This window comes from Sciurus vulgaris (assembly GCF_902686455.1).
Source record: "Sciurus vulgaris genome assembly, chromosome: 5".
Lineage (NCBI taxonomy): Eukaryota > Metazoa > Chordata > Mammalia > Rodentia > Sciuridae > Sciurus > Sciurus vulgaris.
The window spans coordinates 14,192,020-14,294,260 of NC_136465.1; the positions used below are offsets into that span (position 1 = coordinate 14,192,020).

At 51.1% G+C, this 102,241-nt stretch overlaps 5 protein-coding genes across 23 annotated transcripts; 2 read left to right on the top strand and 3 right to left on the bottom strand.

Moving 5' to 3' along the window:
• The first annotated feature begins 692 nt into the window (after positions 1-692).
• EGR3 (early growth response 3) lies at positions 693-6,423 on the top strand. 2 transcript variants are annotated; one of them, XM_079142321.1, is made up of 3 exons: positions 1,244-1,383; positions 1,817-1,869; positions 2,686-6,423. In XM_079142321.1, exons 2-3 carry the CDS (start codon positions 1,830-1,832, stop codon positions 3,693-3,695), a joined length of 1,050 nt encoding a protein of 349 aa, XP_078998447.1. In that variant the 5' UTR covers positions 1,244-1,383; positions 1,817-1,829; the 3' UTR covers positions 3,696-6,423. The 2 variants fall into 2 exon arrangements, with proteins under 2 accessions (XP_078998446.1, XP_078998447.1); XM_079142320.1 differs by lacking the exon at positions 1,817-1,869 and having other exon boundaries at positions 693-1,383.
• Positions 6,424-23,993: 17,570 nt separating this feature from the next.
• BIN3 (bridging integrator 3) lies at positions 23,994-64,765 on the top strand. 4 transcript variants are annotated; one of them, XM_079142322.1, is made up of 9 exons: positions 23,994-24,104; positions 44,630-44,678; positions 49,448-49,488; positions 49,869-49,930; positions 54,857-54,993; positions 55,482-55,522; positions 61,001-61,142; positions 61,323-61,457; positions 63,929-64,765. In XM_079142322.1, the coding sequence occupies exons 1-9, from the start codon at positions 24,097-24,099 to the stop codon at positions 64,073-64,075; spliced, it is 762 nt and encodes a 253-aa protein (XP_078998448.1). In that variant the 5' UTR covers positions 23,994-24,096; the 3' UTR covers positions 64,076-64,765. The 4 variants fall into 4 exon arrangements, with proteins under 4 accessions (XP_078998448.1, XP_078998450.1, XP_078998451.1 ...); XM_079142324.1 differs by having other exon boundaries at positions 24,031-24,104; positions 49,448-49,640; XM_079142325.1 differs by having other exon boundaries at positions 24,031-24,104; positions 49,448-49,547.
• A 280-nt stretch (positions 64,766-65,045) lies between these two features.
• On the bottom strand, positions 65,046-79,184 carry CCAR2 (cell cycle and apoptosis regulator 2). Of its 2 annotated transcripts, none has more exons than XM_079142287.1 (21): positions 79,048-79,184; positions 78,100-78,195; positions 77,757-77,848; positions 77,263-77,354; positions 76,975-77,089; positions 76,630-76,759; positions 76,388-76,484; positions 71,569-71,688; positions 70,380-70,602; positions 70,182-70,295; positions 69,692-69,855; positions 69,096-69,267; positions 68,782-69,012; positions 68,440-68,676; positions 67,686-67,830; positions 67,496-67,575; positions 67,010-67,156; positions 66,751-66,862; positions 66,467-66,655; positions 66,106-66,311; positions 65,046-65,855 (listed from the first exon to the last, which is right to left on the bottom strand). In XM_079142287.1, exons 2-21 carry the CDS (start codon positions 78,155-78,157, stop codon positions 65,811-65,813), a joined length of 2,769 nt encoding a protein of 922 aa, XP_078998413.1. In that variant the 5' UTR covers positions 78,158-78,195; positions 79,048-79,184; the 3' UTR covers positions 65,046-65,810. The 2 variants fall into 2 exon arrangements, with proteins under 2 accessions (XP_078998413.1, XP_078998412.1); XM_079142286.1 differs by having other exon boundaries at positions 67,496-67,578; positions 79,048-79,183.
• A 190-nt stretch (positions 79,185-79,374) lies between these two features.
• On the bottom strand, positions 79,375-88,240 carry LOC306662523 (uncharacterized protein C8orf58). Of its 5 annotated transcripts, none has more exons than XM_079142313.1 (8): positions 85,521-88,240; positions 84,804-84,964; positions 82,594-83,081; positions 82,095-82,235; positions 81,846-81,954; positions 81,591-81,703; positions 81,285-81,391; positions 79,375-80,767 (listed from the first exon to the last, which is right to left on the bottom strand). In XM_079142313.1, exons 1-8 carry the CDS (start codon positions 85,547-85,549, stop codon positions 80,656-80,658), a joined length of 1,260 nt encoding a protein of 419 aa, XP_078998439.1. In that variant the 5' UTR covers positions 85,550-88,240; the 3' UTR covers positions 79,375-80,655. The 5 variants fall into 5 exon arrangements, with proteins under 5 accessions (XP_078998439.1, XP_078998440.1, XP_078998441.1 ...); XM_079142314.1 differs by having other exon boundaries at positions 81,285-81,388; positions 81,588-81,703; XM_079142315.1 differs by having other exon boundaries at positions 81,285-81,388; positions 85,521-88,235.
• A 699-nt stretch (positions 88,241-88,939) lies between these two features.
• PDLIM2 (PDZ and LIM domain 2) lies at positions 88,940-101,841 on the bottom strand. 10 transcript variants are annotated; one of them, XM_079142306.1, is made up of 11 exons: positions 101,683-101,841; positions 100,420-100,615; positions 99,207-99,344; positions 98,342-98,493; positions 96,324-96,393; positions 96,077-96,228; positions 95,828-95,906; positions 92,133-92,215; positions 91,771-91,916; positions 90,089-90,206; positions 88,940-89,488 (listed from the first exon to the last, which is right to left on the bottom strand). In XM_079142306.1, exons 3-11 carry the CDS (start codon positions 99,297-99,299, stop codon positions 89,311-89,313), a joined length of 1,071 nt encoding a protein of 356 aa, XP_078998432.1. In that variant the 5' UTR covers positions 99,300-99,344; positions 100,420-100,615; positions 101,683-101,841; the 3' UTR covers positions 88,940-89,310. The 10 variants fall into 10 exon arrangements, with proteins under 10 accessions (XP_078998432.1, XP_078998435.1, XP_078998433.1 ...); XM_079142309.1 differs by having other exon boundaries at positions 99,207-99,347; XM_079142307.1 differs by lacking the exon at positions 101,683-101,841 and adding an exon at positions 100,730-100,868.
• Between the last annotated feature and the right edge of the window lie 400 nt (positions 101,842-102,241).

The following is a 102,241-nucleotide window of genomic DNA, read 5'->3' on the forward strand; positions in this document are numbered from 1 at the left end:
GGCAACGACTCAGTGAAGTCTGCACAAAAGTTCTCAGGATACTCGACCAAAGAGCCCTAACACCTTGGAACCCCGAGGCAAAGGGAAGAGACTCCTGTTCGAGTCTCAGTAGGGTCCTGAAATCTACGAGCCCCGCAGGAGCATGGTATTAGCGTATACCTTCTGGGTTCCCCGGCAGTTTCCAGACTGCAGCGAAGGGGACATCGTCGAGTGTGTTAAATTTTCTTTTTTCCTGCTGGGGTTGCTGCAGGCCAGTTGCAACCCCAATCCACCGCCCCACCACCACCCCACACGTGCTAATTCAGTCCTCAAAAAAGCGCGCGCGAGCACACACACACACACACACACACACACACACACACACACACACAAGCTTGGTTGCTGGTTTTTCCACTAGGCACTAAGTGCTGTGTGCTGCGCGCTTCGCTTTCAGCTGCATCCCTCTTTCCTCTCACATTTTCCTTCTTTTTTCTCTTCTACTTGTTTCTTTTTCTCTCTTTATTTAAGAGCGGCGAGCGATGCGGGCGCTGCACGTTGGCTGCGGCCCGCTTCCTGCTTTCTAATGTTCCATTGTGAGGAGCTTCCATTGTGACGTCGCGCCCCTTCGGCTGGGCTTTGTCTGTCCATATATGGGCAGCTACGTCACGGAGCTTTCCCGGGGCTCAGATAAATAGGCTGGTGGAGTTCCCTGGCTGGGAGCTTTTGGGCAGCAGTGAGCTTGCTAGGAAGCGGCGGGGCTGGTGGTGGTGGTAGCAGCGGAGGCAGCGGCGGCAGAGGCAGCGGCGGCAGAAGCGGCGGCGGTGGCGGCGGTGGTGGCAGATCGGGGGGCGGGGGGGTGGCGGGCGCGTGTCTGTTTGTAAGATCAGTACTGAGGCCGCGTCCGACCCCCTAGAGCCGAGACCCCCCCCGAGCCCAGCCCCCATCCCACCCCCCGCACACGCCCCACCCCCCACGACCCAGCCTCACACAGCACCAGCTGAGGCACCCAAGAGGATTACCCCTTTTGCCCCTCTCCCACCCACCCCCCAAAAAAGAGAAGATCCCCTCCCCTGGCCCACCCCTTCCCCTCTTCCCTCCCCCCTCCCCCCGAACTTTCCCTCTCGCATGCTTTTCCCCTGCACCACGGATCGCCTCTCGGATGCCGCTTGCCTGGAAGCTGCGTTAGGAGCGAGCGGCGGCGGCGGCGGCGGCGGCGGTGGCGGTGGCGGCGGCGGCAGCTCGGGAGTGCTATGACCGGCAAACTCGCCGAGAAGCTGCCGGTGACCATGAGCAGTTTGCTAAACCAACTGCCTGACAATTTGTACCCCGAGGAGATCCCCAGCGCGCTCAACCTCTTCTCCGGCAGCAGCGACTCGGTAGCCCATTACAATCAGATGGCTACAGGTAAGGGTGGCAGCGAGGCAGCGAGGCAGCAAGGAAGGAAAGGGAGAGGAAGAGAAGGAAGGAACGAGCTGGCGATGGATGGATAGATGGATGGATAGATGGATGGATGGATGGATGGATGGATGGATGGATGGATGGAGAGGTGGGGGCGTGTTGGGAATTTTCCGGGGGGCGAGTTGCTTTTCCCACCCACTCCTCCCGCCCTCCCCGATCGGGAAGGCTCGGTTGGCGACGCCACGGTAGAGGCTTCGGTTCTCCCGGGTGGGGGCAGCCGCCGATCGGAGGGAGGTAGGTGCGAGCTGCTCTGGGGTTCTCCCTCCTCACGCAGGGGGCCCGATCTCTGGGCTGCACGCAAGGCGTGGTGCTGTCGCCCCCTTTCTCGGGAGGAGCCCAGCGTCTTTTTCACCCGCGCTCTCCCCCCTTACTCCCTCAGCCTCCCACCCGGGATGGAGCCATGTGCGGCGTGGAGTCCCCGCGGTGGGAGAGGTACTGCGACGCTGCCTTTCCGGGGCGTTCAGCAAAGCCGTGGGGGTGTGGGGACGGCTGGGAGGAGGGGGCCCACCCGTGGGGCGGGGGGTACTGTCACAGGGGGCGATCCTGGGACCCGGGAGCTTGGGAAGGGCGGCCGCTCCAGCGCTGGAGACACGGGTCGGTTTTCCGCCGCCCTCCACCTTCGCTAGCTGGGGCTAGGCTTTTCCCCTCCAGCAAGAGCTGAAAGCCCCTCAGACCGGGAGAAGGCTGGGGCCCGGGGAGGCGACCGGAGAGCTCCCTTTGCGGGCGGCACCCTTCTACGATCCGAGGACAAAGCGTTGAAGCGCTCTGGGTCCGCGACCCAGGCGCAGCGCGCGTAGGGGCATCGCCCTGGCGGTAAAGGCGCGGCGTCCTGGAGTAGACAGGGCCGGGGGAAGAGGCCGAGTTGTGTGAGCTGGAGTGCGAGAGCCCGGCGCGCTCCGGGTCTGAAACTACCTGTAGCTGCAGATACCTGCCCGCCCCACCTCGGGAAGAACAACAATGCTTCTCTCTCGCGCGCGCGTGTGTGTGTGGTACGTGAGTGTGTGCGCGGCGTGTGCGGTGTGTGTGCCGCAGCCACTCCACACCCCGATCCGTAGTATTTTGCTGTATCCAGGTTGCGCCCGGGAGCGCGGCACCGCCCGCTTTGCGCCGGGCCCAGCGTTCCTCTTACCCCATGCGCTGCGCACTCCAGCCGGCCGCACCCTCCTCACCTGGGCAAGGACCTGGGCGCCGCGGCCCGGAGCCGACTCGGCTTCACTCACCCCTCCCTCTCTCCCCCGCTCTCCACAGAGAATGTGATGGACATCGGTCTGACCAACGAGAAGCCCAACCCGGAACTCTCTTACTCTGGCTCCTTCCAGCCAGCCCCCGGCAACAAGACCGTGACCTACTTGGGAAAGTTCGCTTTCGACTCCCCTTCCAATTGGTGCCAGGACAACATTATTAGCCTCATGAGCGCCGGTATCTTGGGGGTGCCCCCGGCCTCAGGGGCGCTCAGCACGCAGACATCCACTGCCAGCATGGTGCAGCCGCCGCAGGGAGAGGTGGAGGCCATGTATCCGGCGTTACCCCCCTATTCCAACTGCGGAGATCTCTACTCGGAGCCCGTATCTTTCCACGATCCCCAGGGCAACCCGGGGCTTGCCTATTCCCCCCAGGATTACCAATCGGCCAAGCCGGCCTTGGACAGCAATCTCTTCCCCATGATTCCTGACTACAACCTGTACCACCACCCCAACGACATGGGCTCCATTCCGGAGCACAAGCCCTTCCAGGGCATGGACCCCATCCGGGTCAACCCGCCCCCTATTACCCCTCTGGAGACCATCAAGGCGTTCAAAGACAAGCAGATCCACCCGGGCTTCGGTAGCCTGCCCCAGCCGCCGCTCACGCTCAAGCCCATTCGGCCCCGCAAGTACCCCAACCGGCCTAGCAAGACCCCGCTCCATGAGCGGCCTCATGCGTGCCCGGCGGAGGGCTGCGACCGCCGCTTCAGCCGCTCGGACGAGCTGACCCGGCATCTGCGCATCCACACGGGCCACAAGCCCTTCCAGTGCCGGATCTGCATGCGGAGCTTCAGCCGCAGCGACCACCTCACCACTCACATCCGCACGCATACGGGCGAGAAGCCCTTTGCCTGCGAGTTCTGCGGGCGCAAGTTTGCGCGCAGTGACGAGCGCAAGCGCCACGCCAAGATCCACCTCAAGCAAAAGGAGAAGAAGGCGGAGAAAGGGGGTGCGCCCTCCGCGTCCTCGGCGCCCACCGTGTCGCTGGCCCCCGTGGTCACCACCTGCGCTTGAGGCTCGGGCCCCCAGATCCCCTCTTTTTCCCTCCAGTGCCTCCCGGCTGCTCGCCTGAAGGCAGCGGGAAAGCCAGCCACGGAGGCTCAGGGGCCGCGCCCTGGCCTCTCCATGGACGTGCGGCCCTTTGCACCCCTTCGATGCCCCTCATTCCCATCCTTTCACACCGGCCAGCGGTCGGGGGCCAGGCTGGAAGCGCCTTCGCCTCGCTGTCCCCCACTTAGCCAAGGCGTGGGGGCGGAAAGGTGGCGTCTAGCCCGCTTTGTTTAATTGGGATCGCCTTGATCCAGGGGCCGCTGGGCTGCGCCAAGGACCTGCGGGGGACTGAAGGCGGGGCCCACCCAACCCTCGCCCGACCCAAGCACCTCACTGATTCCCCCGTGTCTCTCTTCCCCCTCGAAGACCCGAGAGGGGGTGGGGGTATGGAGCGCACCAAAGCGCAGAGCTTGCTGCCCGCCGCACGCACGCGCGCCTGCGTGCGGGGATGCGCGCGAGTGTGTGCGTGCTCGCGTGTGTGTGTATGTGTGTATGTATGTGTGTGCGCGCGCGCGCGCGTGTGTGTGAGACTCTTGAGCTGAATTGGGCTGTGTCTACCCCAAACTCTTCCCCACATTGGGTCTCCAAAGCCGCTCGGGGATGTCCCAGGCTGGGGGCCTGCACGTGGCCGGAGGAGATGGTCTCCCATCTGCTCCGAAATAATGTTTCTTACAGAAATGCCTCGGATGCCGCCGCCGCGGTGCTGCTGCAGCCGCTTAGGGTTTGGCCCTCAGAACCCCTCCTTTTCCGAGCGCTTCCTTCTTAGGCCTCAGGGCAGTTTGATCTGCGGGGAGAAAGAGCAGCCATCACTGAGCCTGCCTTTTTAAAAATATATTTTCTCGGCCCCCCTTTCCAAACTCTATGCTCCTGAGTTTGCCCTCTTCCCTTTCCGCCTTCTTCTCCCCTCTCCCTGACTTCTTCCCCACGTCTCTCAAAACCTTTTATCAGAAAGGCAGGCCTCAACCAGCCACCCAACTTTTTGTTTTTCTACTCACATACCAATTTCTTCTTCCCACCATTCATGGGAAAGCTGGCCGTGGTTTTTGTTGTTTCCTTCTGTCCTCACCAACACAACAGATAGAATTTAAATATATGTGTATGGTGTGTGCATATATGTGTATGTATATGTATGTGCATACTTATACGTACACATACATACAATATGTATTCTTAGCAAAATCAAATCTCTAAGGTACTTGGTTATCCGGCGCAGTGCACTGGAAAAAAGAGAATTTGTAGGCATATACAGCTTTAAATGATTTATTTTTTATGAAAATATTAACTGATGAAATTATATCTACATATGTTTGTATGTATGTGTGAATATATATATATATATACACGTACATACATATATATGTGTGTATATATGCATACACATGTCTGTCCAAATTTTCCTCCAAGTTACATGGGGAATCTTGCATTAATCCATGTTGAAGAATGAGACACATCTTTTCCACACCCCAGTTTCACCTTCTCCCTGTCCTACCTCACCTCTTCTCAGGCGCCCCCTCTTCCCCAGCTGTCCTGCCCAGCCCTGCCTCACACAGGGTGGCCCTTTTGAAGTGGAGAAGTAGGGAAGGGTGCTCTCTGACACAGCTCCCAGCAGTCTTGACTGAATGTACTGTTCCCTATTAGCGTTATTTCTCCTGTGGCCAGTAAGCTGCCCAGAGAGAAGGAACAAAGGTCTGGAGTTTACAGAATGTCTGTTTTTAAAGTCACTTTATGCGTTTCCCACTTTTTTTTTTTTTTTTTTTTTTTTTTTTTAATAAAAAAGCACCGTTTTTGGTGGTGGATAATAATACTAACAGGACTTTAGAGAAAGGGGAGAAAAACTCAAAGAACAGGGGATTGTGAATTTCCAGGTACTTGGGCTTTTTGTAGAAGGAGAAAGAAGATGAAGTTTGCCAGGAGGGCCCATATTTTTTCAGCTGAAGGGTAAAATCTTTCTTTGCAGAGACAGTATTTTGCTGAATACTTTTTATAATGTGATGATTATTAAAAAAATTTTGGTCACTTCAAAGCTGGAAGGAGGAATCAGATATCCTTTAATATTTTTTCCTTGCTCCTCCTGGGATATGCATGTCACTGCATGATAACTCTTGAGTTTTCCTTTGTTTTAATAAAACTGTTCTCAGACATTTAAGCTAAACTAAGAGAAAAATAACTTTGTTGCCAAAAGGTTGTGCTATCCAGATTTTTTATATGTCTGCATGTTTTAAAACCAACAAAAGAAAATGCACTCTAACTTATGTGAACTGAGAGAAAAAAAAAATCAGGTTTTAAACAGGAAAACCTATGGGGAATGATATTTTTTGAAAGACTTTTGTACAAAGTTGAGTACTTAGAAAAAGACAAACCAGATGTAATATATTTTGTGGATGTTTTTATTTCTTGGATTTATAGTACCTTATACTAAGGTTAAAAAAAAATGCTTGATATTGTGAAAAGGTGAGATTCTTCACCAACATTTCATTTGCTCCTTTGTCACATTGTTATGCCAATATAATATAGTTCATGAAAACAGCATTTTTAAAAACCGAAATATTGAAATGGTGTAATGTTGTACCATTTGCACTGTGAGCAAATGCCAATACAGTAAATATATTGTGTTTGCTGACAATCAGCCGGCCTTTAAATCTCCTTATTTTATTTCTTGTTTTCATAGCATAAAGTTTTGGTTTGGCCTGTTTTTTGTCTTGTTTTGTTTTTGGCTGGTGGTTTGTTTGATAGGTTGCTATGCCTCATTTTGCTGTTCTTGTTCTAAAAACTCTGGAAATGTGGAACCTGGTGTTACTGGAAGTGGGTCAGAATTTTGTGTGGGTTCCAGAGCTTCAAATCCATTTTTGAGTGCAAACCATGGTTCTACGAGAATAGGATCCCACTCCACCTTTCTGGGAGTCTGAAACTGTCACAGATTAAATGAACAGGTTGGATAAACTCATGGGAGTCAGGTCTGGTGACAAATCTTCTAGAAACTTCCTTCTGGTTTCCAATGAGTAAATCTCCTAGTTTGTGAACTATTTCTCTAATGGTCGTAGGGAACTCCTGAACAAGACCCTGAAGGGCCTCTACGCCATAGTGAGTAGTTCTTTTGCTTAAGCTTTTGAAGCCTGAAAAACAGAAACTTGACGGGTTCTTCAGGGTTGGTAAGATAACTGAAAAGATTAGCAGTTCTTTTGTGGTCAGATAATTGGGGGAAAATCAGATTTTAAAGTTCTAAACTTTAATCCCATTTGGACAGAATTCCCCTAGGCCTCACTTGTCAGTGACTGGGAAAGGTGGTCAAGGTGGTTCTGATTCAAAAATAGCTCCTATGACTGATTTAATGCTTTTTAGGACATCTGGGATTCAGAGAAGATGCAGGGAAAGTTTGTGTAGCATCAAACCATCTTATGGTTTCCATCTCCCATGAAAATAATGCTTCCCTTACCCTGCCAGCTATCTTACCCAGAACCCTCTCATCATCCTTAACCAAGTTTACCTGCCAGCCTAGAGCTTTCTCCATTGCTTCTGAGGAAATATGTGCACTTCACTTTTTGGATCTGCATCTTCACCCTCTCCTCTCACCCTACTCCCTGTAGTCTTTAGAATCCTTTATCCCTGCAAGGTTGGTTCTAGAGCAGTCTTTGGACAATTCAGTCCTCCTCCCTCCTTTTCTTTCTATGCACACTATAGAAAATTCACCTGGTCTTCTCTGCTGTGAATTTTGCATATGATCTGCCTCACCAAAATCTGGGGGTTGGTGTTGAGGGTGGGTTGTGCAAATGTGGCACTGGATTGTGAAAGAGGGCTTAGTGTTTCTGCTCCTGAAGTGCAAACCAGGCCAGGCCCAAAGTCACAAAAATGTGTCCCTGCTCAGAGGGTGCTCTTGACACTCCAATGCGGTTCCATCACAGAAATGTGGATGATATTTCTGGTTGGCTATAGTTAACCAAAAAGCTGAGGTCAGAGCTGGGTGGAGGAGGTGGGCTGTGACCTTAGAAAAGAATGTTTTTGATGTGAGGTGAATAGAGAGAATGCAGTATGGAATCTTAAATTCTCACACCCACATAATTCTAGGTCACTGGCTGCCATCTTGAATTCCTTTCTCTCACCTCATGAAACTAAGAATTGCAAACTGCAGCTTTGTAGACTGCCACACAGAGAGTTCCTTCTCAAACAAAGGAAACCCAAGGTAGTTGAGAAGTCCTAATAATTGAGCTTATAGTCCTTCTTTTTGCTAAACCAGATGTTTCCTTCCAGATTTCAGTAGTTTTCAAGTGAATATTATCAAAGGTGGTGATACTATCACTGAGTGTCTTCAGAGTTAGCATCCTGCCCCACCTGTACCTTCTCCAATCAAACCAGGCCTTCTGAGTTACACTTTCGTCAACAGTGTACAATACTGCATGATTAATAAACTCATTTTCCATTGGTGGATATTACTCAGCCCAACCTGGTTCAACCACTGGGTTACTTGGCAATATGGCAGTCCGCCTGGCTGGCACCAGCCCTGTGTGGTGTAATCACTGATTCACACTTTGTAGCTAGATAAGGCTGCCTCAGATAGCATCATACCAGCTACCCAACCTGCCTGAGTTTTGCAAATATGGGGAGAGGAGACTCAACCCTGAAACTTAAGGATGAAGCAGAGAACTGGTGGAGGAAAGGTCTGGATGAGAACGTATTCCATGGGAAGGAATTGATGCAGACTTTGCAGAAAATAGGCCTGAAGCAAAATCAGGAATTAAAGTATGGGAGAATTAGAGGCATAGCTATTTCCAAGCAACCCCTGAGGTGTTTAGGGTTCAGTTAAAAGACACCACACATGCACACACACGTACCATCTTGAAAGTGGCAATCTGAAAGTGATGACTTTTTGCAAAGTTGTACTTGGCAAATGGGGGTTGGATATAAATTAGATACTTTTGAGAGAATGTGGAGCAAGGAGCAGCATATGTTTTTGTATGGTGGTGGTGGAGGTGGTGTGTCCGTATGCATGAGTGTATAGAAAGAAATAACAAGGTGGATTTGGGTAAACAAAGGCCATAGCTTGTGACCAGTTGTTACTCTTCCCTGCATTTGCCAGTTCAGAATTCCATTGCCATTTATGAGGAGGTTGTGAGCTTCCTTGTCCTGGCCTTGGTGGGCTTCCCTTGTGTTATAAGCCTGAGAAAAATAGGGGGCCTCTGTGTGTCCCAAAGCTAGAAATCATACTGGCAAAATCTTAGTGACTAAGATATATGACTTTCTAAAAGGTGCCGTAGAGTTTTAACAGTAAGTCATAATCCTAATCTATCCCAAAGCATTCTGTTCAAAAAACCCAGTCTTTGAAAAGCGGAGAGAGATCTTCAGAGGAAGGGGGAAGATCTGAGTGAATCTTGGAGGCCTGTTGCCAGACTAGTCCCTGGGACATCCATGAGGACATTCAGTCCTAACAATGGATCACCCACAGAGGCCAGGAGGACATCATACCCCCGTGACTTCTCCCAGAGACCCAGCTCTTAAAGCTCACCATTCCTTTTGCTTTAAGGTCCCCATTACCTCATCTCCATTATCTTCAAGATTGGTCACTTTCACAACCCTCTGTAAGGATAGGAGTGAGGCTTTCTCAGTTGGCAATAAAGTCTCTGATTCCTCCTTACCCTGAAGAGTCCCCATTCCTATCATGGTTGGTTCATCTCTGGTCTAGAACTAGACTCCCACATTCCTGGCTGCCAGAGACCCCCTGATGGCAGAGTGGAAACAGTGTTTCTTTCCCTCTAGTAAACATGAGTATGACTAGAAGGTTTCCTGAACAATTTTACTAAGAAGCTAACAGCAAGCGGAACACATCCACAAACTTACAAACAAGAATGTCAACTAGAAAGTTCTAACTGCTAGGCTGGTGGGAGTCAGACCACCTGATGATTTCAACATTGCCTAGCCTGCTTCCTGGCCTTGCTTCTGGGGAGGGCCCCAGTACATTCTCTCAGGGTCAGGACATGTGGCTTCCTAGGTTTGCTGAGATCCTGCTCTGGTCCCAATTTCCCTAGATTACAAAGGCCTTTTCTCTGGACCTCAGGCCTCCCTTGCTGCTCTTGTGGTCTTCTCCTGTTCCTGGAGCCTCTGGGACTCCACCATTCTCTCATCATCCTGCTGCCCCAGTGGTGTTCTCTGGGTCCTGTTCATCTCACATGAAGCATGATCACTAGCAAGTCTGTCAGGTTGGCTTTCCGCACTAGGACTGCCCAGGACCAGCAGCCATCTGGCCCTTGGGCCTTTCATTGTGGCCTCATTACCTACCCAGAAACAGATTATTAAACTACAGATTTGAGGTCCCTTTGGGTCACACACCGAGTTGCTGGGACAGTCTCAAGCATTCCTGACCTCTCAGCATCCTGGAGGAAGAGATGTCTGCTACTTCTAAGGCTGGGGCTGCTCCAAGCCCTCCTCAGGGAATACTACCTTCATACATGAGCCTATATTCTTTGGAATGGCTCACTTCAGGAGGTGGCCACCAGCCCAGTATTCATCAGTGCCCTGAGAGAGGTCGGTGACCAGAACAGAACTGAGCACCCAACTCCTTTGGCATCTTCTCAATGACAGGGACAAGGGCTCTGGTACTTCCTACTCTTGGTGTTTGGTCTCTCCATGTTGCTCAATTGCCTAGTGCTCTGCCACTGCTCCTTGCTTCCTTTCCTCATCCTAAGAGGGCCAACAACTTCCAATACCAGCGGGAACCCAGGGTACTAACGAAAACCTTTGGGCATTTGTTGCTCACCCAGATCTCAGTCCTGAGAATGAAGAAGCAGTTGGATGAGCCAGCAGCTGCTCCAAGTTTTCCTCAGGAAAATTAACCTCCTTTGGAATCCCAACCTCCATCCTGGATCTGAATTTCAACTCGGCCACCTCCCCCCATTGCCACTGTCCATAGTTTCTTAGTCTTTCCGAAGTTTAGTTTCTGCCTTTATTTTCACTGCTGTTGTGGAGTTCAAATGAGGTCATGTATATACTTGGCTCATTGTAGGTGCTCCATCAATATCATCTTCCTTGTCCCTCCCTCCTCTCCTCTGCCCCCATCCCCATCCTCTGATGTGAGAAAAAGAGCTCTGTCCCCACCAAGGATCAGTTTGTCAATTCAAACATAGTCGAAGGATCACCTAGCCCTCACTACCACCTTCAAGTCCTGCCATTCACTGAAGATCAGTGTTCTGAACATGGATTCTCTCCACCCACCCCCATCTATCCAAAGAGAGCACAGATCTTTTTCCTTCTTGGCCACAGCTGAGGTTCATTGTTGTCATTTCCTGGCTTGGTTCCTGACCCCTTTCCAGGTCCTTTTGTCCTCTCTCCCTTACCAAGATGGGTGGATGTAACACCTTCCTGATCCAGTATCATCTGCAAAGTTAATTAATGTGTCATTGGGCTGTTGCCTGCTTCCTGATCCTTATCAAAGATTTGAATAAAACGTGGCTGCCCCAGTTCTGTTCCATCCATCCCTCTCCCTTGGTTCTTAGTCATCCATCCTTAACCTCAGTCTTCTTGCCAGTTCTCAGCTTCCAATCACAGGGCTGGTGGCACTACCCATGCCCAACCCCACTTTGGGATCAGAATGGCATCCGGAATTTTAATGACATAATGTTTTTTAAGAAAACCACGGACCTCAGGGCCCTTCCTTTATCCCACCTCTGTGGGCAGATCCCCCTAGATTTTTAGTCATTTAACCCAACATACTTCTTTTCAGATAAGGAAACAGAGGTCTACAGAGGGTTGGACTTGTCTCACACATCTAATAATGGCAGTGTCAAGCTTTCAGATCCTCATTCCATCAGTGGAGGGCTCCAAGGAAAGGTGTCAATAATTTTGATTATTTAGTAAGTATTTGCTGAGGCTGCTCCAGATGCAACACCTTCTTCTAGGCACTGGGGAAAGAATGAGGAATGAGATCCACAATAGGAGAGGGGCAATGTGGAAACAATCATAGGTCCCCATCTTTAAAGGAAATTAATGCATCTAGAAGGTGTCGACAAACACAGAAGGCTAGCAGTCAGGGAAAGGTTCCACAGCTCCTGGGAAGAGCCCCAGCATATACCTGGACTACCAGGCCACAGATAGTTACCCTGTCCTTCTCCCCCAGACCACCTCCCCTTCCTGCCCCCAACACTTCCATTCTGCTTGGTCTTATAATTTCTGACTGCAACACTTCCTGCCCCCAACACTTCCATTCTGCTTGGTCTTATAATTTCTGACTGCAGTCTTCTTAACCTCTCTTTCACATCTGAGAGGTCAGGGGCTACTGGTGAGTCTTAAACTCCAGCTTGGCCAAAGACAGCCAGAACACCTCCTTCAACAACCACGGCCTGAAAGCCTTCCCTCTTCCCATTGACATTTGCTTGGGTGCCAAGCCCTAGCAAGATGGATGTCTCTTCTTGCTGCCCAACCTAGAAGTGAGACTGTCTCTTGACCTCATCTCTCAGAAACTACTCCTACAAATTCAGCTTCTTCCTTTCTCTGTGGCTGGAGACGTCACATTTCCTGCCTTGGCACAAATCTGGTGGATGGCCAGGTTCTGTCAATATGGCCATATTCCTATCCATAACCTGAGCCCAGAACATGCACATCAGGACATCCCTAAAGTCACTTGACCCACAATGTACTCTTTGCCACAAGTTCTCCATTTCCCCAGATTCTTGTTAATCTCAGTCTAGTACCCCATTTCCACAGCCTTTTCTAAGCAGCTTCATTCATGAGAAAAAAAAAAAAAAATGTCTTCCTTCTCTCCAAAGTTTTGGTCATCCATTTCCTGTCTCTCCAAAATCTCCCCTCAGTCTCCATCTTTCCCTGGCAACGTGACACCATCCCAGCTGCTTCATATCTATTCATCTATTAAGGAAGCAAAACTGCTTTAAGCCATGAGAACCCATGAGAAAGGTGGCCACCTTACACAAAGATGGACATAACGTAGTCCCTGCCCTGGAGGATCTTCTGTCAAGGGAGGTGGACATAGGTAATTCAATACACGGGGAATAATGTCATGATAATGGTGGTCCCTGATAGGAAGATACCTAAATCAGAGTCTGATGGAAAGTAGGGACACCAGGTGTGAAGCTGGAGATAGGAGGGGAACTTCCTAGAGGATCTCAGAAACTCCTCTTGCAAGTCTCCCATAAGAATAAAACCACAAACATAATAAGTACTTCCTACATGCCAAATACTGTGCCAAGGACATCGCATGAATTATGGAGCCACCTTTACCTGGTGGCCTGGAGACTGCTTATTTCTTTGTCCTTTCCTGAAGGAGGAAGAGAAAATCCCAGTGGCCACAGGCCCTAGGAAACAGTGCAGCAGCTTGGCATCTCTGGAGTATGCCCAGCTGGCTTGGTGGAGGTTGTCCAACCCAGATGACACGTCCTTGTGCTACATTCTGGTTATTTCTCCTTGCTACAGGGCAGACTTTTCCAAAGCTGGGGGAGGGCTGAGGAAGGGGACTCCATCTTTAGATTCCCTTGGTTAAGGCAAAGCATCCCCCTGAGATGTGGGAGCCAGCTCCTCCACACAGGACCTGAGATAGGGAGCTGGGAGGAAAAGCCACCCACATCCTCTTCCTCTGAGGCACTTAGAGTCTGCCACCACCATTCCAGGAATGGACAACTCTTACCCTTCCTGTTCCTCAGCCCATCTATCTGCTTCTCCTTTGCCACTGCTGGTCAAGAGGTCCACCCTCTCCATCAAAAAGAAAAGCTGTCCCTTCTGTCTCAGCATTACCTTTCTCCTTGAGTTGGACCAGGAGTCAATATCTTCACTTGGCTGATCCTCAAACCACCCCCCGCAACACCTGTACCATGGATTGATACCCAAATTCAGCAGGTAATGGGGAGGATCTGCTGGAATGTAACTATATGAAAAAGAGTTGCCCTGACCCAGAAGTCTGGAAAAGATTGTTGAGAGAGGTTGGTGAGGACACTTCTCCTTCAACAGGTGAATAATCTAGGAAGACATTCTAGGTGGAGCTAGGAGCCTGGTCTGAACTCAGTCACTATTCTCACCAGGTCAGGTGAGCAAAACACACAGGATCCAGATGACTCAGAGGTGACAGGCTCAGGAATAATCCCTGCTTCTCCATAGAAACTCTATCTCCTGAGTCTTAGGTCACTAAAATCTCTACCCAAGGAGAACATACATGGCAGGCACCTGTGGGCACCACTGCCTCAGGAGTTAGGAGACTGGCTTCTCTTCTTGGCTCCAACACGAGGACAAAGCTGTATGACATTTGCAAAGTCACAGTCCCTCTCTAGATCTTGAAATCCCATCAGAAAAGCAAGTTGTCCTCGTAGGGGACCCAAATAGTATTGTCAGTCCTAACATGTGGAAGTCCCAGGACCATCACCTTGTGCATAAAAGCCACCCCTCCACCTGGCATCTGGGGCTGAGCCAGGGTTCAGCAATACCAGACAAGGCCCAAACTCACAGATCCTGCTTCCTGCTGCTCTGAAGCACCAGTCCTCTCCCTGTCCCCACTGTTCTCCCTGGATTCCATGGGCTTCGCTCACTTCTTGGGGCTCTGAGTCCTCAGATCCCTTATTCCCAAACCCTGGTTCTTTTTAACCTGAGCCCATGGAGGAATGTTCTGTGCTGCATTTATTTCTTGCAGTGTGTTTTTAAACGATTTCCTCTCATGTTTGCCGGAAAAGTGTATAGAAACTGACATACGGTGAAGTCTCTAGTTGGGGTCCGATTCAACCCCATGCCAGAAATGCTCAGCAATGGCCTGCAGTGCATGAATCAGCCTCACATCCATGGACTGGAAGGTTCCAGGAGGTGGCAAGCGCCTACATAGAGCCACTGTCGGAGTGAGTTAGCATCGGAGACCTGGAAGGCTTTGAACCTCTACCTGGGGTCCATCCTGATAATTCCCACTTCAGGGAGTCCTCCAATTTTGAATATCAGTCCCAAAGCCACCATCCAGGTTTCTGCCTCTCAGGAGCTCAGAGAACCTCACTCCTCCTCATCCCCAAAGCCCAAGTATGCGTCCGCTCATACTTCTCCTAAATGGGCTGCCTGGAACTGCGGCCCTCCCTGCTGGCACACCCTTTCCCCTTATCTCCTCCATCAGCCACTTATTCCATCCCTCACCCTGCTGTAGCGTCTGCCGGGTTACCCAACCACCTCCAGGTCAAGCCTGTGTCGGATGGGCTGAGTCACTGCCTCCATCTCCTTCCAACCCTCCCAGGTCCCAGGGCTGGGTCTGGTTCAGCAGGCTCCATCCTTCCACGTGGGGAACCTCCAAGTCCATGGACCTCCTGGGACCACAACTTTCCAGATAGTCAGCCTAACTTGGTTTTCCCTGGAACAGCCCCTGTGACCAACTAGACCTCCCAACAGCTCACCTGACTTTGTCCACTGTTCAGCTCGCTTCCCACCTTCTTTGCTGGCCAGTCATGGCAACTTAGATACAGTAGTGAATCTTTCTCTGGGAATCAGATGACACATCTGTAAACTGGGGTAATAATACCTCTCCTGCCTCAAGGCAGGACACTGGGGCAGTTAATTTTCCAAGGCACTCTTCCAGTTCTTGTAAGTGTGCTAATGCTCAGCTCTCCCTGACCCTTGGACTTAGAACACATCATCCGCAAACTCTTAGGAGTCTTAGTTCATTGCATCCTTATTATCAGCGCCACTAGCTTTTTCTCTCTCCCCAACTTCCTCCTCTCTCCCATTCACATCCTCCTATTCTCAGGGTCTCTGCAGACTTCCCTATGGAAGTCTCAGCACATGTGACTGACACCTACCAAACAGGCCTGCAGACAAAGCTCCCAGAAGTTCAGGGCCCTGCTTCCTGACCCACGTCAGCGACCCTGTCCAGGAAAACCCGGAATTTAGAGAGTGAAGCCCAAATTCCCTCTGAGGTCAGCATTGGGCACTGTCCTCTGGAACTCGCAGGGCCCTGAGCGATCCCTTCTGTGCACTGCCTGGGTTGGGTGGCCCCCATCTGTGCACACGCCCCCCAATCACATGCAGGCAGCAGCCCTACTCCATTCTCCCACAAGCACCCGCGCTCCTGCTCTCCCTCCCCCTTTCTTCTCTCCCTGCACTGTGCCTGAAGGACACACCCTCCCAGCCCACCAATCCCACCCCTGCCACTGTGCTCTACAGGCCTCAGATCCAGAACCTCCAGTGCTCCTACAGCCGCCTCCACCCCCAAAGGGTGGGCCCCCATCGGCCCACAAGACAAAGATGCCTCCTTCTCCAGCAGTCTTTGTGGGAAGGGTCTTTGCTGGCTTCTCCCACACCTGCCTCCTGCAGTCCCTCACCTCCATTCCCCTGCCTGGAAGAGCAGCCTGAGGCCCCCACAGCCCAGGCCACCCCTCCCCAGCATCTGGTGAGAAGACAAGAAAAAGGAAGAACTGTGGGTTCTTTTCCCTGAGACTCCTAGATTTTGTACCAAAATGCAGGGTGTGCTCCTGTTTGCATTTTTTTTTTTTTTTTTTTGTTTCCTTTCTGAAAATAACCATGAAACTATCATTTCCTCCCACTGCCTTTTCCCTATCTTATTTGGATTCGCAGAGCTGCTGGGAGAGGTGGTTGGGAGCCACTCACAGCCTCCTGCTCTGGCCTGGGTCCCCAGAACTCACAGGTGGCTTTTGAGCAGGTGCAGCCAAATGAGTGCTGAGTCCCTCAGGTGGAGGGAAGGAGTACAGGCGGGGCACTATGGGCCACTGTCATGCCGTCTTTCAGAGACCCCTGGAAACCCAGGTGCTTGCCCTGTCTGGTCTCCAAATTGGTGAATATTGGGACAACCTCTGCCCTGGTTTCCTCTCTGTTGTAGCTTAGGGAAGGAGAGTCGGAGGGGAAGAAGAAAGGAGGGCGGGAGAGAGGCAGGGGACTCCAGCAGCTTAGCCACTCCCTGACAGGTGGGATGCTGCCATGGCCGCAGACCTCCATGGGAGGGTGGTCGGTACAGAGGAATGTGTACTTACACAAGAAGATTAGAGTGCATGGTGGGAGAGGGGCTCTGTTTGTCCTGTTTGTCTCATGCAATGAGGTAGCCATTCTGAATATCCATTCTGCTCACCAAGAAGCAGTCTGCCAAAGAAGCCAGTTTATGATGGGGTAGGCAGTCACAGAGGCCCCCAAAGGAACCTGCCTCTACCTCAACCTGAGGGCCTTCAGGGCCAATCCACCAATCCCTGCCACTTGCTTGAGAAATCGACTTTCCCTGCCTTCCTGGCCCTGTGGAGGTGCTAGCCTGCCAAGTCCCTGGCCTTCTCTGACGTCCCAGGGAAACCAATACCCAAGTACATTTTGTCAGAGGGGACAGCAGTAGGAATGGGAGGGGTGACAAGTCAGTCTTTCAACAAGATACTTCATCCCATGGACTCTGGCCCCAGTTACAGGCTCCCACCCCCCAAAGCCTGCAATTGCATGACTTTCGATCTGGTTGAAAAGGACCCCAACGGAGAATCCTGGTGCCTAGACGGTTGCAGTCTCAAGCAAGGCCAAGAGTGGTTGAGGCTGGAAGAGGGGCTAAGGCCTGGTCCTCCCAGGTAGGGGAGCTGGTGTCCTCAGCACCCTCCCCATGCTGTCTAGCCTCTGTTCCTCCCTACTCTGTTCCCTCTTGGGGTCCCTCCTGGTCAGTCCAGAGGCTCAACAGGCCAGGGCTAAAGGCAGCACTGACCCGGCTCGATGGCACTACTGGCTCCTCCTACCAGCATTGAGACCCTCTCCACATGCCCCTCATTCTAGGTCCCACCTTTTCACTGTGACCAGACTGAATGGCATGTGCCCCACCTAATCACTGTAGGTCAATCTACTATGATAGGACCTCATCCCTTTCATTGAGGGTCATGGACTGCCCCAAAGGAGAGGACTTAGCAGGAAACCCTCCCCTGCCCCAGAGGACCGAATCCATGTCCCACGCCCCTTGTCCTGCCCCTTCCTCTGCAGCAGGACCTTTCTACTCCCCCACTCTCTGAACCAGGCTGGGCTGCTGGGCTATTTGGGGCACCACTGGCCCTGTGGTGTAATCAGTACCCAGGGATAATTGCCACCTGCCCTGCCGGTGTCTGGGGGCTGTCTCGGCCACAGCGGCAGGGAGCGGACACTGGGCAGCCAGGCCTGGAGTGAGGTCAGGTTAGGGCAGTCCTGCCCACACCCTGGTCTGCTTACCATGCGGGAGACCTGCAAGGATTCCCTTGGAAAGTCACACACTCCTGGGATCTGTACTCACCTGGGACACCCTATGGCTTCAGCTGGGAGTGGACAACTATTCTAGGCAGGGGACAAAAGTCCCAAAGCTACTCTAGTCCTCCACAATCGACCCAAACTGTGTCCACCACCTACTGACTTCCTATATAGGGATGCCTGCAGGCTGCAAGCTGACCTCTGGGTGGTAGAGCCACCAAGCAGGAGGGACTTTGGTTTGACCTTCAGCCCAGCCAGCCTCATCATACTTCTCCAGGGAGATGGAAGGGCAGAGGACATGACTTATGGGAGCAAAACTTCTATAAATGCCAGCTCCCACTACCCTCACCATTTTTTGCTACTTTCTAAGGCAATTTAGACGGCCTGGGTTTAAATGTTTGTCCTTCTCATGGTCAAATCTATGGCCTTGGGCAGCTAGTTCAGTCTCAGTTTCCTCATCTGTAAAAAGGACATAATCTGAGGAGCTGCCCCACCAAGTTGCTGAGAAGAACATATTATCTGATATGTGTAAAATGTTTCATCCACATGGTAGTTATGATTATTGGGAACTACAAAAGGCAGAGAGTGGAGGTGGGGAGCAGTCATACACCAGCCATAAGATACTCAGGAAAGCAAAGCCTAAGAGACTCTGGGGCTGAGGGACAACCCCAGGGCCTGGACACTTTATAGCAATTATGGCCCCAGGGGCTGTGGGCCATCTCATAGGAGAACTACTTCTACCCCATTTGCTGTCAGGCAGTGCCATGGAAGCTTTTTGAGGACAGAGAACACCAAACACCTGTGGATGTTTTCAAACATTATTTTCAAAAGCAAATCAGCAAGTTCAAGCCACGCTTCCATTCTGCTCCAGAAGGAAACAGAAGTAAAATAGGGTCTCTATCTTTTGTTTTTATGGTTAGTTAAAACATAATTTGTCCTAATGCCTGAAATCCTTCACATAAATATCCATGGTCCTACCACTTGAAGGGTCACTCAGATGAACATCTCCTTTCTGGAGTGGAGCACTACTCGGGGCTGGGCCAAAGGCCAGGACTCACAGAGTCAACCTGCCCCTGAAGCAGTTAAACTCCACCTCTGCCTGCTTCAGAGTCCCCCAGAAGGCCCAGAGTTGGTACCCTGGGACAACAGGCTAGATTGGGAGAGTGCCTTAGCCCTCCTGCCCCTCAGCACCAAGGCTGGAGCAAAGAGGCAGCTGTGGGCAGGAAGGCCAGCCCAATGTATAGACACTGCCCCTCAGGGACAGAGAGGAAGGGAGGATGCTCAAGTATGGGAATAGGATGTGGGCACCATCTCCATCTGCCAGCAACTTCTAAACCGCCAGTCAGAACCCCAAGGCTGCAGTTGTTAGCCACACCATGGCCCAAGCACCAGCCCCATATCACAGTTATCATGGGCCCCACCTCAGGAGCCTCATCTTCAGTGACTTCCTCCCATGTCCCCTTCTGGGGTGTATCCTGGGTCACCAGGTGGGGAGGAGGCCACCAAGAGCCATCTCAGATCCCAGGGGCCTTGGCTGAGTGGCCCTTCTGCCAGTTGTCTCCAGTGAGCACCTCTACCGTGGGCTGGGCCTTCCTCAGAGCCTGCTGTGAGGGAGCTGCCCAGCCCTGACCTGGCACCTCCACAGCCTTGGCAGTCCCTGGCCTGCTGCCTGGGGAATACATCGTCAGGGTGGGGGCTGCTTTCCCTCCTGGGTACACTCTCTCTCACTGTCTCCTCCCTGGGCCTGTGAGCTAATCAGAGAGGAGGAGGGGGAGGAGGGGGCCGCTGCTTGCCTTCCCCGTTATCTGCAGCAATCCGCGGTGACTAATGCTCCCAGTTGGTAAAAAGGCAGTGTAATCAAAACACTTTTTTTTTAGTCCTTAAAGTTAGTCATTCTCCCAGAGTGGAGGAAAAAAAAAGCCTACAGCAGGGAAGCTGAGAGGCTCCCGCTGCCGGGTGGGACTGAGGCACTGGCCGCTGAGGCTCCTGCAGGTCTAAGGTCAGGCCTCCTCCTATGGACCCTTGGCCATTCTTCCTCCACACCCTCATTTGTTCTTGCTTTCCTTGACATCGGAGCTGCCTGATCCCTTAAGGGCTTCCATGCCAAGCCAGGAGCTGCCCTTTGCTCCCAACCCAGCCAGGTACTGCCATCTGCTGGTCGCAGCTTTCCAGAGGGGAGGAAGCATATAAAAGTTCCCAGGATGAGGCGGAGCAGAGTATCAGTTCCTTCTTAGGTGCCTGGTCATGTGCTGCCAATCTGGCCATTCAGTCCTGGTGCTTCTTATGACTCCATCTGCTTGCTGCCTTGGGAGCACACTGTGCCTTGATAGAGCTGTAGATTGTCAGAGGAGGCAGGGACCTCAGCAACCGTGGTATATATAACCTAATGTTGAAAAGCATAAGGGTCAGAGCCAGGACACCAAGGTTGGAATTTCTTCTTCACCATGCCATGGCTGTGCTTTAGCCCCTACATCCGTAAAATGATAACAACAGTAGTACCTACCTCAGAGGGTTGTAAGAATTAAATGTGAACTACTTACAATGGTACCCGGCATGTCGTGCATGTTCATTTATCAACTCATAACCAAAATAATAACATTTTTAAAATTATATATATATGGCATGTATATATATATATGGCATATATATATATATATATATATGTACCATCATATGTCCTTTACTGGCCCAAGGCAGACATTACTAATCAATCAGAGAACTCTCCCATCAATGGTAGATTGTCTAGAATCCTCAACACAACTCTCCAAGTGGACAACAAGGAATGATCCAAGTTGACACATGGGATGACATCCATTTGCCATCCCAGATAGAACCAGGAACCTTTATATTATGATCAAGGATAATCAGACCCAGAGGAAGGAACAGACTCCCTCAGTCATTTGGATCCAGAGCCCAAACAGGTATTCCTGGCCCTGACTGCTCCTTGCCAGCCTGGCTTCTGATACGTCTTTTCACCCTGACCTTTGAGCGATTAATATGGGCTTCTAACCCCTGAAAACTCTCTCCCTGATTGTCTTCTGTCACCCTTGTTCTTCCTCCAATGTTGTTGGCCCCAGGCTGATCAGGGAACTCAATGGTTCAGAGGTATCTTGCGAGCAGGAGCAGAGCAAGCAAGGAGGAATGGGGCAGGGAATTCATGAAGAAGCCTGAGGCCTGGGTCTTGGTCTATTGCAAGAGCCTCCCCAAGGCACCAAGTCTCCAGGGTTGCAAAGGAGCTCAGCCCATCAGGTTGGTCCCATCCCATTCAGTCCCTCAGCTTCAATCTAACCTGCTAATGAAGCCCATAACATCCCAATTCAAAGTTCTGGAGTCTTTGCTCTTTGCTGATTAGAGGCTGGCATGGTGAAAGAGGCAGTGACAGCCCTAGACTTTTGTGGGAAAGGCTAGAGAGAGCAGGGTATGACAAGCTGAGACAAGGGTCTGTAGCAAGCACCTGTGCACATTTTGAGGAGAAAAAAAAAAACTCCCAGGAGAGTCAGGGAGCTAATGGCAAAGCCAGTTCTTCCACAGCTTTGCTCCTGAAGTAGACCTCTGCCATCCAAACACTCTCTTAACTTCAGGTTCAGACTCCTGGGAAAGAAGCAGTATTTATCAAGTTTTAAACGCGGAGCATCACCTCTGCCCAAGGTGCCTCTGCTCTCAGCTCCTACTTATAAACTCACTTTGCTCCTTTTCCATCCCTCTCCTGCAGGAGCAGGATCACCCTATACTGTTCTGTCCTTTGGTTATTAAAAGGAAAGACATAGCTCCTGACCCTGAAGGCTGAGCTTTCCATGAGAGTAGAAGTCGTGTGTATGTGTCCCTGTCCTCAGTTCTCTGGGGATCAGCCACACTGCATGGCAGGCTTGTGGGAACACAGGAGAACAATATGCTTGACTATCCATCCCCAGCTTAGCATCCCTCTAGCTGAGCAAATGGGCCACAGGTACAGAGGCTAAGCCCAGCTCAGAGCAGGAACTTTCCAGACAGACTCTGGGCGGTCAGCATTCTTCCTAGTAACCTCAAAGGTCTCACTGACAACTTAAAGGTTTGAGGTAGGTGGTAAACAGCACAGTCCCAGTAAGGCCTCAGGGCGAATCCTTCCCTCACAGAAGATTCATACCTCGCTTCATCTTCACACCAACTACTCAGATCTGCTTATTTCTCTGGACTTGTCCCTCTTTTTAGGACCTGTCTCACTTGCCTCCTCTCTTCACCTATTTCCCAAGAACCTCTAGAGTCAGTGTGACAGTGGACTAGGAATTTGAATGTGGGAAACTCTGGTGATGTTATCTAATCATTTGTTTACAGAGGAAGAGATCAAGGCCAGGAGAGGAGATGTGACTTGTCTGAGCTCAGTCATGTTGTCAAATACGGAATTAGAACCTTGGTCTCCTGTCTTTTCGTACAGTCATTCTTGTCCTCTAAGATGTGTCTGCTACCCCGACTCCCATCTCTGAGACAGACTTCCCCTGGTATATGGCAAGCTAATATTTTTGGAAATCTTTATCACTGTGGAATCCCTGAGGAAGGCAGAGTATGAGGGAAGGGAGGACAAAGATGGGGAGCCATCCACAGGTGTTAAAGCAGGAGACTCATAATCACACAGCACCCCTTCCATCCACTATATCCTCTTCAAAGCTGCAAGGACTGACCCTTCCTCTACCCATGCTCTCTGCCCAAGCTGCCCTTTGGGGACTTCTTTTCTCTCTAAGGCTGTTCTTGTGCTCATGTTGGCCCATCTCCTGAAGAACAACATGGTGATGAAGCTGGTCTATGTGATGTGCTTGGGGAGCTACCTTTCACTGGAAAACCTATTTGAATCAAACTCTGAACCCTCTCGAGTGGAAACAGAAAACACAAATGAAAGATTCACCCCTGTGCCCACACTCTGAGCCCCCCTACTCCTCTGGTTGAGCCTTCTACTCCACCCTAAGTAAGTCAGAACTAATCTTATTGTCAAGGTCACACTGACTTGATTGCTCCCCAGGCAGTTTCTGAAACAGTTGAGGGTCATTTGAAGAAGAAAAATTTCAGAGAGCAGATCTTGGGGGGGGGGGGGGGGCAACACAGGCATCACTGTCTGCTCTTCTCTCTCCTTAGAGAGGGAGCTATTTGGGGAATACAACTCAGCCCAGAACTCCAGGCAGCTTATGAGGGACTGAGGTCCTAATTCTGATTTTGGGAGACCTGAGGCAAGTCACTTGCTTACTGGGCCTCAATCCTCTTCTTGCCATGGCCAATTCCCTCTACCTGGACTCTCCTCACCCCTCATCTCAGATTCAGCTGACCTCATCCCACCTTCAGGGCTTGGTTTCCACAATGGCTCCTCCTGGAAACCTTCACTAACGCCCCACGTGAAGCATAGGGACCCCCTTACAGGCTGCTTCAGAGTCTTATTTTATCTCATCCTGTACTGTTATTGTAACTGCATGTTTACTTCTCTCTGCAAGAAACTCTGGAAGGGCATAGGGCAGGATCAACACTTGTTTTGCACGGTTGTATCCTTGAGGTTAGCACAGAACCTGGAACATTGCAGGAGCTCAGCTAATATATATTAAATGAAGGAATAGAAAGAGTGGGACCATTCACAGCATCGGGTCCTGTAGAGAAGACCACAGAAGGGAAGGACCAGCAGCCAGGGAGCAACCCTTACTGAGTCATCTGTTGAGTAGATTTACAGATCATTTCAGCCTGAAAAACACCTGTTTTATTTACATTGGAGCCCTGGGCCACCTTGAAGGAGGGAAAGATCTGCTTGTTGTAACACGCAATGCATGTGCGGCGTACAATATTTAAAAAATACAAGAGTACAGGGCAAATTGAGTCTCCCTCACACTGCTTCTCCAATGGCTCCTTCCCCCATCCACAATGCTCTCCAGTCTCCGGATTGGAAACCTTAAGACAGGTGATGAGCCTGTTAAGGACCCTGTGTGGGAAGCGGGAGAGAATTTTGTGAGTCACGGCTGAAAATGCCCCGAGGCGGCAGGCGGAGCCTCAAAGCCCTTAGCCTGACCGCCAGGGTCGCCAGCAAGGGAAACTCCGCAGCCAGCACGCGGCGGCCCAAGGGTTAACCCGCCGGGCCCCGCCCTCCTGCCCGCCTCTTCCGGGCAGAGGGGGCGGGACTACGTCACTTCCTGGAGACTGTCTGAATCCGGAAGTGATCCCAGAGGACTGAGTTGCGGCGGAGGACCCCGGCAGCCCGCCCAGGTTCGCGACCATGAGCTGGTGAGTGAGGCCCGGGCGGCGCGGGACGGCTGGAGCCGCAGCCCGCCGTGCGCCCGGCCTCTGCGTCACTTCGGAGTTCCGGCGCCCGCCCTTCCTGCACCGACCCCTCGCCCCAGAGCCGGCCCGATAGCACCAGCCCCGGGGTCGTTCGGGAGAGCCGCCCACTCTCCGCAGGACTCCGGGGAGATGGGCCTGAGGATGCCGTTATCCTGGGACCCCGCGTCTGATCCTGTTTCCTACTCTCTCTTCCAAGGAGCAGACCCGTTTCCTCCCAGCTCCTTGAGTGAGGGATTGCCTTGTTCTCTCCTTTATTAAGTATCTGTTGAATGGAGTCCGTGTCTTGGTCGGCCGAGGGCATCTCCCCACTGCCGCCGGTCTGCCTCAGAGTAGTGATCCAAAACTGCTCGCCTTCAGATAACTGGTCTTTGCACCACTTTACCTCGTCTTCAAAAGATAAAACGTGAATTTCCTTTGGAAGGGGCCAGAATGATAATCTACATTCACCCTCCCAGTGTAGGACTGGACTAGTTTAAATCTTTTGCAGGGTCATGACCCGCTACTCTCTCTAAAATAAACACGTTGTACCTTAAGGGAACTGAAACAATGAGAGCCAAGGAGTCTTGAGAATGGTGGAGTTGCAACACCAGTTGCTGCAGAGTTCTGTGATATTGGGGTCATGGTAGGCACTTCGTAATTCTTAATGACTGATTGATTTTGTAAAATTCAGTTCACCCAAAAGGCAATCCCTGTTACTAGGTCTGGATTATTTACGTTCACAGGAAACAACCACGGGGCTTGCTTACAGGGTGCCTTGTTAAGGCTCTTACCTTACCATCAGGCCCAAGAACTTGTGTGTCCACACCTCTGGATCTCAGGAGATCCAGCTCTAAGGCACTTGTATGAATAATTTGATCCCCAGAGATGTACAAGATGAATTAAAACCCAATTACACTAAAGTAGGGAACATGCTCAGAGTCTAACCTGTTTGTGCAAAATGAGTGCATGATAATCAGTTATGAATAAATGAAAATAGTAGGTTATCCTTCAGGATGGCCTTTGCAGGCTGACATTTGGCCATCAGCAGAGACTGAGCAATGGCCACAAGCAGCTGATGTCAATCAATGTCCAGGCTAACTCTAATGTAATATTCAAGCCATTATGACCCCTCCCCCACCTGCTTCTTAGCCCAAGATGGATGGACAAATATCAGACAGCCTGCAACACATGGAGAGAAGCCTGGAGCAATCCCCCGATAAGCCCCAGGTGGAGCTGCTCTTTTTCTCTCCATCTTTTGCTGCAAGAGGCCAGCAGGAGGCTGGAACCCTAAAAAGATAACTTCCTTTTCTTGTTATAATCTGGCTAGTGATGGGCAAAGTGGCAATTCTTCAGTTCCCTTTCTTAGAGAAATTTCTTCCTTAAAGTGCCAGATTGGGTCTCCCAACCTTGTGATATATCACTCTTTTTGCAAAGTCCACAATGTGCATAGAACATCAACATTGGAAATTTCTCACTGTTACACTTTAAAGCCCAGCCTTATAAGTTACCCTTTGTGCCCCTAGGCCTTATAAGTATAATAAAGTGTCCTCTTGTCCACTGCATCCTGAGTCTTTGGAGTTCTCTTGCCAGATTTTTTAAGTAAAAAGTAGAAAGTGCAGATTCTTTATGTTGTTTTGATTGGCATTTACAATTTAAAAAACCTAATCCATCTTTTCTTCCTAATTGGAAAAACAGTAGGGCAGAGACCATTGACGGTAAATGATTCTCTGGGTGAGCTGAGGCAAGTTGTTTCCTTTTGTCTTGCAGAAAGTTTCTTATCTGAAAAACTGGCCTCCCATTTCCTAAAGTCCAAGAGATTGGAGAGATTTGAAATTGGCAGCTGCCTAGCAGGAACTGAGATTTTTGTGAAGTAGAACTAATTTACCAGTATGTGCACATCTTGGTACCTCCTTGGACTGAGGGTCACAACCAAAAGGGTGGCTTTGTCCCTCAAAGCTGAGATTCCTTTCTCTTCCTCCTTAGAGGGTGTCTACGTCATATCTTGCGTGGACCCTGACCCTCTCTCCATGAGAAGGGACCAGCACCGGCGCCTGGGCACACAATCGCACTCAGTTCCTAGCTCAATGGCTGGCAAGGGGACCAGGGCTGGGTGCTTCTGATTCATTCCCAGAGTGGTTTTCCTGCTCCCACAATGAATCCATCCATTCATCTGAGACTGGAATTCTCAGTAGGGGAAGAGACCAGAGTGACGTAGAGACATCATGGGAGGCTGATGCCCAAGGTCAAGTTCACCAAGTACATAGGCTATGCCAGGCATAGTTAAATAAGGCCTAGGGGCACATGGCCCATCGTCCCCAAAGGGTAACCATTGTTCTGGTATAGGCTGGGCTTTCAAAATGTCACAGTGAGAAATGTCCAGTATTGATGCCCTATGCACACTGTGGACTTTACGTGAAGATTGAGGAGGCTTTGTTTTCTGCTTCCTCTCTGCAGGCAGCCCGCCCACCCCGTTTATTTAGTGGGTACCTGCTGCCTTCCTGCACTATTCATGCATTCACCTTTCAGCAAGGCAACCCAGTGATCTCTCTTACCAGGAAGAAAGCATTCGGTATTTACATCTCAGATCACTGATTCACATCTTGACCCCCAAGTCAGACACTGTCTCCTCCCTCTCTCTCCTTCCCTCTTTTCCTTCCTCTCTCTCTCTCCCTCCCTCCTCTCCTTTTGTAAGTGTGTCTTTATTATGGGATGGTGAAAGAATTAAATAGAATTAAGTATCGTGATCTTAATCTAGTTTGGCTGTCTCCAGGAATTGTAGCCTTCCCTATAACCACACACATAGATGATCTTATGACAAGAAAGAACACTGGAGGAAATCTTCCTATACCCAGGGTCCTGTAGTTTGAGAAAGAAGGAAATCAGAGGTAGTACAGAAAAGTTCAACTAGGAGGTAGAGTGCTGTGTTCAGGTTCTGGCTTGGTTGCTCTGTGTAGCCCATCAATCTTTCTCTGTCTTGTTTTCTCTGTATGTAACATGGAATGAATAATCCCAGCAGACAGTGTGCTACTCTAGTGGCAGAGTTAAAAGAATGGAGTCTGTCTGCTGATGTGATCCTTTTCTGAATATAGGCTCTAGTTTGCCCTTAAATTTGGGTATTTGTCTGGTTTGGTCTGTAGCTCCCTGGCCACACTGCAGTTCCGAGGATAAACAACTGAATCTGTACTGCAGATTGTGTTCCTAAACTGGGATGTTCTGTAGTGCATTCATTTCCTTCTCGTGATCTTTTCAACTTAACAATGGGTTTATTGGGGTGTAACCCCATCATAAGTTGAGGAGCATCTGTGAATCGTGATGCATATATATGACACTCAACAAATATTTGCTGATTTAATGCTTACTAAACATTTCCAGTATTCAGAGGTCTCTGTTAAATGTTGGGGGGCATTTTAAAGATTGCAAGAGTCAATCCCTATCTTCAACCAGTGTCTGCAAAGTGCTAGGGAGTCAAAGGAAGGACATCTGGTCACTGAATGTCAGCATAGTGTCATCCAGAAAGACTTTGAATGGGAGACAGAATTTTAACTGGACTGTGACTTAGCAAGTGTATACCGTTTCCATGGCGAATGAGAGAGGGATCTGGCTAGGAGAATGGCATGGAAAAGGTGTGTGTGGAGAGGTGCATTGAGAGTATTTAATGCAGACAGTCAGGATGCCAGTTTGGTGCAGTGAACAATGGTTGAGCAGAGGCTTCACTGGTGAGAATTGGCACTCTTTGCTTGGGTTCACATTTATAGTGCTTTTCGGTGTCATGCTGAGAAATTGAAATTGAGCCTGGCCTTTGGAAAATTGAAGGTTCTTGAGCAGGAAAGTGGCTTGACAGAAGAAATGATTTATTCAGATTATTTTGGCAGTAGCCTGCAGGACAGCTCAGAAAAGAGAAAGGAGCCAGGGAGACCAACTTGGACCGAAGCTTCCAAAAATTTGTGACCATACTTGCAGTTAGAAATATGTTTGGACATCACAACTCACATGCATGCATTTATATGGGAAATAAAAATTTCACACAGTATATGTGCGTACACCCTATTATGTTCTTTTTTGTGTTTTAAAGAATGACTGACCTCAGTTGCTTTTATGACTACCTTTGCTATGTCTGTATGATGGAATAATGTAGGTAGTCGAAATGATCTCTGTGCCCTGGGTTCAGTAACCAACACTTGGGGGTGGGGGGACTGAATGATAGCATTCTGCCTGGACCCCAATTAGAAAAGTACCTATTCAAACTAGAACCTAGCTAAAGATAGGCTTGTTAATTTGGTTGTTTTTGTGGGGTTAAAATGAGAGATCCAGAGGGGTAGTTGTAAAGAACACTTATCCATCACTTTCCAGAAGAGAAAATCCTAGAGACAAAATCTCCTACAAGGATGTTCCATCTTATTAGAGTTCAACTCTATCGCTTAAAGAGTAAGACCTGAAGCCAGTAGGGCTCAAAGTTTGAATTTGACAAAGCCACCTGGTAGATACGTGAGTAGTTACTATATATTCTCTATAACTTTTTGAATGTTTGCGGTTATTTTATACTTTTTAAATTTTGTGATCATCGCCAGGGCAGACCTCACTTGCCATAGCAATAGAACGGTTGCCCTGTGGCCAAGGCCAGAGGTGATATAGGGAGGGGCTGTGTCCATCCCTTTGCCCTGCTCCTTTTACCTCCTGCTTCCCAATGGCCACACTTTCAGCAGAGAAGAAAAGGGTAGTGTGGGAGCTCTTTATCACGTCCGGGGTAAGAGACTGAAGTGAGAGTGAGACCAGAGAGGTGCCTTAGACGCAGCACAGCTGGGCTGGTGAGCCTATCAGTGGAATGAGGCCACCCGAGCTTTCTTTCTCGCTTGCTGATTAAGCAGAACAAGGCTGTCACCTCAGACTGCCTTGTTTCCTTCTTATAAAATGGGGAAACCCTTTTCCTACCCCTCCTGTCTTACAGGTTAGAAGAGAATAGGTGATAACTTGTCTGTCAAATATTTAGTTTCCTGCCTGCTTGAATTTCTTGCCTTTCTCTTTTCTTGCCCTTCAGGTGCTGCTGCAGCAGCCTCCATACTTCTGTCCCAAATTCTTCCACTGTTCAGGAGGAAGTCACCACACGGATTTAAGCAGTTGTATAACTTGGGCCTGGCTGTGATGCATTATGGAATGGGACAGCTATTTGTCCCTAAAACAGAAAAAAACAGTTTCAGGTTTCCTAACCATTCCCTGGAGGATATTTATCTCTTTGTGACTCAGTGCAGTCACCCCTCTGGGCCTTGGAGTGATCTTCTATCACCAGAATACCCTCCCTGACCCTCACAGCAAATCCTTGCAGACCACTTACATGCGTGGGGCGATTTTAAGCACTAAACTCTTTTAACTTTCACAGGGACCCTGTAGGATTAAGTAGATTTTCATCCCACTTCATAGACAAGGAAACTAACCTGACAAGGTGAGGTAACTGGTCTGTGAAGTCTCAAGCCAGTGATCGGCAGAGCCAAGATTTGAACCCCAGCGCTGTGGCTCCAAGAGTCCATCTTCATCCAGTGAAGCACAGAAGGGGACCACTTCAAGTGAACTGATGTATCAGAAGCACCTAGCACAGAATCTGGCAATAGTAGATGCTCAATAAATGGTCACTTTAATTAGATGATCCCCTGACTCTCACATGACCCAACATTATGTGATTCATTCTGTCTGCTTTTCAGAGGGCATCCTGGGGAGCCATGGGAAAGGAGGGATCACAGCTGAGCCCAAGGATTGTTCTGGTCCAAGTAACAAGTCGGCCAAGTCACAGAGTCATGCCTTTTATTTTTAAACACACACGCACCCCTCCTCGGACTGATGGCAGGTCAGGGTCATGTTCTATGTGCTCTGGTTTTGGATCCAGTTAATTCAGGCCAGAGGCTGTGGTCATGGGCACTGAGATGAATGGTTTCAGCTCAGGTCACTGCCCCTCTGAGGGGGTCTCTCATGCTCTCGCTATGACTGAACTTTCCCTGGCCCTTGGCATTGCGGCCAGCTGGCCCTTCAGCTGGAGAGGATGGATCCAACAGGCAGCTGTTCCGCAGGAGCCAGATGACTACATAAGCCTGCCTGGCCCCAGCCCTCCTGCTTTCTCTCTCAGATTGTTAAGGTGGCAGCCTCATGGGGCCTCAGACCAGAACAGGCGGCAACCCGAGGACAGAGCCACATAAGGGGCGGGTGGGGGGGGGGCAGTCCTTGTAGCCTGCAGAAGCTGCTGCCTTTCGCCCACCTTCCTGCTCTTGCCGAGACAGTGACTCAGGCCCAGACCACTCCCTGGGGAGCCAGGATTTCAGCCACTATCAACCACCGCCCACTCTTGCTCAGCCCTCCCTTCCTTCTCACCTCCCTCACCTCCCCCCAGCACTGTGCATCTCTTGCCCAGCCAGAGACATCAGAAAGGTACAGGGCCGGTAGACTGACTCACTTCAGGACTCTTCCCACCCCCGGCCAAGCCCAGACTCACATTCACTAGAAACAAATTCTGGAAGGCGAGTGAAGACAGGGAAGCATGCGAACTTTTCCCCTTGCCCCACTCTTCTTTGTAATAGGACTGGAGGACTCTCCCAAGAAGGCAAGGATCGAGAGATCTGCTGGGGTGACCAGGGGATCCCCACCCAACTGCCATCTGGGTCTGCCTCTTGTCTCTGCCTCTGCAGTAGAGGGGGTGAGGAAACAAAAGATTGAGAAACCCAGCAAATTGAAAATGCAAAAGAGCTGTTTTTGTAAATAGACATTACACAAGAGCAAGAGAGTTTTTGGAAAGGTTTTACTGAGACAGACAGAATTAGCCAACTGGCATCATGCTGCTAATAGAGATATTTACTGTTTGAAAAAGTATATTTGTAGCTTTGGAGAACATCCTGTTGACTTTTCTTTATTGTGAAAGAAAATAGAATCTTTTCCCCCCTTTCCCTGTGTACACACTGAACTTTTTTCCTTTTCTGAGGTGGGGCATGTTGGGGACTGAGAGAACTGTTTTCTCCACCTTGTTGCTGAGACCAAAATATCCCTTCTCCTGCCCTCTGGTGCCGATGTTTATGAAATGGCAGGCAGAACCAGGGAGGACTCCTGCTCTGGGGGCGGAAAACTCAGAGCCCTCTTGATTTCTTCTGGAATGCAGAGATTCCCTGGGAAGCAAGCCCTGTCTTCTCTCTGGACCTCCTCTTACCCCGTAATGCCTTAGGGAGAACACTGAGGAAAGCTGGGAGGAGGAAAAGCAAAAGTCCTGGAGCCCCACGGTCTTCCCCGCCCCAGAGGACCATGAACCGTGGCCCGCGTGACCCAGCAGTGCCTGGAGATACTGCTGTGCCTTCGCCCCTGCTGCACCCTCATAAGCAGCAGCTGTTTCTCCTAGGATGTCCAGAGGCCAGCATGACTTGAACCACAGGGTAGGAGAGACTTGGAGCTTGGTGAAGTGTAGGAGGATTGCTCTTTCCTCCTGCCTTCTCCTCCGTGCCACCTCTCACTCCACTGCATTTCAGTGACAGACCCTGATCTTTCCATCGGTGCACCTGCCCCTGTGTTCTAGTGATTTCTCTGACAGTGAGATCACATCTGCCCTTGGCAGCCTCAGAATAAACCCAGGAGACTCCTCTCCCTTCACCTATCCTCTTGGGCTCTTTAAAACATTTTCTCTTGACAGGTTCTCCAAGTACTTGTCCAGGCTTTACTTCTGAAGCAAAAGGCCAGCTCTGTTTTCTTGGTCTCCACTGCATGTATTGTTCCTCAACCCTAACTGGCTGGTGACACTCTTTTTAAGTTTAGTTTTGATCAGATGGGGATTAGGAGGCCAAAGATATTGATGTTACTTTTGTTTGCTCTTTATATAACCTTATCTAAGAGTAGCTTTTTTTCAGGAACTTTAAATCACAGTATGGTGTTTTTCAAGTCCCTTGGAGCAATGCACTTATTTTACTAATTCATTTAATTATTCAGTGCTTACTGTGTGCATAAAACTGAACTGTAAGTTCCATGAGATCATAAAACAGGTCTGTCTTGTTCATCCTGATAACTGTAGAACCTAGCACAGTGCTTAGCACAAAGGTGGACTTTAATAAATATTTATTAAATATTCATCCACCAGAAGACTGGCAGTAGCACTATGCCTAGTACAGCACTGCCAGGGTTGCAAAGAAGCCTAATATTCGCTCCCTGCCTTCGAGGAACTATGTATCATAATCAGAAAGCACGACATAGACACCTCAAAGTTAATTAGCCTGTACCCTTTACCAAGCAGAGTCACCTCAGTAATGAAAGGATGGCTTGATATTAGAAAGTATATTTGAACAGTTCATCCCAATGATGGGTCATAGGAGAGAAGAGTGGTCACCTATGTGCATACTGAAAAGCAAAAATGCAATATTTGTGTCTTTTAGTAATCTAGGAGTGGAAAGACATTTTCTTACTGTTAGGAGGCTTTCTTGCTGAAATCAGTAACCCCCTTCACATTTAGTAGTGAAAGAGCAGGTGCAGAAGGTTCTTACTGAAGTCTGAAACTTTTTTTTTTGCAATCTCTAGCTAGTTCAGCAACACAAGACAAAGAATAGGTATAACTATTGAGAAAGAAAGGGGACATTGTATCATTCTTTTCAAATGATAAGACTCTCTCTCTGGAAAACCTAATTAGTCCTTTTCTTTCCTGCAGTTGAACTTCTTGGGCTGTATAGGTCAATGTGGAGGTATGGTACCTGGTGTCAGGGCAAATGTATGAGCAAGACAAAATGAACAGAAGAGTCCCTAAAATAAAAAATTCTGTGGAATGTACCTAAGATGGGTAGGGCTTAAAAATCCATGGAATGAACCTAAGATGTAGAGATCTAAAAATTTTACGTGTAGGTGTTACTTTGGGATCTTAATATTTAACAGAATAAATGTAGAGACTATATGAAAACACCCGTAAGACCAAGGGACATAATAAAAAGACTTGAATAAGCAGAAAAAAATATTATAGTCCTAAATGAGTAAGCCTAATATTTGTAAAGATGTAGGGTCTTTCTCTCATGTACACACACACAGCTATAAATACAGTGCATTTCCAGAACTACTAAACATACTTATAGGGTTTGAGCAGAGGACACAGATGATTTGGAAATCTATCTTGAATAACAAAACAAAACAAAAAAGTAACCCAGAAATTACCTGGAAAGGAAGTGTAATAAGAAGGGATTCAATCTAGTAGTTATTAGGAGCTTCTATAAACCTAAATAATTAAAACTATGTTATTGGCAAAAGAGTAGATTGGTTTATGATATGGAATAAATGGAAGTATTTAACACTGATGAAATGGTTTTTCAAAAGTTTTTTTTTTTTTTTTTTTTTTGGCAGTGGGGGTTGGTATACCAGGGATTGAATTCAGAAGCAGTCAACCACTGAGCCACATCCCCAGCCCTATTTTGTATATTTATTTAGAGACAGGGTCTTATTGAGTTGCTTAGCACCTTACTGTTACTGAGGCTGGCTTTGAACTTGTGATCCTCCTGCCTCAGCCTCCCAAGCCATTGGGATTACAGGCATGCACCACTGTACCCAGCTCAAAGGTATCTTTTAAATAGCGTTAAAACAACTGGTATTCATGTGCTCAAAATAAGTTGTAAATTGAGTGAAGATTTAAATATTTTTTAAAAACTAAATTAATATGGAAATGGAAGGAACACAGAATAGTCAAAACAATCTCAACAAAGAACAACAAAGTTGGAAGAGTCACACTCCCCCAAATTAAAACTTAACTATAAAGTACAGCAATTAATATAGAGAGGTGTTGAGAGTCCAGAAACAAACCTTTATACTTATGCTCAGTTGATTTTTAACAAGGATTCTAGGACAAGCAAATGGATAAAGAATAGCCTTCAACAGACCGTGCTAACTAGATAGCCATTTGCTAAGGAATGAGTTCGTCTCCGCACTGTATTCAAGAATTAACTCAAAATGGATCAAAAGACCTAAGTATTAAAGCCCAGCTATAAATCCCTTAGGAAAAAACACAGAGGTAAATCTTTATGAACTTGAATTTGGCAAAATCCCTAGATATGATACAAAAAACATGAACAATGAAAGAAAAAAATACGTAAATTGAACTTCATCAAAATTCACACCTTTTATGCTTCAATGGGTACCATTAATAAAAATGAAAAACCAACACACAAATGAGAGGAAGCACTTGCCAGCCATATATTTGATGAAGGATTTGTACCCAGAATGTACAAAAAACTCTTATAACTCAATGATAAGAAAACTCAGTGTTTCTCCAAAGACAAAGAAGTGACCAAGAAACATGTGAAAAATGTGCTCAACCTCAACTGTCATGAGAGAACTACAAATCAAAATCACAATGAAAAAATAAAATGATTAAAGAGTTTTCATGAATACATCAAATTAAAAGGAAAAAAAAATCACGATGACATGTTACCACATACCCACCTAGATGGGGGGAAAACACTTGAAGAAAGCTGGATGGATCCTAAACTGGCATTTGGGAACACCAGCCATCCTACCTTACATCACAGAATCTCAACAGTTCAGTGGTTGGTGGCACTGAGTACCCATAGAGCCGGATGAAGCAGAGCCCTGGATCAGGAGCCCTGGTTTAGTAACAAGCGTAGGCGCCCAGCACCTCCCCAGCTGCAGCTCACAGGGAGCCTGTCTCTGTCCTGCCCCAGCAGAAGAGTGAAACCGCCTCCCTCCCCAGAGAGTTCTGTACTGGGGGACACAAAGGTGGACTTACTTTGTGAAACCGATGACGCTTAAGCTTTGGGAACCCTGACGTGTATGGACCTTGTCTGAGACCCTCAGAGGGAACCCTAGCCATGTGTTTACATGCTCCTGTGTTTCTGTAAACTGAAAACAGTTTATACTGAAGTTAGTTTAAAAAAAAAATTAAAAAAAAACCCTCCGTCTTCATGTCCTGTTTTTTTAAACATTTTTTTAGATGTTGATAGACCTTTATTTTATTCGTTGATTTATATGTGGTGCTGAGAATCGAACCCAGTGCCTCACACATGCCAGGCAAGTGCTCTACCTCTCAGCCACAGCCCCCTATTTTTTTCTTCACACTGCCCCTCATGACAGTTTCTTTGGAGTTGCTTGGCTTTCTTGAAGTGGAACACAGGGCATGAGTTGGGAGTACACTGTTTTAACTGCAATATATAAAGACATTTTTGGATTTGTGGTGAGGGCACTAGGGATGTAACCCAGGGGTGCTTTGCCACTGAGCTACATCCCCAGTCATATTTATTTTTCATTTTGAGAAAGGGTCTTGCTAAGATGCTGAGGCCAGCTCTGACCTTGCAGTCCTCCTGCCTCAGGCTCCCAAGTCACTGGAATTATAGGCATATGCCACTATGCCTGGCAGAAATTTTTAATAAAACAAGTGAGAAATTACTGACTTTGAGTTGAAATTATACAAAGGGTACTTTTTTAGTATCTTTAAATTTATTTAAAAACTAAAAAAAACTGGATTTTAAAGTAAATACAGCCAGGTGTGTGACACATACCTGTAATCCCAGTGACTCAGGAGACTGAGGCAGGAGGGTCCCAAGTTTGAGGCCAGCCTCAGCAATTTAGCAAAACCGTATCTCAAAATAAAATTAAAAAGGGCTAGGGATGTAGCTCAGTGGTAGGGTGGCCCTGGGTTCAATCCCTAGTACAAAAATAAGTGAAAGAAGACTTTTAAAATGGAATACACGTTGTAAGGGTGAAGTACAAGTGATAAAGGTGAGCAGTTAAATCTGTAGAAATCAGTCTAAAATCAAGCAAAGTGTAACATAGCATTTTCAAATGGTACCAAAAGCTACTTAATCTATTAAGAGAATAAGATCAATTTTAAATAAGAGTGATGATTGTTTGATAATGCAGTTAATGAAGAGGAGGAGCAAATCATATGAACACACTGATAAAACACTGAAATTTCTGGTAGATTTAACGTGAAAGACATAACAAAGATAATAGAACTCATGATATGCCCTCCTACAAGGACATCAGTGACAAACTGGTTGCTGTCATTAATTCAGAGCATTGAAGATTAGTCACTGTACAAGAAATCTTGAAATATGCCCTGAAATCTTCCAGTTTATTTGTGAAAGAAACATGAGATTTTCCTAAATTTTACAACAATCCCAAAATTTATATTTATACATTACCAGTAAGCTAGAAAAAAGCTTTTCTAAACTGTCAGTAGTGGAAAACAAATTTCAATCAACCATACTAGAAGAAAGACTGAATTATCTTTCTTTTCACTCAAGAAAATTATGCTACCAGCTCTGTCACATGCAGAGGCAATAAAAGACTGCAGCAAAAAATGTAGGGGTAAAAATATAGAGGTGTGTCAGGCAGATGATTAATAAAAATAATAGGTTATTCTTGACTTTGTGATGTTTGTGTCATTCGTTCACTTTTAAAGATTGTTTATTAAGCCTTTTTCTCCATTTATATTTTCATTTTCATGTCCATTTTTCTATTCATAATTTTGTATTCTTTTTATTTTTTTTATTTTTTTTTTTTTGGAGTACTAGGGATAGAACCCAGGGTCCCGTGCGTGCTAAGCAAGCACTCTACCACTGAGCTACACTCCAGCTCTTTTATTTTTCTTTAAAAGGACATGCAAAATTTTATAAGCTTCAGACCCACAAAACAGGGACCTACCTCTGAGAGAACACCAAGCAGAGCTGACCATAGGACTACCACGGCGCAGGCAGGAGGATGAGATGACTGGCATGGATTGCCAAGACACAGCCCCTCCCCTCCCCCAACACACGCCCCAAATCTTCCAGAACACTTTGCTGGGCTTTTATTCCCAAGACAAGAAATTAGGTAGAATCTTCTCTAGGGAATTTTACCTGCCATGAGAAAAGACTAGGGAGAGACTGGTATCAGGGAGTTGCCCCCAAAGTGTTCAGCCACACCACTCACACAACGCATGCTCTACCCATGCCCTCAGAGCTGCTGGTTAGAGTCTTTTCATTGCCAACTCATATGTGTAAGCAGGCAACCAAGTGCCGCACACCCTCAGAAAGCTATTAAAAAAATATTAAAATATTTTTTAAAAATTAATATTAAAAAAAGACTAAATAAAAAAGAAACTTGGAGAGAAACTGAGACTATAAAGAGAGAAGAAACTTCTTTTTAAGCTGTTATTAAGATCCTTAGATAAGACATCTGTGAAATAAAAACAGGATACCATAAAAGAAGAAAGGAACATTCTGAAAATTAAATAGAGCTCTTAGAAATTAAAGGTCTGATAGTAAAATAAATACATACTATACATTAAAAAACATGAAAACTTCAGCCGTGGCATTCCAAGGCATTATGGTGGGGGTTATTAGGTCGTGGTTACGTATAAGAATGACCAGATGCTTTTTTACTAGCAAATGGATTTCTTTTGCAAAATGCCCTGAATCGAAGTCAGCTCATTGGGATTAAAGTCATGAATTTCTGTTAATCTGATAGAAATGAAAAAAAAAAAACAACTCATTTTTTGCATTTAGAAAATGAAAGTATTAGAAGATGAAATGTTGAGAAACAGAAAGGACCAGCCAAGTAGGATCACCATCAAAATTATAACAATATCAAAAGTATGAAACAGAGAAAATACAGAAGACATTAATGACAAAGTTTTTATTGGTTTTGGGAGCTTGGGTTTTTTGTTTTGTTTTTTTGTTTTGGTGTTGTGTTATTACTGTTTTGTTTTGGTACTCGGGATTAAACCCAAGGTTACCTTAACTCTGAGCTACATGACAGTCCTTTTTAATTTTATTTTTAAAATTTTTTAATTTAATTAATTAATTTATTTTTTAACAGACTGCATTTTGATTCATTGTACGCACTTAGATGCTGAGACTGCCCTTGAATTCATGATCCTCCTGCCTCAGCCTCCAAAGTTGCTGGGATTACAGGTGTGCACCATCACGCCCAGCAACAAGTTTTTTTTTTTTTATCCTAGAACTAAAGATTATAAATTGCCAAATTATAACTGTCTTATGCATACTTAGTACAATGGGTAAAAACAGATCCAGCAGATACATCATTATAAAATAATACAACTTCCAGACGAACACAATTCTGTAAGCTCATATAAAGAAAATAGAAACAGGCCACATACAAAAGACAGAAATCAGAGTGGCTTCAGACTTCACAACAGCACCAGAAGACAATGAAGCAATGCCTTTGGAATTTTGAAAGAAATTATGTCCAGCCTATAATTCTATACCCAAACTAGCATGAGTGTAGAAAAAAGAGTGTTTTTTAATTTGCAAAGTCTGAAAAATGTATCTTCCACTTCCTTTTTGCCCACCAAAATAAGGAATAAACCAAAATAGGGAGGATGGGAGACAGGCTAATGAGAAAAAGGTCAAAGACATTCCAGTAAGGATCATGAAGGGAGCCAGGCATGAGAGCTGCCCAGCAGGGACCGAGGGCAGCCAGTCCTGATGGGCAGGGCAGAGGCTCCAGTGGAGAAGATGACCATAGGAGCAACTGATCAGAACGAGTGTATCGAGGGTAGGGTTAGACAACAGATTGAAGAGAACTATGATAAGTCCATAGATAAACGGATGGAAGAAAAGTAAAAATTTACGGTGTTGTTATGTATTGCTGCATGACAAATGATCCCACGACTTTGTGGCTCAAAATAACAACAGTTTCTGTTGATTGGGAATTAGAAGTGGCTTAGCTGGGGGCTTGGCTGGGAAACCCTAAGGAGGTTTGTACATGGGCTGGCACTGCAAACTTCTGGTTTGACTGCCCTGAGCAGTCCGCTGGCTCTCACATGTGGTGTGGAAAACATCTCAATATCCTCATAAGTGTTAACTTGATGTTGCTGTAACCAAGTGAGGGTTTGACTATGGAAAGAGAGTCGGGGTAGCACCCAAAAATGTTTTTGTTCAGTCAAACCCTGTCTTCCACAGTAAGAACCTAGTGCTTAAAAGCACAGTGATGAAACCAGGAACAGTGGCGCATGCCTGTAATCCCAGCAGCCCAGGAGGCTGAGGCAGGTGGATCGAAAGTTCAAAGCCAGCCTCAGCAACTCTGCAAGGCCCTAAGCAACTTAGTGAGACCCTGTCTCTAAATAGAATAGAAAAAGGGACAGGGATGTGGCTCAGTGGTTAAACACCTCTGGGTTCAATCCCTGGTACCAAAAGAAGCATAGTGATCAACAGGGAGCAACAGGAGCATTTTTCTGTAGAGATGCAAAGATGAATGCCCAAAGCAAACAAAACAGCCGAGTTGAAATGGCTGTCTCAGGCAAATGAGGTTAAGGGGGCCTAGGGACTAGTGTTTTTAACGAACCTTGTTACCCTATTAAACTATGCATATATATAACTTTGGTAAAAGAAGAATTTAGATTAGTAAAAGGAAGACATAAAAGCAGTAAGTGCAGTCACCCTTACAGATCTTCAAATTGTTTCCAGGACCCCCAGTACTAAAATCTGTGAGTGCTCAAGTCCCTTACATAAAATGGCATAGTACACACATGTAACCTACTGCGTCTTCCCCTACGTTTGAAATCAGTTCCTGATTACTTATAATGCCTAATATAATATAAATGCTATGTAAGTAGCTCTAATACTGTATTGTTTAGAGAATAATGATAAGGACGAAAACTGTACATGATCACAGATGTAATTTTTTAAATATATTTTTGCTCCACAATTGGTTGACCCTGCAGATGTGGAACCCACAGAGAGGAGGGTCAGTGAACAGGTGTCAGCATGACACCAAGTGCAATAGTATAAAAGACCATGATTTGACTTCATACTCCTGATCAAAAGCTTCTACACAGTAAATGCAAACATGCACAAAAATGAAAGGCAAACATGAAGCCAGGAAAAAATCCAGAAGTACAAGCAAAAGGGTGGTAAAACTTAAACTGATTCAGCTCTTTAAGAAACGTTAACGATTTCCATCTGTCTCTAGAGCAGTTTGGCAAAGTAATCAAAGCCTGACTGTGTATCTGTCCTTTCACCAGCAGTTCTGAGAATTTATCCTATATGACAAATCCTTGGTGTGCACAAAGATTTAACTACCGGATTTAGCTATTAGAGTTTTTGTTTAGAAAAGTTGGAATGACTAACAGTAAGTAATATAGGATACAGAAATAAAACTAGTAGTACACTGTATTATATACCTGTACCACTAGTTTTTATTTTGGTAGATCTTAAAAATCAGGATGATAACTGGACATGGTGGTACATGCCGATAGACCCAGCTACAGGGAGGACTTCCTGAGACCAGCCTGGGCCACATAAAGAAGACCCATTAAAAACGAGAGAGAGACTCAGGATGATTAAAACTATATTAGCAGATCAAAACATTCTTTTTTTTTTTTTTACTTGTAAAAAGTTATATAAATATTCACGTATACATATGTATACAAATACATGTACACGTCGAGATTCAAGATACTACTGCTTACTTTTTCCTTTGTGGGTATGAGTATGTCTGTGTTTTGTCCTTTGGGTCTTTCCACATCTTCCAAGTTTTTAACACCCATCAGGTGCTGTTTTTGTAATCACGAAAAAAAAGAAAATAGAAGGGGGTTTTGGTTTATTTAAAAATATACATGAAAAGTCTACTTACCTAGTTGTTTTTCTCTCTGCAAATTGCTAAAATATAATTAAACCACTAAAACATTAACCTTGGTCATCTTTTAGTTATGAGATTATTATATCTTGCTTTCCCCCCAACACACCCTCTTTTTCTATATTCTTCAAGTTTTCTCTGATGGAGCATGTTTCATTCTTTGAGGGGATAAAAGTGTAAAGGACATTTAAGCAAAACTAGACTTGAGAACAGCATGAAATGAGTCAGGAGGAGGAAAGGCATTCTTCTTGGGTGGTGTGGCCATGTCCCTATTTCCCTGGACAGTTAAATTGTCCTGATGATATACACTCAAAAATGTCCCTCTCTGGGCCCGGTGTGGTGGGGCACGTCCTCTCTCACAGCAACTCTGGAGGCTGAGGTAGGAAGATCACAAGTTAGGCCTGCCTCAGCAACTTAGCAAGACCCTGTCTCAAATTTTAAAAAGGGCTGGGGGGCATAACTCAATGGTAGAGCACCCCTAAGTAGTTCAGTCCTCAGAACTGGAAGAAATGAAAAATAAGTCCCAGTTTGGAACAGAAAGTTATAAAGAGTCTAGACTTGAAGGATTAACAAATGGCCATGTGCCTGAGTCAGAGTAGTTGAATTGGGTGAATGGGAAAGAAGCCTGAAAGGAAGGTTGAGACCATAATACAGAGGCATGTTGAAAGCTAATGCAAGTTCCTCCACCGACTCAGGGCTGGAGCAGGAAATGTGCAAGATGAGCCTGGAGCAGCTCCTAGTCAAAGTGAGGAAGCGCTAAGCAACACACACTGATGCGCATGTCAGAAGACACCAGAGCCAGCTGAAAGAGCTGCCAGTGGCCAAACCCTGAACAGTTTGAGCATCAAAATAAAGTGATATTTATTTATAACCCAGAGAATAAAATACACATCCATGAGTCCATAATGATATAAATGATTGAGCAAATAAATAGGGCTTAGCTCCATAGCTGCTTTCCCCCATAGGGAGGAAGAGGGGGCTGGGGAGTAACTTCACAGTGCAGAGGCCTGGCAAACATATCAGCAGGGACAGGTCACGCGGATGATGTGTGCCCTTGAGCTGTGAGGAGAATGATCCCTAAGCTCTGTGAGCCCCCTCCCTGTTCTGAGAACCCCAGTCTATTCAGGATTGTGTCAGATGGATCCAGTCTTGGGGCATCCCATAAATGTCTGACCAGCATACCTTACAATCATCATTGGCATCAAAAACAAGGAAAGTCGGAAACTGTCATAACCAAAAGGAGCCTAAGGGAACTTAAAATGTAATGTGGCAACCTGACTGAGTTCTGGCACTGAAAAAGGACATGAGGAAGAAACAAAGGAAATCTGAATAAAGTATAGACTGAAATATATTCCTGACTAATGTACCATATTAATATGTTAATAAAAGCAGAAACCGAGGGGGGACATGGAAATTAGATACTTTCTTTCTTCACAATTTTTCTGTATCTAAAATTTCTAGAAGCTTATTTTTCTTTTAAAAAATAAAGGTGTTCTGCCAGATAGATGACTTTTGAGCTATTGAGCTGAGAAATAATCAGAATAGCCCGATAAAATGGTATGTGATTGTCAGAGCTGCAGCGAAAATACAAGGAACAGCCGGCAAAATCTGTGTGGTACATGTAACCTCTTTGTGCAAAGCCCCAGTTCCAAATAGCGCTCTTCTCTTTCATTTCCAGTCTCTTAAAGAACCATGAGTCCCTTCTGATCCCATAGTACTTTAAGACTGGGCATTTTGATCAAATACATCTAAGAAATCCAGTGAAAAGAGTATAGAACTGTGAGTAGCAGAGAGAAAATGGCCAGAAGTCAGGGTTCCTGGTGGTTTTCTTCCTGGTTTTCTTGTAAACCAGCACAATGACCCTAGGTTAGTCATTGAACTTCTCTGGATCTGCTTCCTTGTCTACAAAATGAGAGGGTTGAACAGAAAAAAAAAAAAAAAAAAAATCTATGGTGACTTGCAGTTCTAAAAATACTGTGATTCTAAATTAAGATTTAGAGAGAAGCTGTGGCACTACAAATAATGGAAACTAAGTTCTAACTTTCTTGATTCCTAATCTGCAGGTAGTGTAGACTCCAGAGATTCTTAAGGATTCCCATCCCACTGCCCACATTCTAGAACAAGATTCTGTCTAGATACGTGGAACAGACCCTCTGTTGCAACTCCTTTGTTTCGTAGTTGAAGAAATGGCTCCAGAGAGACTGTGATTTGTTGAAATCACAAAGCCAGTGAGGCAGAGACCAGGTTTTCTGCCTCCTGGTTAGAGCTCTGTACACTGCAGCAGGCCTCCCACAGAAAAGGAGCGATCCTTTTACAAGGCCACCAGGACCTCATTTGCACTGTCTCCAAAATGGCCCTTGAGGGCAGCTGTTCACCATCCATCAACTCCAGTCCCAGAATTGTGGGGAAAGAAATCAGGGGCCTTCAGAGAGGACTCATCTTACCTTGAACCTTTTCTCTTTGGGTCTGAGAAAGGAAAACAGCAATTTCATTTTTTCTTCTCTAGCTTCCATAGCTTACCTTTCCCTTCTGGTAATTGCATAGCTGGAGATGATTAGTTTACAGAAGCCATGTGAACCAGTCATCCCCCAAAGGGTTAACACTTCCAAATTATGGGGCTGGGTTAACAATAAACAGGATGTCCTCCAGAAATTAAATTTAAACCTCTGTGACTCAGGCTGCCCATCCCCTCAGCCCGCTTGTTGTCTGGGGTTATTATCGGTAGTTAATTATACCGTTGGGTTTAGCAACAGTGTTGGTCAGTTTGGGCTAAATGGAAGCAGGCTCTGGGAGAAGGGGGCGTGAGGGAAAGGTAGGATGGGGCCCGTGGAGTGGAAAGTTCGGAGGCAGAGCTTCTACCTGTGCCCAGATCTTCGAGGAGAGCTGTGGGAGAAACCAGCTTCAGCCCCTTCCAGCTGCTCCCAGGGGCTCCCTCACCTCCTACCTGTCGACAGGTGAGGCAGTGGCGCTACCACTTCTGTCACCACTGGCTTGTCTTGTGTTGAGTTTCCAGCCTGGCCCCAGTTCTCTTCACAGGCTCAATAGAATCAGAATTTTCAGTGTCTGGAAGAAATGCCTAAAATTTCTAGTTTACTTCACTCACTTTACAGAGGAGGAAAGTAAGTCTCAGTGTAGCAGTTAGCTGCCAAATGACAGCCTGCTCAGGGAGGTGGAGGCCAGGCTCTCAAGCCCTAGCCTCATGATCTTCCTTCCACTAGGCCAGACTTCTTCCAGGTTAAAGTGGGACTCGGAGGGGCAGAGCTTCTTAGCAAGTTCCGGGAAGACTCAGGTTGGATCCCAGGTTCTCCAAGCTAGCTGAATTTAGATTCTTGTCAGTTTTTCCAGGTAATTAACCCAGCCCAACCCGTCATCAATGGCCATGTAATTTGTCATTTTTTCTCCACTTCCCAAGAAGCCTGCAGACCCACAGTGTATCCCCCTATAGAGAAGCAGTGAGGCACCTAGTACAGGTGATAAGTGATTTTTGTGGGCTTTTTTAAAAGACATGTCTCCAAGAATGTTAGCTATTACAGTGAGCCTCTAATGTCTCATTTTGTAGCTCCTGAAGACACAAGGTTTGTAGTGATTGTTACCTGGGGCCATGTCCCTTTCCTGCCCTCATTTTGCAGTATATTTAAGTGACAGACCATTCACAGGACATGCTCTGGGGCAGGAAGGAGGTGGTGCCCAAAAGCCTGCTTGGGATGCTGGATGGGAGGATCTGTTTCCTAGAACAGGATCCTGGGTACTGATGGTTCTGTGCCCTCCAGGGCTTGGGGTGCAAGTACCATGTAGTGACTTCAGCCACTCCTCACCTTCGTGGGGAGGAGGGCCCATGCTGCATCTATTCTTTCAGCCATATCCGTCCCCATTGCTCAGTGTATCCCTGTCTCTGTCTCTTCCAGGATTCCTTTCAAGATCGGGCAGCCCAAGAAACAGATTGTTCCCAAAACAGTGAGTAACCTAGTCTTTCACTCTGAGACTCAGTTCTATCTCACATGGCCTCTGCATAGAACCAGAGCTTGACTCAGCACATCTTGAGCTGGGAATATAGCCACCTAGGCCTTACTGTCAGTCATGTTGATCTAGAACCTCTTATAGACTAGGGCCTCCTATTCCAGGACATTGGGAATCTTTACAAAGGTAGGAGAAGGCTCTGCATCTGAGTAGTCTTTCCTAAGAGGACCCTGGAACACAGACCCCCCCATACCCAAGATATGGCCCAGGCCTTTATTTCCAACTACCTTCACTACGTACAAGGCCAAGTAACTTCGTGTGACCCACATCCCTTTTTTTGCCCTGCCAAACATGTTCTCTCCCATGATCCAGAGTCACCAGCAGAAGGGGATGACTGACTCCTACCCACTGTGAGCCCACAGGATTTAGCCCTGTTTTATTTCCAGAATAGGAGAGGAGAACCTTAGTTCACAGAACCTTGGTTCTAGCTGGAAACCCACACAGTTCATGTAGTTCATCTTCCTGATTTTTCCTGGTAAGAAAAACAAAGCTCAGACAGTCGTAGTGACTTTCTAAGGTATGAAAAGGCCCTACTGGCAGAACTGAAGTTAGGACTCAGGTCTGAGCCTTCATTCAGTGCTGCTTCTCACAATGAAAGTCTTTGAGGTTTGGGAATTCTAGTTCAGAATAACCTCTTCAACCCCTCTTCCACAAATTTGAACATGGTCCTTGGTTTTAACCTGAGCGATCATAACTGTAGAGCCCCCTCTCTCAATAATTTCAGAAAGCTTTACACCGTCCACACAGTAGACCATCTCTTTCATCCCATCCCTTGACACTCCTCCTTGTCTTATTGACTTCTTCTTCCTCAGCTCAGCTGTCAGGACTACAGGAAAGCTACTGCTAATTTAGTATGGCAGGAAGTTCAGCACACATCTGACCAATGGCACCATCTTTGGGAAATTCAAAGTGAGGTCACTTGGAAGGAGCTGGACCTGAGCTAAAAGAGTCCTCTCCTGCCTCATGCAGAAGCAGGTCACTGATAGGCTCCACTGCCTCTCGTGCAGAGGCTGACCATCTGTGGAAGCCTCCAGCTGAAACCCAGAGAATCTGGGCGTGCAAATGCCGGACTCCAGCCAGCTACAGGAAGTGGGAAGGTGTGGCTTTGAGCCTCTAGAGTTTAATCCATGGCAGATCCTAAAGGGAAGTGGTTTTGAGAAGGGTCTTTTATTCCCATCGCTCACTACCAAAAACAAAGAGACAAACAAAAAACCCGCCCAACACCCTAATCTTCATCGCAGTGGCCTTTGTTCTCCACTAAAAAGGCAACGGCTAAAATGTACTTTCAACTTGTTCGCCAGAGTCTGTAGACAGAACAATCTTGAGTCCTTTGCTCTGAGAGGTAGCAAGGACTGCCAGGGAAAAGCAGATGCACACGTGGCTTCCCTCTTCCCTGTGGCCAACTCACTTGAGATGAGATTGGCCTCCGGTTCACGGCTTCAGCTCCCCCACATAGACAAGGGAGTGGGAAGAAGCCAGGTTTGATTTGCAGCCTCAGTTTCCAGCCCGGTTCTGTCACGTGGTGTCTGTGCTCTTGAGCATATTCCTTGGCCTCTCTAGACCTAAGCATTCTCACGTGTGAGATGAGGGTGACAGTAGGACCCATGTCATGCTAGCATATCAGTGTGACACAAGGCAGTGCGTGCAAGATGCAAGGCATTTAGCCCAGTCTGGGCTGTAACCAGCCTTCAGTGAAATACACGATGTTACCGGAAGCCCGCGGATTTGACGGCTTCCATAAGCCATCAAGGACTCAGCCTGTCCAAGCAGCCGCAGGGCCGTGGGCTGGGCCTTTGATCTACAAGAAGTCAAAACCGAGTTCGGGCCTGGGGTGGAGTTGTTTGCTTGCTTGCTTAGCCCGTTCTCCTCAACTCCCCCCGGGCACTGAAGTATATGTAGCAAGATCCTGCCTCTCAGAGTCGCGTTTCCCTACCTCCTGCAGCCCCCAGAGCAGGCCTGGTCTGTGCAGTTGTCTCAGCGTCTCTGGCAGCGGCCCCCAGACGGCAGTGACGCACCCTGGTATTCCTGCCCAGGCACTCTCAGGGAGGGGAGCAGATGTGGCCGCCCGGGTTATTGGAAGTCATGGCACCCCTGTCATGGGAAGAAATGCTCATGTTATCTTCAGGGAGTTTCAGGAGGTTTTTGGCTCAAGGCACTCAATTGTCAGCCACAAAGAAAGCTTTGTGTCTTTGCTCTGCTGCTCTCCTTTGCCCAGGTTATTAATGCACATTCCACCATTGTCGAGGCTTTGGCTGGAATGGCATGTTCTCTGCAGGGGCTGACCATTGGCACTGAGGCAGAGGAACAAAAGCTCCCCTACCCCCCCATCCTAACCTTCTGCTTAGTTCCCTCTGGCCCCCCAGGCCCCATAAACTGATGGGCATCCTGACGTGGAGAAAAGCCACATCTCCCCACCTCACCCAGGAGCGGGACAGCTCTTTGAAGCTTTGCTGTCTATGGTCCTGTGCAACAAGGAGTTCCCCAGTCTTATGCACCAAGGAAAGTGCACACCGAGATTCCCAGCTAGGAAGGTGCCCTGCGAAGTTAGGGCAAGATTGAGTAGCCACATTGAGCCTCTCCAGTTGAGGAAGATTTCCCATGCTGAGCAGAGGGACCTTCGCCTCCCTCATCCTCCTTCATCTTGGAGCGTACTGAAGAGGAGGTGGCTGTCCACCCAAAGCATCCCTTGAAAAGAGGCTCTTGGAGTGATTCCTCTGCCTCAGCTCTGATGTGACGCACCTTAGCTTGGCCCTGGAGCACTGGCCCTGCCTTGTGGCCTCCTTTTTCACTTCTCTGTGAATTCAGGTTTTGGGGAAAGAGCCTGTTCATTCATTTGACATATTCCGAGTTCCTGCTGTACACCAGGGCTTGGCCTAGACCAGCAGAGAGCAGCAAGCAGCGCAACCCCTCCCTTGCACCCTGAGCCCCAGAGAATGCAGGGAGCAGCCGAGGGCAGTCGTCTGGGGCTTGATTCTCCCTGCACTAACCTGGCCGGCCTGGCCCAACCCAACTGATCCCCTGACGGTCCCTGCACATGTGTTTACACTCACATTGTTGACTGGGCTCCAGTGGCCGTTTTGGCAAAGGCATCAAGCATTCAAAGATGTTCAGATCTTTTCTGCTTGGCTCTTTCCCTCAGAAGCCACATACCTTGGAATGTGGCTCCAATGTGTCCCTTTATTCCCTTAGCCATTATCTAAGGGGCTGGGAATTTGGTGCTGTCCCCAGTGGCTCTTTCCCCTGTGGATAGATCTGGGGCCAGTGAGCTACGAACGCAGCCTGCACCTGGCTCCTGGAAGTGGGGAAGCAGAATGTCTTGGACTCCTCATGGGCTGCCGGCTGGCTTTGTGCAGCATTAGGCAGAAGGGTCATGTCCTGCTTCGTCACCCTCACTCAGCTTCCAGTGTAAGACCTCAAGTTTCATCAACCCTGAATGATCCCACCTAGTTGGAAACCTGAGGTCCCTTTCTCTGCAAGTTCAAGCAATCCCCAGCCAGGGAGACCAGGTGTTCTCTGACATCCCACACACATCAGCACGCTCAGGGGATTGCAAAAGAGGACCGGGAGCCAAAGGCTCGGCGCAGGGCTCCTCCCTGAGCAAGCACCTACTCTGTGCTATAGATCTCTGGGAAAGCTCGACCAAGAAATGCTTAGTTACCCCTTTGGAAATAACTGCCTTTGACTTGTAAAGACACATCCTCTGAGGTCGAGCAGGAGCCACGACTCTGTCCTAGGACCCAGCACAGGGCTTCATGCTCAGCCATAGCCAGGGTTTGCCTGGCTGCCATTGCATACGTGCTTTGGGCTGCTTCTCCTTTCTGCTGAAGAGACGGCAGTCCAGGCTGCCTCCCCAGGCTGCTCCCATCGCCCATGGACACTCTGGACACTCACACGCAGCGCCATGGGAGGCCAGCCACATGGCTGTGTGCCCTGTTCATACTGCCTGCTGAAGCCTCAAACCAGCTACTGAAACTGCAGTCCCAGCTCAGCTTTGTGAACCCCTCAAGTTTACCCACCTGACTAACTGAAGTTACCCTTTCACCAGAAAAAAGTGAGGCTCTGAAATGTGAGGAAACACTTTCAAGGCTCCACAGCTAGTGTCGGAGCTCATATCTTATCTGTCTCTGCTCATTCCTCTAAACTGCAGCAGGGCCCCTTCCCTGTTCCCAGAACAAATTTGCCACCTGCCGTCACATACATGGACTTCCTGACCTGCTCCAGACCCAGTTGCAGGCAGGAGGGCCAGTGGGGAAACCAAGACTGAAAGGGACAGCCACCTGCAAAGCCTCCAGGCTGCTATGAGGCACAGCCACTCCTGAACGGCGGGCCTGCCTCTTCCTCCGTACCCTGCTGCCTCCCCGGGTGGGTTTCAGTCACACTCCAGAGCACCTTGACTGCCACCAGAGTTGGAGTGAGGCGAGAGCACCCAGCCTGGCACCTCACTCCAGGGTGGCAGAGCGGAGCCATAATCCGCTGTGACTTGCCTGGCTGGCCCCTCTGGGAGGGGAGGCCTTCTCCCCAAGTCAAACACTTCATTAATTTGGGAACACAGGGGATACTGTGTCGTTGAGGATCTGCTGGAGCTTGCACGAATTGGACTGCGTTGTTTTCTGCAGACGGGGGAGGGTGTGGAGTGTCTCAGGCTGGGAGATTTTTTCCATTGTGTTGTCATTTCTCTGTTGATTGAGTTATCTCTTTCGTTACAGGTGGAGAGAGACTTTGAAAGGGAGTATGGAAAACTCCAGCAGTGAGTGTCAAACCCCAGGATGAGGCGGGTGCTGGGGAAGCGCACGCTCCTCCTGCCAGGTCTCACTCCCCGGCCCCGCCTCATCTCCTCCTGGCCCAGTCAGTGGGCCACGCATCAGCCCTGTCAGCACCTGGAAGCTGAGGCCAGTTCAGGTCACCAGGCTGCCCATTCTCCCCCAGCAGATGGCTGTAGGAGGGTCATTCACTAGTAGCCTTGGGGGGCTTGGCCTCCTGCAGAGCATGTAGGCTGGGGGAAGAGTCCCATGGAGAGGTCCCTCCTCCCTGGAGGGCAGTCTAGAGGACAGGCTTGGGCTTCACTGGGGGGGAGGAGGGCCCTGAGTACCGAGCAGCCTAGCACCCAGGCCTGCCCCTGCCTTGCAGGCTGGAGGAGCAGACAAAGAGGCTGCAGAAGGACATGAAGAAGAGCACCGATGCTGACCTGGGTAGGTCCCCTGCGCGTGCCTGGCGTGGTTGGTGGGGAGGGGGCACCCTCCTCCCTCGGGGATGACTCGTAAGTCACCATATCCAGAGAACACCAAGTAGTGTCCCTGAGAAGTGACCTGAGGTCAGAGCACCACTTCCTACTGCCCTGCTCTAGCAGTGGTGTGAGCACAAGGCTCTCCTGGAATCCAGCTGGGATGGAACCTCAGCCAGCAGAAGCTTGTAGCAGTAGCTTCTCAGCATCTGGGCCACCAGCTCAGGCAGTGCCTTCCCTCCTCACAGAAACAAGAGTTCCCGGCTTTCCTGTGGTGACAGGAACTGAAGCTGTTGTGCATTTAAACAGAGTTGGTTAAAGTATAGAGCCAGAAATACCTCAGGATAAATTTGTCATTATGAAGGGCACTGAAAGGTCTGTGGTGAGTGGGGGCCAGCAGGTGCCAGGAAATGGCCAAGGCCTTGGGGAGGTGTCTTGGCTAAAGAGGTCTTATTTGATGAGGAAAAGCTAGGCCCAGGAACTCCAAGACAAAGGCAGCTCTGAAATCAGGCAGTGTCAGGAGACTGTGTCCACAGGCCATGTCCCCAGGGAGCCAGCAAGCAGCTGGAGCAATGGAGAGCTTCTCCCTTACTGTCCCACCCCAAAACACCCTGCACTTGACTAACAGTCCACCACTAACTTCAGCACTGCCCAGTCACTTTGGACCACGGCCTAACTCATTGTGCCTCAGTTCCCTGGTCCAGCAAACACAGGTGCTACAGGTCCTGACCTCTCTGGCTGATGTGGCAATGAATCCATTGGTTAGTGAAAAGCACTGAGAGCAGCACTAGCATGTGGTGGCCTCTCGGGAAGAGTCAGCAGCAGTGTCAACGGCAGTAACAGCAAGACTCCCTGACTGGGTGGACCTTGGTGGGTCCTTCTCCAGGTTCTAGAGGCAGGGTGGAAAGTATATATCACTTTAGAACAGGATCTGAGAAAGACTTAAGTTAGACCCACGTTCGCCACCTTCTCTCACTTGATAAACGCTGGTTGAGAAACTGCTTGTGCCAGACATGTGCCCTAGAGCTAGGAATTCAATAGGAACTTCCCTTCAAGGACAGAAGACACAAGAAGTCAATGCATACATGTCGTAATGTCGTTCAACAGTGAGTAGTACGAGGAAGAATAAGGGACTGGAGAGCGATGGGTGCTCAGGGGAGGCCTCCCTGAGGAGGCATCCCTCACACACAGCACTGAAGAGGCAAGGGAATCTCCATGCAGGAATAACAGGAAAGAGTGCTTGCTGGCAGAGGCCAGCAAGTGCCAAGGCCCTGAGCAGGGAGCAGGCTTTGCTCAGAGGTTGCGTGCACTGACCCAGATGCTCTAGAGAGGTTGTGGTGGAATTTGGCCATACCACCCATAATAATGCTCTGTGATGGCTGCGAAGCTCTGGGACAGTTCTCCTAGAAATTTCACCTACATTTTCTCTTCTAAACATGACATTGGTGGGGAATGTGAGATGTCCATTTTAGGGAATAAACAATTTAGTTCAGTCCCTTGTCTCAGGACAGAAAAGCCTACCCCTTTCTTGCTTGCCCCTCTGTCACCATCTCACTTTTTCCTGTGCCCCCTCTTAGCTAGAAATGGCAGAGTCCTCACTAGAACCCTGGCTCATCTCAGAATTGGCATGGCCCCCTCATGAGCCAAGACCAAATGGGGCAGCATCAGGGTCTCCAGCATCCAGAAGGCACAGGGTGCTGGGCAGCTGACGGTGGCATTGGGAGACCACCTGGTCCTACTTGGTGTTCAGTGGAAGGTCCCTAATATGGGCAACAATTTGGATTTTTCTCCCATTTTCTTCCCAGATATTAAGACCACAGCCATTTACTTATGTAAACATATATCTTTTCTGTAAAGGGCACTTTGAAAAGCTGATCAGAAGGAAATATGCCTTCCTTGGGAGCCACCAGCACAGCTGTGCCGAGGGCCAGCCCCTTTGGTCAGGCCCCAGAGGCTCACGCCATTGCCAGTCCTGATGATGTGGGCTGGTCTGAACATGGCCTGCTCCTCCTGCTGTTCCCTCATGTCTCCAAGCCCAGGGCTGGACTTGGGGTGTACCTGTTCTGTGTGTTCTGGGTCTGCATTACTTGGATGGCATTTGCCTTTATTGGTCGGCACTGCCTTCCAGCAGGGGAGGCACTGTGACCTGTCGCTTCCTCCCCTTCCTCCTCAGCCGCACTGTCAGCACTAGTGCAGTGAAGGCTTGTTTTCATAATGGTTGCTCTGGAACCAAATAGAACATCAGGGATCCATGAAAACGAGTCTGGCTATGGAGAGCTTAGGATTAGGTAGGTGGCTCCTAGAGCTGAGGGCCACTGGCCCCTGAGTGGGCAGCAGAGTGTGGGCAGAGGAGGCTCCTCCTCACTGGGCACTGGGCACACGGCTGCAGCCTCACAGCCACAGCAAGAGTCTCCCGTGTTGGGGCAGCAGGATCATTGGTGGGCTCAGGCCCCCCCCCAGATCTGATTCATCCGGTCTGAGTGAGGCCCAGAGATGTATCTCTGACACATGTCCAGGTGACACTGGTGCAGCCAGACCAGGGACACACTGAAAGAGCCAGTGACCCTGACACTTGAGAGGAACTGAATTACACCTTGCCTGACTTCAGAATCTCCTGAGCTCCCCAGACAGGATCTAAAATCCCCAGCTATTGTTCTAAAAACGATGTTCTTTCTTTCAGAACAGTTGAAAGACTTTCTGAGTGATCAGTCTCTGAGGGATCTTTGGATCCTACATTCCAGAAGACCCAAGGGGACCCAAGACTCTCTTTCTCTAAGGTCCAAAGCCCACCAGCCCCTGAGGCTGTGCTGGTTGCCATGCCCCACCAGACCTAGGCAGAGGCAGAAAGGAATGTGAGCAGGGGCTGGGGACCAGGACGTGCTTGACTTGAGCGCTGGGCTGTGTGCCTGGGGGACTCAAGACCCAGTTCTCCTGAGCCTGGGGCTTGGAGATGCCGTTCATTGACTGCCCATAGGACCAGAGGTGTGGGCACTGGGGAAGAGGAAGCATGGGGAAAGTGTCCCCTCCCCCAGCTTTTGGACTTTTTTTTTTTTTAATCAAATATGAAAAAAAAAAATTTAGTAGAAGTTATTTTTCAGAAAATTTCCAGTTTTATCCAGGTTTTTATTATCTTTTAATTATGCCATATGTGATCATTTCATAATCAAATCAAGTTATGCATAATGTTTGTTCCTAAACCTACAAAGTCACTTCACAGATTTTAAAGTGTTTCTTCCTCCGTTGTTTCAACATTTCTGGAGAGTTTACATTTCCAGTCTTCTCTCCCATTTGGCCCTTTTGCGAGGTGATTGCAGCCCTCTCCCAGATCCCAGAGGAAACTAGGTGGTGCTCAGGATGCCTTGTGGAGGGGCTGGGCCAGGCAGGCCCCTCTTACTCAGAACTCGGGTTCTTCCTAACCCACAGTGGAGAAGCAGACCCTTCCTCAGGGGCAGCACTAGGCTCAGGGTTCCTGGCTCCTGAGGGGCAGAAGGGAAGGTCAGAGACAATCAGCTGGGAGATGGACTTCATTAATGCTAAGACATTGTTCACATGTAACAGCTCCGAAATCTAAGTGCCATAACACTTGATGGTGTATTCTGGTTCAATTGGCAGCATTTTCTTTCTTTCTTAGTAGTTTATATAGTGATGGTATGTCTTACAACTGGTAATGTCTTGGGCTGGGGGTATAGCCAGTGATAGATGCTTGCCTAGCGTGCACAAGGCCTTGGGTTGGATTCCTGGCACCACACACAAAAAAATTGAATGTCAAATTCAGTGACATACAAGTAGTAAGAAAACCAGGTTGGTGGCACAAGTCTGTAATCCCAGCAACTTGGGAGGCTGAGGCAGAGGATCACAAGATGGAGGCCAGACTCAAGAACTTGGCAAGCCCCCAAGCAACTTAGCAAGACCTGTCTCAAAATTTAAAAAAGGGCTGGGAGTTGGCTCAGTGGTTAAGCACCCCTGGATTCATCCCTGATACAAAAAAGAAAGAGAAAAAAAAGAAATGGGAAGAAGGGAAGGGAGGGAGGGAAAGAGGGAGGAAGGAAGGAAGAAAAAGATAAAAGAAAATGCATTCAAAATCTTGTCTCCTCCCCTGAGGAGGCCAGATGCACTCTGGAACTGGTATGGACAGGCACCTTCCAGTCCATCTTCCTGCCTCTTGAGAATTTTGTTTGCAAATATTTGAGACCTGAAAACAACTATGGGACCAAGAACCTTAGCAACCAAAGGTCTCTGAACTGCCCATACAGTCCATGAAGCCTGAACTATTTCCCCTTTGTCCCTTTACAGTACAGCTGTGCTGAACTAGGTGTAAACTGAAATGCTTTTACTTGTGTACATAAGGGAGCCTCCCAGACACACCACCTGGAGAGGTTTATGAAATACATATTCTCAGGTCCCCAGTTTGTTGAATTAGAACTCTGGAGCCAGAGATATGTATTTTACATCTTCCTACCCAGATAATCTAGTAGTACCAACTATAACCTAGAGTTCAGAAAATGAAGTCATTGTAAACCATAAAGCTCTGTGAAAGTACTCCGTGATGTGGCGTTAGATAGTCAGGAATAAGCACTCAACGCTGAGTGGTGCACGCTATAATCCCAGCTACTGGGGAGACTGAGGCAGAAGGATCACAAGTTTGAAAGCATACTTGGTAACTTAGCCAGACCCTGTCTCAAAGTAGCTCAGTGGTAGAGCACTTGCCTCGCATGCCCAAGGCCCTGGGTTCAACCCCCAGTGCCACATGGCTCTGTGGTGCCTTGTAGCTTTAATGGCTGTGGCATGGGTAGAGTCCCTGGGTTGCAAGCCCCTGGGCCATGGGAAGGCAGGAAGCGCTGAGGAGACCTTAACCTGCTCCTTCAAAGGTTCACCTCTCTTTGACTTCTTATAGCCATGTCGAAATCTGCCATGAAGATATCCCTGGACTTACTCTCCAATCCCCTCTGTGAGCAAGACCAAGACTTTTTGAACATGGTGACAGCCTTGGACACAGCCATGAAGCGGATGGATGCCTTCAACCAAGAAAAGGTGACTAGGTCTTTGTCTCTGGCGGTCAAGCACTAGCACTTCCTCCCTGCCCGCTCCCCCTGGGCCCTCAGTCTCTGAGGCCTGTGTGCTGCAGGCCTGCACCCACCTCTCCCAGATTGGGCTGCACCCTCTTCCCATGGCTCCTGTGAGGTGCACCCCTCACCATGAGGCTATGAGGTCTGCTCACCCAGGGCCCTTGAAGCTCTCTTGAGGCCCCACCCAGGCCTCCACACTGAGCAATGCTTGAGCCTTGGCAACAGCACTAACAGGATGAACTTGACCTGGGCCTTTGGGCCTCCTGGTTGACCTCTCTGCCTCTTCTAGCTACAGAGTTTGAGGGAGCCATCTTGCCTCTCCTTCCATATTCCCTTCCTGCCCTTGCTTTTGAGGGCATGACTGACCTCTGCCTTCCAAGAAACTTGCAGCCTCCCCTTTTAGGAAGAGTCTAACTCCCCCAGTTTGATGCCATCGGGTTTTTCTTTTGACAGGTGAACCAAATCCAAAAGACGGTGATTGAACCCTTGAAAAAGTGAGTAAGGTCATCTGGGGACACAGGCCTCAAGGCACTTAAGAGAAAGGCAGGTCAGCTGGCCACTTTGAGACTGAGAAGCCTATCTAGTAGCCTGTACCCAGTGCCCTACACAGACAGACAGGCTCGAAGGGGCTACCACCACGTGCTCTGTGTCTCCCCGGGTGCAGACTGCCCACAGCTCCAGAGCATGCCAGTGCCAGACATGCTCCGAGTCAGCGGGGAATTGCTGGTCCCCCCATGGCGCCGGACGCTGCTCCGGTGGTCGATTGGTCATTGGGCCCTTTTCCCCTTTGCTCCTGGTTGGGACCCATGGGGCCAGGGCTGGCTGGATTCAGCCAACAGAGATCCTGGCCAGCCCTCAGCGGACATGAGCAAGGCCTTTCATCTCAGCCCGGGTGGGAGTGCAGCTGCCTGCAGCCCTCGCTTTGGAAACGTGGGGGTGGCTGCACATGGGGAAGGGCGCAGCAGCGGAGTCCTGCCTGGGAAGGTCCCCTTGCTCGTGACCTGTGAGGACCAGGAATTCTTTTACGAGACTCATCTTTGTCTGGCAGGCCCTGGTCAGTGATCAGAGAGGCCTGTTCCCTGGGCCCCCGGGGCGGGGCGTGCCGAAGCCTTGAAGCTCCGAGTCCTTCCTCTCCTGGCCTCTCCCACTCGGCTTTGACCTAGAAAGGCCTGCACTCCAGCCCAGCAGCTGCACTTTATTACCTCGTCTGTGGTGGTCCCTGGCAGCCGCTTTGCCAGGCCCTGGGTAATGAGGCCCTGCCTAATTATCATTAGGCCTGGATCAGGGCCCAGAGGAAGATGAAGAGAGCAGTTTTTGATCCTCCAGCCCCTGGTGTTGGGGGGTGTTGAGCTGTTCCTTCCCTGTTCAGGTCCAAGGGGTGGGGTTAGGAAAAATACCTCCAGCCCCTTAAGCACTCCTTCCTAAGCCAGGCCTGCTGTGGGAAGGTAGGCTGAGTGAGTGGTGCATGAAGGGATTTCCCCTCCTGCCTCTTTTTCTGCCACCCAACCTCCCCAGAGTGGGCTCACCACCTGCTGCCTCCCAGTCACACTCGCCCCCTGTCTTGGGGTCACATGGGGAGCCGGGTGTAGGGCAAGCCTGAATCCTTGTGGCTCTGGGCCTGGTCTACAGGCCAGAGGTTCAGAGCTGGGTGAAAGGAGCACAGAGCAGACCCTGCCCACAGAGGACTCCCCCGTGCGGAGAGCTGCAGGGGTCCCAAAGGTAGCCACAGGCACCCAGGCCCCGCACAGCCAGGCAGGGGCACCAGTTCAGAGAGCTGGGGGGTTGACTCCTGTTTCGATTTCACAACCAACGAGGCGGCCTTGAAATCAGATCCTGCAGCCAAACAGAGAGAAACCCCGGCTGCTTCCCACCACACACACAGCCCACCACCTGCCAGGAAGGTGGGGGCGTGGCAGAGGGGGCAGCCACCGGCTCCGCAGCGGATCCTCTGACCCGGGCATGAGCCCTCCGGCCTGCCTGGCTGCCCAGGCTGGCTGCTCCCTGCAGCCCGCAGCCGACATGCGATCTTCCCCAACCGCAGAAACCACTGCAGCCTGCTGCCTCCGCCCCACTCGCTTCCTCTGCCAGGAGAAGCTCCCAGGGACCCCAGCACCGGAAACAGGAAACTGCAGCTTTCCTGTCCTCTGATGAAGATCATGGCCACATGGCCACCCTGCCGCCCCCAGCCTGCCCCCCAGGGGGCTCAGCCTCTAATCCCTGGTCCTGGCCCGTTCACATGTCGGACGGGGATGCTTTCAATTTCCCTTTCCTGGTGGGTGGAAGATCCCGGCTGCGTGGGCACAGATGAGGAATGGCAGGCATTCCCCACCAGGCCGGCTGCTCCCAGCCCACCTCCCAGCCGGCCTCCTTCCCTCCCCGCTCTCCCTTCACCCCACGCTTCGCCTCCCCACCTCCCCAGAGAGCAAGCTTGGCGAAGAGGCTTAGGCAAGGCAAGAGGAGGACAGACCAGGGGTCGAACTTCAGAGAGGTGGGCCCAGCCAGTTGTCCCTTCTTCCAGGATAAATGTGAATCAGACCTGAGGCACTCTGGAGCCTCCGGAAGGCAAGCCCAGGTGTACTGACTGCCACCCGGAGTGGGAAGGTGTGCCACCCACTGCCACCAGCCTGAGCTGGGTCCTCTGGAAAGAGCTGCACTGGTCCTCAGGGTAGTAGAGGCTGCTGAGGAGCCGAGAGGCAGGGCTGAGTGGCAGGGGAGGTGTGACTTGAGTGGGGTTTGGGAGCACAGTGTGCCCTGGGGCCTGGTCCAGGGACTCCTGTCCCCCATCTCTTACCACCAATGACCAAGGACAGCAGGGACTGAGCAGAGACTTCTTGGCCTTATTTCTTTAGGGCAAACCAGTCAGGCGTAGGCTTGCAGCGTGCTGCAGTCGAGGAGCTGTCCTTACGGGGGTAGCCGCGGGTGCCTCTTCAGGTCCAGGGGCATGCCACGGAGGGGCCTGGACGCAGGGGACCGCCTTTTGGTGTCTTCACCCTCCCTGCTGGCACCGAGATCTCTCCTGAAGGTGGAGGGAACCATCCACCTGTGGGGGGATTGGGGTCCACCGTAAGAAAGTCGCGCAGTGCTGCGGTACTCGCTGCCCGCCGCGTGGGCTGGCAGTCTGCCGTGGCTGAAATGTAGGAAATGGGAAGCTGGGGCTTCAGTGAGCAGGAACAGGGGCCCTCCTCTTTTCTCAGTCACCTCAGGTAGGCTGTGATATCTGTCCTTTGCCCCAGGCAATCCCAACCCCAAGTCCAAAGCCACCCAGGTGGTCATTTGTTAGCAGTCCATCAGTAGCAGCCTGAGCCTGCATGGCCTCTCAGTTTAAGGGGTGCTGCTGTGGGAGATGGAAGCTCTTGTGGGGGACATCTGGTGACCCGCCAGTCAGGCTCCCATGGCAGCCACCTCACCTGCAGGGCACAGGTATATTGATTCCAGAGGCTGAGGAAGAGCCATATTTGATTAACCTGTAGGCATCATAACCTCCCTGACACTACTGTCCCCGAGGCTGTGTCCCCTGGTCCCTGCCCACCTTGCCCTCCCAGCTCTGCACTTGCCCTGAGCTTCTGCGGCTGTGTTCTTCAGAGGCCGACTGGGTCCCTCCACTGAGCACTGCTGCTGGAGCTGATTGTGGCCCTGGAGATGACAGCTGTGGAAAGGGGCGGGGACAGTGCACTAAGGTACAGGTGCTGCTTAGGTCAGCAGCTGTCCAGGACCCCTGACCAACTTGCATGACGCCAAGCCATCTTGTGCCTCACGCACATTGCTTCCTTTCTCACATTGCCCTTTCCAGAGTGATGAGCTCTGGGTGGTGGGGTTGTGGTCGGTGAGAAAATCTCCACCCGCTGCCTGCTGCCTTCCTTCTTGCCCTGGGCCTGTTCCACAGCCACCCAGCACCTCCCAGGTACTGGGGCCACCAAAGAAAAAGAGGATCAGACAGCTACTGAGAGCCCCTTTCCCCTTGGGGTAAAGGAGGGAACAGCACAGTAACTTCCCAGGCCAACTACACCTGCTCCCTTGGGCCACACGCCCTGCTCAGCTGCCCAGGAAGGGAGAGGGGCCCCTTGGCAGCTGCAACTCCACTGTGCAGCTGCCTCAGGCAACACAAGGAGACCAGCTCCTCCCAATGGTGTCGTGCCTTCAGACGCACTCTGTGGGACACCGTGAGTCCTGGTGGAGAGGGTCCCCATATCTGCAGTCTACACAGCATTGGATAGGCCAGCCTCCTCTGCCTGACAAGTCAGTCAGTCATATATTGCCCTGCCAGCCTGTCGATATCTGGCCATGCACCCGAGGGGCCTGCTGACTCGGGTCACTCCGGGTAAAGAAGCAGAGTTTGTGAGCAGGACCAGAAGAGTCAGCTCCTCCTGGTGGAGCCCAGAGAGGATGAAAGAGCAGGGCAGAAAGAAGTCAGGGGCTTGATTCCCGTGCATATGGGCTTGTGGCTGAGGAGTCAGAGAAATTCTGGTGGTCTGTCTGCTCTTCAGCATTTTCAGTTAGGAAGTAAGTCTGCCCTGACGGACACTAAATTAGAGGAACTGGTTTTAGGATTGCCTGTGAGGATAAGCCATAATGCACTCACTCTGTCTCCAGCTTAGTTGGAGGCATTTAAAGCCTGACCAAGTTTGTATTCTCCATTCTTATTATTTTTCCCTTATGTACTTTTGATTTGTTGAGGCTTTTAAATATCAAACTCAAACATGTTCCTTTGAGAGGCAAATTTGGAAAATGGTGCTTTACTGTGGTGTCTCAGCTCTGCGTGTGTGAAAGGCTGACCTCAGCCTGTTTGGGGTCCCAGCCCCTAACTTCTTCCTGCCCTGTTTCACCTTCCCTGGGTTCCCTCGGGGGAGCCAGTTCTTCTGGTCCTAAGTCACCACCACTTCTGCTCCACCCTGAGTGAGCGGAGTGATCAGGTCTCTCCGGTGCATGGCCAGAACTGGACAGGCTGGCGGGGCTCCGGCCGGCATGGTCCGTGCCTTGTGTGAAGGACTGGACCATCCAGCAGCAGTGGGACCATCCACTGCACTCAGGGCTTCGCCTTTGAGGACTGCCCTGTGTCCCTCCACTTCTAGAAAAGCCTCCTGCAGGGATGCCTCTTATTCAGGGAGAACGCAGCACTCCTGCCTGGGCTCGCGAGACGCAGCCCGCCCCGTCTTGGATACTGTGGGCCTTCATGATTAAAGATGGTGGCACTAGTCTTGATGGTTATGCCCACAGGGGCCCAGATACTGAAGCATTAGAGATACTGCTGCTGTTTCTGAACAGCCCACTCCTGTGGGTGGGTCCCATTTTGGTCATTTAGTCATGGGGCCGGAGGAGGCCCTTGAGTCGTGAAGTTCCGGTTGGTTGGTCTGCCCTTTCGGTGGTAGGGACCACAGCTTTTCTGCTTTTCCTGTGGTGCTGAGGAGCCTTGAAGGAGTAGCTTTCAGTTTCAGTTCTGTGACCCACAGTGACACCATGAGGTGATGAGAAGGCTACCAGACAGAACTCGGTCACTTGAGTTCTCTCGTAGACCCTCTCAGCTGATTGTACCCTGTGCAAGTCATGTGCCATCTCCCAGCCTTGGGTTCTCCCAATTTTTAACATGAAGCTGTCTGACAAATGACTTGAGGAGTGTCCCAGCCCTGCCATCCTCTGGTGCAGGTCCTGGGGTGTGGGGAGGCTGCTTATGGGTGGGGAGGGAGGCAGCAGGAGAACGTTTGGTGTCATTCATTCTTGACCCCCCTTTATGTGCTCAGGTCCAGTGGAGTGGTCCTAAAGGTTCATGTGCCCTTGACCTTCCTCCTTGACTTTGTTCTGTCAATAACACTGACTCCAGGACACCAGGCACTGGTCTATAGGGCTCCTGGTGAAATCCCAAGATGTGGAGTAGGGTCTGCACTTAGTAGGTGCTCCACACATACTTGTGAATGACTGATGAGCTGCCAGGCTACCGTCCTAGAATGGGCCTGTGTCCAACCAGACTGTGCCGGCAGGTTTGGCAGTGTCTTCCCGAGCCTCAACATGGCAGTGAAGCGGCGGGAACAGGCCTTGCAGGACTACCGAAGACTGCAGGCCAAGGTGGAGAAGTACGAGGAGAAGGAGAAGACGGGACCGGTGCTGGCCAAGCTACACCAGGTGTCAGAGGGAAGGGGTGGGCGAGGTGGTGGCGAAGAAGGGACAGGGTGGCTGGAGGTGTTACTGTGGCAAGTTCCTCCCTTCACCTGGGGACCAGGGCACAGCTATTCCCCCTCTCTCCCAGACACCTGCATCCTATACCAACAGTGAGACTCTTGACACCAAGGTCCCCTTCCTCAGGCCCGAGAAGAGCTGCGGCCGGTGCGGGAAGACTTCGAGGCCAAGAACAAGCAGCTCCTGGATGAGATGCCGCGGTTCTATGGCAGCCGACTGGACTACTTCCAGCCAAGCTTTGAGTCCCTGATCCGAGCACAGGTGAGGCCACGCCACTCACACACCCAAAGGTGACCAAATGCTCTTCCCTTGGGAGATAATCAAGGGCTTCATAGAAGGCTTCAGGCCACCCCATCCCACACACGGGGAGGGAGGCTTGGTCATTGTCTGCACAGACAGCTGGGCCCTGTGCCCCAGGCACTGCAGGAGGCTGTTCAGTGGTGGGACACAGGGATCTGGCACTTAGGACTCGGACTGTGCTGGGATGTCTGCCTGGCTTCCTCTGCTGCTCTGGGGCTGATCCCAGCCCTCGCATGGATGCGGTTCCTTGCTGAATAGCCGTCCTTCCCCTGGGCTCTTCCCTCATGTTTGCTATAAGCAGCAAGAAACAGACCGCATCTTTAGCCTCTAGTTTGGGCAGTTTCTTTGCCTGTGGGTTCCAGATGGAGAGGGATCCAGAGGCCCATAGGGTGAAGGTCTCTGAGGACCCAGCAGGAAACTTTGAGCTTACCATGGAGGGAAAGCCATACCTCATGGTGCACCCCCTAGTGGAAGGGCAGGTAGGGCACAGACAACTGTGCATTTGGGCCAGGCACCATTTTAGCACCCTGGTCAGAGCCCTACTGCTCAGGGGTATAAGGACAAAGTAGGACGGTGTGTGTCCCCTGGCCTCCCCACCCGTTAGTCTTCACGCCGTTAGCTAGAATTCTTTACACTGGCAAAATGGGAAAGGTTAGGGTACCAGAGCCAAGAGCAGGCTCTTCCACACGGTCCCCAGCTAATCACAGATGCTCAGTGTCAGCATCAGGACCCCAACACACCTTCCCGTCTTTCCCTACCGGGTCACTAGACTTTAGGCTTCCAGTCCCGTCTACCATGACCTGCCTGCTTCTGTTCTTGCCTGGGCATATGGCGCCCTCCAGTGGACATCATCATTCCTTATAGATTTCCCCTGGAAAAGCCTGACTCCACCTCTCCACCTGCATCTTTGGAGAAGGTCCAAAGCCCTGGGACTAGGCACTTGGCATCAGGAAGGCTGAGCAGGATTTACACTGCAGCTGGGACTTCCTAATGACCCAAGTCTTTGGTCCTATGCCGTCTCTTGGGGGCAGTGAGACTCTGCCACCAGCAGGAGGCAGCAAGGGCTTCCTTCCTGCAACAGTTCCCTCTGCCATCCTTTCCTTTACCACCACCTCACTTCAGCCTCCAGCAACCTGTGTGCTACCCTACACCTGCCCTTCTTAGCTCCCACGAGGAAGCTGCAGGATGCCCAGGCTGGAGCCATTTTGGGGGCTAGGGATGACCTATAGCCAAAGCAGTGGGGTAACCATGGCTGTTTACTGCCACCCCAGTGCCAGCCTCCCCCTCACATGACTGCTGTTGCCATTAGTCACTGGAGAAGTGAGCATTCCTGGTGACTCACCAGGCAGTGCAGCCTGGGCAAGAAGTTGGCCACCCCTGCCCTCACCCAGTGATTGCCTGTGTCCCCAGTTTCTCAGGCGATAGCAATAGGTTGGGACTGACCTCATTTAGCTCCCCTGGTCCCAGAGGAAGCCAGCTAGAATGTCAAAAGAGACTTGCTAGGACCCAGCTCAGCCCTGGCCCTGCTGCACAGCGCACCTTCCCAGCTTAGCATCTCCAAGTTTCTAGAGCACTCCTGGCAGAGGCAGCCGAGCTGGGGTGTTGGAGGAGTGTGGAACACAAAAGCACATGCTTTTCATTTGATCAGGAGGTGGTTAGTTTCTGGGTAAAAATGGTTTCTGCCCTTCTGTGTGGAGAAACCCCTGGTCCTCAGCCATCTGGGGGGAGTTCCTGAGGGGCCTCCCCAACCCTAGCCTCTCATCCCTGTATCCCCCCACCCTATTGATGGTACCTACCCAGAAGGACCTGTGGACATAAGCCCAGGCTCAGCCACTTCCCTTGGTATGCAGTTTAGGCCAAGAACAAAGGTGGGGCAGGAGTGGAAGGCTGGAAGGATGTCCCCCCTCACCCTTACTTCCAGAGCTGACTCTCAAGGCCCTGGGAGCCACCACCTGCCATGTCCTCTCTTTCCCATCGAGGCATGGGGCCCACCAATCAGCTTGCCTGTCTCTGGGCCTGGCTTTGGCCATATGTTGTTCTCTAGCCACCCGCAAGTACACAGATGCTCCTGCCCACACCAGCTGTCGGAAGGAACCAGGGTCCAAGGGCATCACCTCCACCACCAGCCCTGCAGGGCCTTGTTGCCTCTCTGCAACCCTGTGGTCTTGGTTGGATCTTTCTCTGCAGTGGACATTCCCAGAAGGCCTCAGGTCGTGGCTCAGCCCTTTCTGCACCACAGTTCAGGGAAATGGGTGAGGGCCAGGGAGGCAATGGAGGAGCAAGTAGAAACACCCTCCTTCGGCCAGCCACCAGCAGCCCAAAGGACAGGACCCTGGCTAGGGTTGTGCTCCTGGGCTACTGGCAGGTGTTGTGCTTGGGCACTGGATGCCAAGGAGCCCAGCCCTTGCCAACAACTCTTGCCTTGTGCCCAGGTCGTGTACTACTCAGAAATGCATAAGATCTTTGGTGACCTCACGCAGCAGCTGGACCAGCCAGGTCACTCGGACGAGCAGCGGGAGCGAGAGAACGAGGCCAAACTGAGCGAGCTCCGCGCCCTCTCCATTGTGGCTGATGACTGAGCTCCTATCCTGCAGGCCTCTGGGACACAGGCAACCTGTCAAGTCTTTGCTCTTAGCAGGCATGGCTCATGCTCCTCCCCCCTCTGGCTGCCATGTGGGGGACAGAGGTGGCTCTTGCTCCACCTTGTCATTCCTTTGACCCGAGTATCTTCATTCTCTTCAGCCTGTCACCAGGAGCCCCAAACAGGCTGCTCTGTCCCCAGACAGGTAAGCAGTGTAGAAAAACCCCAGGGGCTTTTTTATTTCCTGAAGAACCGTCCAGAGTATAACCTTGGCCTCAGGCCAGAGCAACAGCGCCCTGGAAGAGTCTGGGTTTTGCCATTACAGTTGAGGACCTTAGTCCCACTTGCGCAGCCAGGATCGCATCTACCTCGAGGACACGTCCTGGCCCCTCGTTGCTTGCTCTTCACACCAAAGATGTTCTGGACAAGGTGCAGGCACAGTCCTGGGGAACAGAGCTATGCTCCTCCAGCCCAGCAGACCCCTCACCCCAGCATGACAAAAGCAGGTTCAGTGCAGGGACAAGCCCTAGGTCTTCTGCATTCCCTGGGTAACCGGGACTCAATGTAACTGTCCCAACATGCAGCATGTGACACATCAACCCACAGGCCTCAAAGCAAGAGCAGTGGGTTTGTGTCTCACCTGGATATTTGGAATTTTATTTTTTCAAGTAAAGTTTCCAACAAAGCATCCATCTAGTATTGTACTGACTTGTGGAGAGAAAGGGCACCCCCGTACAGCTGTCCCAGGTCCTGCCCACTTGGCAGAGGCCTCTGATGCCAGCAGGCGGCAGCCCAGGGCACAAAGGTTCAGGCTTCCCGTAGCTTGCCCATCTTCTGGAGAGAACTGCCAGGGTGCAGACACTGGGTCAGGGCCAGAAGGCTGGGAGGGGCACCAGGCAGCTCAGAAAAAGAGCAGGGAGAGCTACAAGGACACACTTGGTTTGTTTTTGACTTTGGTTTATTTAAAAAACAAAAAGCCAAAAAAAAAAAAAAAAAAAAAAAAAAAAAAAAACCCAACTTTATATACAAAGTCAAACTGAAACCACGGATTATGGAAAGAGGCAAGAATTATGGGTAACAGGGAAAAAGGCTGGGCCAGAGCCAATACCACATTCTGAACACAGGAGCCGGGGAAGGAGGTGCTGGTTTCTTCTGGCGAGTCTGGGGTGGCTGGAACACAGTGTTCTATTGGCACTCCCGGCCCAACACCGAGAGCTTTCTAGCTTAGACTCCATTCCCACGACGGCCACCAGAGCCCCCCAGGAGTCTGCACCTGGAACCTATAGGACTTGTGCCATCCAAAGGAAGGGGTTTTCTTAGCCCCCACCAGACTCCATGACTGTTTCTTCAGTTTACTAGCATCAGACCTTGTCACAGGCTCGAAAAGCCTTTTCCTCCCCTGTCGCACTCTAGTCTGAAAGAGGACAGGAGACAGCACAAGACTACAAGGGCCCTGGGAGAAATTCCAAGGTTGAGGGCAAAATGACATTCTAGGGGTGCAAAAGATGTTATATTTAGTTGTAGCTGGAACTGGGGTTCCTCACACATTCACCCACATAGCACAGACCCCACCCTGATGGCTTGGCATCCCCTGCAGAGGCTGAGTACAGGGCTCAGCCACCCCTGCTGAGGCTCCCAGCCCTGCTCCAGCTGCTCTCTGGTACCAAAAGGGCTCCAACGTCATCAGGCTCCACCGCTGACCTCACAGGACGGCCACTCCTGAGCAAAGTCCCTCAGTTGCTAGGCGCTGGCTCTTCCTTCTCTACCCAGCTATCGGCCTGTGTGAGCAGAGAACAGACGATGTCTGAGGACGGCTACTCGCACTGCCGGGAGCCTCTGGGCTGCATGCTGCTGACTGCTGGGTTCCCTAAGAGGAACTAGTGGATGGAGGACGAAGATGAGGGAACCTGAGCAACGTACTGGCTGGTATACCTCTCGGCTGCTCTCCATGTGGCAGCTGGCTGCTCCCTGGGGCTTTCGAAGCTTCAGCAAGAGGAGGTGCAGTCACCCTGCACCTCCTCGACTCACCTTTTCAACCATCCGCTGCATCTCAAGCTGCAGCGGGGTCAGGCGCCTGCGGAACTCCTGCAGCAGCCGCTGAAGCTGGCTCTTCTGCCGTTCAGCTGCCCGAGCTGTCTCCTCCGCCTCAGCCAGCCGGGCCCGCAGCTCCTGCATCTCTGCCGCCAGTGTCTTATTCGTCACTTCAGTGGCTGAGAAACGGTTATGGCTCTCCTCTGTGCAGTGTGGGAAGACATACCAGAAAGACTCAGTTAAAGACTGGAGCACAGGACAAGGGCCTAAAGCCCAAGGAAGGGTGACACCCTAGTCCCTAAGGATACCCACTCCCCCATCCCACCCGTGACAAGCCCTACAGCCTCTAGCCACTCACCCAGCTTCAGTTCCAGTGTATGAATCTTGTTTTCCAGGTAGAGCCGGCCACTGTCCTGCTGCTCTGCACGTTGCAGCAGGCTCCCCACGTTGATCAGGCTGCCATTATGGGGCACCAGGCCTTTGTGTTCCGTGGGAGCAGCACCTGGCTTTGTACTCTTCCCAGAAGGAGGCAGCAGGTCCAGGTTTCCTAGAAGGGGCCATGAAAAAGATCCCAGAGAGTCTGGAGGAAAAGGCAACCTACCCTGCCCCTGTTCCCACGTAGGAGCACAGCACAGGACATACCAAAGAGCACCTCCTCAGGAAGCCCACCATCCACCACTTCTGGGCGGCTGTACTGAAGGCTCCGGTACTGACAAATGTTTTGTGTCACCACCCTGCTGACCAGCTGCTTGGCCTACAAGAGACACAAAGACACCTGCTGGTCAGGTGTGAACCCCTGCCCCAAAGAGGGCCAAGGACCTAGAAGGAGCTCAATGCAGGTCTGTGCATATTAGGGAGGTCATCCAGAAAGGACAGAAAGATGGGGCAGGAGAGAAGTTACCTGTTCCGCACTGAGCCGAATCCCCAGGGTAAGAAGGACCCTCTCCAAGTCCCGCCGGTGCAGGTAGCCACACCAGTTGGCATCAAAGAACACAAAAGCTAGAAGACAGTCCAAGGGAAGCACAGCAGATGGGTCCAGCTCCTTAGGCTGTAAAGGAAGATAGATGAACAGCTGTTACAGACAGTTCTCAGTGAATAAATGGCCCAGACACAGCCCCTTTACAGCAAGCAGCCTTACAGCTGAGGACACTAGGTAAGAGTGCCAAGCCTCTGTGGTGCACCTTTCCAGAAGAACCTAGTGTGCTCCCAGGTCAGATCCTTCTCATATCCCCCAACAGGGGGAGTGAAATGTTCTCCATGAACCAAGAACCACATTTTGTCTCTTGTCTACCAGGGGAGACGTCACTGGTAAGCAGCCCTAACCTGGGAGGTTATGAGAGGTCTTGCCAAGCTTCCCACCACAAAGGCTCAGAACAAGAGGTCTCACCATGTCCTGAAGTGAGGAAAATTCCATCTCTGACTGGTTTGAGGCAACAGATCGGACTTCCGAGTCCTCTAGCTTTGCTCCTGCTACAAAAAGCCCAAGTTAAACAGGGAGCCGATGGTGACCCACACTCACCCCACAGACCCAGACAGAAACCACCGGGGGACTGTGACCTGCTCCCCACTGGACATACCAAACTCCTCCTCCCCATCATCCCTCAGAAGTAGCAGCTCTGGGTCCAGGGCCATCTCACACAGGTCCTCGGATGTCTCACCCCGGGTCTTCTCTTCCTCCTCACCCCCAGAAGAGGGTGGTTTGGGCAAAAGTCCATCCTCCTTCTATGGAAGCAAACCAAGGTGATGAGGAGAAGGAACTAAATCCTGAGATACTAACAATAACGGCTAACATCTGAGTATCAACTCTGTGCCAGGCACTGTGTTAGAGCTTGTAGGTGTTTAATTGAATGACACAGGATCCAGAGCATACCAGGGGCACTTCTAGACACCTAAGGTTCTCAAGAGTCAATCTAGTCCTAGAAGAAATTATGCATACTTGATAGCATTCGGGCAAGAGGAAGACTTGCATTATAAAGACAGTTAAAAGTCTGTCCTGCTAACCATAAGGCGATCCAACCCCCTCGGCTCTCCCAGGCCGTCTTTGTGACTGGGACTCCATTCTGTCATGACATGTCAGCCATGCTTCCCTACCCTATTCTCTGCCACCCCCCTTGCTCCGTGTGTGCCACTTCTTAGCTGTGTCAAATGACAATAATCTCCTTGGGCCTCAGTTTATCCCGGACTTCCAAGAAGTATGCACTGTGAGGGAGCACAAGTGAGATGGGACATGTATAGTACTTAGGACACTGCCTGGCACAAGTGAGGGACTCAGGTCACAATGAGCATACTACGTGTGCTCCTCAGGCCAGCCAGGTTGATGAAGGTACTCACCAATGGGGTGTCTGACTCGGCAGCCGTGCCCTCATTCTGTACCTCATCCTTGGACTCCTTGGCCACCTCCTCCTTGACAGCTTCCTCCTCCTTGACCACTTCCTCTTTGGCCGCCTCCTCCTTCTCAGGTTCAGGGGCGGTCACAACCTTTTCAGGAAGGCTCAGTAGCATCTTATAAATCCTATAGCCAAAATCCCTCTGCAGCATCTCCAGAAACAGCTCTGCCAACACCATCACCTATTAGAAAAGGTGGCAGAAGCCCGTGAGCATCAGGGAAAAGGGAATATACCACATTGCCCTGGCCACACCCGACCCACAACCTTCTGAAACTCCTACACCTGCCTCAAAAGAGATCCTTTCTTTTGGCCTCCGATCCTCCACAATCCCATGGAGGGAGAGGTTTACACAGCCAGGATGTGCCATGACAGCTGGTTCCAGAGGGGGTGGAGGAGCCTCTGGGAGATCAGTGTCCATTTCCTGCTGTGCAGTAGCCTCTGGAGTCTCAGCATTCTGTTTAGAAGTGTCTGCTGCTTGCTCCGATGCATCAGGGGCCTGTTCGGTAGACTCTGCTTCCTGTGACAATAGCCAAGATGTGACCCTCAGGGTCCCAGGGTCAGGGTACCTACTTCCTGAGTCTTCCTAAGGCTCAGCCTTACCCCTGGCACCTCTTGGGTTGGGGGAGCTGCCTCTGCGGCCTTCTGCTGGCATAGAGCCTCCCACTCCTCCAAAGTGGGCATGATGGTCCAGATGTCTGGCAGGTATACCACCACTGTGTGTAGCCGCCGAGGCGGTCCCGGCTGCAAGTACTGAAACTCAGCAAAGCGCCACCTGCTCACAGCAAAAGGAAAAAGGAAGCCCTAAGCCCCAACACATTCAGGCAGATACCAGCTCACAAAGTGCCTGCATTTCCAGTCAGTACTGACCAAGCACATACTGGACGTGGAGCTGTGGACAAACACACGATACAGACCAAGTCCTCAAGAAACAGGAAGCAACAGGGAGATAACAGACAGCTACTGTGCCAGGAGCTAAGGCAACAAGGATTGCCAGGCACAGCTTGGGGGTCGGCTGGCCTCTAGTACCCCGTGACCCTTGGTCATGCTCAAGCATCCATCTATGAGCAGCTGGGGGTGGGGTGGCATAAGTTGTGACTGGGCACAGAAGAAAGCTGGCAGGCCAGAGGGCAAAGGCCAGACCTTCTAAACAGACTCTCCCCACAGCGAGCTGGCCACACTTGGGAAAGGCCACTCACCACTTGGTGCAGGTGCTCAAGTCAATGCCAGTCTGGGCTTGCGCACAGCGGATGGCTGTGCGCACCAGCACCTGCGGATCAGCCTGAGGGTCGAGGCCATCCAGGGAAGGAGACCACTCACCCCCAACCAGCACTGCCTCTTCTTCTTTCCGACCCAGCAAAAACTGCAAAGAGATTAGGGATACAAAAGAAACCCATATTGCCTGCATTTCCTACAACAGAGAGGACAGGCTGCCCACCAATCAAGAACAAAGGCAGCAGAAGTGGTGAAATCCACCATCCAGGGACCCTCTAGCCACTGACAGCCGCCTAATGACTTCTGAGAAGTAGGAACACCTCTCAGCTGTTTTCCTCCTGTGTAAAACAGAGGCATTTCTGCTCTGGAACACTGCATTTCTCACATTACTGAGCAGAAGCCCAGCTCTAAAAATGTGACAGGCACTGGACATTATCAGCGACTGCATCTTGCTTCCTGGGCTCTAGCTCTTACCTTTATCTGCTTCAGAGGATGCTCTGGCGTCTCCCTTGGCTCAGCCATGTCATCCACAAAGAGCATGCAGCAACGATACAGCTCCTCCAGGCCCGGGGAAGAGAGCAGCAGTACCTGTGCAAAAGAGCCCAAGACTCACTCAGAGCCACTTTCCACCTCCGGTAAGGTGACAAAGCCTCAGAAGCCCAGCCAACTGACCTTGGAACTATAAGTAGGGTCACTGTCTGCAGGGCTAGGCTCAGCACCAGTGTCTGGAGCTGCCTCCTTTTCTGAAGAGACCTGGATCCGGCTCGGATGATGGAGGGAAAAGGGCTGACTCAGAGGGAAAGCTGACAGCCAGCTCAGATGCACAGACAAAAAATCTGAGGGGACCAGAAGACTGCGATAACGGCGCTGGAGTTCTAGGAAGTCACAGATGGGGCTGGAGGAAGACAGCAGGGGAATTCGGACTGAGTGAAGACTAAAACATTCAAAAATGAAATTATAAAAGACTTTAAAAAAAAGGGCAATTTATTTTTCAGTTGGGAAATAAGGACTTTCTAAGTAGGCACCTCTCAACAGGTGAAGATGGATCAGATGTGACTACTTGATTTACAGTCTCCCTATGGCAAAACTGGAAAAGGAAAAACACTCACAGAACATGACAAAGAAATGGTCATGGTCTTAATAGAAAAGGCACTCACAAACCAATAACGAGAAATTCAAACACCTAAGAGAAAACTGGGAAAACTGACATCAACAGGTACTTAACAAAAAAAAGAAACACCTGTGACTGAAAAGCCCATTAAAATATATACAGTCTCACTTATAATTAAAGACTCAAATCAGAATGTAATTTTTCACCAATTAAATAAAAAGATGAAAAGTTTGCTAATACAGCATTGGCAAAGGCAGGGGAAACAAGTACTCCATGTCTGTTGAACAGTATAAATGGATATAGCATCTTTGAGAAAACTAGCAATAGCTATCAAAGTTTAAAATTAAACCCTTTAAGCCATCTACTCCATTCTGAGGAATCCTAAAAAGATTCTTGCACCTGTGCACCTACATGCATTAGAAGGATGTTTATTATAATATTTAGGATAACTAGACTACATGTGTAAAAATAGTTAAACTACAGTTCATCTATTTAATGAAATACTATATATATATATACTGCTAAAAAGAATGAGAATGATCTAATATTAATATGTAATAAATTCTAAGACAAAATGTCAAGTGAAAAAGGAAAGTATCAAACAGTGTGTACAATAGGTTTACATGGATTTGTTAGTTTTTTTAAAAAAGCTGTAAAATCACTCATGCGCTTGCGTGGACCATATCTCATTTACACTAGAAAGTGTTACCTGTGCCAAGTCTCAGCCCACCCTGAAAACTTCCCACTCACCTGTCCACAGTATAGGGAGTAAGATGGACCCGGTAAGGTGGCAGGTCATGCCTTGGTTTCTTAGCACCCCAAGGCTCTCCACCAGCCCGCTGTTTGCGTTTCTTGGAGTCATAGTCATCACTGGAGGTTGATCCATTACCAGAAGTAAGAAATTACATTGTTACATATGTATTCAATACATGGTGATCTAAAAAGAAAGAACTGAAAACAATCTGAATTCCCAACATCAAAGAATTTGATAAAGAAGCCTAACTAACGATCATGACAGTATGCTACAAAGATATTAAAAGTGAATATTTAAACTCTTCTTAACACAGAAAAACATTCACAGGTTAAGCAAGAAGCATAATACATATACAGTAGGCCTCAACTATGCAAAAGCTTTTAAATACTGAAATAAAATATTAATGGTGGATGCTTTTAATATGTTTATGAATAATTTTCTGGTATTTTGCTGAACTTTATAAATCATCTTTAGTTAATGTGTAATTTTTTTGAAATGAGAAAAAAGAATTTGACAGTGTAGTTCTGCACACCTATAAACCCTGCAGCTTGGGAGGCTGAGCCAGGAGGATCAAAAGTTCAAGGCCAGCCTTAGCAACTAAGCAAGCCCCACTAAACAACTTAAGAGAGACCCTATCTCAAAATAAAAAGGGCTAGGCATGTGGCTAAGTGATTAAGCACTCCTAGGTTCAATCCCGAGTATTAAAAAAGAAAGAATTTTAATCATTTTTTAACAAGAGACACACTGCACCATGCTGTAAGTTCTATGAAGTAAATCTTATTAAAAGAGAATAAGCCCTCATCAGTACACATTAAAGTTATAAAAACAGCCGAGCACGGTGGCGCACACCTGTAATCCCAGCAGCTTGGGAGGCTGAGGCAGAGGATGGCAAGTTCAAAGCCAGCCTCAGCAATGGCGAGGAGCTAAGCAACTCAGTGAGACCCTGTCTCTAAATAAAATACAAAATAGGGTTGGGATGTTTCTCAGCGGATCATGCCCCTGAGTTCAATCCCCAGTACCCACCCACCCCCACAAAAAAAAAGTGATAAAAATTATTCAAACCCTTTGCTCCAATAATCCCACTCTTGAAAATCTATCCCAAGGAAGTTAACTGAAAAAAAAAAAGAAAAAAGGAATTGGAGATGTAGCTCAGTGACATAGCACTTGCCTAGCATGTATAAGGTCCTGGGTTCAATCCCCAGCACCGCAAAAAAAGGCAAAGACAAAAGGGTTAAAAGGTTATACAGTGAAAAAACATCAAGCAACATAAACTGAGAGTAAAAAAAAGTACATACCCAGGAATACCCAGTTTTTATAGTAAGTAAACAGTAACCAGTCACTAAAACATCATGAGGATTATACTACAATATGGAGAAAAAGGTTTAAGATACACAAAAGTAATGCGAACTCTAATACTGCAGAGTATACACATGTATAGATAAAAACTAGAAAAACTCACAGGGGAAAAAGGAACACTAAGTGATTTTTCCTTTTAAAAATACTTTCTAAAGTTCTTTAATACCTACCTGTTAATAGGTTTTTAAAGAGGAGACAAGAACCTTTTAACACTATGACAGCATGTACTACTGAATATGTCTTAATAATAATTTGCTTATTACAGTATCACTTATATTACCTCAGACATTATCATAATCACTTAGATAAGGGGTACAATAAAAATAACAGGACAAAAAACCTTGGGACCATTCATTATAAAATACCAGATTGAGAAGGGAAAACCTCCATTGTCATGAGAGGAAAAAACTAGCAAACTCTTCGTGCGTGGACAAGCGAGTTGATTACCTGTGCCTCCAGAAGGTTTGTGTTCTTTCCTTTTACCTGCCTGGGTCATTTTCCTGGTCTTCACATCCAAGTAACTAAGCTGGTTATATTTAACACAAAAGTTTTTGTTCTCTTCTATTTGCCTGGGTCACTTCCCTGTTCAAGAGCATCTTTATCTGCCAAAAGCACCTTCTTCTCAACTTTATAGGACATCTGTGTTCCCATGTTTCTAACAGAACCACTCTGGACTCATTCTGACAAATCTCTCTGGCTCACCCAAGACTGAAGTGAGCTCTTCCGTAAATGCTGTCCAGATCTACCTAAACTGCACATTCCACTGGATTCTGTGAACTCAGAGCCAGTTTTCTCCCCTTTCTGTGAATGGTCAGGAACAAGTCATAATGCAGAGCCAGTGGAAGACATGTCAGTAGCAGCAACAGCAGAAACCCAGCTTTTCTAAAGACTCAGCAGCTCAGCAGGAGAAGTATAATGTTCCCTTCATGCCAAAGCCTAGGATTCAACATAAAGCTTGGCTTCCACACAAAATGCTAATGTGGTCAAGTCCTTTACAAACTAATGTTCCCCCAGAATTACAGATTCTTACTACCTATCTTCCTACTCTGCACATTCTCACCCCTGACAGGTGGTGGGACCTCTCTCCAAGAGATGGTACTCCAATCTCTAGGAGTTATGACACTGAAGCACCATGGCCAAAGGAATATTATACAGGCATTGCATAGGGCTTGGCATGCCCAGGACAATCAAATACATGTGACTGCACAAAAAGCCTGAATTTGAACCAAAAGCAGCAAGTCCATAATAGTCACTGACTTCCACACAGACTACATTATCCCCAAAGGCACCTGATGTGATCCTACAAAGAAAGCTTATTAAGTCTTTTATAATAAACTCACAAAAAGACAAGAGGAAGGCCCTTGGAAACTTGAAGACCAGAAGATGCCTAAGGCAAGAAGTGTGAGTGTATTCTCAGTGACTTAAGAATGGGACAAAATAGTGGGAGATGATATGGAAACAATCCCAGATAAAGCTGGCTTTTACTTAAAATTCATGATGACCTATCCAAGAGAACAAGCCTAGCTTCTGCATAGGGACTGGATACGTTACTTTGCCTCAATTTTTCCCCCAAGCTACGCCATGCTCCTCAAAATGTGCACACTGGGCAGCTTTGACAGCTCTTTCCACATACTGGTCTACTGGCATCTGGAAGAGTGTTCCTTTCCCTGTACAACTCCAAGCAAAAGAGAACTTCAACATGAAGGAACTTTCTGGAGTGATCTTACTAGAGGGAGGGTTATAAGTGATTTTTCACTTATCAAAATTTTCCAGTTAAGATTTGCACTTTTGTCTATATTAATTGCACCTTAAAATTTTTACTTTAAAAAAGACACTGGGCATGGTGGCACACACCTGTAATCCCAGCAACTCAGGAGGCTGAGACAGAAGGATCAGCGTTAAAGGCCAGTCTCAGCAATTTAGCAAGGACCTAAGCAACTTAGTGAGACCCTGTCTCAATATAAAAAAATAAAAAGGGCTACAGATGTGGCTCAGTGACGAAGAGCCCCTGCATTCAATTCCCAATAACCACCTGCCCCACCCAAAAAACCCAAATTCAGTCGGAGGCAACAACTAGTTGAAGGGAGAGATAAAAAGAAGGGCAGGGCTGGGGCGGTAACTCAGTAGTAGAACACTTGCCTGGCACATGTGAGGCACTAGGTTCGATTCTCAGCACCACATAAAAATAAGTGAATAAAACAAAGGCATCATGTCCACCTACAACTAAAAAAAGAACAAAAAAAAAAAAAAAAAAAAAAAAAGAAGGGCAGATTCTGATACTTGAAATGGGATAATGTTCATATATTTCTGTTGCTTTGGCATACACTGAAATTTACTGTATTAAAAAACCAAGAAAAACTCTCAGGGAGAGTAAGACAAGACAAGGGACAAGTGAACCAAAAAGGGGACAGACAGCACACTCCAGTAGTGCCTAAAGCTCACAGATTACAAAGGATCACCAGGACGCTCCAAGGACCCAAATCAACCATGCTTGATTCACACATGGCCAAGAAAACTGCCTGTCTGCATGTCCACGCACAGGCAGAGTGCAACTTAACATTGCAACATCACGCTTACCTAGGTAGTGTATGTAAAGAAGCATTTTTTTAAAGTACAAATTAAAACATACAATGCAATGTTACTTATTTGGACATGTTATTATTTTCTTGTAACAATTGATATCTCAATTATGGGGACTAGAAATAAAAGGAAAATTACATATTTAAGGAGTATTTAGCCAGGCACAGTGGTATAGGCCTATAATCCAGCAACTTAAGAGGCTGAGGCAGAAGGATCTCAAGTTCAAGGCCATCTTGGGCAATTTTTTATGACACCATCTCAAAATAAAAGTTAGAAAAAGGGGGTGGAGAGAAGACTGGGACTCAGAGGTAGAAACTACTGGGTTCAATCCCCAGTACCAAAAAAGAAAAAAGTATTTCAACATGACACTTCAAAAATTACTTATATTGTGTGCATGTACAAATATGCAACAAATCCCATCACTGTAATGCATAATAACAAATCCCATCATTATGCATTATATTGCACCAATAAAAAAATGTGGGCGGGCTAGAGCTGTAGCTCAGTGGTAGAGCACTTGCCTAGCACATGTGAAACACTGGGTTTGATCCTCGGCACCACATAAAAATAAATAAAACAAAGGTAGCGTGTCCACCTACAACTAAAAAAAGAAATTTTTAAATGTGGTAAAATAAAAAAAATATTAGAAGCTTAAATTAAAAAAAAAAAAAAAAAAGGACATATCAAATCCCTGGTTTGCTCAGTCTGTAAAGTCCCACTATTTATATGTATATCTCCTTGTATCTGATTGTTTCAGAGAAAAGGAACTAGGATCTAGGTGTAGAAAGAGAATGTTAGTATTAACACTTGGCAAAAAAGGGACATTGCTCCTAGATGGAAATGTAATGAAATATATGTCCTGCCTGATCATCTTCTTACCTTCGGCCCTGATCCAGTCGTCCATGAGGGCCCCGAGCAGGAAATCTGTTCAGGTGGCTCAGGTGAAGTGTGTGGGATGTTTGGAACAGACTCAGAGCTATAAAGAGAAAATGGCCAGTGACTTAAAAACTATCGAGTTTTCCTTCCCTTTCTTCTGTGAGCAGCAGCCTGAAAGTTACAAGTTCATTCATCCACAGCACCCCATACAGCCATACCCCAACATCTTTGCCACTGGTACTCACGCTTCTGAGGAAAGAGCGGGGGAATCCGGTGAGGCTGGAAGATCAACTGGGGCTGTGCTCCCAGGATTCCTTGCTTCTGGCCCAGGGCGGCCACATGCAGAAGGGGAGGTGCTGGGGACTTCAGTAAGGGCTGCAGGACAGTTGCCAGGAAATTCAGGGGATCCCAGAGTTGAAGCAGCTCGGAAAGATGCAGTCCCACCCCCTCGACAAAAGCAAGGTTCTTGCCCAGTTATCTGGGCACAGAGGCTTCTCTTCCTCCCCTCTGCCACTTACCCTTGCCCCCTACCCACCTCCCTTCCTCTCCCACTTCCCTTTCCAGCACACATGCTAAGGAGAGATGAATACCTGGTTGGAGAGTGTTTGCACCTTGACAGCATTCCAGGGCACTGCCTGGCCTGGGTTGTATGCAGCCTTCACCAGCACTTTCTCACCCAGCTGGGGCAGTCGGCCCTTCACCACACTGCCAACACAGGAGAGAGAACCTGATCGAACCACCCTAGCTGCCCCCATATAACACTCCCCACCAAGATTTCTTACACCTCGCATAAAAACAACAAAGCAATGGCCCCACCAGCATGGTGACATAACTGAATCTTGTAAGCATTTCCAGCAGGAGACTAGCCTCAAGCCTACCTTAGCTGAAAAAAGACCTCTTCATCCACCACCCCAAAGTAGTCATGCAAACTGGTAACAATGCCGGTGAAAACCCGTTGCTTTTCTCCTCCCTGCAAGAGAAGAGGGCAGGTTAAAAGTAATAGGAAGCAACCTGAACAAAATTATGCTCTACCACTAGGGTCTCCCCTCTGTCCACACCCCAGCTTAGAGTATTACATGGAGATTCATATGGAAGGAATCATACAGCAGACATAAACTTTCTGTAAGGAAGAAGGATGAGATGTTTCTTGGATGACAAACTGCTTCTAGGATTTCCAATTCTTAATCCCAAGAGGCACCTTGAAGATTTCCCTGGACTCAGAAACTAAGTCCCCAGTCAGGGGTGTCTAGTTACCATACCGGCCCACTAACAAGAAGAGTCAGGAATGTACAAAATAAAAGAGCAACAGGCATCCATGCATGCTGGGGTAGTTCCAAGGGCTGAAACTCATTAGAAAGGATGCCCAACCTACCTGAAGGTGCCTGGCACTTTGGGACAGGTCTGTGGCCACAGGAGGAGTAAGCAAACCAGGAGGAGGGCCCAGAAGAGATGTTGAAGCTGCGCCTACAGGGACAGAGAAGCAACCTCCAGGAACTGCACCTACCACCTGAAGCATCAGAGACAGCTAGAGGATATGGTAAAGGAAAGCAAAGTGGCTCCAACCAGCTCCTCCTAAGGGTTTCACTGGCAACCACTGTGGTCATCTCCTCGTTTCCTAAGAAACATTCACCTGGGAAACCCCAAGGGTCATAGTTTTGGAAACTAACTGCAGAGCACATCCCAATAAGAGACCAGGTAGGGACAAGAGCGATCACCTGAGAAGTTGCGTCCCCCTGGAAGTGGGTTGATCCGCTGGCGCTTAAACTGGGACATTGGGAATGCTGTCCTCTTTCAGAGTCTTGGGGAAAAACCTTCAATCAGAAAAAAAAAAAGTTAAATATTCATATGGAAGATTTCTATCTATCCCTAGAAAAGTGGAAAATCCCAAGAATCTTAAGGAAGGTGAAGAGATGGGTACTGAGAATGGAAAAATGGATGGAGACCATATAAAGAGCAGGAAACTAAATAAGAAATTACATTATTCCAGTCTGCCTTCATAGCAACCTAGTGGTGGGTGATACTGACATGCCTTTTTACAGAAAAAGAAATGAGCTCAGAGAGATGTAGGGACTTGCTCCAGGCCACAAAACTGGGACTCTCACCCAGGTCTCCCAACAACTTAGCACTCTTCTCACTATGCCATGCCACCCCCCAAGAGGCTGACGGGGTGTGAGACTGGAAAGAGATCCGGTGACATTCATTCATTCAAAAACATGCTAAAACGCTCCACGCAGAAACGGGAAAAATGGAGGAGGCCGGTGCCCGCGAGGTGGTGCGGGCCCTCTCCCCGGAAGCCTGGCCCGTTGTTCCCCCGACCCGCTGGTCTGAAGGGAGCTCTCCCAGCGGCCCGACGCCAATCGGCCTGAACGCCGCCTTCCTGCTCCCGGGCTCCGTGGTCCTCTGCTCTGGCCTCAGCAGCCAACAGCTCACGGCTTCCCGGGCCGGGCCGCGGAGAGGCCACCGTGGGAGGACGAAGACGCGCGGTTTCTCCTCCTCCCGCCCGCCCCCAGGGCCGAGGCTGTTGCCAGGGAGACAGGGTTTGCAGTCCGGAGGGGACTCGGCCCCTTCCGCGCCCGGTGCATCTTCGCCGCCCGGCCCCCGCAACCCCTCGGCTGGAGGAGAGGCGAAAGGACAGAGAGGCGGCGGGTGGTCCCCCAACCCACCTGCGGGCCAGGGCCGCGACACCGGGGGGACAAAGGCACCCGGAACCACCACAGCCACTGCTGCCGCCGCCACCGGAAGCGCCTCTCCGGAAGCGCGACCACTGGTCGGAAGCTGCCACTCTCCCGGATATGGTCCCTCCCTCGTCTCCACCGACCTCTCCCTTCCCCCACGCTCGCCTGCCATCCCGCTGCAACTGTGGAACGGAAGTGCGCCTCCTCGGATCGGATGCGCATTCGGAAGCCGCGCCTCGGTGGTGTCCTCGCTTAAAATGTCCCATTAGAAAACTAGGCTTCAGAGCATTGGTTCCTACTCCAAAGACAGCTGGAGCTAGACACCAGCCTCATGCAAGGGAGGGCCTACCACCCGCACACCAGCCTCACTCTGGCAGCCCCCAAGACGGCAGTAGCAAGAGAGGCAACCCCACCTCACTGGAGGAGAAGCATTTCTGCCTGGAAAGTGGTTATTTCCAGGAGACATTCTTCTGACTCAAGCCAATGAGCCCCACTCCTATCCCTGCCCTTCCATTGGCTGCACTTTCATAATAACCCTGGGAAGTGAGCAGGTCAGGAATCTGTGCCCTAATTTTCACATATGAAATCTGAGAGACTTCAGTGAAATGATTTGCTCAAAATCTTGCCAGGAAAATGACCATTTAGTCCCCATTAACAATTCCAGTATCCCCTAAACCCCTGACTTCCCATCATCCCTCCACTCCAGCCTCTCTCCAGCACCCATACCTGCCCCTCTTCCTATTAACATTCACAGCACTCTTGAGACAGTTTAATCTCATTTTATCCTCATAACACATTTGTGAGGTAGGCAGGGTAGGCATCATTATCCCAAATAGGAAGCTGTGGCTCAGAAGTTATCAGACTTTGTCAAGGCCTAAAAGCTAGTATGGGCTTCTGGTTTCAGTTCTGACACATAAAAGATAATATGGAGCAGAGCAGCTGCGAATTGACCTTGAAGGTTATTCTGCTGTTTTCCACGTTGTCCCTGAGCCTCCCAATTCCTTGTGTGGTCTTCAGGGGCTGTGCTCCAGGGACAAGACCCAATACAGAGGGAACCAGGACAGGGGCTTTCTCTGTTCTAGGGCTGCCAATTCAGGTATGAAGAGAAGAGCAGGAATCTATATCAGTAACTGATCACTATAGAATGAAGGTCAGCTTCATTCTTCCACAGTTACCTCGCCCAGAAGGCTGACCATTTGGATACACGATTCCAGTAGGGATGGTTGAATCCAGCCAGTTGACAATACTGATAGTCCCACAAAGATGCATAAGCACATCTGCAACATGCTGGGTCCAGACATCACTGTGCCAAACATGCTCCATGGGTATCTGATAAATAAGTTAGTTCACATTGTTTAAGCAGAGGGATTTCTGGCAAGGAGGAGGAGCCCTGGAGCTGCTGCACCGTGGGGCCTCTCAAGGAACCAGGATTCCTCTGCCAGGTTGCTCAGAAGAGACAGACTCAGCCCTCACTTTGGAGAAGGGCAAGTCAGCATCCTTCCCTGGTAATGCAGAGAAGCAGCAACAGGGCAAAGAGTGAGGAAGACTTCACAGTAAATCCCCTCCACCCAGAGTCACCAGGTGTGCCAAGAGGTCTCAGTATACAGAAAGGTTTTTTCCTCGTCGCTTTTTAACCACTAATGATGGCATAAAGGTCTTCGGGTGGAGGTGATACTGAGGTCTTTCAGAGAGGTCCTTAGACTCGATCCTATGGAAAAGAAAAGGAGACAAACTAAGACAAAACAATGGTCCCATGTCAATAGATCACTACTTAGCTATTGTGGGAAACCCAGAGATGTTAAATTGGTGCTTCTATCCCCTGGAGAATTAGTCAGATGAATCCCTAAGTGTGAAGGACCTCACCCACAGTGAATCCTTTGTTTGAGCTTCCACCTTTCTCTCCCCATAGGTAGGCCACCTCTCTCACCTAAACTTCAGTTTTAAGGGGTGAAGGCTTGCTGTGCTGGAGTGAGGATATTTTCCATAATCTCCTGGTTCTGTCACTGATTAACCCTGAAACTTTGGGAAAATGACTGCCCTCAACCCCACCCAGTCCCCAACCTCCTCATCTGTAAATGGGGCATTTTAACTAATTTCTGTTTCTTTCAGAGCCCCCTTCAACACTGTCTCTCAAAGGGACAAAGATGACAAATGAAAAGACAATCTCAACCTTCTGGTTCATCAGTATTCTCCCCGCCCCCAACCAGACTGGGCACAGGACTCACCTAGGGCTGGAACCATCAGGAGGGGCAGGGGGTTCAGGATGTTGGGGGTTCCTCCAACGGATCCGATTGAGGAGGACCTTGACCTTGTCCCAGTGGGAGAGATCCTGCTGAGCAGAGGGGAAAGGGGTCACCAAAGAGCTCCTCACCACACATATACCCCCAAATTGTCCTTGGAACAGGACAAGTCACCTGTTCCAAATAGGAATCCTGTTATTTTCCCAAAGTTTCTGGGTACCTACACGTTCCAACCATCTCCTAGCTCACCCACCCCATCCTACCACCTGCCCCACATATATCCACCACTACCTTGTGTCCCTGGGAGAGTAGAAAACTGTGAGATGGTTCCACTGGGGCCTCTGTCAGCCTGGGAGGGTTGATGCTGAGCACTCTCACCTTTTGGGGTGAAGCTGCAGCTGCCCCTTCAGAAATATAATCAGGTTACCCAGGGCCAGAAATAGGAAGCCACCCCATCAACATAAGGCTCAAGGGGTCTGCTGGTGGAACCACGGGCAGGCACATGAAACAGGCAGGACACGGAGAGAAACAATTCTTCTCCCTCACCTGTCTCCTTAGTCTTGCTTAGCAGCTCCCCTGGTCCCTGTACCCCACTAACTGGGATGTGTAAAGGTGACGGTAAAGGGGTCAGTGCTGACTCCTCCTCTTCAAGACCCTTGGATAGGAAAGATGAAGTAATCAGGACCTAATTAGAAAGCTCAGGCTATTCTGAAGCCAGTCATGGTTCCAGGGGTTCTGCCCCTACTCTGCCTTCCAGACTCACTGGCCTGGCCTCCCTGCTTGCAGCTAACTCACCCCAGGGGGTCTCTGGCTCTGCAGCTGTAGATAAAGTTGCTGGAGCCTCGCCATCTGCTCCAGCACCAGGCACAGGTGTTCTAGGTAGCGAAGACCCTGCCCTGGGAGGCAGGCCAAGGACCCAGGATCCACACTCCTCACCTGTGGGACACAGTAAGATAGGGGAGACTTCCAGACTTAATGAACCTCCCATCCTGGGCAGTCAGGCTGGGCTCGGCCAGCAAATGGGAGCAGGATGGACAAGCCAAAGAGGAACCCACACCCAAACTGGCTTCCCCCATGGTATCCAAATCTACCCACCTCCTCTACAGGGGTGGCTACACTCAGCTGGGGGGTGGAGTGAGGCAAGAAGTAATTACACAACCATCAATTAGGGGCAAGGAATGCCCCACCCCGAGAGAGCTCCAGGGAAAACTAGAGGGGGTGGGGGTCCCTACAAGTTCCATGTGACAGGGTTGTCTCCACCTCACTATTCACCCAGCCCAAGGTTGATACTCACCACCTCCGCTTCCAGGCCTGCCTCTAGCTTGGTTTCTGCCTCAGTGGTCTCTTGCTCTTCTGCTCCAAAAAGGGGTACTCCACACTCTGGCTTGCTCCGGGAACCATGCTGTCCAGACAAGCTGGGGAGCTGGCGGGACCGCTCCAGCACCTGTTCCAGCTTATGGTTTGCCAGCAGCCGGCTAATCTGGGCAGGGGGCTCTTTGGCAGCAAGGGCCAAGTGCTCAGGGTTCCCTATGGGCTCAAGGTCCAGAGAGTCCTGCAAAAGTTCTGGTAAGGCAGCCAGGGGGCTGTCCCCAGCCACCATCTCTACACCTGAATCCCGGCAGGCCAGTTTGAGAAGTGGCATTTGCCTTCTAAGATTTCTCAGCTCACCCTCTTCCCTCTGGGAATCTGATGAGCAACCATGAGCTGCATCCGGGATCCGTCTGTAGGTACTAGTGACTCCAGGCACTACACAGCTGCATGCCAGGTCCTTCCTGGCCCCATCTACAAGAAGAGTTAGTATCAGGTCTGGCAGGCTGCCCTCAACACCCCCAGCATTCCTAGCAACCTGCAGCATTCCCCTGGAGAGGAGTGTCCTGGGCCAGTGGTGAAGGAAAGACAAGGGAAGTCACAGCCTAACCAACATAAGGCACATGAGGCACTCTGCTTGGGAGATGTTAAGAGGGGTTCCCTCTACAATAACCATTAGCAACCAGGAACCCATACTTTGGGCTGTGTAGTAGGCAAAGCCCTTGCAGATCATGCTGGTCAGCTCCTAAGATGGTCTATCCTGTGTGCTCCCCCCACTAGGGGGACCTAATTCTTCCAAATCCTAAGCCAGGAACTACAGGTTCTTGGGCTGTTTCCCAACAGGGAGTAGAGAGTGGCAGGCCTCAGGGAAGGCAAAGGTCACAAAGAGTGAAGCCTGGAGTTCACACTGCTCTCTGGAGCCCCTGAGGCATCAGGCACAAGGTGCAAGATGAAGTCTCTCCAGGAGCTCTTGGGGAAAAGTGATAAATATAACAGCCGTTCTAACCATTTAAGATTTTGTCCCTTTAACCAAGAAATAGTTACCTTTTTGTGAAGAGCTTAAGAGAAAAAAGAAATGAAAGAAAACCAGCATCCATTTATTGTCACCTCTGTGCCAGGCCTTCTAGGAATGGGGCAGAACCTGTGACTGCCTAGGTGGAGCTGGCCGCCAAACCCGGTCCCTCTGGGTCAGAAGTCCACCCCTGCACTACTCTGGAAAGGGGTTCGCCCCCACGAAGGGTCTTTTTGGGGCAGGGGACGGAGGAGTCAGACATCCTCAGCAGCGTTGAGGAAGGCTCCAGGAGCGGAAGCAAGAGGGAAATGAACCCCGAGGAAGTGGGATGGAGGCGGTGGCTGGTTGACCCAGACCCCAGAGTCTCCAGTGCGCAAGGAGACCCTAGCCTAATCCTGAGGCTCCTCCAGGGGCGAGTGGGTTGCAGGGGGTGGGCGCTGCCCGCTGGGGGCCGGGCCGGGCAGTGGGTGGTGGCTCCAGGGCAGAGGCCCGGCGGCCCGGGGGTGGGCGACTCACCCCGGCCGAGCGGCTCCACGGCGAAGACGCGCCGCCGGCCCAGCATGGCGCGCTCCCCGCCCGACGCGGCGCCCGGGCAGCAGCCGGAGCAGCCACCCGAGCGATCCCCGCGTGTCCCCGGCCGAGCTCAGTGGGCTCGGCCCGCGCGTCCCCACCCAGCTGGGCGCGGCCGCCGGACACTCCCCGCGGGAGGCGGGCCTGGGCGGGGCAAGCAGGTGCGCGGGCGGGCGCGGCGCCGCGAGGGGTGCTGGCCCTTTGGGACGCGGCTGGCAGGCACCCTCTGCCTGCATTGCGCGCCCCCAATCCTGGCAGGGGCGAAGGGAAGGGCCCTGAGCCGCTGTCCCTCGAGGGGCTGGCTCACGGCGCGGGGTCGCCGCCCTCGGTCCACACGCGGGCTCTGCCTTCCGGCCGCAGACTTGGAGACCGGGGGTCGGGGGGAGGACTGGACAGGAGCCGGAAAGGAAATGGAGCCCCACGTGCTGGCAGACGGAAGAGCGCTGACGGGGGCCCGGCGTTCCCAGCTGTGCGACTTGGGGGCAGGTCTTTCAGCCTGTCAGAGTTCTGGCGCCAAGAAAGGGGAAATGGTTCCGGCGCACTGGGAAACCCTGAACGGCAGCTGCAGAGCGCTTGTCCTGGGCTACATCTGAACCCCCTACCCGGCCCTGTACCTCTTTCTCCTCTGGGTGCCCGGGAACTGGGGATGGCTGCATCTTCAGGGCGTGGGGAAGAGGTGGGCCAGCTGCCGCAAGCAGCCTGCAGACTGAACTGAAGTGTGACTGCTTCCCTATCCCCTTTCTTGGCCCGTGGAATTCCGCCCCCGAGCCCCATCCTAAAAGAAGCCCAGGCAGCTGCTGAGGGTGGGACAGCCTGGTGACCAGATGAGGGCAGGTGGCTTCCAATGAAACGTCCCCACCTGGAAGAGTGTGTGGGGCTGGGGGAAAAAAATCTCAGCAGGACTGAAATCCCCTGGAGGTAGATAAGGGAACCGCCTGGCGGACGTGCAAACTTGCACCTGGGCCTCTGGGGGAGGGGCTGGAGCTAGAGCCACTGTAAGAAGTGACTGGTAACCAGGAGGGAAAGGACCTTCTATTCCTCGCTCTTTCCAAGAACCCATCCTGAAACATTCTCTGCCGGAGCCTTCATCAGAGAGCCACCAACGATCAGATTTCCTGACTTTATAAGGAAACTGAGGTCCACAGGCAAGCGCCCAGCATGCAAAATGACTGCTAGGTCCCTGACTTGCCTTTACCTACCACTTCTCAACACCTCGGTGTTCAGGCCCAGGCTCTTCCCTGCTAGTCTGCTGAACTGCCCCTTTCTGGCCCTATGCCTCTTCTCCAATAATGAGAGGGAAACTGAGGATGCCAGCATCCTGGCAGAACTACCTTCTGCAAATCCAAGAAGATGGGGGCATCAAATTCCCCAACTGTGCCACACCCCATGCAGGCCAGGTGGTTTCCTTCCTCCAAAGTGAGAATGGGGAGGTAAAGGGAGGGTGCCTTTGCCAGATCTTGCTCTGAATTTTGAGAATGTGGGGCCAGATTCCAAGCAGTCTCCGTGGTGACTCTGGGGCAGGAATGCATCTGGAAACAGGAAGCCCAGCCAGCAGGAATGCAGTGTCTCAGCACAAACGCTTTGTGTGTGGCTCGTAGAACCCCCACTCACCCGACTTACACTCCCCTCCAGGCTAGGGCCCCGCCCCCTGTATAGATACCAGGCTAGATTGGAACAGCAGCAGCCCTCATGGGGACCCAACCTGACATGGAGGACCCGCATACTTCCCTCCCTTTGTCTTCTGCTGTCCTGATCATGGCAGCTCCAATCCCAGAATGCTGTAACCCTGTATGACTTGCCTCCTCAGTCTCTATTCCCTGCCTCTTCCACCAGAATCATGTCCCTAGGAGAGATGCTGGGAGTGGCACAGCCACCCCCAGCTGCCACCTGATGAAGTGAGCAGCTCCCTAAGTTCCTAGGACATAATATGGCCTAAGCAGTCATCCCTCAGGCTGGCCAATGATGCCCTCAGTCCCTCCACCTCCCTTCTGTGGGAAAGCCCAGCTTCAGGAAGTGAGTTTCCTGCAAGCTCAGTGCTCAGCTGGGCCCCGGGGGAGGTAGGGCAAAGCCAAGAGCTGCAGGCAGCTGGCTCCTGCCAGCCCAGAGAGGCAAAAGGGGCCTGACCTCCCACTGTAACCTGCAGTGGCTGGAGCTTGCCTGGAAGGCTGCCTGTTGTGACAGAGGGCCAACCCTTCCCCAGCCCCATACCCAGCAATCCAGAAGCCCTGGAGGCAGCCTCTCATTCTATTCTCAGCCCCTCCCCTTACCCTGGAGGAGTCCTGGGTCCTCAGTTTCTTCATTGATAGAACAAGAATGATAGGGATACCCCATCTACGTGCTGTGAGGGTACAGTTAAAGCATTTTAAATGTCCCTAGCACATCTTTAGCCATTAATTATCTGGCTGTATAACTTTGGGAACATTACTTTCCCAGGTCAGTCTGAAGGGGGTTGTATAAGAGGCTGTCTTCAGCAACTTCTAAGCCTGTGTCATTTCTGAACTTATCATCCCAAATGCAGAGAGAAGTACAAAGTCCCACAGCACAGGTGGTCAGTATAGGTCAGAGGATACTCAGCTCACTGGCTTGGGGTGGGGACAAGGGCCAGGGTAAAGATCAGAGACTGCCCCTAACCTCTGCTGACAAACTGGTTTGGCTAATAACTGCATCTTCCAACGGAGTCTACTGCCAGCCCAGGCTGTCTGTGTGGCCGCAGAGAGCTCTGGTATCAAAACCCTCAGATCTCCTGGTAGGAGAGCCAGATGCCACGGGTCAAGAACAAGGGCCAGAGGTGGATTTTAGCTTGGATCCACTCCACTTCCCAGTGGCAATCAACAGCCCATGCGCATACGCGCTTTCAGTTGTCCCCACCCGGCACTTGTCTTCCTCCACTCCTGTGACACCTCTAACCCATGTGGTTTGTTACAGGAGGGGATCTACCCACATTGAGAGTCCAACCCACACTTTCTGCTTAACATCTGCAAAGTGGCCCCCGACCCCAGCCTTTAGGTGAAGTTCAAACCAAGTTTGCATTCCAGGTTCCCTTCCGGTCTTAGCTCAGGATCCCCAGCGGCCACCGTCCTAAACCGAACATTGGACTCGCAGTCACCCCAACCTCTCAGCACTTCTCTCGTCTGCCTGCCCAAGACCCAAGACTTGGTCACACCCACGGCAAGATAGCCCTTAGCACTCGCTGCCATGATATGCATTTCATTTATGCCACCTGTACTGCACTCTTGCCTGTCATCTCCAGGAAAGCAAGAAAAGTGTCTCTGTTCATATTCCCACTATGCTGAGCGCCCAAGTCAGCATTTACCAGGGAGCAGAATTCACCTTTCGTGAGATTCTCCCCTACCTTGGGCTGCACCGGACACTAGGTGGCACCAAAGAGGCTGCCCATTTCCCACCAGCCAGATGCCGGGCGGGCCAGCCAGCCTTGATCTTTTCTCTAAAAATAAAGGCTTGTCTTCAGGCAGCCATCCAGGCAAAAGGTGAGACGATTATATCAAGGTGTGAATTATATCCACAGGTGCCCAAGGAGGCCACACTGTCTCCACCAAGATCCCTTTCCCAAAGAGCCCGATAGCATAAGGCTGTGTCAGAGCCCACGCCCTCTGAAGCCACCTTTGATCTGCTCTGTGAAAATAAACCTGAGGCTGCTGCCCATCCCAGGCTGAGTGGGGGCAGGTTGGGTCTGGAGCACCCAGCAGCTCCCATGAGAACTTTCTGAGATGTCCTCTGGGATTAGAACAAGGGATGACTGATAAATCTTGCAGGAGATCACCACGCCCCACACCCTCTCAAATGCAACCCCATCCAGGGCAGGCATACCTAGCACTAGCTGTGACAATCATTTTCTTTTTCAAACTAATGAAGCCAGCTGGGCACAGTGATGCATGCCTGCAATCCCAGCCGCTCCAGAGGCTGAGGCAGAAGGATCAAGAGTTCAAAGCCAGCCTCAGCAAAAGCAAGGCACTGAGCAACACAGTGAGACTCTGTCTCTAAATAAAATACAAAATAAACTGGGATGTGACTCAGTGGTGGAGTGTCCCCGAGTTCAATCCTGGTACCAAAAAAAAAAAAAAAAAAGTAATGAGGTCAGCAGTCTCCCAGGGAAGAGGTGCAAGACACAAGCAGACCAGCCTGGCCCAGAGCCAGGTAGTGGCAATCCCTCAAGGTGAGACTCAGCCTTTCCCTCCCAGGCAAGGCCAACCTGCAGCCCCAGGCCAAGGTTACGGATGGTGAGTTGGTTCTGAATGGGGCAGCCTCAGGCATGCGCAGGAGGTGCTTCAGAAGTCATATCCCTCTACAGCCCCCATCTTCTGCCTACCCGCTCATCTGTGTACAAAAGTTGCATTGGCAGCTTTACACCAGGTAGAGCAAGGACCACAAAGACAGCTAGCCTAGTCCAGCTCCAACTGAGTGTGAGGCTGCCTCACCAAGAAACCTGCCTCCACCTCTCTGGTCCTCTGTTCCTGTCCCCCAGCATCTCTGCCCCTCTCCAGGCCCTCAAATGAGAAACATCCCAAGAAACCAAGCATCGTTACAAGAGGGGTAAGGAAGTACCCAGCCCATCTAGAGAAGCAACCTCTTTCCCTCTCCATCCCCTCCCCCACCCCACCTCATCCGGCACCCTGGCAGCAGAGCAGGTGGAGGGGAATGAGGACCACAGGAGGTAAACGCACACTCTACCCAGGAGCGAGGAGCAGCTCCTACCCAAGGGCAGGGGAAAAGAAGAAAAAACGACATCTACTTTTTGGCCGTGTTTATATGTTTATAGAGCTCATATGTCAAAAACTGCACAGTGAATACCATTAGCCTCTGACCCACCCCTCTCCTAGACACTGCATCCCACCCTGTGCACAAAGGTATCAAAGGAAGCCTGTGGTGCAGTACCTGTCCTGCAGGGGGAAGGCCAGGGAGAGTAGGGCTGCCCCTGGTACCCATAGCCCGAGTCAAGTCCCAGCCCTTGACCTCACCCAGCGAGGACAAAGGGGGCTTGGGCTCCCAAACTTAGTTCATGTAAGAGCCACCACCCACCATCACCCCATCCCTGACAACTTGCTCTGGGCACAGCCATGTCCAGAAGTGCGATAAGCAGAGCTGTGCTAAGCACTGTGGGGCTCAGGCCCGAGGGCTCAGGGTGGTGGACACCGAGTAGCGCTGGCGGGCATGCTTCTCGCAGTACAGCTCGTCACCCACCCAAAAGTGGCCTCGCATCTTCAAGTTCAGCCCGCAGTCTGCACAGGTGTAGCAACTGGGGTGGCGATAGCGCCCCTCCTGGATGCGCACTGCCTGGTTCCTGCAGGGGAGGGAGAACCATCAGTCTCAGGACAGGGACAGGATGGACAGAGAGGAGGATCAGGCATGAGGTTATGGATCCCAGGAACCCAGAGTTGACCTGGGGCAGATTTCATAAGCTTAGATTTTTTCAGACTCAGGATTGAACCCAGGGGCCCCTCATTGCCATTGAGCTGTATCCCCAGTCCTTTTTATTTTTTCATTTTTTGAGATGGTCTCATTAAGTTGCTCAATTTCTCACTAAGTTGCTGAAGTTGGCCTCTGACTTGTAATCCTCCTTCCTCAGCCTCCCTTATAGCTAGGATTGCAGGCATGTACCACTGTGCCTAGCAGAAGTTTGGAAATTGTGGAAGAGAAACCCAAAGCAATAGCATTTCTCATTCCTCTGGGGAGAGGGGAGGAAATGGGGAGGAGGAGAAGAGGAGGTGTTCAGGAAGCAGCCAGCCCAGGTCTTCATCGTGAGAAGACTGCAAATAGCCCGACACGAAGCCACTGGCGGTGCTTCCCTTTAGGGTCCCTGACTGGCTGCCCAGCCCTGCCTGACAACACCCCTGCCCCGCGCCCCCAGAGTACACCCCGCCTCCATGGACCCCACACTCACGCGATGCTTGTGCTGCATTTCTCACAGGTGTGGAGCTTAGGTGGGGTGGCCAGTGCCCGGGAGGTGGGCAGGGATGACTGGGGGCTCAGGGAGCTGGGCAGGAAGGCAGGTGTGCCACCTGGAAGGGGCGGGGAGACAGACATTTGAGAACTCCTCCCACCTACGGCAGCAGCCAGCTATATTTAGTGACACTGTTGGGGCCGCTCCCAGGCTTGTAGAAGATGCTTATGGGACTCAAAAGCAATAGTAGGTATGACGGCCCATAGGAGGAAGAAAGATGGTCCAGCCAGACCCTGGGTGAGGCTGGTAGTGGGCATGAAGGCCAACCATGGCCCCTGAGTTCGCCCTTCTAAGGCAACCTGGGAGCATCGGTGCTGAGTGCCTGACCTCAGACAAAGTAGGTGTTCCCTCCCTCGTGATCCAGTCCCGGTGATGCCAACAGACAACAGTGCTAAGCAATGACAGCGCCACATGCCTTTGTAGTTTTCAAAGGGCTTTTAGATGCGGTATTGCATCTGACCAGGTGAACAGCATGAGGAGGCGCGCAGAGAAAGTGGGCCGCTATTGTCCCTGCTTCAGCTAAGGACCCTGAGGCTCTCTTGACGAAGTTACCACATGTCTGTGCTCCCCTTCCCCACCACAGCTGGCCCTGGGCCCTCTTCCGGGAACTGCAGAGGCCTCAGGTCAGGATGTACAAGATGTGCTCCCGGGCAGGGCCGCAGCTCCTTGGCTGAGCACTTGCCTAGCATGTGCGAGACCCTAAGTCCATCCCCGCACCACATCATTAAAAAAAAAAAAAAAGAATTGTTCCAAATCTCACCCGGCCCACCCTGCCTCTGCAAACACTCCTAGGAGCCAGCCAACAGGGACGGTCATTCTGCAGCTCCAAGTCTCCTCCTGCCTGCCTGTTCCATCATCTCTCTTCCTCTCTCTCCCCTGAACAAGGCGCTGTCTCTCTCTGCTGCTCTAAAGAGCATTCCTCCTGAAGGATTAGAACACTGAGCTCGCAGCATCCCCTTCCTTGGGAGCTGGCCAGGTCAGTCTGCCCCAGTAAAAAGAGCTCTTCTCGAGGGTCACATCCCACTCCCGTTCATTGAATGAATAGCAAAAGGCTGACAGGAGCTCATATGGTCTGTCTGCTCCTGGTGGCACCTCACCAGGCAGGGTGACCTCCCTGACTCTCCTAGTTAAGAGGGCTCCTCAGCCTGGCTCTGAAGGCCCACATCACAGGGAATACGCTCCCTGCCGCCAGGCCTGACTTGTTCTCTCATGCCACACCCATCAGCCCTCTGGCTTTGGGCCTCCACATTCCACAGTGTTCCAAGGCCACCTTCTTAAGGCTGTTTATTGAAGTCTTGGTCTTGTTTTGGGGCCAAGTCAAATCCCTCTTCCTCCAAGAAGCCCTCCCTAGAGACCTAGCCCCCAGTGCCCAATGCCCACTCCCTAGGCACTTTCCTGGTCTCAGCCAGCACTGCCTGCCACCTTCTGTGTGCATACCTGGTAACTCTGAGCAGACTGTAAGCTCTTTAAGGACAGGGACTGTGGCTTGACACGGCTTCCCTGGCCTCTAGTTCTGTGATGAGCAGTTAATAGACACTTAAGAAACTCTACTTCCTTAGCCTGTGCGGTCAGGGTCCCAGAAGACCCAGGGACTCGCCTTCCCATAGAGCCTGCGGCCTCACCTCTCTCCTCAGCCTCCAGAGCTTCCTGCAGGAGCCGAAAGGAACTGGATTGCCTCGGGGCCACCCGGGCCTCGCGGTTTTCCTGCAGCATCTTGAACACTTCCGAGTCCTCCTCCAGGAGGCAGCTCCCAGCCTCCGAGTCCACGCTGTGGGGCGGGGCAGTCAGGAATGAGGGTCCCGTGCGGGCCGGGGTGTTAGGACAAGCCACAGGTCAGAAGAGCATGGGGGAGGGCGTTCTGGGAGCTGGAGAGCCCAGCAGGCTCAGAGGGGCTGGACGCCATCCCTCCCGGTGAAGCCAGCCTCCCACCTGTCCCTCTCAGACCCTCCAGGTGCCCTCACCACCCTGCAGGGTTTTCTGGTACCTGAACCTGGGGCTGGAGGACCTGGGGCCTGGGGAAGGCGGCAGCACTCGCAGGGCCGAGTCGCCAGCACGGCCGAAACCGGCCTGTGGGAGGAGAGCAGCGGGAGGAGTCAGGGCCCAGCCCAGGACCACGCGCCCACGGGCGCCGCCAGACTCTGCTCCCCGGACCAACGCCAGGGGGCGCCCGGCCCCCGCTGACCAGCAGGCCCTTTGCAAGTGACCGGCACCCTGCCCCGCCCACAGGGCCAGGGCACCAGGGCTGCAGGGTTCCAGAAGCCAAGGTGGGGCCAGCGCCCAGCTACGGAGGCACGTGGCATCTGCGAGGAGACCGAGCAAGGGGCAGAGAAAGACACCAAGTGACCAGCTCAGGACGCCCCTCTCTGTTAGGTCAAGCTGCCTGTTGGGGCTCTGGTCCCACAGAACAAGCAGAGAGGAAGCCAGTTGCCCTTCTGTGGGAAGGCCATGGAAACGTAAAGGGGTGGAAAAAGGGGTCAAGCTCACTGCAGAGAACTGCAAGGTCAGGATGGACAAGATGTGCTCCTGCCCTGGGGTGTAGCTCAGTGGCAGGAGAGGACTTGGAGTTGAAGAATGACCAGTCCCAGTCCATGGTGGCTGGTTCCAGCTCTGATGTGTAGCTCCTGGGAGTGTTTACAGAGCCATGGAGGGCCGGGTGAGATTTGGAGCAATTTGTTTGTTTTGTTTTGTTAATGTGGTGCTGGGAATGGAACTCAGGGTCCCACACAGCTAGCTGCCCTACAGTGAGGCCATGGTAACATCAAGGGGTAGAGCCAAGGAGTCAGGACAGGGGCTGGGCAGGCGCTTCTGCCACACACGCTGCTCCTTCCCAGGAGAAGGCCAGGCTCTGGCTGCCTGACCTCGCCCATCTGCCCTAGGAGGTCTGGTCCTGCCCCACAGAACTTCAGGAGCCAAGCCCATTCTGAGCCCACGCCCTGGCCCCAGGGATGCCCATCCATCCAGGCTCCAGAATTTCCTCACCTTCAACCTCCTTGTCAACCCTTGAGGCTGGTTTCTGGCCAGCCCTTCAGTATCCTCCCCCACTCTGTCCCCGTCCTTGCCAACCCCAACCGGATACCAATAAGTGGAGGAGGGGGTGCCATCTAATGAGCTAATGGAAAGGGGACAACCAAGCAGGCCAGGAAGGCCAGGGAGACCAGGGCAGAGATCCTGGCAAGCCAAATACTCTCACTTTACTATTCAAAGTCAAGGATGAATTATGAAGTCAAATTTTAAAGCTGCAGATGGAGCCCAGCGTTGTGTGGTTGACTGAAGAACTGTGCCTGGGGTCCTCAAGAACAATGTCGCAGGCTGGAGCTTAACTCCGTAGTGCAGCACTTGCCTAGTATTCTCAAAGCCTTGGGTTCCCTCCACAGCACGTGCCCTCCATGGGGTACCAGCCCTGGGCAGAGGGTGGGCTAACATCCAGCCTAGGCCCCCTCAGGAGCCAAGTCCTCATTCCCAACCAGAGGGAGAGGTATTTTTCCTCTTGGCATTAGCTCCGGAAGGCATGTGCTTGCTTGGAGGGGGCCATTTGCAGTTTCCAGAGAGCACCAGAAGGCTGGTGGTGTCCTACACCCTACTCTACAGCCCCAGCCAGTCAGGAGCCTGCTGCCAGGTCCGGGCACCTCCACACCCTCCATCCCGCAGCCCTTCCTGGGGAGCCAACGCTCCCACTTGGAGAGGACCTGCCTTACCTCCTCCCCAGACAGGGAGGGACCCTGCCTTCACTGAATGACCCTTCCTGTCCAAGATCAGGAAGGCTGCTCCTCCTCCCCTGCCCATCAAGAGCATGTCCCTAGTCCAAGCCCTCCAGGTTGTTCTGGGGAGCATGGGTGCCAGGAGAAATTCTGTGGTCCAACACATTTTGGAAATTAATCAGATCAAATGAGCTTCTCTCTCATGAACTTTGAGCATCTAAGACACCGAAGGGCAGTGAGCTTGAGGGAGCTATGGAGCCTGCGACTCCTGTACCCAGAGGCACAGTCTGTGGGTCAGAGGGATTTCTGGTTGTTTACCAGTAAACGCATCCTCACAGCCTACAGGGTGCCTGACGTGAAGCAGCTGCTCCATAAACACTTGTCACGGGAGTGACAGGAGTCCTCAGGGTCAGAGAAGGCAATTCAGACCATCTAGTCTGCTGAGGCCAAGAGAGGAAGAGGGTCTATTGCAGGCTTCACAACAGAGGTGGGACTGATCAGGGTCCCCCTGCCACCCAGTCCTGGGCTGCCCTTTAATATGGGGACTTGTTAAAGTGCAAATCGCTGTCCCACACACCTGTGTCCCATTCAGTAGGACTAAACTGGGGCCTGAGAATCCACACTTCTATCAAGTTCCCAGGTGCTGCTGGTTTGAGGCCTACTCCCCTCTGCCACCCATATCCCCTAAGGAGACCATGAAGGCCTGTCCTTGAGTACCAGGGTCCTACAGAGATGACAGCCTCCAGGAGGATCAGACAGAAAGCAGCCAGGAGGGACCACCAGCCCTAGGCCAAGGTCATTTCCAGCTTGTCTGGAATCCCCCCATACCCAAACACACCAGGTTTCACTCGGACCCTCGTCTCCTCCTCTCCCAGAATGTCTGTTGCCCATCATCCTCTAAAGCCCACCCTGTGCTCCCTCCAGTGACCAGAAAAATTCCTAATGAAGCCACCTGGGGCCCACATTTATCTCTCCCCTTCCAGAACACCTCCTTCTTTTGTAATTACTACCACACTGTTTAGAGCCTAATTGTTCCAGAACTGTTTTGCATATTTGTCTTATCTAGACAACTACATCTTAAATTCTTTAAAGACAGGGATTTCAGGGAGCACCTCTCCATGCCCATAGTACCCTCCAGGCTGACCATGAGGCAGGCACAGGGCTGGTTACCAGGAAGCCTGCACTGGGCAACCCCGGAGGACCCTGTCCTTCTCCAGAGTTCCCAGTTTCTAGTACCCTCCCCCAGCCCACCCGCTAAGGCTCTGCTTTCTGGAACGCAGCAGAATCAACCCGAGGTAAGATGTCAGCAGCTGGGCCTCATCCCTTTCACCCTAAAGGCTGGACATGCCCCCACCCATGCTGCCCCCAGCAGCTGTGGCCCAGGACTCTTGCTGCCTCACTCCCTCACCTCCTCACCCCTGTCCTTGAGGAGGAGAAATGCCACCAGTGGACATGGGACCTGGGCGGAGGAGGAATCCAGCAAAGGGAGGCAGACAGAGAGCGAGCCAAGTGCAGCCTGGGGCAGAACCATAGTCCCGAGGGGCTTATCCAGGCTGACCGGCTGACCGAGATTGAGCAGGAAGGAGGGCTGGGGTTGGGAGCTGGGGGCTTGGGGAGGGGAGGAATGTGTTCAAGAGATGCAGCCAGAGCCCAGAGGGATTTATCCCAACAACAGCAGCAAAACTATGTCAGCCCCAGCCCAAGAGAAACACTGAGAAGGGAGGAAGCCAGCAGGAAGGGGAGGGAGGGTGGCGGAGCGGGAGGAGGGGTGAGGAGTAGGTCTGGAGGGACTGGGCACTGGCCAGGCAGGTCTCAGGCACATGTGGCCCACCAGAAGCAACAGCCTCTGGCTCAATAGAAAAGCACATCTGTCACCAGGAGAGCCCCACAGGCTGCTCAGGTGGCACCAGATGCCTGCAGCCCCGGGGTGCCACAGGCAGCCGGGTGGAAAGGAAGGCGCTTCTCCCCCCTGGGTCCTCACCTGTCGGCCTGCTGGGCGGCTCCCATAGGAGAATCGGTCAGCAGCAGTGAGGCCTGGAGAGTGCGTCAGACCCTGGAAACTGAAAGGGAGGAAGCGTGGGTTCCTGGAGCGTGGGTTCAGGGCTCCCCACAGCCAGCCCAGGGACAAGGAGGGGCCTTCGGGGTCCCCAAGGGTAGCTAGTGAGACTCTGAGGGGCCTGGCCCAGATCTGGTAGCCCAGGAGGCCAGGGCGCCCACCTGCTGTGCTCACCTGTGGCTAGTCACCAGCTCTCCAGAGGGGGCCAGCGGGCTGGTGGGAGGTGGGGTGGAGAAGGGGCTGCCTGGCCGGGGGCTGAGGGAGGCCGGGCTGGAGTAGGCAGACCTCAGGGAGGACTGGCTGTCAAGGTGTGTCCTCAGAGAGCCCTGTGGAGAGAGGGCAATGGGAGGAGCTGGGCTGCGCAGCTCCCTCAGCCTCGCCGCTGAGGCTGAGGCTCCTGGTCCCGAAGGCCATGGCTTACCTGGAAGCGCGTTGCCAGTACTTCCAAGCAACCCTCCCCGTTGGTCTGCCCAGGAGAGGCAGCCCCAGACCTGAAGAGGCAACAGAGGGAAAAAAAGTGTCCCAGGAGTTCTGGGCCCCCCAACACCCTACACCCTGTGACGATGCTGTCCCCAGACCTGGTTCTCAAGACTTGCAAAACCTCCAGGACATGTGGACATGAGTTGTCAGCTTTTAACTTAGCCAAATTCAAAACAAACAGCTGTTATAAACGAACCACCATCATTTTTTAAAAGAAAGGACAGAATTGGTCCCAAAAATAGAAAAGATGTAATTTTAGCAAAACATTCAATAAATTCAATTTTATTAGAAACTCCTTACATATCTCACTCCTCTTTTTTTCCTCCCCCCCCCATTCCATCTAGACTTTGTCACTGGTCAGCATCGGACTGTAGGGGGAAGCTGGGGACGATGGCCGACTCTATAGAAATAATCCTTCACGGTTGAGCCCCCGGAGAAACTGATGCTGAGAGGGGAAATGAACTGCCAAAAGTCCCAAAGCCCCTCAGCGCCAGGGCCAGACACTCACTTTCCCCACCCACAGGCTTTCCCCCACTGCTGGTGGCCTGAAGCCTGTGAGAGGGTCACTCAGGGTCCCTTCCTCAGGCTTCTCCTACAAGGGCAGACCAGCCCCTTTCCCTCCATGACAGGCAGCTGAAGGACCTGGAGAACCAGAGCAATAAGCAGGCCCTCACTCCACCAACAGCAGCCAGTGACAGGAGCTTCCCTTCTCCAGGGACCCGTTTCCAAAGCCCTTCCCAGTGAAGCCAGCTGGGACCTTAAATAGGAGGTCACTGGTGGGCTGAAGCTGGCTAAAGTGGGGAGAGAGCCCCCGCTTGCCATCCTCGCTACCCCAAGATCACACGCTGCACAGTCCCTAGACTTCTGGTCACTTCTGAAGAAGTCAGTCAGCGGAACCTCTGCCTCCTTGGGGAGGTATCAGGAGCCCAGCTCCGGCTCTGCCCCAGAGCATCTGAATGCCCATAGGAGAGGTGAGGAGGGGGTTCAGCAAAGGGAGCAAGTCCCCTGGAGCTGTGGCTTGCCTGGGTATGTGCTCCCGAGAGGGACCTGAGAGGGGATGATGGTGTCAGCAGCTCCCATCCTTCCCCATCCCAGACTGCACCTCCTGTAGACTTGGGTTCCATTCCCAGATGCCATAAGGTACACTCCACCCTTCTCCCCTGGGTCCCACTCCTGCAAACACTCAGGGGCCACAGTGGCATGAAGAGAGCCAGCGTCATGGGAGTCAGCTCCTGCAGCACTCGGGGAAGAGCTCTTGGGGGGGGGGGGGGGGCATGGCGGCAGTGCTGGAGAGAGTCCGGCAGGAGGAGTGACGGCAGAGAGGTGGGAGGTATCCAGAGGGCCCTCCTGACTTGGAATCTCCCAGCATTCCTGATCTGTGACTCACTGTGATGGCCCACCCCAGGAAGCCACCTGGTCCTCACAACCCTGGCCTCCGGTTCAAAATCCCATAAGCCCAGGAATCTTCCTTCCCCAGTAGGACCTGGTGACCAGGAGGGATGCAGGAGCTCCATGAGAAAAAGAGGCCCAAATTCCCTTCCCCCACCTACATCTGAATAAAGGCCACCTCCTCTTACAGGCTGGGGTCCGGAGACCTGCCTAGGACACGCCTTCCTTAGAAGTCTCCCCTCTTCAACCCACTTCATGCCCACACCCTGTACACTCTTGGGAACCTGTCAAACCCGGGCTTCCAGGTATCTGGTGCCAGCTTGCCCTGCCCAGCCTGTGGCTGCCTGCCCAACCTGGCGCCCACCTTCAACCAGCTGGCCAAAGGGACACCCTTCAGCCCACCCTGCTTCCCTCTCCCCTGCCGTGGGCCTGGAGCCTGGGACCTCCTCAGAGATGTGCAAAAGGAGCCTGGGAAGGCCAGGATGGGGCTGCCCTGGAGTGAGGTGGTTGCCTGACAGTGGGCCCGCAGAGGGTGGGGGAGGCCCACAGGCCCAGAAGTGGGGAGCCTACCGGTCCAGCTGCAGTCTCAGGGGTGAGGCACTCTGGCGGATCTTGCTCTGAGCCTCAGCGTGAAGCATGCCCTCTGCACTCTCCCCATTAATGGCCAAGATGATGTCTCCAGGCCGGAGGTCAGCGGCCTCTGCCCTACCCCGCTCAGTTACCTGTCAGGGATAAAGAGCGGGTGGGTTCACCGTAGCCAGTAGAGATGCTGAGGTGGTGGTGCACCCAGGAGGCGGGGGGGATGGAGCAGGAGGGGACTTCCCTCTGCTGCCCAAGAAGCACAGAAACTGGGCTCAACCTTTGACCCCCACTCCCCTCTCTCTGCCCTTCATTGTCCAGCTCACCAGTTAATCCCCTCCAAACACTCCAGTGGCAGCCCCCTCCTCTCCTCTCACCCCAAAACACACACACATACACACACACAGCTTCTATCCGAGGCCTCCCAGGAATGTGTGGTGGCAGACTTTCAGGACCTGAGCTGGGAAATACTTTTGGTAGAGAGCCCTGCCCGTGCAAATCACACCTTGCAGGTGGCTGCCTGCACACCGACCGCCTTCTGGGAAAGCTCCCAGCCTGGGTCAAGAGGGAACTGTCAAGAACTCAGGGGGCTCTTGTCCTCTAACCACCCCAAATGGCTGCCAGCAGGTGTAGGATTAGTAACTGAGGAGCAAAGGGCAAGCCCTCTCCTTGGCCCACTCCCTAGAAGCTGGTTCCTAAAGTGGCCCCAGGCCCCACAGCAACAGTGCCCAGCCCTCCCGCTGCCCACACTGCCAGCAGCAGGCCTCAGACTCCAGAACAAAACAAGGGAGGCATCTGTGGAACCCCGGGTAGACAGGGCATAACGTAGCTCCTTATCTCCCAAACTAGTCCTTACCTTGGTCACCCTAATAGGTGTGTGGAAATCCCTGCCCCCGGTGATGCGGAAGCCCCAGGGTGCTGGCCCCAGCACATCCACCGTCAGCGCCATGCTTGAGGAGGGGAGGACAGGAAGGTGGGGACCACTCCCCACGACCTACTGGAGGGAAAAAAGAGAAAAGGTGACAGGTCCCCAAGCAGACGTCAGGGGCTGGGGTGGTAGAGGAAGTGACTAAGTCCCTCCTTCACCCCCAAGTTTCACTTCCCCCCACCCTGAGAAACCCGCTCAGTTCCCACTTCGTGGTCTTCAGCCCAGCAGCTCCCAAGAGGCTACTATCCTCATGCCACACAGGGCCTTGCTGGAGAATGGGTGGGCAGGGGCTGGCAAGCCGTAGGAGATATCTGCATTTCCTCCCTCCCCTCCTCCACCATCAGGACTAAGTCTCTCAAGTGCTTGTTTCCTGTCCCCAAAACTGACAGCACAAGGTACTTCCTCCCCACTCTGGGGGAGGGCAGGCCGGTGGCCTGGGTAAAGAAAGACTCTGGCACAGGAGAGACAGCAAAGAAGGGGTGGCCCCACCAGACTAAGTAAAAATCTGACCAGGCTGGGGGTTGGCTGGGGTCAGGTCAAGGTCTTCAGAGGGGCCTCCTGGCTGCCTGCCCAGCCCCTGACAATGTGATTCAGATGGACAAGATCCACTTCCCACTGCCCCCAGGGGCCTGCTGCCCTCTGAACAGCCCCAGCAAGGAGGCCAGGGCTCATCTGCCGATTGCGGCACACCCACCCCCTGCTGCTGGCCAGCAGGGAGAGAGGGCTGATGTTGCCTGCCAGCTGGGGCCACAGGCCTCCCATCCACTGCCCCCTCTGCTGGGCAAGGGAGTGTCCTTGCAGACCAGGCCCTTGTGGGATTTCCTGAGCCTCTAGGTCTGGAGCCAGGAGCCAACTCTGGCAGGAAGCTGCAATGCCAGGCTGAGCACCACCCTGCCCAGCACCCATCCTGGGGCTGTCCCTGGGGAGGTCCAGAGACTGCAAGTGCTGCCTGATCTCCCCTGAACATCGGCACCCTGGGGAGGGGATACTCAGGCCAGCCGGTCTGTCTGCCCCTCCCCTGTCAGCTAGCTTCCCCTTTTGCCCAGGCGTGGGCTCTGTCCCTCCCCGGGTCCCCAGGCCCTCGGGCTCTCAGTTCCCAAGGCCTGGTGCTGGTGGCTAGCGAATGCCCTGATTCCCAGACCTTTGAGCCCGCCGGTGGACTCCGACTGTCCTCCGCGCTGTTGGTGCCGCAGGGAGGAGCCCAGCCTGTCTGCCCGGCTCTCCCAGTTCTGGAGCTTTCTTCCCTCTAAGGCCAAAGTACCCCCACGGGCAGGGGGCTGGAGGAAGAGCACCGAGTCCGGGGAGTGCCGGCCAGCGGGGCCCACGCCGAGAAGAGGCTGCAGGGAGAGGGGCTGTGGGCCGAGGGCAGGGTCCGGCCGCAGGAAGCCAGAGCCGGCGCGGCCGTGCGGAGGGTGCGCAGGTGGGCGCGCGCTCACCTGGCTGCCGCTCACCTGTCGGCCTGGGCGGCCAGGCCGGGGAGGGGAGGGAAGGAGGGAGGCAGGAAAGGAGGGCGAGGACCCGCCGCCGCTCCCGCCGCCGCCGTCTGCCCGACTCTGGGGAGAGCCCGCCCGGGGCTCCGGGACCTGCCTCCGCCCATGTGATCCCGGGGCCGCCCCTGCCGCCGCCCCTGGCCCGGGAAGCCGCCTCCTCCGCGCTGCTGAGCCCGGGCGCTGCCACCTGGCCCGCGCCCCGCTGGAGAGATGGTGACAGACTCTCCCCAGGGCCCCCTCTAGGCTGCCGTCGTCCTGCCGAGGTGCCCGCATCCTCCCGAACGCCCCTGAATGCAGGGACGCCGTTCAAGTGACGACTTCTCTCCCCCTGCGCAGACAGGCTGCGCCCCCTAAGCTGCCCTCTTAGGCTCCCCCAGGCCGGCCGCGTGCCCCTTCTACAAAAGGGTCCTGAGCCCCTCTTCCCCGAGCCGGGAGGGCTGGCTGGTCTGCCTGCGGTCCTCCCGGCTCCTCCGCCCACTCCAGCTCCCACGCTGGCGCAGATGCGGTCTCGACATCCACAAATCCCAAGCTAGGGCCACCCTTCCGCCCTCCTCTGCTCCCTTCCCGGACGGCCGGCCAGCCAGCCGACATGCTGGTTTGGCGTGGTCCACCACGGTTCCTTCTCTGAACGCAGAGTGCCCTGGTTGAGATACCCAACAAGCCCGCCTTGCGCAGGGGGACCTGGAGAAGATGGAGACTCCTGACTGGAGGGTCGCCAGGTACCTCTCCTTCCTGCTGACCTGCCTGAGGTGGACCAGCCTGAACCACCACCACTGGTTCTGCCTGCCCTTTCCCATCTGCCAAAAGTCTACCGCACAGGCGCTAGGGATAGGGACAAGACAACCAAGAGGGAGCCTCAGGTGCTAGCTCAGGCAGGAGGAGCCATCTGGCCAATGGTTTCCCCAGAGCCATACCTGGCAACCCTCACCCTGGGGAACTCTGGGCCCTTGGAGCCTTCTCCTGCACCTTCGGCTGGCCTCCCAACTTGGCACTCTGGGGAGCACACCTGTGGGCACAGCTGTAACCTGCCTGCCTCAGGTGTGAGTCATTCCTCTGAGTTCCTCTGTGAGGAGTGCCCTCAGCACCTCCTCACCTACCCTGTCCCCGTCTCATCCTCCTGTACTCTGTCCAGCTGTCTGCCCTGCCACCTCCCACAGCCTCTGTCCTGGGTGTGTAAACTACTTTCCTGTGGACTAACCCCAAGCCTCCTGGCAGGGTGCTTTGCCTGCTGCACCAGCCATACCTCCCCAGCTAGATTGGAAGCATCCGCCACCTTTTTTTTTTTTTTTTTTCTGTCCTGGGGATGGAAGCCAGGGCCTTCTGGATGCTAAGCACGTGCTTTCCACTGAGGGACACCTTCAGCCCCCGGAAGCCCCTTGAGGGAGCCAGAAATCTAAGCAAGGCAACCACAGCCTTGGGGGTCACACAAATCTAGCCTCGAATGCCACATCTGCCTCTTACTGTGTGACTGTG

Excerpts from the sequence above, each read along its gene's own strand:
- PDLIM2 (XM_079142306.1), bottom strand. The coding sequence starts at position 99,299 with ATGGCGCTGACGGTGGATGTGCTGGGGCCAGCACCCTGGGGCTTCCGC. Across the intron at positions 96,394-98,341 it reads CTGAGACTGCAGCTGGACCG|GTCTGGGGCTGCCTCTCCTG; the intron begins GTAGGCTCCCCA and ends TTGCCTCTTCAG. Across the intron at positions 89,489-90,088 it reads AAATGCAGCACAAGCATCGC|GAACCAGGCAGTGCGCATCC; the intron begins GTGAGTGTGGGG and ends CCTCCCCTGCAG.
- BIN3 (XM_079142322.1), top strand. Across the intron at positions 49,489-49,868 it reads GAGTATGGAAAACTCCAGCA|GCTGGAGGAGCAGACAAAGA; the intron begins GTGAGTGTCAAA and ends CCTGCCTTGCAG. Across the intron at positions 61,458-63,928 it reads AGTCCCTGATCCGAGCACAG|GTCGTGTACTACTCAGAAAT; the intron begins GTGAGGCCACGC and ends CCTTGTGCCCAG.
- LOC306662523 (XM_079142313.1), bottom strand. The coding sequence starts at position 85,549 with ATGCCCCCATCTTCTTGGATTTGCAGAAG. Across the intron at positions 82,236-82,593 it reads CAGGCCTGGAAGCGGAGGTG|GTGAGGAGTGTGGATCCTGG; the intron begins GTGAGTATCAAC and ends TGTGTCCCACAG. Across the intron at positions 81,392-81,590 it reads TACTCTCCCAGGGACACAAG|CAGGATCTCTCCCACTGGGA; the intron begins GTAGTGGTGGAT and ends CCCTCTGCTCAG.
- CCAR2 (XM_079142286.1), bottom strand. The coding sequence starts at position 78,157 with ATGTCCCAGTTTAAGCGCCAGCGGATCAACCCACTTCCAGGGGGACGC. Across the intron at positions 68,677-68,781 it reads AAGAAAGGATCTCTTTTGAG|GTGATGGTGTTGGCAGAGCT; the intron begins GCAGGTGTAGGA and ends CTTTTCTAATAG. Across the intron at positions 67,157-67,495 it reads TTTCCTCACTTCAGGACATG|CCTAAGGAGCTGGACCCATC; the intron begins GTGAGACCTCTT and ends CTTCCTTTACAG.
- EGR3 (XM_079142320.1), top strand. The coding sequence starts at position 1,230 with ATGACCGGCAAACTCGCCGAGAAGCTGCCGGTGACCATGAGCAGTTTG. Across the intron at positions 1,384-2,685 it reads TTACAATCAGATGGCTACAG|AGAATGTGATGGACATCGGT; the intron begins GTAAGGGTGGCA and ends CGCTCTCCACAG.